Source organism: Carex rostrata, chromosome 4 (genome assembly GCF_964058835.1).
Source record: "Carex rostrata chromosome 4, lpCarRost1.2, whole genome shotgun sequence".
Lineage (NCBI taxonomy): Eukaryota > Viridiplantae > Streptophyta > Magnoliopsida > Poales > Cyperaceae > Carex > Carex rostrata.
The window spans coordinates 725701-869879 of NC_135921.1; the positions used below are offsets into that span (position 1 = coordinate 725701).

General features: G+C 32.6%; 12 protein-coding genes, 3 long non-coding RNA genes, 1 other non-coding gene and 1 pseudogene across 29 annotated transcripts in view; 10 read left to right on the top strand and 7 right to left on the bottom strand.

Annotated features, from left to right (window-relative positions):
• Positions 1 to 1327: 1327 nt before the first annotated feature.
• On the bottom strand, positions 1328 to 3018 carry LOC144552648 (uncharacterized). Its single transcript, XR_013511186.1, has 2 exons — positions 2824 to 3018; positions 1328 to 2473 (listed from the first exon to the last, which is right to left on the bottom strand). It is a non-coding gene; the product is annotated as an uncharacterized LOC144552648 (long non-coding RNA).
• Positions 3019 to 9127: 6109 nt separating this feature from the next.
• Positions 9128 to 12020, top strand: LOC144552916 (pentatricopeptide repeat-containing protein At3g42630-like). 6 transcript variants are annotated; one of them, XM_078300947.1, is made up of 3 exons: positions 9128 to 9367; positions 10000 to 10228; positions 10704 to 12020. In XM_078300947.1, the coding sequence occupies exons 2-3, from the start codon at positions 10079 to 10081 to the stop codon at positions 11793 to 11795; spliced, it is 1242 nt and encodes a 413-aa protein (XP_078157073.1). In that variant the 5' UTR covers positions 9128 to 9367; positions 10000 to 10078; the 3' UTR covers positions 11796 to 12020. The 6 variants fall into 6 exon arrangements, with proteins under 6 accessions (XP_078157073.1, XP_078157078.1, XP_078157077.1 ...); XM_078300952.1 differs by having other exon boundaries at positions 10710 to 12020; XM_078300951.1 differs by having other exon boundaries at positions 9129 to 9367; positions 10000 to 10222.
• A 360-nt stretch (positions 12021 to 12380) lies between these two features.
• Positions 12381 to 14454, bottom strand: LOC144552825 (protein ACCELERATED CELL DEATH 6-like). Its single transcript, XM_078300825.1, has 3 exons — positions 13881 to 14454; positions 13211 to 13773; positions 12381 to 13106 (listed from the first exon to the last, which is right to left on the bottom strand). The coding sequence occupies exons 1-3, from the start codon at positions 14413 to 14415 to the stop codon at positions 12405 to 12407; spliced, it is 1800 nt and encodes a 599-aa protein (XP_078156951.1). The 5' UTR covers positions 14416 to 14454; the 3' UTR covers positions 12381 to 12404.
• Positions 14455 to 16657: 2203 nt separating this feature from the next.
• Positions 16658 to 21537, bottom strand: LOC144552650 (agamous-like MADS-box protein AGL65). The gene is made up of 12 exons (XM_078300638.1): positions 21369 to 21537; positions 20613 to 20654; positions 20022 to 20204; positions 19594 to 19653; positions 19442 to 19460; positions 19268 to 19332; positions 18972 to 19002; positions 18529 to 18596; positions 18082 to 18178; positions 17908 to 17976; positions 17558 to 17631; positions 16658 to 17079 (listed from the first exon to the last, which is right to left on the bottom strand). The coding sequence occupies exons 3-12, from the start codon at positions 20201 to 20203 to the stop codon at positions 16857 to 16859; spliced, it is 888 nt and encodes a 295-aa protein (XP_078156764.1). The 5' UTR covers position 20204; positions 20613 to 20654; positions 21369 to 21537; the 3' UTR covers positions 16658 to 16856.
• Positions 21538 to 24526: 2989 nt separating this feature from the next.
• LOC144552471 (uncharacterized) lies at positions 24527 to 25243 on the top strand. The gene has a single exon (XM_078300452.1). The coding sequence runs from the start codon at positions 24527 to 24529 to the stop codon at positions 25241 to 25243; it is 717 nt and encodes a 238-aa protein (XP_078156578.1).
• A 2571-nt stretch (positions 25244 to 27814) lies between these two features.
• On the top strand, positions 27815 to 33012 carry LOC144552778 (uncharacterized). 3 transcript variants are annotated; one of them, XM_078300770.1, is made up of 2 exons: positions 27815 to 30060; positions 32605 to 33012. In XM_078300770.1, exon 1 carries the CDS (start codon positions 27825 to 27827, stop codon positions 28815 to 28817), a length of 993 nt encoding a protein of 330 aa, XP_078156896.1. In that variant the 5' UTR covers positions 27815 to 27824; the 3' UTR covers positions 28818 to 30060; positions 32605 to 33012. The 3 variants fall into 3 exon arrangements, with proteins under 3 accessions (XP_078156896.1, XP_078156897.1, XP_078156895.1); XM_078300771.1 differs by having other exon boundaries at positions 27815 to 29913; XM_078300769.1 differs by lacking the exon at positions 32605 to 33012 and adding an exon at positions 30387 to 32598 and having other exon boundaries at positions 27815 to 29913.
• Positions 33013 to 34923: 1911 nt separating this feature from the next.
• On the top strand, positions 34924 to 37423 carry LOC144552777 (pectate lyase 1-like). 2 transcript variants are annotated; one of them, XM_078300768.1, is made up of 5 exons: positions 34924 to 35059; positions 35808 to 36150; positions 36350 to 36705; positions 36810 to 36945; positions 37103 to 37423. In XM_078300768.1, the coding sequence occupies exons 2-5, from the start codon at positions 35809 to 35811 to the stop codon at positions 37313 to 37315; spliced, it is 1047 nt and encodes a 348-aa protein (XP_078156894.1). In that variant the 5' UTR covers positions 34924 to 35059; position 35808; the 3' UTR covers positions 37316 to 37423. The 2 variants fall into 2 exon arrangements, with proteins under 2 accessions (XP_078156894.1, XP_078156893.1); XM_078300767.1 differs by lacking the exon at positions 34924 to 35059 and having other exon boundaries at positions 35327 to 36150.
• A 4876-nt stretch (positions 37424 to 42299) lies between these two features.
• On the bottom strand, positions 42300 to 45263 carry LOC144553424 (receptor-like protein 6; annotated as a pseudogene).
• Positions 45264 to 49728: 4465 nt separating this feature from the next.
• On the bottom strand, positions 49729 to 50728 carry LOC144552729 (uncharacterized). Its single transcript, XR_013511211.1, has 4 exons — positions 50451 to 50728; positions 50199 to 50344; positions 50053 to 50109; positions 49729 to 49955 (listed from the first exon to the last, which is right to left on the bottom strand). It is a non-coding gene; the product is annotated as an uncharacterized LOC144552729 (long non-coding RNA).
• Positions 50729 to 55481: 4753 nt separating this feature from the next.
• On the bottom strand, positions 55482 to 58124 carry LOC144552593 (uncharacterized). Its single transcript, XM_078300574.1, has 3 exons — positions 57732 to 58124; positions 56376 to 57127; positions 55482 to 56122 (listed from the first exon to the last, which is right to left on the bottom strand). Exons 1-3 carry the CDS (start codon positions 58023 to 58025, stop codon positions 55669 to 55671), a joined length of 1500 nt encoding a protein of 499 aa, XP_078156700.1. The 5' UTR covers positions 58026 to 58124; the 3' UTR covers positions 55482 to 55668.
• A 6956-nt stretch (positions 58125 to 65080) lies between these two features.
• LOC144552594 (uncharacterized) lies at positions 65081 to 67982 on the top strand. Its single transcript, XM_078300575.1, has 3 exons — positions 65081 to 65488; positions 65857 to 65962; positions 67733 to 67982. Exons 1-3 carry the CDS (start codon positions 65224 to 65226, stop codon positions 67758 to 67760), a joined length of 399 nt encoding a protein of 132 aa, XP_078156701.1. The 5' UTR covers positions 65081 to 65223; the 3' UTR covers positions 67761 to 67982.
• Positions 67983 to 71243: 3261 nt separating this feature from the next.
• Positions 71244 to 71316, top strand: TRNAA-CGC (transfer RNA alanine (anticodon CGC)). Its single transcript has one exon. It is a non-coding gene; the product is annotated as a tRNA-Ala (tRNA).
• Positions 71317 to 74398: 3082 nt separating this feature from the next.
• Positions 74399 to 77576, top strand: LOC144552660 (uncharacterized). Its single transcript, XM_078300648.1, has 7 exons — positions 74399 to 74670; positions 75092 to 75159; positions 75395 to 75468; positions 75571 to 75677; positions 76026 to 76075; positions 76496 to 76578; positions 77230 to 77576. The coding sequence occupies exons 1-7, from the start codon at positions 74616 to 74618 to the stop codon at positions 77303 to 77305; spliced, it is 513 nt and encodes a 170-aa protein (XP_078156774.1). The 5' UTR covers positions 74399 to 74615; the 3' UTR covers positions 77306 to 77576.
• LOC144552661 (uncharacterized) lies at positions 77397 to 81554 on the bottom strand. Its single transcript, XR_013511193.1, has 2 exons — positions 81309 to 81554; positions 77397 to 77458 (listed from the first exon to the last, which is right to left on the bottom strand). It is a non-coding gene; the product is annotated as an uncharacterized LOC144552661 (long non-coding RNA).
• On the top strand, positions 78154 to 81208 carry LOC144552659 (uncharacterized). Its single transcript, XM_078300646.1, has 8 exons — positions 78154 to 78191; positions 78358 to 78433; positions 78842 to 78909; positions 79177 to 79250; positions 79358 to 79464; positions 79842 to 79891; positions 80305 to 80387; positions 81091 to 81208. The coding sequence occupies exons 2-8, from the start codon at positions 78379 to 78381 to the stop codon at positions 81203 to 81205; spliced, it is 552 nt and encodes a 183-aa protein (XP_078156772.1). The 5' UTR covers positions 78154 to 78191; positions 78358 to 78378; the 3' UTR covers positions 81206 to 81208.
• Positions 81555 to 107845: 26291 nt separating the features above from the next.
• LOC144552596 (respiratory burst oxidase homolog protein E-like) lies at positions 107846 to 121563 on the top strand. 3 transcript variants are annotated; one of them, XM_078300581.1, is made up of 15 exons: positions 107846 to 108741; positions 108876 to 109035; positions 109153 to 109201; positions 109849 to 109962; positions 110094 to 110594; positions 111944 to 112109; positions 112307 to 112524; positions 117950 to 118045; positions 118195 to 118310; positions 118736 to 118906; positions 119269 to 119428; positions 120019 to 120198; positions 120414 to 120542; positions 120821 to 120899; positions 121165 to 121563. In XM_078300581.1, the coding sequence occupies exons 1-15, from the start codon at positions 108123 to 108125 to the stop codon at positions 121272 to 121274; spliced, it is 2868 nt and encodes a 955-aa protein (XP_078156707.1). In that variant the 5' UTR covers positions 107846 to 108122; the 3' UTR covers positions 121275 to 121563. The 3 variants fall into 3 exon arrangements, with proteins under 3 accessions (XP_078156707.1, XP_078156708.1, XP_078156709.1); XM_078300583.1 differs by having other exon boundaries at positions 108597 to 108735; XM_078300582.1 differs by lacking the exons at positions 120414 to 120542; positions 120821 to 120899; positions 121165 to 121563 and adding an exon at positions 120290 to 120321 and having other exon boundaries at positions 107915 to 108741; positions 120019 to 120223.
• Positions 121564 to 141944: 20381 nt separating this feature from the next.
• LOC144552595 (uncharacterized) overlaps positions 141945 to 144179 on the top strand; it is an 8919-nt gene continuing 6684 nt past the window's right edge. The window contains exons 1-3 of one of the 4 annotated variants that reach the window (XM_078300580.1): positions 141945 to 142311; positions 142621 to 143083; positions 143891 to 143982. In XM_078300580.1, the coding sequence (XP_078156706.1) occupies positions 142274 to 142311; positions 142621 to 143083; positions 143891 to 143982 (593 nt within the window). In that variant the 5' untranslated portion in view covers positions 141945 to 142273. The remainder of the gene's footprint in view (positions 142312 to 142620; positions 143084 to 143890; positions 143983 to 144179) is intronic. The other 3 variants (XM_078300578.1, XM_078300579.1, XM_078300577.1) reach the window with 3 other exon arrangements.

Sequence of the window (144179 nt, forward strand, 5' to 3'; positions counted from 1 at the left end):
AGAGCTTCAATCTAGTTTACACTTTACAGATTATTTCTGTTTATGTTAATTTTGGTTTTCATTGCGTTTAGAGTTCCTAATGAAGAGTATGATTAGAAAGGTAAGTCTTTTTAGACATTTTGCATGTACAATGAAGGGGCTTCTGAATTCAGGTATAAGTTTTATTTCGAATGCAGTTCCTGTTGGCTGCAATTAATATTTATAATTCGGGTCTATATGCTAGTTCTCCCTGTGAGCTTTCTGATGCTGAGTTTTCCTACAACTTGCTTTGCTTCACCTTCTCTGACAGCACCGACAAAAGGTCCTCCGGTTAATTTCTGAGAAGTAGAGAAAGGAGACGTGTCTTTCTGTTTCATATTTTTGAAGCATTACTCCTTTCTGTTTTTTTTTTTTTTTTTTGAGTATATCCTTTCTGTTTCATGTTTCAGAAATCAACAATGTGGCCAGGTAAGTTCCTGTTATATTCATTATTCAATGATTTTTTTAAGATGATGTTGTATTGGAAAAAATGATGCATTTTTTATAACATGTTGTGTTGGGAAAAAAAGGATGCGATGAGAACATTTGATGCCATGTGTTGTTTTCTCTGGCACAAATCACATATTCAAACTTATTAAAATATTTTTCTTAATTCTTCTCATATTACCTGGAACGTTGAGAATGCATTGATGTCTGCTTTTCATAATGCAAAGCAAGCAAGTTTACAGAAAGACTTTTGTGTAATTTGTATTGGTACCAATGACATGATAACCTTTACTTTTTCTTAGATGGATGAGCGCAATCGAGATAAATTGATTTATAGGCTGTTCATGATGGGCAATGCTGTGACAAAGTTTGAATGGAAAAATATCTTAGTTGTATTTTTTTGGTTTGGTTGAAATGTAGGGTAAAAGTGAAATATTGAGTTTTTTTGGATGTAATTCTGTTGAAATCTGAGGTACAATAGCTAATACATACTAGGATTTCTTGCAACATTGAAAATTAGATTTGGTATGTACCAGTTAGTAAAGTAGATAGTAATAAAATAGTAACAATAGTACTAATAATACTAATTATATATGCCTACACTACAGATCGTATGGAAAAAAATAACATTGATTGTTTATGGCATCATCTGTACAAGATAGCATTCTCCAAATTTACAAGTTCTAATGGCGTTAATTTTTGTTGATCTAAGCATTCTCCATCTGTACACGAGTACTGGAAATACTGCTTTCATAGTGTTTTCATAAAAATGTTTTGTTCAGAAATAATACTTCCATAAAAACGTAATAATCAGAAATATAGTAATAATAGCAATAGTGCTTCACAAAAATGTTTTGCTTTATGTACTCTCAACTTCAAGATACACATCCTATTAATTACCAAGCTCAGTGAAATGGGTCAGTCTGACCCACCATCTCAGTACCATCATCAGTACAGATACAATGTTATTGTACATTATACTGATATAAGGGCAAAATGGTCACAACTAAATAAAATACATGATAATACCACAAGTTACTTCAGAATTTTAATTCCCTCTTTCCCCCTTCCCTCCGAGTCTGCATCGTCTACATTAACTCAAAAGAGCATCTTTTAAGTTAATACATATCGGTTGTCCAATTGTAAACGGAGCCCATCCAACCCTCGCCTAAAACATAGGGGGGCCTTTAATATTAGTGCGGATTTAATTCGCACGAATCTTAAAGCTGATCAGACAGTTCAGATGTATTAAACTCAAAAGATTCCTTTTTTGAGTTACTGCATAGGATACGAATTCCTTTCCTCCCGTCTCCCTCCTAAATTATTTTTGGAGCACAACTTGAAGTTCAAGCACCCAAAGTGACAAGTATATTGAAAAAAAAAAATGAAACAATTGAATGTGTGCACCCCTCCACAAAGCTATCCCAAAAGCCACATTGTTGCTGAAGTTGTAGGTGTGTGTAAGATATCAATTTAATGAGGCCGAGTTGAACTACCAAGAACCAATTTCTTGAAAGCGGTGGAACATATCTCAATGATGCCGATATAATAATTTTTCAAGACAAATTCTTCAAGAACAGGACATCCCAACAAAAGCTTTTTCAAAAAATTATCACTTAATTGTAACACGACCAAGGTTAAGGGTTTTAAGACAAGGAAGGTTTACTGAGACTATTGTGAAGAGGCATAGCTGAAGATCTCAAGTTATGCCTCTCCACAATAGTCGATCCTCTTAAAGCCATAGAACCCAAGCCAGTAAACTTTCCTTGCCTTAAAACCCTTAACGTTGGTAGTGTTGCTTCTAGGAAGAAGCTTTTACTGGGGTGTCCTGTGCTTGAAGAATTAGTGCATAAAAGTTATTATATCAGCATCATTGACATATGTTCCAACACCGAAGAAGAAATTGGTTCTTGGTTCTAGGTCAAAATATAGACTCTGTTGAGTCCACGGCTGAGACAGTTACTCACGGGCACATGTCTATCAGTTGGTAGGACCCACCTATTACCACCTGTGGCATAAAGGAATAATAAGGTCTCATAAAATCTGATATGACAAAAAAAATAAAAATTGTAGGCTACTTTGTTATATGTATAGTACATTATTTCAATCTAAGAATAAGCGCTGCTACATTCTCTTGGTTCCTTATAAAAGGCTGACTTAATAATCAGAACCCAGAAACCTTAACTACACGACCATGTACACATAAAAACCCCAATTAAAACAAAAACAAAAGGGGCGATTAGGTACCAAGCAGGTAAAAAAAATACCTAAACAAAAATAAGAACTGAAAAATTGCAAATAGTTGATTTATATTTTCAAATAATTTAAATGAAATTTCAGATCTGAGCATAAACTCACCTCATGGGATTGGGACAACCCTCTTGTTCTTGTGCAATTATAGTCTTCTTTTTAAATGAAAATATGAAACTGAAAGCTTCTACAAAAAGTATAATAATTGTTGATGGAAGCTAGAGAGGGATTGTAAGAGTTCTAGGCTAGAAAAAATGAGCACGAAAAAGGAATGGAGGCTAATTAGAGAGAGAGAGAGAGAGAGAGAGAGAGAGTGAAGTCAGTGAACCTAGAGGCTATAGCTAGGGTTTCGAAATAAATAGCAAAAGTTGGGGTTTTGTACAGGCCGGTTAAAATGACAAGCCCAAGAAATTTCGTTGCAAAGCCCAAAATGGTTTAAAAAAGAACAGTTATTAGTTATATTGCATGAATACGGGTATGGGTATTGTATGAGATACGACAGAAGTACGGTAACATGGTAATTTTAAAAAATTTAAGATATGATATGGCTATTATATATATTATTTTATTATTATTTTAATTTATAATTAATTTAATACTTGTATGATATGGCAAAAAATAATTGAGTGATTATAACACTTATATTATTAATTTATGTTAGTTTATAATTTAAATAAATGCGATATTGACACTTATATTTAATTTATGTAGGCCATTGTCACAGAAATTTAACACTTGTATTTAATTCAGCAACTCATTACACCTAAAGTAAGTGCTACAAAAAAAGTTTCATCAATAGTCCGGATATATAGTTTTTGGTATAGTCATAAATCGTGAGTTACTCTTTGACAGGGTGGAACCAAGATTTAAATATAGAGGGAACTTTAGGTGGAACCAAAATTTAAGTATAGGAGAACTACGTAATTAAAGTTGAGAGGTGTTAATACATATAAGTGGGCGTTTGGTTCATGCTATAGGTCATTTCAGGGAATAGAAGGATTTCAGGGAATATTATTTCAAGACATGTGTCATTATCATGTTTGGTTTGCGTATAGCTATTGCTTCAACATTCCCGAAAATAAGTCATTCTCATGTTTAGTTTACACATAACTATTACAATGGCTATAGACATAACTTCACTATTTATTAATTATTAACTAAATGACATTATTTTATCATTACAGTACATTTATGGTCAGGTTTGGTGTCAATGTATCCTGACCATAGATATCACATATTTTACAAGATGTAGTATTTATAGATAATAAATGTTCAATGTACCGAATAAAGATATCACTACAAACTCTGTCACATAATATGTCAAATAAAGATATCCAATACAATAATTTTACAATATTAAAAATCATTACACAGCATTATAAAATATTCAAGAGATCACTACATAGTAGGTACAAAAAAAAACTGGATATTCATTTTCTCAGCCTTGAAAAAAAAATGATATTTTCTCACCATGCCAGATTCTATGACCAGCCAAACTTATAATCTAGCACAGCAAGTACGAGCGAAAACAGGTACATGAGATATGCCACGAAACAATTCCACGGAGGGAAGTTGGTGCAGAAGATCGTAAAGAGACTCATGACAATGCACACAATCAGGATAACAAGCACTTCTGATGAAAATTCCCATGTCAGATCCTTCACATAGACCAGTGCCAGGAACACCGCTAGGTAGTGTGTTATTCATAGTTGCTCCACCATAGATCTGAAAAATGAAACATTTCCAACAACAATTTAAGTTGAGACACAAAGCACTATTTTTTTTATCAATGAACTAACCAACTCCAGCTTGCAGCGAGTCGTACCAGTACCGGCTTGTGTATTGTCATATCATCTTGTGAGTGTACCGGGTACCTTGTACCGTGGACTGTTAAAGATAAGAGAATGGTATATTCACAAATTAAATCCGTCCTTCCAAAATTTCTAATTTCCTTCATAATCCTTTGTTCCTTTTGCAATGTGATATGGCTACTTCACTTGGGTTGGAGTTGCGACTGGTAAGATCTGCCACGGTCACCGAGACGATCTCCTCTTGTACCAGTATAGATGCTATTTAATTCAATGTTCCAACTGGTACAAACTGCAGCTGCCACAATATCTCTTCTTTTTGAGTAAAATTAGGGATCTATGCCCCTATTCGACCATTAATTTTTTTTATATTTGCAAGGAACCAACCATAAATTTAACTTCTTTGAAAGGATCCAGAAATTACTTTTTGTTCAAATTTAGAAGTTGCTCTTATTGCAGTGAAGATGCAGGCATCTACAAACCAAAATTACTATTATCTAGTTTTGCCTTTTGACTACCCAACATACATGCTCAAAGTGCAATTGATTTATTAATCAGATACAAGACAACAACAAAAAAAAAAAATGGAACAAACTGAGCTGTACCAGTATGTCAGTATGCCTTGGTATTGCACAGTACAACACAATGATGGGACCATTTACCTCTTTATATTTTATTAAGAAAATGAGTAGTATTTGAACCTGAGTAGGTATTATCTTTGAAAAATGTTTGCCAGCCTTTGATCTCACTTAATTCCTTCTCCTGAAATAACATAAAATAACATAAACACACAGTAAGTGTCAATCGAAAGAAAGAAGTAGAGTTTGCTTTTAATCACCATTGGAGAATAGACTAGAAGCAAATAAGAGCAGAATTAACGCAGGAGAGAAAGAATGAAAGGTTGCATAAAAACTATTTCTAAGGATATGTCACTGCTCTACACAGTACACCATACGAATCTTAATTCAGTTAGTTAGGCTTTCTTAGATAAAATTGTTTATGACAGATGAGTAAATCAAAATCCAAAATATTGTGCTAAGAAATTCAAATGTATGAAAATTTTGGAAAAAAAAGTACAATTGCTTCTACTGGTACTGGTACATACTAAGAACCAGACTAATTCCCAAAAAAGAATCCAGCACTATTCTTATTTGGAAGTTGATTTAATTTGTCAGAGAAATATTTATAGAAAAACTTACTTTTTTACAGGTCATGAACAATGTTGGGTTTTGACTGTTCAAACCCATTGATTAATAGTGTTGGGGTTTTGACTGTTCAAACCCATTGATTAATCATGTTGGGGTTTTGACTGTTCAAACCCATTTATATGCTTAAGGTGCGGAAAGAGTAAAACAAAACTTTTACATCTACCTTAAGCTACAGATTAAACGAATCAAGAAGATCTGTTTAATCCTATTTACAGATCTACTCCATAATTGATTTTCTAAAACATTAAATCTATTTATCAATTAAATAGATTAATATAACATGTTTATACCTTGTTTCCAAATCACAGTTGGAATGCAGACCGAGCGAGTAGAGCCTCACCAGGGAAGGAATTGACTCGGAGTATCACACGTGTGATACCTCTATTGGTTATCCACCGGGACTAACCAGAGAGAGGTTTATTTCTTTTGCCAGAAATACTATAAACCACGGTATTCTGCAAAAACACTATTCACCGAAAAATTTGTTTCAATCAAATTTGCTAATTAAACCAAATCTGAAATACCGCGAAAATTCAGTAAAACACTATTCACCAATCGAAAAACCGTAAATAGATAAAGAGAGAAATCCAATTAACGAAGTAATCAGATTAACACGTGAATTAGTGAGTTTTCTCTTTCACCTATGCCCCTATATTTATAGGCAAATGAGGAGGTTCGCCAAAAGACCGAAATACCCCCGGACTTGCCAAAATTACATTTTTGCCATTTTGGATGTGGCATTCAAATTTGATTTTGCAACTTCATATTGGTTAGATTAGTTTAATGGATTATAAACCCATTAACCCAAACCCACTATGAATAGTAAATATCCAAATCAAATATGTATAATTGTCATGTACAATTATATTCGTTTACGGTTTTCGTTTGGTAATTTTTATACAACATGTCAAACACGTTTATAAACAAACCTGTGTTTCTGTTTGTCATTCTAAATGACGTACAATTAATTATAATTAATTATACCAAGTATAACTAATTATAACCATTAGTTTTTGCTTTGTCATTTTTAACATGACAAATATAATTTAATTATAACACGTATAATTAATTATAACCATCTTAATATTGATCATAACCAATTTATAATCAATCACAATAAGATTCTCCGATTAACTCCTATATGGTGTGACCCAATAGGATCTGTGTTATGTTGGTAAATAGAATTAAAACTGTTTTAACTTCTATAATCATAGGAGGCATCTGGCAGTATACACTATGACCATCCAATTACACAGATGATGCTGTACTGTACAATATCACGATCCAGTAAACAATTTACTTGTGTCTGTTCTTCTGTCTCATAGCTATCAGATCAGTTTCAAGGTAGATGTGTGTCATTCTTGCTAACTGTATCTTTTCTTGATCTTAAGTAGATTATCAAATATAATTACTCTTGTAATTATACCGCATGCAGATAATCTAACTCTACCAAGGGGCCCAGTGATGCTATAGCTCGTATAGAGATACGAGGGACAAATAGTATTCTTGGCAGACTATCACTTCCTCAGCTAAGCTATACATATGGAAATGCTACCGTTATGACTGCTTTTTACAGACAACGTTAGATAACACTCACACATACATATTTCTTAGTGGGAACGATAAATACCTCATACTGTAGAACTTGACACTGAATGAAAACATAAATGACACGAACACAATTCTATTTAATGTTTCATTCGGGGTCTGTCAAATACCATGTTCATAGAACATGTATCCATGTGATTAAAATGACATCTCGTGTCAGGTGGTTTGTAAAACTTAACCATCTTTTAATCCACATGCTAACCTTATTGCGGTAATTAGTGTTCCTGCTAATTACCTTGGTCAGTGACTTTTAAGAGTATTTATTATCTATATTATGGAGTTTCACAATTTTAGTCATGAACTCGAAATGATCCATAATTTCAATAATACTCAAGACAACAAAATGATATATAAATAAACATTCAATTCATGAACAAAGCTTTATGATAATTTATCGTATTATTGACTTCTAGATTATTACAAACTAACAAACAATTGATTTAATTTATCATTTTCTAATGATCACAAAGGCAAAGGACACAATCTAAGTCATGAATTTTATGTTGGCACCATGATTTGATTTGATTACAGGTCATGCATATCGCTCCGACAAAATAAGGCAAAGGACACAATCTAAGTCATGAATTTTATGTTGGCACCATGATTTGATTTGATTACAGGTCATGCATATCGCTCCGACAAAATTTTATCGTAGCACCATGATTTAATTTTTCCGTCAATTTTTGGATTGGAATTGGGAAAGGGTAGAGCGCAGAGAGAGATAACAAACCTGATCGAAGATGGAGTGGAGTCAGAGAACAACACTTTAATCGTAGATAGCTAGAGAAATCGTAGAAGAGAACCTTTAATCGTAGAAGAGAAATCGGAGACGGAGGTTGAAGAGAAGTCGGAGTCGGCGATCGGAAAGAAGAAGAAAAGATTGTTAATCGAACAAATAAAATAAGAAGCGCGTGCGTGCGGTTCGTCTGATATCCGCGGAGTGGGAATGGAAAAGTTCCGTCTTTTTTTCAGCTATGACGATGATCGTTCATGGGAATCAAGATAGTCAGGAATCATTCATTACCATGTCTATTCTCATGTTAGTTCTGCCAAACGCGGTAATCACATTCCATAATATTGAGATGCCAGGGAATGCTGCTCCAATAGCACGAACCAAACGCCTCCAAATAAATTAGTAAGGGAGGCTATGTAAAGTTGGGGGTGCTTAGGATCCCAGCTTACACTAATCCGCACCTGCTCCCTGGCAACTCGATCAGTGCTCTCTTCTCAACTGCAACGAGACAAAAATAATCAAATCAATTTGAATTCGTGAATTTGTATTACCCAAGATAACAACATATTTTTGTTTGGATCAAAATCTACATGCTTATTAAAGCGGCCCTGTGCGTTCCACCTCGAGCCAGATTGGTGCGGATTCCTATCAAACGGCTGTACTGCAAACATAAATATTTTGTTACCTCAGAGGACATGGATTCATTGATGTGTTGGATTTGAAGAATTGCTAAGTTTAAAGGTTTAGCAATACAAACGGAGTCACTGGACAACTTTGGTATTTCGATGTAGAATGTATGTGACGTACCCCAATTTACCTTAGATTCAGACACCTGAGGTAACAGAAATTTTCAGTTTTGATCTGAACCGTTCGATCTGATTTGGCAAGAATATTAAGGGGCATCTGTATTCCACTTCGGGCCGGATTGGGCCGCATTCTAATCGGACGGACGGGATCTAAACTAAAATATTCTGTTACCTCAGTCAGAGATAATGGACTGCAGTGTTCCACAGTTTTACTTGCTAGCATCTCTTCATATCTAGTTGGCTTGCTTGCTTTGGTGGTGGTGGTTGGACGCAGGACTCAATTTTGAACTGGGCCTCTTCCGACTGATTTGCCAAGCCCTGACACTGAAAAATCGCTGAACATCTGGAGCTCTTCCCAGTTCCCCCCTATTCAGATTCCTCTTCTATTCTCTCAGCGGCTATCACCACATCTGGGCCCCACTCGGGTCTTTTCTCCGGCTCCCCACGTCTGGGCCCCACTAGTTTTCCTTCATAAGTGCCGGTAGCCTGGTACGAATCTCCTTTTTATTTTCATACTTTTCAATGTCTATTTTATTTCTTTTATAATTTCAGTTTTTTTTTTAATTTTTTTTTATTTTGCTAAGATGGTGGTGTTATATTTTCCTTTAAATTTCATTTATGATGACACAAGTTGTGTATAGATTTCATGGTTTAGTAGAATGGGTAATGGGATGAAAAAAACCCCAAAAAGAATAAAAGATTACAACATTCATTTTGAGGCAGCGCCTGTAGAATTCATTGTTCAGTACCTGCTTCATTACCAGCGGGTACTGGGTACATGGTTAATTTGCATGTCAGTCCTCCAATTATTTTATAATTTGTCTTGCTCTCAGTTATGCTGATTTTTGTGAACCGGTGGTTGGAGAATTGAGTGCTCATTGCATGTTAAGTTCCAGCACATACCAGTACATCAAAATAACCAGGCATCTGAGTTGATTGCATATATTATTTATAAACATGCAGTAGTCCTGGTCAGGTGCAGTATGTCAGCGCCCTCTCTGTATTTCAAGTGTACCAATTATCTAATTCTTCTGTTACCTTAGGTGATATAAATTCCCCAAGCCTCCCCGCCTCTTCTTTTAAACCGTTCTCATGTTTTCTCTTTGATTATTAAATTTCAGCTGGATCACTTTTGAAGGTCAAGTCTTTCTTTTCAGTTTGAACTTTGAAGAGAAAGCAATACAAAGTTTTAATTTCTCCATGCAAACTGCACTGACAGTAACATCACTTGCTGGTAATCGCAATTTCTGCTTTTCGCCCAATTCACTGAGTAGGAGCACATCTACATTTATTCATGCTCCCCTCAATTCCACTTCTACATCTAACCTCACATTGAATTCCCCGGTAAAGGTACCTCCTACTTACATTGCTCCTCTTTTCTGTCTATAATCTATCGCAATTCAGACATTTTATTGATACCGATTAGATTATATGAGTATGATAATGACTTCCTATGTTTTGACCATTCAATTGAACATAGGGCTTTACAAGCCTGTTAATATTACCATCACAATCATTGCAATTCCTTAGAATTTGAGAATGAATTGAAAGAAAAATAATTTCATTGATTGTATTGATTATCATTACCTTTTTTTTTTAAATCATGGGTTGGATTATCATTACATCACATTGCTTACAAGGGTTTATATAGGCTAATTAGCCATTATTATATTTCCAAATTATTCTACTAGCTAAAGTGTTTATATAGGCTTTCCTATTACACAAAATCTAATCCAGTAGATTGAACCTAATTGATTGGATATGAATGTGATTGATATTGTAATCTTGGAGGGACTAAATGGTAAGTTTCCTACATTTATGGTAGCATCAGCATGGAAGAGAGCACCTCCTTGGAGAATTGAACCCGCAATGTGAAAAATCATGCCGCAATGTCTCATCTCTCCTGCTTCACTATGCCAATAATGGTCTCTTTGCTGAAGCACAGTCCCTTTGTGATGAAATCCTATACAGCTCCTTCTTTGCCCCCACCAGTAATAGTAACATAGATCTCGATCTCGTCTCAAGCCTGATTCAATGCTATGCTCAAATGAATCGCTTTGAGGATATTCTTCCAATTATAGATGATATCACTTTGCGAAATCGTACCGACAATGAAATTTCCCGAAGTGTGTATTCTCTCGCCGTTTCTTGCTTCGGCAAGGCCGGTTTGTTGAAGTTAATGGAGGAAACTCTTTACAAAATGACATCAAAGGGTCTGAAAATCGATTCCTTTACGGGAAATACTTTTGTCAAGTATTACAGTTGTCATGGTTCAATTTCTGACATGGAATATGTGTACCAGAGGCTTAAAAAATCTCAAATTTCGGTTGAGAAAGATACAATCCGTGTTATGGCTTCTAAGTATATAGGAGAGAGGAAATATTTCAAATTAGGGGAATTTGTTAAGGATGTGGGTTTAGGCCGATTAAATGTGGGCAATTTGCTCTGGAACCTTCTTTTACTGTCATATGCTGTTAATTTTAAAATGAAGACTCTACAGAGAGAGTTTCTGAACATGTTGGATAACGGGTTTAAACCCGATTTGAACACATTCAATGTCAGAGCTCTTGCCTTTTCAAAAATGTGCATGTTTTGGGATTTGCATTTGAGTGTAAACCACATGAAAAGTGAGCGTGTGGGACCCGACCTAGTGATGTATGGTTGCTTTGTTGATGCTTATTTGGAGAGAAGGCTTGGAAGAAATCTTCCTTTTGCATTAGAGAAGATGGGTATGGGTCGTGTACCTGTTGTACGTACCGACCCGTTAGTGTTTGAGGCGTTTGGCAAAGGGGATTTTCACACAAGTTCCGAGATTCTTTTGGAATCTGTCAAGAATAAGAGATGGTCATATGCCGAACTCGTGCGGATATATTTGAAAAAGCGTTACAGGAGTAATCAGATATTTTGGAATTACTGAAACATGCAATTTTTAGTTTTATGAGGGCTAAATTGAAAGAATGATGAAATGTACAGATGTTTGCTATCCTTGCTTATAATAATAATGCTGATAGCCAATTGAACTATAGTTAGATTCATGTAACCAGGATTTGATGTGTAGTTAAGACTTCGTGCTGTTATCTATAAATAGAATCTGTACATGTATCAAGGACGAAATAATACAAATCATGAAACATTTAAATTTAAGAATAACTGACGAAATAATACAAATCATGAAACATTTAAATTTTATGAGATAACAAGCTGTTATCTCACGCATTACTGAACTTGTAGTCTGATGTCACTGGACTTTTAGCCTTATTTATCAGAAAATACTGTTTGTAACGAGAGCTAATTCAAGAATAACTGATAGTGGAAGCTTGAATAGTTCACCCCAACCATCTCATCCTATATAAACTACCAAAATTATTAACAATTTACAATATTAATTCATGACACAAGTCTATATACTGCATATTACAAAAGAAACACTAGTAGTTTATAAATTTTAAAAACGATATATAACTTCCCCACCAAAGTAAAATATCCACAAACTTGAAATGCTTAATATCCTTATCTACAGGAGCAATTACTTATTCATAGGTGTCCACAATATAACTTGGGTTACGATGTAAAAAAACAAGTGTAAGAAAATAAACAAGTTCAATCTCTTAACATAGGAGGCCAATATGGGAAATTGAATAGCAATTTGGCGTGTTGTTTGCGTTTGTTTTTTTGTAGAAGAGAGAAATTTTCTTATCGTCCCGAATTTTGCAGGGGAACCAATATTAAGGATAGCCATTACTGTCCAGGTGAAGAAAGACATCAATATAGTAGAAATGATGGACTTAATGGCAGATTTACAATCCCCCAATGCTACTATTACAGCAACAACAAAGCCCAATTGCATAGTGAATAGTGATACAAACAAGAAAATCAGAGAGACGGAAAAGCTAATCCAAGAGCACCTCATGCTAACCGCCTTTGTAACCACAAGCAACATTGTTGGAGACACAGAGGCTGACATGGCAATAGTGTCCAGTACGAGAAAGATGTTGTACTGCCATATTTGACGGAGGTTTGCTACTCCGTTGCCATTGTACGATCCCGGTACATTGAAAGCAGCAGAGAATGCAATTGTAGCTATTAAAACGGAAACAACTATCAGGTTCTTAGAAACTCTGTCTATCCATTTTGTTGTTTCATCTTTCCAGTTCTTCATCACTAATTTGTCTTCTCGCTGAGGACTAAAAGTGGCTCCATAAGGAGCCAGTGTTGCTACAGCACCTGCCTGTTCAGATAAATGTTATGGTTAAAACTTAAAAACCAATGCATTCTGATCATAATAACAATATTATGGTGTTTTAGGAATAAATATAACTTGTGAGACTCTACCATGAGGAAAAAGCTGCTTAATGAAACTGCATGGTCCAGTGCCGTTATGCCTTCATTGTTCATTAGCGTCGTGTCTGCTTTGCTTATTCTAAGCAAATGCAAAATTACCTCTGAATTGCCATTCATAGAGGCAAGGTGCAGGGGTTTGTTGTCTTCATTATCCCTCTCATTAACTAATTTTTTCAAATATGGTTTTCTTGAGGTAAGATTAATTATGGAGATTATATTTTTTAAATCATGACGATTAAGATTAATATCTCTACCACCATGTTGAGCCATAATATGCAGGAAATTCCAACCATTGTTGTCACGGAGCTCAAATGAGTCCGGACAATGATCAATTATACAAGAAATGGCAGAGCAATTGCGCATTTGTGCAGCAACATGTAAAGGGGAAGAACCTTCTTGATCTTTAATGTAAACAGCTAAAGGCGCTCTATCCAGAATAGATTTTACTATTGTGACATCTCCACTGGATGCTGCGTAGTGTAGTGGAGTACTCCCCGAGGCATCCCTTTTATTCGCCAATTCAGCTTTCCAATCAAGCAACATAGACGTTAATTCTGACAATGGCATACAAAATTTGAGCTGATTTTTTTTTTTTTTTTTTTTTCAAGTTCTAATTTTTTTTAGTCTGGAGACAGATCATTTAGAAGAGTAGTATTCTTACCTTGACTTTGTAGAACAGCAGCATGCAAAGCATTTTGCTGGTTTGGCCCAACAACGGATGAGTGTGAGTATTGTAGGAATGTTCTAACCATACCAATAGAATTTCTAACCACGGCAAGATACAAGGGAGACATGGAGGCATTATTCAACTCAACAGACAGTGCAGGAGCTACTGTCATGAGTACTTGTACCACATCTTCATGACCATGTCGAGTCGCCTCGTGCAGAACCGTATCTCCGTGGATGCTTCTTTTTGTGAGTACTTCATAGGCCCCAATACCGGACTCTTGAGCTAGAAATACAATAAGGGAGACGATTCTGTGGTGTCCTGATTTTGCAGCCAGGTGCAGTGGTGTTTCTTGCATGGAATTTTGAGATACTAAAAGGGTATTTTCTCTCCGGATGATTTTTTCGACAAGTTCTATATGGCCTTTTTCTGCAGCTATGTGGAGCACGGTGTACTTTTCTGCAGTGACCTCATGAAGCATACATAAACCGTCACCGTGAACTCTGCCTCCCCAATGCTTATTTGACATTTTACTCTCGTGAGTGTCTTTTAACAAAATTTTCACCTCTGTTGGATCTGTAATGGATCAGCAAAATATGAGAAATAATTAAATTAACCTAGCTCCTGAATATATTTTGATTAATAAATCAATAAAATAAATAGTCATAACGCATATGTGCCATTACCACTAACATCGTTTATGCAAGTCATCTCCTCTTGGAGTCCAAGCATCTCAATAACATGATTTATGGATCCAGATAACATAGCTTGTCGTTGAGTTCCTTCGTTTAAAGGAAGATCATCCCTGTCTCTTACATGATCAAGTGCTGATTGGAGCAGGGTTGTCATTTGTCTGTCTCCCTCTGCTAGCAAATTGACAGACATGTTGCTACAACTTTAATTTCCATGCACAAGATTGAAGATTGACCAAATTTTTGTTAGAGCAAGGAAGATGGAAACTCCTTGTACTCTTTAGAATATAGTTAAATTAATAATTTTTTATTCTTTAAATATGCCCTGAAAATCATATCATCTTTATTTATGCCCTCAAAATCATCTTATGTTTACTTATATCTCAATGCCAGTTGAATCTTTCTTAGAGGACACGTGTGATTGGCCGTAGTAAAGAAGCCTATCTTGTCCATTTTTTTTTTATTCCTATTCTTTTCTTATTTTGACACAGTTGTGATATCTCAATGACATACGTCTCTTTATTGTTTGTTGTTATTTTTTATTTTTTTCAAAAGGGGAGAGAGAATAGTACTTGGTCCTATATATTTACTATGCCATCTTTGTTTAAAAACAAGAGGGAAACATAAAAGGTCAATATTTTTAGATATTTTCGTTTGATATCTGAGGGTTTATTCCTCCTTTTTTTTGGACGCATGAGTCATGAATCATTAAAAAAAAAGGTAGAACTGTTATTGTCCGAGCTATGTTTTGATCCGGAAAAATCTCTCTTTTTTTTTTTGATGGTTACCGCCAACAGGTTAATTGATATATAATAAAAAAAAGTTATTTACAAAGTTCCAGAGCTATGTGAGAACTTGGAGTGAGGGTAGAAAATCTCTTCATATGCCAAGTCTCTATCCGGTAATGGTTCCATGATAACAACTTTGACTCAATCATTAATTGTAATTAAATTTGCCTTCCATATATTCAAATTCAGTTTGTTCTTCATTTAATTGTGTAAAATAAAAGTTGCAACACTAATTATTTTGTTTTTGTGTTTTTTAAAAATGTGGACATCACAGAAATAAAAATGAATAACAAAACATTTATGTGTATTGCAGAACTGTTCCGTACCGTGTATTCTTCCAGGTTCCAGCAGATTATGGGCAAACTGGTCAAGCCACAATATATACATCTCTTCACAACACCTGAACACCATGTCTCCCAAGTCCTTCCTTGTTCACAATTTTTGGTTTCTAACATGGATAGTTTACTAATTAATTACATGGAATTACGGAAATGATTATCTTTAGTTTCCACGTTATGCCAAGTCAAACAATTTTAATGTTTCGTACGTAGAAGCTCATATTAATTTTCTTCTTCAGCCACAGAAACAGCTAGCAGCGCATGCAATTGTCACTCCTTTAACAGTCTATCATGGCTCCGTATCCTCTCTTAATTTATGAATTTTCAACCATGATATTGTGTCTTACCAGAAACTAAGAATTGAAAATTTAATAAGTTTACATCGACCTTAACCCTATCACCCGCTCTACTTGTAAATATTATATAAATGTTTGTAATTTATTTGTATACTAGTACTAATTAGATATAGCACAAGATGTTTGGTATCGATCAAATTAAGTCTACTGATTTCAAACAAATCGGTGAGATATATCTTCCCACTTTCTTAAAAAATGTCACATTATTAAGGTCAAACATAGTTTATTAACTGATAATGGGAAGGGTAGTCTAGTTTGTTTAGAAAGTTGACATACATTACAGTAACTGGAATTTTTTTTTTTTTTTTTTTTATGGTTATAGGCAAAATGTAACTGGAATTTAAATTGGATAAAGGAATAAATTTTAACTAGTTGGATGACGACCAACTCTCCAATGACACAGCTTGTTATCTCATTCCTCATTAGCACAAAAAAACTTTATTTATAATATCTAATTAGAGATATAATCTTCTAAATTTTGCCTTCACCAGTATTCTTCCCTATTGTTCTGTTCTATCCTGATAAGTCACTCTCTGAGATGATAAAATAAGCCAAGAAACCAATCTTGCGAATCATAGAATTTGTCAAACAATAGGGTTGTTATTTGAATATTGCACTTCCTATATCCCAAGTGCAAAAGAAATAATCTCGTGTGTTCTGTCTCAGTCTTCATTACATAAAATAAATAAAAAATATCAGTCTCTAATTTAATAGTTAAAAATAATATTGTTTTAAGAAGTTACATACATAAAACTAAGATAAAAAATATTTATAAATATTTAAAAATAAAGGAACGTCAATTGCCAGGGAAGCATGCTCCGAAGCTCCATTCATGAGCCAAAAAATCATCACCGAAGGCATCTGGAGAATGGTATGCTGCTTCTTCCTTGATCCCAGGGGACGCTGCCATTAGGAGGTCAGAGACTATGCCAGAGTTGCTACCCAAATTATCTTCCTTGATCTCAGGGGGCGCTGCCATTAGGAGGTCAGAGACTGTGCCAGAGTTGCTACCCAAATTCCTATGTAATATAACACCATTCAAGAAAACATTTTTTTGTTAGAACACAAGTAATAAACTATTTTAGTTGATAACCGAGCAATGTGATTGTCATATCTGGTATTATGCTGGTACTGGTTCATGCGATGTGGCACAAGCCACAATCACACAGTTATTCATAATCACATGATGTGTGATAATAACAATTATAATTCTAAAAATGTTTAGGTGTGCCCCACTCACCACGACCCCATACTATATAATAAAACCTACACCTGCCTAAGGAGTAAGAAAAAGCACCTGAACCACCCCCTTGATTCTCTGTTATTATGCATGGTGAGGCAACGGGGAAAAGTAGATGGATAACTTTGCCATATTTTCACATGTAATAGGGGTATGTGTCATTTGTTTCCTTTTTAGGGGTGGTACTTGTGGTAACTTGTTTTGTGACGAACGAACGGAAGAAAGAAAAAAGGAAAAAATAATGCAAAACTAAGTACATGTTTGGCTGAAGCAAGTTGGTTCCGTTGTTCATTGGATTGCCATTTGGAGGTCCTGGATGGTTCAATACTGCCTGGTATTGCAATTAGAAGTCAGATTTATTATGTGCACAAAAATTATAATGAAACCGAGTTGGTTCCATGGTGTGATTTTCTATCAACAGTAGGATGTAGTATTTACTGAAAAAATTTAGTCTCAATTTAAGCTAGAATGCTAAATTATGCACACCAACTAGATACTAAAAATGTCAAATGGTTACACACAAGTACCGGGTAAAGGGACAGTTTCAGACTTAGAGCATGTCTCCTGCACTAGGACAGACTAGTTGTACCAGAAAGTGAGATATTACCTGGTCAGTTAACTGTTGAAAGGCACTGGCACTGGCTCTGTCTCTGTTTCTATAATTAGACATCTCGATCTGATTGTCCAAAAAAAGAACAAAGAATCAATCTTTAGTGTAGCTTAGTAGCTCCAAATAGAAAGAAATTAAAGATGATTGTGTAATTTCATTTAAAATCTGCACCTTCTTCTCCTTGTTCAGCTGGAGTAAATTTTTGACGACATCTTCCATGAGGTTCAAGTGATCTTTGCTGTCGATCATATGGAGTTTATCTGTGTTTCTGTACATACAGAGGATTTGCAAAATAAATGTTGGAAGTTAGTTTTTCCTTAACCACAGATTATTCCATCAAAATGTAATTATCACTCTTAATGAAATCCCATTAAGCCATGTTTTGCTCCAGCTTAGAAACTAAAGCCATAAGACAATCCAATGTTCCATAAACTAAACCTAATTTGCTCAACTGAACTTCAGTTAAGATGATTTGTTTTGGCTCCAATTATTTATTAGGCTATAAACTATTAGTTAAGCTACTAGTTCAACTGCTTACTAAAAAGTGCACTCCATTGCTGTCAAGAAAAGAAAAAAAGAAAAGATAAGTTCAACTACTAAGTTTGGTGAAATTATTACTCAAGCAGGGCACACAAATTTTGCATTTGTTGTATTTCCTTTGTCATGTTAATAGAACTCTGCTGGGCCTGTCAAGAAAGAGCCAACATTTAAAAGGAGAACAAAGAAGTAAAACCCATGATATTGTAGTGAAGTTAAGAGTGAAGTTAAGGTAGCATATTATGGAATGCTCCGTGCTACTGCTATGTATTCATATCTCTACTTTTAAAGTTCAAATAGTTGATCCGAACCGTTATCATGATCGATATCATAATATACTTGGAGGCAGTGTACCCATGAGCGTATAGTGGCAGTGTTACGAACCGAATCATTGGTTCAGTCCCTTTAAAGACCCTAAAAAGTAATCAGTATATTTTGCAACATTTTATTTTTTAGATTTCTATAAATACAAATTTCGGGAATTCTTTTGGCACAAGGTAAGAAAAAGAAGTAGATCATAGTACCAGTTGCATGGCATGAGAGCTTCCGGATCCCCTGAAAAAGACCATTTAAAAAAAAAAAAGATGGATAAGATTTGATTGAATTGACACAGAAATTAACTGAATTCTCAATCTCCCTGTTTACCTTCATTTTGGTTAACAACTGGTAGACCAAGATGTAACATGAAATGAAGAAATACATTTCTCAATTGGACAATATAAAGCTAGTACATACCAGTTGCATCGGTATTGACCAGACCAAACTGGTATCAAATATGGGGCATTTGTTGTCAGAAAAAAATAAGAATAAAACTAATTACCCAAGATTCATGAGCTGTTGAACATCGATTTCATGGTTGTTTCGTTTGAAGACTTTTTTTAAAATCTATTTATGTAAAGTAAGAATGTTCATATCAGATTAATATTAATTATAACCAAACTTATTGGAAAAAATAAATAAAATATTTGAAAGAACTAGAGATTATTATGTCTACCTGAATACCTTCCAGCTTACTGCTCATATATATAAGAACACACCAATAATATGAAAAGATAAAAGTATGTTAATAGAAAAAGATGTAATTAGCAACAGCTGAAAAAACAAATAAACGTGTACAACTCTGAAACAATGCAATGACTAACATACCTCTGAGATCTCTCTTTTGGACTCGCATCAGCAAACCAGTTTACCACACCCTCAAAATTGCTAAAAAAAGAATAAAAAATAATCAGATAATTTTTTTATTGCACTTCATTTTAATCCTCTAAAATGATTTTCCAATATTCTCATTTCATCAAAAATCAGTTCTACTTGTTCTCCATTTGCAAAAGAAAGCAATAAACTTGTGACATTATCAACAGAATAAAAAGCTGTAAACTGATACCAGAACTTAGTAATACTTTGTAAAATGCTCACGACTAAGTTCTCTTCATTAATTTAGATAATTATACCCCAATTGTTCAATTAAGAAAATATACAGCAATTCGTACAATTTATCAAGCATCAATTGACACAGATTACTCTTTCACCAAATCAAGTAAATCAAAGACAACAGATAAGGAATTAAAGGTTACGTATTCGGTCCTAAGACAAGATCTGCCTTCCCCTTGGGATCAATCGAGAGGAGAAGAACTTCGGTATCACATAAAATAGACAATTCTCTTGCCTTCTTTGCAATGCCAACTTTCCTCTTGTTATAGGTGGGCATTTGTTGCTTGGGTTCCTTCATCTCGAGTTTCACCTTAGCTCGACCCATCCTATTAGATTTTAGAAAAAAAGTTTGTTATTTGTCAGAACAACCTAATTCTCAGAAGAAGAAAAAAAATGATTTTTCATTTATCTCTTAGGACAAATTAAGTTCTTTCTTAGAAATAAGCTGGAAACAAGGTTAATTAAATCTGGTAGTCATATCATTATTCCTAAAGAATGAGAATCTTGAACAAAAATGAGACCAAACTAGGTCTAACTTCACCATCTGGAATAAACTTGAATATATTTATTTCAGTTTTATGCAACTAATTAAGCAAAAGAAAGATTAAATACAACTCTTACATCCAAATCCTAATCTAAAACTTGCAAATCTTTGAAGCAAATCAAATATTAAAAGATCAAATCTTTAGAACGGTACAACTAAACCCAGGTGAATAAAGGGACATATTACATACCTCTCAAAAGCACACCAACTGGAGCAACTCTTGGTAGAATGGCTTAAGAGAAGGGTTTATCCATGCAAGGGTTTAAAATTGAATATATTTATTTCAGGTTTTTTCAACTAAATTAAGCAAAAAAAAGATTAAATACAACTCTTACATCCAATCTAGTGACCTAAGGAAAACAAAAAAAAAAATTATGAGGTTTAATGAAATAGAAATAGGGAGCTTAGAAATAATACTTTCTATTGAATTCATGTGAAATAGAATGCAAGAATAGAAAGAAATAGAATCCAGCAATGGATGATCTGAACAGGTGAAATAGAATCCAGAAATACTTTGAAACCAGAAATTTGAACAGGTGCAAGAGATCAAATACAAAGATTCACTAAACCCATAAATGCATCTATAAACTAACCTAATTGGGTACCAAATCGGTGCTGTATCACTTATCAATGCAATGGATGATTACTAGATTGACTTATTTTTAAACGAATATGAAAATGTCATCCTTCTTGGACCTCAGTAAGGGGATAAAACTATTTTTAAAGGAATCCAGTAACAAAATCAAGACTGTGTCAAGAAACCTAAAACACAAATCGATTAACTAGTAAAACAACCTCACTATAGGTTATCCGTGGAATCACAATCCATAATGAATAATACGATTCACCTCAAATCAATTGAGGTACTCCCATTTGCTATAACTCGCAACAAATTGCGAAAAAACCGAACTAAACAAACGAGGTAGAGTAGAGTAGAGAGAGAAACCTCGGAGAAGAAAAGAGCGGAGGCAGGCCCCCTCCACTTGCTCGTCCTAGCGCCTTTCCAGGGTTGTACAAGAAACAGAGGAGCTGGTCAGGTGAGAGAGAAGAGGGAGCTAAAGAGGTAAAACTAAAATCGACCGAGTAAAGGAAATGTTTTTTTTTTTTTTTTTTTTTTTTTAAATAATTCCACAGCTCCGGATAAAGAAGGGCTTAAGCCTGGTTGAGGCTTACAAGGCCCAGGTGACAACCCGCGTTCTTTAATATTAGTGCGGATCTGATTTGTACGAATCTTAAAACAGATCGGATAGTCGATATCAAATTAATATTATGGACCTTTTCTAATTCAGCCTTAAAAAGAAAATAACATTATCGACTCTTGGAGTCTTGGGTTTATGTTACCAATTGAGATAATTAGATAATAATGGAGACTTCCAGTGAGAGCAATTCTCGCTGTGGTTCTGAAAATCGGCCGAGTCAGACCGGAAGTGGCGATGTTCATTCTATCTAGCATTAGGATTACTCATTTAAATTGCTTGCCAAGTAGTTTTATACTTTTTTTTTTCTTATTTTTTTTTCTAGAATCTTTGCCGAAACTGCGAAGTTGTGAGAGGAGCTCCAACTCTTAACCTTTGGTTCTACTGCTAGAGTATAATTGAAAATTTCATTCATGTCTTTTTGCTGTCTAAACTATTTTAGTTTTAATTACTAAATATTATGTCTGTTATGTTGTGTACTAGAACTATTGGTAACGAATTATAATGTAGAACTAATAATTTATATTTTGGTATAGATGTAGGGGTGAAAACGGGTTGGATATTATCCGATCGAATTCGGATATGTATTTGGAAATTAGATACGGATATTTGATATCTTAATATCCGGACGGATAGTGGTACGAATATGGTTTTGAATTTTAATTATCGGTATCCGAATAGTATATATACAACATATAGTTTAATATAAATTATGAAAATATTTATGAATATATCTATGGATATCCGATATTCGATCCGTATCCGTATTCAAAAAATAAAACGGATACGAATATAGTTTTACCACTATCCGATCCGTATCCAAATCGTTTTCACCCCTATATAGATCGATGGTGATGCTTTCATAGTAGCCCATCATTTTTAATGATATTTGTTTTAGAATAACGGACATAAAGACACTTCTTTGCAGTATTTTGCTTTGCAACAACAAAATTCATGTTGAAAACGTATGGGGATTTTTTATCCACCTGTGAAAAGGGGAGGTAGTACAATTGGCTAGAAAAAAATTTTAGAGTTGTTATACCCAAAAGTCAAGAGTTCGATTCCCCCTCATAATTTTGCAACTTCTGCAAAGATTTTTTTTTTAAAAAAAAAAGATTTTGTATCCACTTGTTACTTGTATAATGTTGCATCAGTGTTAAAAGAGTTCTCTTTTCTGGTCTCCCATTATTTTATTTTATTCTTGTTGTCTTTTTTTCCTTGTGCGGAATTGGTCCATCTCCTATTGTTTTGGTTCCATTTCTTGTGCTGCCTATCAGGTTTCATTTTTTTTTTTTTCGTTTGCACATGCTTCTCAGTTTTTTTCTACTTATTGGTAAAATCATGATGAATGAATATGTAGTGAAAGCCTACCATACAATTATCAAGAAATCGATTTATAATCTACAAGATTGTGTTCAAGATTATTGATGGTTTATTAAAAAAAGAACAATTATATTACTCCCCCCCATTCCATCCCCCCACTATCCCCCCACTCTATCTCTCTCCAAATTAGTTTGATCTCATTTCGATCTCGTTCGTATTTCTCACGATTTATGAAAAATTTTGCGAATCTAAAACCACGAACGTTTTCTACGTAATTTTCTCTTTCAAATGAGATCCATGATGACATACTTTCGGACAACTCGTTACAGAAGTATTTATCTCTCATCATGCAAGTATTTATATCTATACAGACATATGAAAATATTACTATTAATTATTATAAGTATTTATACTGACATATGAAAGTATTAATATCATGTATTATAAGTATTTATACTGACATATGAAAGTATTAATATCATGTATTATAAGTATTTATACTGACATATGAAAGTATTACTAATAATTATTATAAGTATTTATACTGACATATGAAAGTATTACTATCAATTATTATAAGTATTTATACTGACATATGAAAGTATTAATATTATGTATTATAAGTTTTTATACTGATATATGAAAGTATTAATATCATGTATTATAAGTATTATATGCAAAAAAATACTTTCAAGTATAGATATAAATACTTACACGATGAGGGATAAATACTTCTGTAACGACTTGCTCGAAAGTATGTCATCATGGATCTCATTTGAAAGAGAAAATTACGTAGAAAACGTTCGTGGTTTTAGATTTGCAAAAATTTTCATAGATTGTGAGAAATGTGGACGAGATTGAAATGAGATAAAAAAACCCACCTCTAAAAACATGCATGGTCCCCCCATGTGATTTGAGAGTCCCCCCACCCTCCATGAAAAAAATGTGCATGGTCCCTTAAATACTTTCGTACTTAGAGATAAATACTTTCGTTCTTAGAGATAAATACTTCTGTACGTAAGTATTAATACCTTATGAAAAAAAAAATGACAGCTGGAGTTTTTTGGCATTTTGTGCGGGGTTAATTGCGGGGTGGGAGGTGCGGGGTTAATTATCAGCCTCCTTAAAAAAATACTTCTTTTATCACGCAGTTCTCACACAGAATTTGATATTTTATTATTGAATATTATCCTAGTAGTTGAAGAAACAGCAACCATTATGTATGTACTAATGTACAAGTACAATGTGTGATTATTTAGCAGCCAATTGGGAAATGAAAAACAAATTTTGCTTAACGTTATTAAAAGTTAGATATTTTTATTCTTTACTTTTTTAATTTCGTCCAAACAAACAGTTATTAAAGACAAGAAAAATTAAAATAAGAAAGAAGGGCACGTATGTATATCAAAAATTATATGAGGAACCAACATCACTATGGTCTATGATAGTCATCAAAATAAGAAAGAAGGGCACGTATGTAAATGGGCCGAGATTGTGGGTTATAAATGGATCCTTTTTTTGGAGGGAACTTATCAAAATAAATTACATCTTTCAATGGTCCACATCGTGGGTTCTTGGAAATGGCATGAACATCTCGTATTGGTATGATTCATGGTCGGGACGGGCCTTAGCAAAGTTGGGGCCGAGACAGCCGTGCCTAACACAACCAACCATTTCTCTGGGAGATGCAGTGGGAATAGCGCATGTTTTTCAACCGGAGGATGACAAACTGAAGGAGGCGACCCTAAACAGTGAGTTAGATCAAATTGAGTGGAAATGGAATAGCAAAGGAGTGTACACTGCAAGGTCACTGTATGCAACTATGATTAGTGCGGGCAAAATGCAGTGGCCTTTCAAAGAGGTGTGGTCTAGCAGAGCAACACCAACGGTTAGAATCTTTGCAAATTTGTTGCTACGAAATAAGATACTAACTCACGATGTGATGGAGACGCGTAGAATGAATTGCGTTTTGGGATGTGTCATGTGTGACAATTGCCCAGTCGAATCGGGCTTACACCTACTGTTCCTATGCACGTATGCCACGCACGTTTGGTTCATTATCTCCAACATGTTGGGATATAGAATCATGAAACCGAGCTTCTCAGTACAAGAGGTTTGGTATGAATCAAGACAGGGACGGGGGAATGTACAAATGAAACAGTGGGTGACTCAATTCTTGTGCACACTATGGGGGCTATGGAAGCATCGAAACCATGTGGTGTTTGGAGGAACTCGGCTTGAACCAAGAGTGTTGGCTGGTAGGATCATAGAGGAGTGTCAACTCTGGACACAGAATGGATGAACTGACAGTTTTTTAGGATGGCAAAAGCGCCTCCTATAATCTACTTTTGATGTATTTCTTGATGTATTTTCACAGTTTATTTTGTTGGCACATGGTGCTTTATTGATGTAATAGATACTATTATTTTCTGATAATCTAAATTAGACTTGGTAGCCACTACCAAGTATTCTAAAAAAAAAAAAAGAGAAAGAGAGGTTGGTTACTCTACTTCCATAAGCATATGATGACATATGCTTACAAGTCGTTTTTGCGTTTTTAATGTTTAAATGGTTGATCTCAAGAACTCAACATATTCTTCATACTAGAATGTGCTTAGAGACCGAATTTTATATTTTTTTTGAAATTTTTTTACTATTTTTTTAGAATTTTTCAAAACAGTCATAAAAAATATAAAAAATTCATTGAGAAGGATTCAGAATGTATTCCGTAAACCTTCAAACTATAAAGGTTAAACATGAATTGAGATCAATCATAAATAATTTTTATGCTGTGGAATGAAGATCAATTCTATAGTATATATCCATAGTATCTTGTTTTAAACTATAAAAAATTACACAAATACAAAACCTTTTTTAAAAAAATGGCTGACAATTGACCCCAATTTGTCCTTAATATCTCCACCCCTGATCAGAACCATCGACTAGGTCGTACTCCAGTAGATACTTGTTCTAACTATGGCCCTTTCAATCTTACACGAAGCTGTATCGTGAGAGATTCCCATACAACAACTCTTGAGGGAAAACATATTAGCTTTTGCATAAGAAGTGTTGAAAATTCATAGAGTAAAATTGATGAGTTAAATGAGAGTGAAGAAGAACATATCAAATATATTATAGTAACCACAGTTCAAGACATGAAAAAGAACATATCAAATATATTATAGTAACCACAGACTAAGAATTTTTGATCTAATTTAACACTTGGTTCAATGGCGTCTTCCTCCTCACCAGGTGGGAGCTGATACAGAACCATCTGCAAGTCATTGTCATCAGCTTGGTATGCAATGGGGTCCCAAACTTGTAATGGGATAATATCAATACCGGTTGGCATCCAGTCTAACTACACCATATCCCTTATTTGCTTTTTGATAATTCCTGTCCAATAAGTGATACGAGATGAGATACTATTAGTAAGATAATTGTTCTAAAATTTTTGTGAGGACTTTGTTGGAAACAAGATTTATTTCTTAGTTTTCAAGTGGTCCAATACAATGCACTGAACATTAAAAAAGAAAGAAAAGAAGCTATTTTAGATAACCCTGAGAGTGAAGCAGCAAAATTCAGAATGTCCTTTATGAATCACGAGTTGGTAAAATGTTGTTGGCTAATATCCATCCAAAATCAGATATGTTGAGCAAGGAGACAAATTGGTCTAATATCCAGAGGCGGAAGAATGTATAGTCAAAAGGGTGCTAAGCACCCCTATTAATTGGAATTTGTTATTTTATTCTTTGAAAAAAAATTAATTTTTACAAAAAGTTATAGTATTAGCCCCTCCCATAAATTGAAATTACATAACACCTATTTATCTAGCGCCCTCTATTTCAATTTTTTAGTTCCACCCCTACTAATATCTATTTGTTTTTTTAATTGATACTGCTAATATTAATTTCTTGATATTAATCCGAATTAATAAAACAGTGATTGGGAACTACTCTACTATTTTGATTTTCTCGGATATCTTAATAATTAAATGAGAATATTTTTTACTAGTAATGTTAATCATTATATCATGTTGTCTAATATATATTACTAATTATATACTATAGTTGATCTAGAAATACATTGTTTTTGCCTTTTTGGAAGTAATATATATTGCCAAACAAATGCTAAAGTAATGCAATCACACCTTACATTTATTTTCACCTAACCAAATTGAAACAAAAACATTGAATTAGCATGACTAAATAAATTGACAACGGCACCGTAATAAATAATTTTTTTCAAGGACATGTTTAATTAAAAAGTCTTCTACATTTTCCAAGGAATCAGATAGTTATTGTACGTACAATTTTTTTTATACAAATAATATCTTGATGTTTTTTATGTACAATTTAAATATCTAGAAGACTAAATTTGTAAAATTATGGATTTTCGAACTCCAATACAATTTAACTAGATTTTTTCAATTTAGAATTCTATTCTATGCTAATGTCATAAAGAAATCTACAAATTAAAACTATTTGCACTAACAAATTGTTTTATAACAGTGGAAATACTTATTTTAATTGAAATCAGTAACATACTGATTAGGAAAAAAATAACAGCTCTAGCAGTGCTGCAGCGTGCATTTGGCAAGTGCGTATCCTCTGAGATATCTCATATTTTGCGTGTCCGACGTGTTCGGTACTTCGGTGTCTATTCGGGGACAGCGCAGGGGCCAGTATTATATGAGCTTTGAGATTCGTGTATAACGTCTTTGAACGGTTGTGATAGTCCGATTAATCAACCACTAAACCTAATTAGATAGCTGTTGAATCTGGGTTAGTCGCATGGTAATATAAACTTGCTAGTTAATGTGAATTTAAAATATTTAATTTAAGCAACATCCCACTCGTGTCTGTGTCTCCGCCGTATGAACCATGACGATCTCTCCGGCGCGCCTCCACAAACTTGTAACCTCCCAATCCAACCCTCTCCTCGCCAAAGAACTCCTCGACCTCTACCTCTCCTCTCCTTCTCGCTCCCCTGCCCCTCATCCTTCCACTATCCATTCCCTCTCTCTCCGTCTCGCCAGATCTCCTCACCCCTCTCTTTCTCTCTCCCTCCTCCGCCTCTTCCCCTCCCCTCCCCCTTCCCTCCTCTCTTCCCTCTCCCTCATCTTCGCTCGCCTCTCCCGCCCTGAACTCCTCTTTTCCCTCCTCCCTCATTTCTCTCGCTCTACCCCCTCAATCCATTCCTACAACCGCCTCATTCTCGCCTTCGTCCGCACAAACCACCTCGCTTACGCCATCTCCCTCTTCAAACGCCTTTCTTCTCTCAACCTCTCCCCCGATGCCACCACCTACCGGATTCTCGCACAAGCTCTGTGCCGCCGTGGCCAGGTCACTGCTGCTGAGTCTCTTCTCAGTGAGATGCAACACAAAGGTATCCCACCCGACCCGTTTGCATACACCACTGTCCTGAACAGCTTGTGTCGAAAGAAGAAGCTGCGGGAGGCTTATAGGCTTCTCTGCCGTATGCGGCCTCGTGGATCCGAACCTGATATATGCCACTATAACACGGTAATTGTTGGATTTTGCCGGGAGGGACGACCTCTTGATGCATGCAAGGTGCTTGTTGATATGTCTGAGAGAGGAGTTCATCCCAATTTGGTCTCGTATAGCACAGTGGTTCATGGCCTTTGCACGTGTGGAGTTTTTGATAAAGCTAAAGGTTACTTGGAGGAAATGATGGACAGGGGGATGGTGCCGCATTTTTCAATATTTCATGGTTTGGTTAAAGGATTTTGTGGGGTCGGGAATGTGGTTGATGCAGCTAGGGTTTTGGAGAGAATGCTTGGTCTTGGAGTACGGCCTCATGTGGAGACTTGGGATTTGGTTGTACGAAGTGTGTGTACACAGATTATGGTATAAGACACAATGAAGCTGCGCCAGGTAGGTCCATTAGGAGACCAGGCTATATCATTGCCACCATAGGTAGCAACGAAGGCGGATACAGTGACGTCTCGATTTGCGAATGTGTCGTCATGTTCCCGCAACAAGGCACGAGCCAGGGATGGGGAGGAAATAACAAAAGTCAGCTTAGAGCCGAATCATAGGGGGAATATTGGGCCATACTTTTTGGACAGATCAGCAAAGTATGTGTGAAGTGATGGATCGAGAAATGGAAGACTTCCAATGAGAGGAAGCTCTGTGGGGCCTGGTGGCAGTGGAGGTGTTCTTCTCCTGGAAAGTAAGAGAAGGGTCGTGTAGAGGAAGAAAGTTGCTAGGAGGAATGTCTAGAGGAAAGTAGTGGGTTCCATCATTGGAAGAGGGAGGCGAGGGATTGCAAAGATGTGACTGTGTGAAATCTGAAGGAGATATGATCTGCTGCCAGCAATGCTTCTTTCATCACGGCTTCACGTGGTGGTGATTAATTGCTATTTGTTAAGATCTAAACAAATCTGTTGGAAAACAAGTTTCTTAGTTGTTTTATTACTAAAATTCTTTTCCATTTTACTATTAATATAAACAGACAGAACGAGTGAATCCAGTAAAGGATCTTCTGACATGCTTCAAAATTGAATAAAATTTTACCCACCCGTGGCTGAATACTGGCCACACCCTGTATCTAGTTCCCACTAGTTGGCTTACTTGCTTTTGTGGTTTTTGGCCCCAGGAGCGATGCACACCACCTGTTTGGGTACATTCCTCTGAGAACCTTTGGCCATGACCAGATCTGAGTCAGAAAACTCAAGATCTCGTGGTAACAGAGACGTGCTGAGCAGCTTGCCTGATTCATTACTGCACCACATAATGTCGTTTTTGCCTGTTTGGCAAACTGTCCAGTTGTGCGTGCTCTCAAAGAGATGGAAGACTCTGTGGACCACTCTTGCCAGTTCTAAACTGTGGTTATATCGGACTCTGGAACAAACAACTGGACTACTATAAGAGTTGCCCCACCCTGCCATTCTCAGGATGGTGGAGAGAATCGCATAGTTTGTTAGCACGATTCTACTTCTCCATGAAGGTACATCCCAATTACCAAATTTCACACTTGATTGTGGTTCTGGATATGTTGGGCCGGGGATGTGTTGCGCATGTCCATCAGCCCATGGATTTGGTATGCCATCAAGCATAATCTTCGAGTTCTCAGTATTAGTATTAATTGACATAGGTAACCACTGATTTTAGTGAACTCCCCCGCCCTCATTTTTATTTTATGATTGAATTAGTTTTCTTCTTTGCCGTTTGTAGGACTGTTTGGAAAACTGAAATAGCAAATTGCAAAACCTTTGCAAAATTGACTTACCTTTCTTTGAGTGACCTTTGTTTGAATTGTTGCAAGTTCATTCTACTTTCTTTATTGTTGGAGCATTGTGTAGGACTGTTTGGAAAACTGAAATAGCAAATTGCAAAACCTTTTCAAAATTGACTTATCTTTCTTTGGGTGACTTTTGTTTGAATTGTTGCAAGTTCATTCTACTTTCTTCATTGTTGGAGCATTGTCATAATTTAAAGAAGCTTTCTTTAGGTCCCTGTTATTGTCGCTTGGAGGTAGTTAATTACTCTCTTTTTAGAAAAATTTATATATACACCCATCACTATTTTATGATTTAGATATTTTTCCCATTGAAATATTAAATTTAGTTATGTCCCCATCTAAACTCACATATTTTGTTAATATCCCTATTTCTTAATTTAATCACGTAAAATACACTTTAATACTAGTAAAAAAAATTAAAATGACAGTTTTGCCCTTCCCCTTTCCTTTGCTGTCTCGCTGATTACTGGTTCTGAGGGATAGAGCATCTTCTATTTGTGGCTGATAGAGCATCAAATATACCAAAGGAGAGCCTCTTGGAAAAGCCTGAAAGAGAGAAATATCTGTTCAGATAGTCAATACAGCACAACAAGTGTTTAAAGAAAAATTAAATATAGATGAGAATAAATGAGCCAAAAAATCTGACTAGTGATCTTTTAGGTACCAAAATCCTGCCCGTGTCCTTGGTCGCAAGAGCACTGACAAAAAGAACAAATGTTATGTCATGAATCTTGGACTATCTTATACATTATTTTTATCAAAGCTCACAGCTAGAGGAATTTACAAAGCCAAAGCCATCTACTTGTATGTGGGGCCAACCATGGTGTAATAAGCACAGTACTTGGAAACAAAAGACTGTAAGATATGGTATTTCATAAAAGAATGCTGTGACCCTTCCATCGCCAGATCCCTTGGCAAGAGCTTCAGCATATTGATCCGCTGTACAGTAGTTCCTCATCTTGCTCGTGTCAAAAGTTAGTGTTTTTAACAATGCAACCTTAAGATTAAGATCCATCTTGGTAGTCGATGTAGTCAGTAGTCACCATGCCTAAGAAGTTGGTTTCTGTCAGTTATAGTGGGTTTGAGTTGTTGTACTGTTAGCATATGATGTGAGATTGGGCGTGTAGCTTGATGTCTGTATCAGCACAATAAATACCCAGATAATCATCAGGAACCTTGAGTGGTTGCTTTCCAACTTCTCCTCTAGAAATATATAAAGGTTTTGTAATTTAAGACTCCAATTTGTAAGAAGGAGGCTTTCATTGCATGAAATATTCATGGGTTCCAAAGATATCATTGAGTTATCATTCATATGATTGGATTTCATTTTATAGATTACTGGATGTTCACTCGAGAATTAGGATTACTCATTTAAGTTGCTTTCCATGTAGTTTCATACTTAAAATAGTAAGTTAGAAACCATTTTTGAAAAAAAAATAATGTATACAATTTAGAATTGTGATTATAAAAATTTAGTGGTGGAAAAATATTAATGTCAATACAGCTGAGATTGTAGTTAATTGATATATTATGATCTTTTGAGGCAGAATAAAATGGGTAAAGGTTCTTTACCAAACATGTAAATAGACCCTCTATTATTCCTCTATACCAAATAGAAGCAATAAGATATACTGTGTGCAAAAACTGAAGTTGAGAAGAAGAAGGTAAGACCAATCTGCTGTAAAATAGTTCCTTTGAAACTCTTGGTTTATTTGATGCTCTATCCCTTGGGACCAATAATCAGCAATGCAGCAAGGGAAGGGGAAGGGCAAAACTCTCGATTTAATCTTTTACTAATATTAAAATGTACAAGTGATTAAATTAAGAAATGGAGATATTAATAAATTAAGTATATATGTTTAGATTGGAAATAGCTAACTTTAAAATTTTGATGTGAAAATATCTAAATCATAAAATTGTGATGGATATATATAAATAAATTTCTCTTTTTATATGTACTTCTTGAAATTATACTCTTTACCAAGAGATTTTCCCAAACTTCAGGTTGTATTTTCTTAGTATACCTTAGTTGTGGCACAAAGGCAGCCTATATTTTCGAATGGTATTATATGTCATTCTCTGTTACTCTTAACCAATAAATAAGTGGGAGGTTAAATCTCAATTTGAAAGAAGCATCAGATGAAGGTTAATGAATTGTGATGGCCAGGAAACAATTTAAATAGGTAGATTGCAGTTATTAAATTGAATAGGAACATTCTGCTATTTCTCTCAATGAAAAAACATAACACATAAGAAAACCTAGATTACAATTCTTTACTTTTTAAGTTTCTATCTTTTGCAAATAACAAGTGTTCTGCTCTTACTTTATTAATTTCTATCTTTTGTTTAATAGTTAATTTATATATTAGGAATAACTTTGTGTCTTTCTTTTACCAGTGACCAAACAGAAGTTGCATGGTTCAAGTGTGAACAGCTTGAGACTGTCTTCAATTATATATGAAGAGTAGAACATTTCAATGGGTGGTAAAGTGTTTGCAAGAAGCTATTACTGAATTACCCAATTGTCGCATAATCACGACCAGCTGTCACTGAATATTCTTTACATTGACTAAAAGTTTTATTCGTGTCTTTTGCTGCCTGAATTATTTTGGTTTTAATTACTAATATTCATTCTAATTTGGATATGCAGTGCTATTATGTTGTGTACTAGAACTACTGGTGACGAATTCTGGTGTAGAACTAATGTGCTTTATATGTGCTTTATTTTCTCTGTTTGTATGCATTGGTTGTTGATATTTCGGTATAGATGGTAACGCTTTCAAAGTAACCCATCATTTTTCATGATATTTTTGTTTTTAAATATCTGACAACATAAGACACTTCTTTGCAGTATTTTGCAACAGCTAAATTCACGCGAAAAGCATATGGGGAATTTTTCATCCACTACTTGTATAACGTTACATCAATGTTACAAGAGTGACATTTCTGGTCTCACATTTTTTTTTTCTCTGTGCGGGATTGGGTCATCTCCTATTGTTTTGGTTCAATTTTCTTTGGGTCCTATGAGGTTTCTGTACCATACTACCATCTCTTTCGGTTTTATTATTTTTTTTCTTTTGCTACATGTAACATGCTTCTTATTTTTTTCTTCTACTTATTGGTAAATTATGACGAATGAATAGGTAATGAAAGCCTACCATACACTTATCAAAAATCGATTTATAGTCAACAAGATTGTGTACTTGACTATTGATGGTCTCATTAGAATTTTTTTTTTTTATCATGCAGTTCTCACACAGAATTTAATATTTTATTATTCAAATAGTTGAAAAAGAAACGGCAAGCTAATATTGAGTACTAAGTTTATTGGCTTGAGCAGCCAAAGAGTACTAGGTTTATTAGCTTTCCAAATGAAGTTCGGAATTGTAAATGATTTTAAATGTTACAATTCTAGTTCAATTTGCTTTGAAAATTTTATTAGCGTTACTTTAAACAATAGTGATCCAGGTCTCTCAGAACTTCATTAGAGAAGATGGCATATGATAAGCAATGAATTTCTTTTCTTGGAGAAAAAAAAAGATAAGAGAAAAGGATAAACAAAGTCTCAACTCATTCACTTGTATTGTTATGGTCAAGTCAAGTCAAAATAGAATTTTTTTACTAAGCTACTTTAAAAATTGTTGATCTAACAGTGGCTTAACCAAATAGTAAAATCAGAAGGCACCGTTAGATCAACGATTTTCAAAGTGGCTTAATAAATAGTAAACAAATTTAAAAAAAAATGTAAAAATTAGTCTCCAAGCACATTTTAATATAGAGATCATATCTAACGGTTTGGATCGATAATATAGACTTTAAAAATTGAAAAACGACTTGGTTGCACAGGAGCTGTGGTGCAAACGTTTTGATATTAGCCAACTCCTATATATATATTATTTTTCCAAACATGTGTAGGAAAATGTCAGGTTTAATTTGACTCCTAACCTTTCCAATAGACCAGAATTTGCTGGTCAAAAGAGGATCTCTATCTTAAATTATCACAGAAGGAAGCCCTGCTTTTTGACAAGTTACCGAAAAATCACCTCAAATTTGAGAACTTGACGTGTCTCACTGTTTCTATATATTCTTATTCATATTTGGAAATACAAGCTTGGATCTTTGAGAGTTGTCAAAATTTGACAAAGTTTACAGTGGTACAACATCAACTTTGTGTAAGAGAGAGCGAAGAGAGGACTCTGTATCATCACTAAGGTCCGCTGGATGTAGATTCAATGACTGAGAACAACACTGAATGAACAGTGCAAAACCCATTGAGGATTATATATATATAATAGATTTTGGGAGTCCATTTTAAATTAATTTTTTAATTTCCTCCAATATGTTATCAAATAAGACTCTTTGTAAATAACTACTCTTTTTTTTAAAAAAAAAAGAAAAAAAAAACAATTTCTTACCTCAAGATATATCAAGTGCTGGAAGCATATTGCAAATTTATATTGAAAATATGCACATCAGATTAGCATGATACTCTATGGTTGTTAGTTAATCACAAAAAATGCACCTCTAGAAAACAGTTTAGCTAGTTGACTCATTACTTCGTTGTGGATTAATACTAGCAAAATCCATTGATAAGAAATTGGAAATTAACATGATGGTTCAGTCCAAGGCCCAAAAGTTATAGGGCCCAATAATGTCCAAAAATAAGTAGCGGGTATTGGATTGTTTTTTTTTTTAAGGTTAGCAGGTATTGGATTGTTATACATAAGAGAAAATAACAAAATAATGCTAACAGAAACCGTTTGCTTGACACCTGCAGACTGCAGAGACTTGGAGTAGGCTAGTTCAGTTTAATTACGCCTTCCTTCGCATTGCTCACAAGGCAGCATGTCATGTGAGTACTATATATATCAATGTCAGTTCTTGTGATGAAGTTTCGGTTTCTTAATAAGGAACCATTTTCGCCAGATATTTAGATGTTTGCTGTCAAATATAGAGGCAAACTTATGGCTAAATAGAAAGAAAGAAAACCTCATTTTGCTAAGCATCGATCTCGACATAAACAAATAACAAAGAGCGTTTTAACACATAATTACATAAACTGACATCGATTTAAAATAGCAGTGCACAACTGCCGAGTACACATCCATGCACGGGCAAGTGTTAAAACTGAGCGTATTAGGTGTAGCCGCATGTGTACCCTCATATTACACGGGCAAGTGTTAAATTCCCCAGTTGCCCATAAATACGGACCTACTAATTATACTGTACCATGCCAATGAGGCAATGATAACAACAATCATCCAAATTGAGCTCAACAGATGCACGGAGCACCCTCTCAGGAAAAGAAAAAAAGAAAAAAAAAAGAAAGGAACAAAATTAAAGCAAAACCGTGGAAATAGCTCCCTAAAAAGGCAAATTTCAGTTACACTCATTCCTCCAGTGCAAACTACAAACCTAAACTCTACCAAACCCCGTGTCTCTATTTCCAGCAAACTTCTACTGTATAAATCCAAGCTCTCACATACTAGTTAAGCTACCCATCCAAACCCTCAAAAATCACAGGATATGGATTCCTCAATCAATTCCAAGATTACATTTTATCTCCTTGCTCTCTTATTACTCCTCACAAATGTTTCTAGCATGAACGTAATCGACCGATGCTGGCGTCGTCATCCGAATTGGGCAGCCAACAGGCAACGGCTGGCAGTTTGCTCAGTTGGCTTTGCTGGAAAAATGAGAGGCAACCGAGGAGTTGATGTCAAATTCTACTCGGTAACGGATTCACGTGATGACCCGATACGCCCGTGGCCCGGCACGCTCAGGTATGGTGCCACACTGCTTCGAGGAAAGGTTTGGATAACTTTTCGAAAGGATATGGTGATCACGCTCAAAAGACCTCTTTATGTCAAGAGTTTTACTACAATTGATGGTCGTGGTGCAAATGTGCAAATTGCTTATGGCTCTGGTATTGTGCTTCAAGGGGTATGTTCTTTGCATTTTTAATGTGTTTTATACTTATTCAAAGATATGTTTCCAGGTGTGTATACAATATTTCAGAAAGACTTGCAGAAGTAATTTGTACTAAAAAGAATGAGAACAGTATAAATATCGACCCCTTCATTATTTCCACACATGCATCTTTTGATTTGATAAAACTAAATAATTGATTTATTTAATTAAGGTAAGCAATGTAATCATCCATGGTCTCCAAATTCACAACTGTCGAGCCCAGCCAGACGGCTTGGTTGTGGTCCCAGGCGGCAGGGTAGAGCAAATTGGGGGTGCAGACGGGGATGCGATTCGGCTTGTGAGTGCATCCAAGGTGTGGATTGACCACAACACACTCTACAGCAGCAAGGATGGGCTCCTAGATGTGACACGTGGCTCAACTGCAATAACCATTTCTAACAACTGGTTCCGAGACCATGACAAGGTAATGTTGCTCGGGCATGATGACGGCTACGTACGGGACAAAAAAATGCAGGTCACACTCGCATTCAACCGGTTTGGGCCTAACTGCAAGCAAAGGATGCCCAGGTGGCCCTCTTTTTTGTATCAAAATTTGATTATTAAACAAGTAATGCAAATATAATTTAAATGATGATGTTTGTGGTACTCATGGTTTTTTAAATCTTATGCAGGATAAGGCATGGATATGCTCATATTGTAAACAATTTCTATGATGGATGGATAGATTATGCCATTGGTGGAAGCATGGGTCCCAGCGTCAAAAGCCAGTCCAATCTATTTGTTGCTTCAAGTTCCACCAATAAAAAGGTTCAAAATTTAAATTTGTTAATTTGGGTAACAACAATATAGTCTCCTTATATTGATCTTATAAAATTTTGTAAATGAATGCTTAATTGGCTTCCTTTTTATGTCGATATCATCAACTTTTAATTAGCAGAGTTTTTAACACCGGTGATTTTTTTAGGTAACATCACGAATTGCCGGTGTCGGAAGTTCATGGAATTGGCGGTCGGTCGGCGATGCGTTCATAAATGGTGCGAGTTTCAAGCAATCGGGAAGATGGATCCGGCCTCGTTACAGCAGAGAGCAGAGCTTCAGGGCAGAAAGCGTCACTAGAGTCAGAGCTTTAACAAGGAATGCAGGTGCAATTCTCTGCTCTGCTCGAAGCAGATGCTGAAGTGTCAATAAGGGAAGGATGATCTTGTAACTAGTCCATAACTCACATAGCATAGATGTATAGTTTTGTGTAATTTTCATATTTAGTTTATGGAAACTGGAATTTTTCAGGCACAATTTGTTAAGAGTCTTGAACATTTTTTCTCAGTTTAATTAATAAAATTTTAGTAGGCATTTTGCTACTTCAAAAATAAATATTGTTACGAGTAAAATTAAATGGTGTTTTAATTGTGGATTGCTAAAGGCCGATACAAGTATCAGACCTTAAAAATGTATAAATAAGAAATTATTTTTAATTCATAAATAGTGAACACAAATGAAGCATAAACGATAATCCAATAAAGAAAATAAAATGGACATATGGGCAAATAATTGTAAGGATATCATGTTAATTTGATGTTTCAATAACAGTTTGGCTTGTTAATTCACACAAAATGGATCTTTCAATAACAGTTTGGCTTGTTAATTCATATTATATTGCTTCGCTCACATTAAATATAAATATATATATATATATATATAGAGTTAGGCTGGGGTGCTATGGATAGCATAGTGGCCTCTATGCTACGGCTCAATATTCGAGTTTTCAAAATCCAAACGGTCGATCCGAACCGTTCATCTTATTCTCCATATTAATATCTGCTTGGAGACCAAATTTTACATTTTTCTGAATTTTTTTACTATTTATTAAGTATTTTACAAAATTGTTGATCCAACGGTGGCTGCACAAAACAGTAAAACCGTTGGATTAGCGATTTTCAAAGTGGCTTAATAAATAGTAAAAAAATTCAGAAAATTATAAAATTTGGTCTCCAAGCAGATATTAATATGGAGAATAAGATGAACGGTTCGGATCGACCGTTTGGATTTTGAAAACTCGAATATTGAGCCGTAGCATAGATGCCACTATGCTATCCATAGCACCCCAGCCTAACTCTATATATATATATATATATATATATATATGAGGAGGGTTCAAATGTCTCCATTTTTTGTGCCTCCATCATGCCTCTATTTTTAAAACTTTAATAACTCAAGATTTAAAACTTAAAAGTCAAAATAAAACCGTTAAATGTGATCTATGTTATTTTCTCTATGTGCTCATAAAAAATTATGACATTTCAATTTTATTTTTATGTGAATCAATAAATTCAAAAATCAACGTCTAGAAATCATCTAAATTAGTGCATTTTTTACAAGCTCTTGATGACAATTAAAATAGAATTGAAATGTCATAATTTTTTACATGTTCATAGATAAAATGATGTAGATCATATCCAACGGTTTTATTTTGACTTTTAAGTTTTAAATTTTGAATTATTAAAGTTTTAAAAAATAAAGACATGGTGGAGACACAAAAAATGGAGACATTTGAACCCTCATCTATATATATATATATATATAGAGGTAGGCTAATATACAATCGATTGTTCCTAGCCTCCCGTGCAACCAAGTCATTTTCTGATTTTTAAAGTCCAAATGATCGATCCAAACCGTTAGATGTGATCTTCATATTAAAATGTGCAAGGAGACCAAATTTTATATTTTTTGAAATTTTTTTACTATTTATTAAGCTACTTTGAAAATCGCTGATCCAACGGTGGCTTAACCAAACAGTAAAATCAGAAGCTACCGTTGGATCAACGATTTTCAAAGTGACTTAATAAATATTAAAAAAATTCCAAAAAATGTAAAATTTTGTCTCCTAGCACATTTTAATATGGAGATCACATCTAACGGTTTGGATTGATCATTTGGACTTTAAAAATTGAAAAACGACTTGGTTGCACGGGAGGCTAGAAACAATCAATTGTATATTAGCCTACCTCTATATATATATATATATATATATATATATATTCTCTCAATTCAAAATATCAATAACTTTTTTCATTTGAATTGAACAGTGCTATCCTCCCTCTGCATCATTGGATTTGAATCCACACTGTCAGTAAATGCTGTATTGGATTTTCACAAAAACACTTATTGCTTCAATTACTTTTGTCTCGTGACTGTCAGTAGAGAGAGAGAGAGAGAGAGGACCATACTCTGCAATCCGTCCTTTTTCTAATATTAACATTTGTTTTTATTATAATGTTTCCTTTTTTCTAATATTCACATTTGTTTTTATTATAATGTTTCCTTTTTTTCTAATATTCACATTTGTTTTTATTATAATGTTTTATTAGATTGAAACACTACATGTGTCCAAGCAATATATAATGCACCTGCAAAGCTATAATTGCACATGGGGGTCATGAATAATTGCACATTAGACAAAACAGAGGATATGTTACTCATCCAAACTAACATAATTGAGTTTTAGATTAGAGTTTGTTTTACAAAAATCAAGATGCAAAAAGGAAATTGTAATTTCCATATTATTTATACACAATAATTTTTTTTTTTTTAGAATTGCTCCAGTTCATTGTTTTTGAACCATAGAAGATGAAATATGGGAATTATGGGAAAATAAAATATAATTATTTGTTTTATGTTGTTTTTTAATGATGCCGAATTTTAATAAAAACAACGATTTTCAAACCATCTTAATAAATAATAAAAAAATTTCAAAAAATGTAAAATTTGGTCTCCAAGCACATTTTAATATAGATTAAAATCTAACGGTTTGAATTGGCTATTTGGTCTTCGAAACTAGAGATATAAGCACGAATTAAAACAACCCGTTTAATTCGCGAAGTAGCGTAGCCTTACTTATATATATATACTAGTATAGTGCCCGTGCGTTGCAACGGAGACATTATAAGTTCACAAAGCTTATAGCATGAAGTAAACAGTTCAAAGAAAAATATATATATCATAGTTTTGTCACAGTGAATAAGAACAACAAAAACATGCACCAGTACATCATTAAGTGTGCAAAAAATAAATGTCAAAAGTATAAGAAGTGTGCAAAAAATAAATCTACCAATTTGTATTACATTGGAGCATTATTTGTATCTACAGCTGTGAAAGAATATATCTTTCCTTCCTCAACTATATCTTGAAGTCAATCCACTTCACCATCATACATGGAAAGTTATTGAAGGAAACTATATACGTAAAATAAAGTGCCAAGGCGGTTGGTAGCCGTTAAGCTTCATTTCTCATATTTAATCTTTGATCTTGTTTCTAGTTTTTCTCCCCCCACCATAAACATAAACTCTCTGTTCAGTCTATCTCTGTTTTGCAAAACCCTAGAGATCAAACAATGACGTACAGAAGATATAATAAAAAAGGTTATGGAGGAGACAGGGATGAGCGTGCTAGATCTCTTGGCTACAACCATTGATATTAATTGCATCTAACTAGATATTACAGCTCTGAGCTGGTGACACGTCGTGACCACATCATACAGGGTTTGTATGGCGGGGTTCAATTCTTAGACTGCACTGACATGGGGAGAGATCAGCTCGCCAGAACAAAGGCTCCTGTATCAGACATGGAAACCCAGATTTGTACCATGGATCACCTGAGGTGCTTTTCTTGATTTGTCTTCTTTTTGTTTTGTGATATTGTGGAATAAATATTCTTTTTGTTTTCTTGATTTGTACCACAGATCGCTTTTCAATTTCATCCATCTTTTTGTTTTGTGATATTGTGGAATAAATATTCTTTATCTGTCATGATTGGCATGTATACAGTATTATATCTTGGGAGAAGATACAAAACATTTGCTCTATCAGTTTTAAAAATGATGCCTGATTATTTTGTTAAATTGCTGCAAACCAATACCTTCGGTTTTGTATACCTAGGTTTTCATAACACAGGCACTATAAAGGAACAATATCTATTAGAAACTGAATAGTGGAAGTCCATTTTTACTTTATTCTTTAATTTTCTCCAATATTTTATCAAATAAGTCTATTTCTATGCAATTTTTCTATATACCTTCTCACCATATATAAAATGTATCAAGTGCAGAAGGCTTATGCAAATTTATAAAGAAAATTTACACATCAAATTAACATGATATATATATATCCTATAATATATTGTTAGTTTAGTCACACAAAAAGTTTTTTTTTTGCTTGTCAATTCGTATTGTTTCACTCATGTTATAATATCTCAATTCAAAATGTTAATTATTGTTCATTTAAACAGTGCTATCCTCCCTCTACATCGTTGGATTTTAATCCAAGGGCTGCATTTTTCTCCTTGCTGACGTGGCAATAGATCATGGATTTCTATTAATTTGTTCATGTGATCGATCGGTGCGTCAGTTTAGAACTTTATTAGAATATGCTTCGGTATTTGGTAGTGATGTAAATATTTTAATTAATTAGGGAAATAAATAATCTGCTGCGATTTTAAAATTTATGTGATTCTCTATGATTCTAAATCCCTCCTTTATTTTGTGAAATATACAAATCACAAGAGTAATTATTTTTTATGCACGCATCTCAAAACATATAAAGGGTTGGATTTGAAATTGCAGTAATTGCAGGGACGTTGGAATTGCAGAAGATTTATTTCCGTTTTTGTAGAGGCTGAGTATTCTATGTCACTGGGACCCACTTGGGAGTTTTGCTTTCTAATAAAAAAGTGGAGTTTTGGTTTCTTATTTCCATTTTAAAGGTGCCATATTATTCTCTATAAAAATGACAGCCCTACCACTTGATTTTCGTCAAAAGTGCAGCACTACTCTCTCCTTCTGGCAATTTTTTCTATGCAGTAAGAATTTGGGGTATATGATTGATTGATTGATTGATTTTCCATCACATCCGATTATGGACCAGAGCTCCTTTCTCTTTCTCTCTTTAACCATCTTGCAGAGAACCATTTTGTGGTGATATAGCATGCGTAAATTTGGGGGCATAAAAATGATAATTTATAAGACAGATAAAAGTACAACAATTGGAGAAACAATTTCGGTATCTCCATCCAAGGTAACTTCAGTTCCACATATTACAAATAACTCAAGCACCTAAGAAAGCATTTAAACATATTACTAACAGTACTAGTGCTGACAACTTTGTTTACTTTAACAATAACAATCTTCAAATCTTTAAAATCCCAAAATAATAAAAATACATAATCATGTGTTGGCATAAGGACTTCATTAACATTATAAAAAATTAAAAAAAAATTACATAATATTATTCCCTGCCAATAGCCAAGCGGAAATGGAGAACTATCCACGGAATATGTCGAAAATAAATCCTGTCCACAATGAAATTTAAATGTTCTCTCCTATTCTCCCATGATACCAGAGCCCAAATTACAGAGGCAAACCCCACACCTAACCCTAGTCCAATAGAAATAGAAAGCCCAATTATATTAGTAGAAGACTTTGAAGGCAAATCTTTATTAAATCCATTATTTGAAGGGGTTGTTGCACAGTGCATTGATAAAGGACTACCACACAATCCGGGATTACCCAAGTAAGAATCATTCGGAAAGGTTGAAAATTGATTGCCCTGTGGTATTTCTCCAAACATATTGTTGTATGAGAGATTTAGTGCAGAAAGAAAAGTGAGAGAGGTGAGTTCCTGTGGAATGTGTCCGGAAAGTTGGTTGAAAGAGAGATCCAGTGATTGAAGTTGGCTTAAATTAGCAAATTCTGATGGAAGTCGACCTGTCAGGGAATTATGTGATAGGTTAAGTACATCAAGTGACTTGAGTTGCCCGATCTCTTCGGGAATTTCCCCAGAAAATCCATTTTCTGATAGATCAAGGGAACTGAATATGCTAAGAGATTTATTTATCTCCATTTCTTGTCCTTTCCATATGACTGTAATTGAATTATGATAATAATAACCTAAATACCCAGTCTGAAATGCACCAGAATCTGAATCAGTCACCATAGCCTTCAGGTTTTCAAAAAGGAAATTGGTGATAATGCCTCTAAAATTATTGGAAGAAACATCAAGAACCTTTAGTTTGGGGAAAAATGAATTATTTGTGTTTGTTTTGACTTCCATATTCGAAATTGGGCCATAAAATTGATTTGATTTCAAGACAAGTACTCGTAAGTTTTCGAGATTTCCGATCCAAAATGGAAATTTATCAACGATTTGATTATTTCCGAGATCTAAGACCTCTAAAGTGTCGCAGTTCAATAGTGACTGGGGCAAAGTTCCATTTATTCTATTTTCGCTCAAATTTATTGTTCTCAACTTGCATCCCAAATTAATATTTCCTGGCAATGGTCCACTTAAATTGTTACTTTGCAAGTTAAGCACTTGACGAAATTCAGCATCTTCGAGAAGGCAAGGTGGAATTGTACCAGTTAAATTATTAAATGAAAGATCAAGCCCTCTCGGCAAAAAAGGATCAAGAAAGGTAGTTGTCACATTACAAATGGAAAGAGGGATCTCCCTGCTTAGGTTGTTTCTAGAGAGAGAGAGATAAATGGGGATGGAAAGAAAATATGCAGGCCATGAAAGGTAGTTGGAGGAGAGGTGCAGGTCCTGAAATCCTGTTGGAATGGAAATCTAGATTTTCCAAACTCTCGAGAAAGGTAAAATGTGCATCATCCTCTATTTTTGTAAAGAAATTATGAGATAAATTGAGGTTAATAATACTTATTTTACTACATAACCAATTCGGTATAACACCACCTATTTTATTATTTGAGAGGTCTAGGTATTTAATATTTGTTTGGTATTTCAGAAAAGAAGGGAACTTTGTTAAATTCAACGATGCTAGGTATATGTAGTGCAGTTGTGGAAAAGAAGCATAGAACGACTCGTTATGGTTTTTGCCTTCTATAATTGACAACTTGTTATCTGACAATTGCAGATATTCAAGCTTCTTATTGTCCTTGATTGAATATAGAATGACATCTAAATTCAATGTACCAGTGAAGTTATTTGATGCAAAACCTAAATGATTGAGCTGGGGTAATTTGAATAAGGAAATTGGCACCGGTCCTTGAAGATTGTTATAGTCAAAGTTGATATCTGCCAAAGTTGATGAACCATTTGAGAACTCAGGTAGATATCCTGACAATTGGTTATCATTTAGTTCAAGGTATTCCAAAGAAGGGTGAGAAAACAAAGATATGGGTATCGTACCTGTCAATCTGTTAAACCCCAAGTACAAATATTTGAGTCTTGTAATGTTTGTTATTGAAGGCGGAATTTCCCCGTAGAGGCTACATTCATCCAGATACAATATCGATAAATTTTGAAGATTTTCCAATGAAGCTGGCATTTGACCTGACAACATTGAGTTGTATGATAAATCAAGTTCTATTAGATTTGTAAGGTGGAATATTTCATCCGGAATATTTCCTCTTAATCCACAATTTGCCATGGCTAGATTCTGAAGAGCTGGGCCTACTTGAATAACTGCACTGCCCCACTCAGATCCGTTAAGTGAAAGGTCAACCCCATCCAAGTTAAGAACTTGAAGCTTGGTGAGGTTGGTGAGTAAGGTTTTTAAGCCTGTGCCATGAAGATACAAGGAATCGGTAACGAAGAAACCCATTGATAAGTTAAGGGAGATAAGGTTTGTGAGGGCAGAAATGCAAATCGGAACTTGACCGACAAAGCCAGAATATGATAAGTCGAGATGGGTTAAATTAACAATTCGCTCAAACCCAGTTTGTGGAAGGGTAATATTGTCGAAGTGATTCATTGCAAGGTTGAGGTACTGAAGAGAGCTCAAATTGAACAAAGCCAGGTTGATCCTACCCGAGATGGACCGGTAATTAAGGTTGAGGGCAGTCACCATACCAGTTTGCTCATCACATGTGATGCCATCCCATATGCAGCAGTCGGTACTTGCATTCCATGAATGGAGTTCAGTGGTGTTGAAACCTTGTTTGAGTTCAATCAAGGCATGACGTTGGTCGGGAAGGCACCGGGCTTGTGTTAGAGTGGTGTTTTTGGTGGAGAAGGAGAACAGAACAAGTGATAGAGAAAGAAGTGCAAGAAGTGTCATTGCATCAGAGAAAGAGTAAGCAAGACAATTTTGAGCGGTGATTGATTGAAACATGTTGAATATCCATATATATATATATATATATATATGGAAAGGAGAAGGGGGACTTGTATGACTTTTCTAGCTAGTCGGAAAGGGTTCTCATCACCGATTAATATGGAAATTAAGCCAATTAACCTTTGCTCAGCAATATATATAATAGCAATAGCAGTCAACAATTAGCTATATATTAGAAAGTAGCTAGTATCCGTAAAATTTGTAATTCAGGATCTATATATATATATGTGATACTTGTCCAACAATATATATATGGCCATAAATATATATATGCTAGCTTCTACCCAAACCATGTTGGTTCATCATAAAAATAATCTAATTAACGTTCTTTGAATAATCAGTGGGATGCAATTAAATATAAGAATATCAAAGGAGGTTCTTTGCTGGAGTGTGATTGTCATTGGTAGGAAAATATATTACTTACAGTATTTGATGCAGGTTCTTTGCTGATTTCATTTCAAGCCTAGACTTATTTGAATGAGATTAAGCCATTGCGCATACACCACAATAAATATAAGAATATCAAAGGAGAAAGCCAACTTGAAGGAGAAAAGAGAGCTAATTTTCCATTTTTTTTTCATCTCAGTGTGTGAAGAAAAAGACAGAAAATGAAGAATTTAGTGAAAATAGAAGATATCCAAAATCAGAAGAGCAAGAGATGAAGATTTTATTAAATTTGATTTGAACCGCGGTTTTACACGATCCGGTCTAGCAAAATTATAATAAGAACCGGCTAGTTTAATTGGTTTTATCCGATTCAATAACTTAGGCGATAATTTAAAAAGAACCGAACCGGACAGGTGACCGATTCCGGTTTTTTCCTGCCGAACCGGCCGGTCCGGTCCAGTTCTGATAACACTGAATTAAACTCATGTATTCATTTGTAAGTGAGTATATGATAATATGCATTTTACGGATCAACTTGTGTTATGGATCTATATCTCTATTTTTAAAAATTTAACTGTTCAACGTGATATAATAAAAAAAAATTACTTGCAGACAAAAAATTTACATTTTTTTAAAATATTTTTACTATCTTTTAAAGAAGGTAAATTAATAATCACCGCTTTTAGTTGGTATAAAATTTTCAAATCAAGTGATATTTTACCTATTTAAAAAAATTAAAAGTTTCTTTGAAATGTAAACTTTAGTTTGTATGTACATTTTCATGTGATTATGTTAAACGGCTTAGATTGACTGTTTAGAGTTTATAAAAGAAATTATGAGTCCAAAGTCTCACTCTAAATTTATTGTCTTTTCAAATGTGACCGTAAGTAAGTTCCACCGAATACTTAACCCGTCAAGTATTGAATATTGACTGCTCCTTTGAAAAAGTCTGTGTTTATTTTTCTGGTTTTTTGTTTTAATGGGAGAAATTATAATGTGTCCAGAAAAACTTTCAAAATAATACCATAATCTCCACGGGGCCGTGCATAAGAGACTTGTGTTCAGGCTCCCAAATCTGATTCATATCAATTATTTTTTTTATTAGTTCAATCATGTCACACCTTTAAGAAATTAATATTCTTCATGAACATTTTGTGAAGATAATATTCTTCATAAGTAGAGTTAAAATGTTTCATTGTTTTCATATTTCATATTTGCTTCCATATCTTTGTATATGTTTTAAAGGTCGAAACAGTCAATCCGAACCGCTTAACATGATCTCTATATTAAAATGGACTTGAAGGACAAATTTTATATTTTGTGCAAAAACAAAAACAAAAAAATTGCCAATTTTTACAAAGGTACAAAATTCACTGTTTTTTTTTTTTTATGAAACTCTAAAAGGTTCTGATTGAGCACCTTGTATATGTCAATAATCCAAATTAAAACAATAAGTTGTTTGGCCTTAATTAATTTGAATGTTAGGTAAGCAGGGAAAGAGGCATTTACGACTTTTGAGCCCAGTCGCCAAGTTAGACTTCTCAGATCAACAACCGGAAAATTTAATTTAATTCATGGAGTGGGACCTGCTTGACCAAGTACAAGTTTTAAGTTTTTTCTAAAATTAAATATCTATATATGGTCGATAATATTCATAGCCTCTGTTGTCATAAATTATCCTTCTTTTTTTTCTAATATGATATTCTTTTATTTACGGTAGAGAAAAAAAATATTCCTCTTTCTCTATGTCATCTATATTATCACTTTTTTTTTATTTTTCTTTTCTCTATGATAACAGAGGAGGGTTCAAATGCCTTCATTTTTTGTGCCTCCACTATATTTTAATTTTTATAAATATTAACAAATAAAAATTTAAATCATAGATATTAAAATAAAACCGTTAGATGTGATCTATGTTATTTAATTTCTCTATGTTCTCATAAAAAATATTGCATTCCAATTTTATTTTGGTTGTCATCAAAAGCTTGTAAAAAACGTACTAATGTAGATAATTTTTAGACGTTGATTTTTCAATTTATTGATTCATATAAAAACAAAATTAAAAAGTGATAATTTTTTATGAGCATATAGAGAAAATAACATTAATCACATCTAACGATTTTATTGGCATTTGAACCCTCATCATGATAATAATATCATTTGAGTAGAACTTAAGTGTTCCTAATTATAAGTTCAAAAAAACCTATGCATGTAGACAGTTAAAAAAAATTTAAGTGCCAAACAACTAAGCACTCAGAATAAACTATGAGCATATATTAATTCGGTATGTGCTTTGAACTATCTAAATGTATGACTTCATAACGACATGAACAAATGCATTCAAAAATAGATATATTGTTGTTAAAATATTTAAAATAAGAATGTTATTTTTATGTTCTCGAAAATGACCTAACTGCATTTTTATACACATAAACGAGATGCAAGATCCAGAGAGGAGAATATATATGACATTATACGTTCAATTTTTCTTTTAATAATTCTAGAAATAAAAAAAAAAATCGGCTGAGATTTATTTTCTTTAAAAAATTAGAAAAAAAATATTTCATAAATTAAAATCACTTTGTTAATATCAAAAAATAAAGGAATATATATACTTTATCTTATACAGCATATTTATATATCTTCTTTTGTTCTTTGACGATTTATTAGGGTGTTTATTTTGTCCTTCGATTACAAGTAGTGAATATAAATGCGAAAGAAATTACATCTATATTATGCATATATCTCATCTTAATGACGAACAATTAATGTAAATTCATATAAATTATAGACCACAGTCACCACACCCTTAATGTTGAATATGAAGAACAAACATTATTTTAAATGAAGTGATATGAAGAGGTAGTGTATTATCAGCCCATAGATACTGTGGAAGCCCAATTGAGGTCTGAGGCCCATAGATACTGTGGGTTGAAGTAATTTTATGATATCATACAAATTTTTTACTCGATTCCAATTCCACCTAAAGACTAACAAATTTTACACTTGTCGAACTCACTCATAGTACGTATCATCAACTAACACCTGTTCCTGTTCCTGTTCCTGTTCCTGTTCCTGTTCCTGTTCCTGTTCCTGTTCCACTTACTATATCCAATTCAGAAATTAAATTACTTCAACCCACCTCCATCACAAAACAAAACTGCATGTCACGTACTCTTTTCATCAACTGCACGCAAATATATCCATTACAGTACTATCCAAATTTCTACTTTTATCATTTCATACATCAATCACTATTTTCTGTCTTCCTAGCTCATTGAGATTGGGTGAGATTGGTTTTGAGAAAATTTAAAACAAATTTTGCATTATAGTATTATTGAAAGTTACATATGTTTATTAATTTCGTTTTCAAGCTGAGCACTAAGTTAATTAACTTTCCATGGAAGTCCGGAAATATAAATTATTTAAATTGTTACAATTCCAGTCAAAATTACTTTGAAAATTTTATTAGCACAATAGTGATTCAGGTCAACTTCGTAGTCTCTCCCAAGCATTTCAAAAAAAAAAAAAAAAAAATAGCGATTCAGGTCCCTCAGAACTTCATTAGAGAATATGGCATTTGGGTCTGATAAGCAATGGTATTCATTTCTTGAGTTGGAGGAGACGATTGAGGAAAAGGGCTTCACGATTGAGAGAAGATAAGAGAAAAACATAAACAAAGTCTAATTCATTCACTTGCACCATCTTTTTAGTAAAAGAAACTCTTACTCTATCTATTTTATATTCACAATTTAGTTTATTTTACAACAAGAGTCACTGGTCCGTATATTGCTCGGAAGGGAGAAAACTGTAGTTATATAATCATCCCATTAGTCGAGTTCTCTGGGATAATAATTATATCATCTCTTATGTAAAATCCATCATAATTTCTATCTGTGTCCTGAACACACTGAAAAAATAAATGAAAAGGAATTTGCAGATTTAATATCTTGACCAGCACAATTTTGGTTTTGTTTGAATAAGCCCCAAATGGCAGCATAGAAAAAGTTAGCTTTGTTTGTTTAGGGTTTAGGGTTTAGGCTTTGTTTGTTTAAATATGCTCCCATTGACAGCACAGACTAGCTACTAACAGCTATTTAATTATTCAGTATAAAAATGGTCATGCCGACATTCCTAATGTCACAGTCGTCAAACTAATTACGTGATTAATATAGCATATAACTTAGATAAGACATTGAATAGATTATTTTACCATAGCCTTTAAATCATCTCCCTTGGGCTTCTCACTGAAGGAAATGACTCTTCCAGTGTTGTTTATCCTCATCAATCCAAAATCTGAAGCACTGCTGTCAAGAAGAAATCCAATGCCTACAAGTTAATTAACAATGACAATGGATGCAGTTCAACAACATAAAATATAGAAATTTCCTTGTCTAAAGTTACCTGTTTTCCATAGGCAAACGTGAGATTGTAACATCTACATGACTTTGTCTGGTGACTCTCCATGCAAGAGAAGTAAACATCAGCATGGTGACAAGTTGTATTAAAAAGTTAATGATAACAACATTCGTTTGCAAGTTTGATCATACCTGGATTAAACTATTAACCTTCTCGCCATATGGCCACCAAAATGCGATTGATATGATGGTTGAGTTGTTCAATTTCTGAAGGGCTGTGGTACAGGTTTATTGAAGCAGCAAAGATGGGACATGAAATCATCTCTCTTTTGTAATACCTACATAGAAGAGTAAAAAGCACATTTTATATTCTTCTATTAGTACAATCTTAAAACGTTCAAATTGAAACACAGAATCCTAGAAATTAGGAGTAAATTTACTTACTGAAAGATTACAAGGAGCAGCACTTGACCAGCTTCCTTGCTCTCTTTGCACCAATTTTGATTTCTTCCTCGCTATATGAACCAGACACTGCAATATGATCCTGCAACTCAACACCGTCTTCGTTATTTCCACCTAGCGCATTGTTGTCTATCTTCTCCTCTTTTACATCCATCATCAACATTCTTGCGCAAAATCTGCAGTTAAACCCGAGACTAATTTAAGTAAACAGTGACCAATTTGCACTTTAGAATGAAAAATTATGGCTTTGTACTTTTATAAGCGGTTGGTTCCTATCATTTAAACATCCATAACAAGTCCTGCTGTCGCAGTAGTAAATAGGCCAACCATGTGCAGGATATTTTTGCACACTCAGAAGAGTACTACAACCACAATTCATAAAATATAATAGTAAACAGAATGCATAAAACTTGCCTCATTTCCTAGACCACCCGTGCTGAAGCTTGAGCTTGCTACACTTCATGAAATATGTCATTAATTCTGGGTCATAATTGAGAAAAAATGCTTTTTGCTGACTGTCTGTAGGAAAAAAGGAAATATAGGTTGTTTAGAATATAAATATTCATTTACTACTAGAGGATTCTTGGAATAAAAGACAATAATTTGCATGGACACAATAACACAAGCAATTTTACATTTCTGTTTCCATCATTTATATTCAGAATTCATTATCATTGATATGTCTGCATTATACTGCATTAGACTATTATTAACAATAAGATAATGCATGTATTAAGTAATTTAGAGCAACTGTGAGTATGGGTTATCAAAAGAAAAATGCAAAAACATGTACATTTTTACTTCTATATTTGTTTACATGAACAATCTATAAGTGGGCATTCTCCATAATACACTTTGGAATGACTAAAATGAAACCATTCTAGATGATTGAATGGTATATACAAAGCCAAGTAATATTCAGTACAATATTAATTTATCTTTTGCCTCATAAGCCAATCTAAAAAGAACAGAAGCATTTTCTGTTTTTTGCTCATAGACATACTTAAGTGGAGTCCAGGGAAGTGTAAAGTAATTAGCAGCAACCCAAACAAGGATTCTCAACTTTTGAACTTTTTTGAAAAAAATAATGAAACATCAAAAAGAAGTAAGAAAATATATGAAGAAAGAAAACAACAAGTTGCCTATACTAAGGTAAAGTTACTAAAATGTAAATAGTTCTCTGATGTATTTCTTTAAAATCATTGCGCAAGCAATATTTGCAGGATACATAGCAGAAGCTACGATAATATGTCGATTATGTGAAATTGAATAGATATTTCATAATATTGAATATTTAGATCCTTTCATCCAACTTCTGACTATTTCAATGGAATCAGGTGACAACACTATCTAGTATTTGACGGCATTCCCAATGCAAATTCTAAAGCAAGCATGGTATGACTAGGAATTACTTAGAAAAAAGGGAACTGTACAGAATAATTGAACAGTATGAAAAATGTACTTTTTCAAAGGACCATAACATTCATATTTGTTTAAAATGTCGACTTGAATTCCTCTTTTGGATAATTAATCTTAGCACCATATATATTAGTTTTGACTTTTAAAGTAACTGACACTAGGTTTTGCAAAAAGTATTAGCGCTATAAGGTTATATTAGACAAAAGATAAGGCAATAGCAAAGCAATTTTTAACATGCATTTTCTTTCATGTCATCACAAACATAATATTTTTAGGATTCTAAACATACAGGAGATTTTGGGAGAACAAAAAACAAAAAATTTCATTGACTCAGGTTTTGGATGCGTAGTCATGAATCCAAATGCATGCAAGCAAGTACTCGCAGAAAGTTGAAGTACAAACAAGACAAGCCTAATAGACAAAATTAAGCTTATCTCTAAGAAACTGATTCGGAATACATACACAGGCATGGACACACATGTAATTCTCATTTTTCAAAGCCAAGTTATTTACCTATGATATTTGTACTATGAGCAACAATCATAACAATTGCAAGCTAAAGTCTACTCAATTATGGTAATTGTGCCAAATGCAGAACATCAAACTTATAATGATGCAAACCCAAAGTTTCACATGTGAAATTTTCATCAAACTTGTGATTTTTGTGGTGCAAAGAAGTGCCAGGTAGGTCAGAACTCAGAACCAAAAGGATAATAGAAGGGGCGCAGTGGCAGACTAACCTGATGGAGGCGGAGTGGCGGACCGGTTGCGTGGAAGGGCGGAGGCGTAAAGAGAGAGTGAAATAGAGAACTGAGACCGCAGTTAATAAAACCCTAACCCAATTTAGTAAAAAGATGTGCCCAACCCAACTGGCACCCTGCGGGCATTAATAAGCCCAAACCTGACCTGACCTGACCTGACTGTCTTTGGACCCGGTCAAATTAACACGACAAATTCAGAATGAGCCGACACCTCAAATCAACTCGACTGCCATCTCTTATAATGAGACAGAAAATAATATCGATTCAATGACTTCAAAAGTTAACATCCAACATTTATTCACATAATGTATTTTTTATATATTTTTTATATTAATCAAAATAAAATTTATATATTATAATTTTGTACATATACATAAAGCACATAACATCTTCTAACAAAGGTATTAACATTTGAACAAAATAATTAATTTGTCTTACTTGCATCATGCAAATTCATGCTCACCTGCACAAACCACATAACATCTTCTAACAAAGATTTATATATATCAGATAGCCACTTAATAATTAAGTCTATTATATTGTTAATCATTTATATTTAAAGAATCTTTATTTAATAATTGATAATGGACGGCATTATGATAGGGTTCCACTCGGCCCAAAATAGATCAAACTAAAAGACAATCATTTAATTATTTTATTACTTATCAGTTATGACAAAGAAATCACAGTAGAAATACTCTAATGTCTATGTATTTATTTCTGATGATTAGCAGTCAGCCCACAGCCCAATATTTCCAAAAAGAAAATGAAAACTATCTAGTTATAAGATACAAATAAATTTAATATCATCAGACAATCTGATTTCTGTGTCAACATGTGTTTTAATTAAATTTCAAAATGTTGTATTACGCATAAAGATCAGATTTTTTTTTTTAACAAACTAAAAACACAGTATACAAATTATCAAAAAGAAATAGATTAATAAAAAAATTAAATTGACTAACACATGCATCTTAACGTTAATATCATTTGTGCCGGCTATATTAATACATTTGACTACAGAGATAAGCATTATAAAGTTCAATTATGAGATTTGAATATTGCCCTACAGCTACTTTTCTTAGATTCACTTAATATTTTTTTAGTTAGGATTACCAAATTTGGCATAACGTGTAAAGGAGTGTTTCAGCATTAAATAGATTAATAATGAGTCATCAAAACATTTTTGCATAAAGATCATGAGCACACTGGTTTTCTTCATGTAAATCTCTAACATTGTTTTATATAATGAAGAACGACTTGAAAAACGACTTACATGATTGTGAGGTAGATAATTTTTAAATAACTGTAGGCATTTTAAATAAAAGATTGTGAAAACATAATTCCAAAAACTTATTTAATTTCCTCCAATATTCAATCAAATAAGTCAATTTGTAAATAATTTAAGAAAAAGCAAATATTTTCTCTGGATGTATCAAGCAAAGAAAGCATATGAATTGTTATTTAGTCACAAAAATAGTGTGTGCCAAAATTAATTTAGCCTGATAACTCATATTATTTCGGTCGGATTTAGGGGAACAAGTTTACTGTACCGAAGAAATACAAATTACTGGGTCCAATAGTACATGGGAAAATAATTGACAAGAACAGTAGAAGTATTTTTTTTAAAGAGAATATTTCTAGTACTGTAATATCTAATAATTAATATACTCATATAGATTTAATATTTTTTTTCTTCTTTTCCCTTTTAACTATTTAATATATATATTTAATTATTTAAAAAATAAATTAATCAATATACCTCTTAATTTTAATTGAACATGTTCATTTTTTTTTTAATGCCTCTTCCTCCCTTCTTCTGTGTAATGTGAACTTCTCTGCAAATTTAATTGAACCGATCCTAATGGACATTTAGAAAATTCATCCACATGTAATATCGTGTAAATCAGAGTTTAGGATTTCTGTGTACAGGGAGCAAGGACATTGATTACTATTTTAATTACAATTTGTAAAAACTGAGTGAGTAATTAATATATTGTGATTTTTAATAAAGGAACTAGGTGTATGTTTGTCTGTACAATTAATTGAAAATTTGGAATCTCAAATCAGCTTGAAGAGTAATAGAGCAGAAGCATTTAATCACTCACTCATGGTCTCGATAATATATGATCTCATCTTATCATTTACTTTTAATTTGTGCTGAATCGAATTGAACTGAAGAGGACAGATACCCGAAATTTTTATTTATACCATAATAATAAAAAATAAAACTAGAACTTTGTCCTGTAATGAGTGAGAAATTGAATATTGAAGAAGAGTGAGTCTATGGTACTATGCATATTACGATTTGGCACCGTGCTACGGCTCTATATTCGAGTTTTCAAATCCTAACGGTCGATCCGAACCGTTCATCTTGTTCTCCATATTAATATGTGTTTGGAGACCAAATTTTACATTTTTTGAAATTTTTTTACTATTTTTTTAGATTTATTGAAAATCACTGTTTTTGGATGGTCCAGAATTTTCAGATCAAGTGATTTTCTAAATATCTAAAAAAATAGTAAAAAAAAATCAAAAAATGTAAAATTTGGTCTCCAAACACAGATTAATATGGAGAACAAGATGAACGGTTCGGATCGACCATTAAGATTTGAAAACTCGAATATAGAGCCGTAGCACGGTAACAACCCGTGATATGCATAGTACCATAGACTCACTCATTGAAGAATAATATCTTCTATACTATTCCAATCACTAAATGTTTCCTGACATTGTTGTGAGTTGTAACTAGAACAATGAGTATTTAATTTACAGCAGAACATTGGATGTAATTTGAGGAGCCAGTGACCAGTCCATCCTCCAACCAAAAGAGGATAGCTACATATAATCACGCTCTTAGTAAAGATTAGTAAAATAAGCAAAATGATCCAAGCACTCGTACAAAACAACGAACTGATCCCTGTCAAGATTGCTAAAATTAATCAAAATAGAAGATGAATCAATAAATTAACTAACTGTGCACTTACATTTAAAATTTCTGGGAAAGCAACTTCTCTCTGCTAGTCTCTCTCAGGTATCCCCTCATATGCAAAATTAATTATCCTCATTTCATTGCTATCTACCAATTTAATATTTTGAAGTTGAGGATCATTTCGCTCTATATCCGAACTCTCTGACTCTATCTGCTCAATTTCTTCAGCAATTAGAGAATGCATCCGAGCCCGCTCTCTGTCTCTTGGATAAGTACAGTACAAGAAGGAATATATTGAGCAACAAAGTAGATATGGAATAGATATGGCAGTGTAAAGTGCCTTAGCTAAAGAGGCAGCATTTTCTCGATTTATCGTAGGATCGTCACTTTTATCATTGTCTCGTATTTTATATCCATATACATGTTCAGCTAAAATCCCAACAACTGGAGGGGCAAATGAGGCTAGCATAGACTCAAAAGATCTGTCCAGTGCATAGATGGTTGTTCTTGATTCCTCTGGTACTATCTCAGCAAATATTGGGCTACATGAAACATTAAGGTCAAATCATTACAGTTATCCTTGTTTAAGTGATAATTAAGACCAATTGTGGTAATTTATTTCATCATTGTTACGTAGCAAAGCCAGGTTGGGATGCCATACTGATACCATCACAACCTCCATCAGATATTGCAAGTATAAATTCAGTAAAGGAATACAACTAAATTAATAACATATTAACCTGAGCGCATCAATTTAACAAAATCAAATATTCATAACATATATAGGTGACATACTTGTTTGTAGCAGGATCATTCCAAGAGATGAGCAAACCCATGACGAATATAGCAAGAGCATGTGAAAACCCAGTAGATGGGTCATCTGGTAAAGCCAGTAGCAAAACTGCTGCAAGTGGAATTGCTAAACCAGAGCTGATCTGTGACAAAATTATCCTTCCTCCATTGGGAAAATGGCGAGCAAGAAAATCTCCCATCTTACCCCCAAACAGACCCCCAATTGAAGTGGCAACAGAAAAAAGAGTCATCAGGAATCCGGTGTACGCATGCGAGAATCCAATAAGCTCAAACCACATCGGCACAAAGGAGAGGGAAGCCCACGGGAAAGTACCAGCGACACCCTGTGCGACAATAATTTGAAATGACGGCACTTGCATGACAGATTTAGCCTCTTTTATTAGATCCTTAGCCTCTTGTAGTGCCGACCTGCGTATACCTCTCTTGTTAGTCAAGACAGCATCACTTGCAAAATGTGGATCTACAGCAAAGTGCCAAACAAGAAATCCAACTACCATGCTTATAAGTGCAACTAGATGGAAAGCAATTCTCCAGCCAGCTATACCCATTATTGTGGTAGAAGCTAGGTAAATTGAGAAAAACCCTCCGAATATGGAGCCGAAAAATCCAGTAAATTGTAACCAACCAAATGCCGAACCGCGTGTTTCGTCATCAGTGGAATCAGCAACTAGGGATTGTATAGCTGGTATAACCAATGCTAGCCCAATGCCATTCAAACCTCTTGAGATTGCTACCTGCTTCACCAAGTAATTTACCGAATGCACTAAAAAAAATTAAGGGCTTCATTATGCAATAATAACCAGTTTTTGCAAGGACTATTATCAATCTTTTAATCAACTATCACTTGCAACTCTAAATACGTCAAATAAATTCCAATATATAACAACAGGTTTGTCATTTTGCAAATGGTACATACTGATTTGCCCACTAAAACAGACTTCTCTGCAGCTTTTTTTTTTCCAATTTGATTTGATAAAGGAATGAATTTTCTTTTTAAAAATAAAACAATGAATTTCTAACATTCAACAGCAGATAAAATGGATCATTTTTCATTTTTCAATTTAGCTGATATATTGAAAATTAAAAGATAAAATTCCAAGATATATTGGAAACACTAAAATTGGTCAATTATTATTTTTTTTTTACAAGTAGTGGGGAGCACCCACCGATTTCATTAATATGAAACCATGCAACAGTAGACTGGTACCAGACAGCTGGTACACAGCCAATGTGAAAAATAGGTCAATTAGTGAATAACAGATATAGACACAATAGGAGAGAATAATTAGTCAAAAGAAGAAATTAGACAAGTGAATAGTACTTGTCTAAATTAACAACCTGTAGAAAGGTGCTGGAAATGCCAACAAGGAAGGTAGCAGCAGCCCACAAAAATGCACCAAGAGCGATGACATGGGCCCGGTTGTGCCGTGTAGCCATGTAGGCTGCGAGAGGGTAGCAAGCTGCCTGTACAATTGACCTGAAGAGAGTCAATGACCCGAGACCGGTCGGCGTGGCATGGATCGCCGCACCGACCTCCTTGTACACTGCCGGAAGTAAAGCCTCATCTGCTCTCTCCATGATTGACGCAAGATTGACTAACACCAGCGTTCTCCTCTCTTCCCATAAGCCCATTTTTAGTCAGATTGAGAGAGACTGGGAAGAGAGGTTTATAGATCCAACGACGCTTCAGCCGGAAAGTATATTTTTTTACAACATAAAGCAGTGAGAAAGTGCACTACTGGATGGCATTTGAGGATTGTAGCTGGTGAAACAGGGGATCTTGACTTGTTTGGGTCCAAGTCGAAGACGCTGTGCGAAGTTCGAACTGCGATGTACAGGAATGCGTAAACCAGCGTAATTTTCTCAGGTGAAGTCATCATTAGATAGATATATGTTGCAATTTCTTGACTAAAAAAATGGAGAACGTGAATCCAATCCAAATTTTAAAATAACAAAATCATTCACGGCGTGTTCGGCATTTAAATGGGGGTGGGGAATGGAATGGGAATTGAACTAATTTTTATTGTGCTTGTGGGATAAAAAAAATTCAGTGTGAGTGAATTTTTTTTTTTCCACGCACACAGTAGCGCACCGAACAGGTCCTCATTTTGAGCTGAGTTCTAAATAGCCAGATGTAGCTGTGTAATAGCTACGTTATAATTTTTTTGTACCTCAAAAGTTATAATATTATTAATTTTTTTATAATGATTTTAAATAGTTAATTATGATTGCACTATAGCTGTGTTATAATTTTTTCGGACCTTAAAAGTTATGACGCTATAATCGCTTATTTAGAATAGTGATTTTGAGAATAATTGTACGTATACCTCTTGAAAAGTTTGAAATTACTTATTTCCCTTTAAAATTTATAATATTATATTTGTCTTTCTAAATTTAAAAAATTTCACAAACTAATTAATTAACTGTCTACCACCACCACACCATATATAAATGACATAGGTATTATGTTACCTGTGATTAGCAAGGGTCATATAACTTATTCTAAATTATATGGGGAATTTATTCAAAGCAAGGCACCATTTATACAAATTTTCCAACTTTTCGATTTATTCCGTCTAATGAGGGAAATTTACCGAGTGTCATATAATTTAGCCTTTCAACACTTAACTTATAATATTCACGTAAATTACAGACTACACCCTTAATCTAATAAATTCACATATTGGTCCCTGACATTTCCAAATCATACCAGAATCAGATTTGGTACCGTCCTAGTCCCAGTCTAGGCTTAATAGAGAAGGGGGTTTACTGCACAGATCAGGTATATAAGAGGTCGGGTTTAAACCACCTCATTTCGCCAGTTTCCAAATAAGATACTAAAAATTAATTTTTTTTGGAAGGTTTGTACTATTATTTTGGATTTTTTTTTTTTAAATTCCCTCATTTGATATGCAAACAGTTGTATTATTTATCATTTCAGTTTTAAAATTAAAAAAAAAAAGATAATAAAATTTTATAAAAATAGTAAAATTTGATATCATAGAAGATTTTATTATAATGTACAATGTATTAAGCGTCTTAGATCCACCATTAATTTCAACCGAACTATAAATATTTGTAAATCAGTGCGACTCCTAAAAATATAAATTTTAAAGATTGAAAAAAAAAAAAGATTTTATCTTACTTACATCAAGCAAATTACGCGCTGCGAGCATACCACAACAAAATCACATAACATCTTCAAAAAGATTTAGATCAGGTGGTGGCTAAATAGGTCTATTATATTGTTAATTATTTATTTTTAAAGGTTGTTGATTTAATAATTGATTTAGATCAGGTGGTGGTAGGGGTGAAAACGGAGCGGATACGGAGCGGATAATGCTAATACCATATCCGCATCTGTCGGATAATAAGCGGATACGGATACGGATACGGATAGTAAACGGATATCAAAATTCAAAACCAAATCCGCCTTAAACGGATACGGATACGGAACGGATAGTCCACGGATACGGATTCGAATACGGATATAAAACGAATAATGGTCGGATAATTAAGATATATGAACTTCTAAAATACAAATATTAATTAAAACATTAAATATAAATATTAATGAACTTATAAGAGATGAAAGATAATCTATTCATATAATATATATATATCAAATAAGTGTATGGTAACAAAAGATGTTGTGGTGTAGTGGTTTGAAGCTTGGTCTTAAGGCATTGAGATGGGAGGACATGGGTTCAAATCCCATCTATAGCAAATATTTATTCCTCTTTTATATGGGTTTGGCCAAATTATCCGAATCCGGATAATCCAGATATCCGCTCCGTTTAGGACTCCGAATCCGTATCCGTATCCGTATCCGGATCTTTTATGGATTTCCGAAAATTATCCGAATCCGTATCCGGGAATTATCCGAATCCGGATTATCCGGATTCGGATTATATCCGGATACGGAGCGGATATCCGCCGGATAATCCGGCTCCGTTTTCACCCCTAGGTGGTGGCCAAAATAGAAGTTGAAAGAAATTATTATCTAATTTATTGCTTACCAAGTATTATAAAAAAAGTAATCGCAGTAGAAATACTCTAATATTCATGTATTTATAATAAACAATTAGTCAACAGTCCAAATTAACAAAAAAAACTCTCAAGAAATAAAATACAAATAAATTGCATCTCATCTAATAAACTAATTACTAAATCCTAAACCATAAACATATGTGAATCGGGACACACATTGAAAGGATATGCAAATATGGATTTAATTTTAGATATCGTAAGTATACAAATATGGTTACATAAGTCTAAACATTTATTTAATTTTCTCTTGTATTCAATCAAATAAGCCTATTTGTAAATAATTTTAAAAGATATAACTATTTTCTGAGATTGTATCAAGTATTCGAAGCATATGCAAATTTATATTGGAAATAAATAAACACAATTGTTGTTTAGTCACAAAAATGGTGTCTCTCAAAATCAATTTAGTATGTTAAATCATATCATTTCGGCTGCATTTAGGAGAAGAAGTTAACTGTATTGAAGAAATACAAATTACGTGAGATTCAGTGACCAGTGTTAAATGGGATCCAGTTGAATTTGGAAATAGAATTGACATGAACTGGATAAAACAAATTTGGGCCTAATGAAAGCCCAAAATAACAAAAATAGACGGTTGGATAACAATAACTTATGAGCCGAAATTTTTATTAATATCCAAAAAAAAAATATAAAATTTCAAAAACCATCCAGGTTTTCGCTTTTTTCCAAAATCTATCTAAACCGCAAATTTTTTTTACGGTTTTATACTGAATTATCGCAAAAAAAAAAAAAAATGCAGTTTTGGTATTCCAAAAATTTGCTGTTTTTTTTTTTTAAAAAAACTATATTTTTTTGCGATTTCAACATTTTTTTGTACTTTTTCTATTTTTTATTTAAATAGAAATATTTATAATTTATTTATTTTTTTGTATTGAAATATTATAAATATTTTATATAATTTTTTAAAAATAGATAGAATAATATATGATTTGATTTATTAGAAAGACTGTTACAAATAACTTGAATTTTTCAAACCAGAATACAGGGAGAAATTGAAAGCCAACAATTTTTTTTTAAAGAGGAAAAAGCTCATTTCATTTACTGAATTAGTTTAAATATAATATGGGATTATTGTTAGGGTGTTAGTATCCTGAAACAACCCTCAAGTGGAACAAAACATAAACTAAGCAGTTCATACATCATTAAATTAGCACATTGCGAATTGCCAAAATAAGATAATGCTAACTAATACTAAGCCACTGATACTAAGGCTAAGGGTAAGTATACTAAAAGTGCAAAACGAGTCAAATTGCTTCATCTTCCATCTAAGGTAGCTCAGTGGTTTGTATCTGTCTCTGGTGGTTGGTACACCACTAAAGGGAGAGACGGAAGCCAACAATTTGATCAATCAGCATTAATGTGCACGCAGACCGCAATGAGAAAGATGGCGATCAAAATAAAATAGAGAAAAGTATGAACCAAGATCGATATCTCGCTAGTCTGCATGTTCCCTGCTACAAAAATTAGGTTAGTCAGAAATTTACTGAAACAGGTTCAAAAATCATACTATCAAACAAGTTTCTCAAATACTATAATTTAATTTTACTGGTTAAATAAGTCCTCATCGCTTCTGCATACCAGTGTACATTTTACCATTAATGCAGATTAGCCATAAAACATTACCCAAAACAACATGGATACAATTTGTTTTTTTCTTGGCCTTTTTTGTTTTGTTTAAGATACATTTAAAAGTTATATCTATTCATTTTTCTTACAGTCACAAAAAATTCGGCATAAAAAAATTCTTTTTACTCAAACTCCTTTAAACTATTCATATTTTTTATAATTTGATAAATTATTACATTTATCAATTATCTCGCATCTGTGGTGGTGAGGATTTGTCTAACATAGATTGACCATAGAATTCTAACATAGATTGACCATCAAAATTCTAAAGATGTTATATATGTCTTACAAAATATTTTAAGATAATTTATTTATATTTTGAAGTTAAGATTAATAATTCTTGCAGTTTTTATCAAGATGTGTTCTAATAATGCATAAATAGTCAATGGGCAATCAAAGAAATTTTAGAGATGTACTAGAGATTTTTATCTCCCTATTTTACCTTCTCATTATCCCATTCTTTAACATTGTTTTAAATACTGAAGAACAACTTAATTAGTTATGGTAGAGAGTTTTATTAATTTGAAGTATCTTTAATAAACAAATGAGAAACATAATTGTAAATTATTATTTAGTTTCCTCCAATATTCAATCAAATAAGCCAATATGTAAATAATTTTTATAAAACAACTATTGCCTCAGTTTGTATTTGTTGGAATGTTGGAAGAATATGCAAATTTATATTGAAAATAAGACACACTAGATTAACATGACACCCCATATTGGTGTTACCAAAATCAATTTAGCATGTTAAATCATGCCATTTCGGTCGCATTTAGTGGATGACGTTAACTAAAGCGAACAAATACAAATTACCTGATCTGAGAAGTGAGAACTGACTAATGTTAAATGGGTCCAATGGTACAGAAAAAAAATTGACATGACATGCGCTTCAGCCCAGTATAAATTTGTTGGGCCTAATTAAAGCCCAAAATAACCTGGAAAAAAGCTGGTTGGATAAGAATAACCGTCACGGTCAACTTGGAAGAAAAAACATTAGAGTGTGGGGCCCACAGGGTAAGGGTGACTGCGTGTCTGACTCTGACTGTCTGTGTCAGAGCGTAGGAGGATCTTATCTAGTTATCTTATCCCTTGCAAATGAGTTAAAAAGCTAGAAGTAGAAGCACTGACCTCTTGGATCCTCTGCTCCAATTTCCTGCTTTCCGGGCATGGAACTTAATGGCTGTATTTGGAAAGCCATAGAAGATCTACTATTATTCAACGGTAAATAGCCATTGTTGTTTCATGTTTGTCTGCTTTGAGTCTCCCAATCAGCAGGAGCAAAATAGCACACAATAACTTGATCTTGATCTGATCCTTTAAATTAAATTAAATTAAATTAAATGGATAAACTTCTCCCAATTCCCAATTGTGGTAGTAGTTAGAGAATTGAGATTTCACAGCATCTTATTGGCTTGGCTTCAAAGTTCAAATAGCCCTTTGTCTTTTCAAACCATTTTTCTTTCTTTACCGTTAATAAACAAGATCCAATACAAATTCACAATGATAAGTTGTGCAAGTTTTGTTAATATTTTTTTATTAGTAATGCCAACATTTCTTGACTGTAAAAATATAATAGCTTTAAAATAATTTCATTAAAATATATCTGTTCATCGAAATACTTAAAATGAATTTTTGTTACCGGTGTAAAGCAAGATAACTCTTTCAAATCTCTTCTAAGATAAGTTGTCGACATCTTTATTTATCATGTTATATATAAATTTGAGGAGAGATCCAAAGTCAACAATCATTGATTTGTGTTAACTTTTTCGATAGTTATCCAGAGAGAGAGAGATTAATTAAATCATCATTTTAATTCGTTGATTTTGTTAACCCTTGATGCATATAGAAATAAAATTGAAAGGCATGTTCGGCGGTGGGAACAAGAATGAGCTTTGGTTTGGATCCAATTTAAATGGTTGAAATACTGTGCGCGTGAATTTTTTTTTTTTTTCTACAGACATAATAACAGCCGAACAAGCCTGAACAAGCCCGAAATGATGTAATATTTTGGAGAGACATATTGTATGATATTACAATTTATCTAATAAGTTAATATTGTAATCTACAAGTTTAAGAAATAGTTACTTGAGATTTAATTTTATTAACATCGATTTGACACCATGACATGAACATTGGATCCCTCCGAATTAGAATAAGAATACGAATAAAGAAAGGATACAGAGAAGCGAAACTCCAACAGTATCACTTAAAAAAAAATACAAAAAACATTTGATGATCTAAGAGAATTATCAAAAGTCAAAACCACCTCCGCTAAACTCGGACCTGAAAAAATATTTTATTTACGTAAAATTCTATGAATCTATGAAATTATTATGTAATACTTTTAATTTTTTCTAAAGCAACACTGTAACACCAATAATATTTTGTCACATTTAAGAGAATGAGTCTATGGTACTATGTATATTATGATTTGGTTTATAATATGGATTAATATTTTTGTTTTCAAAATTTTATTGATCGATTCGAACTGTTCAACATAATTTTTATATAAATATGTATTTGCAAAGTAAAATTTTATATATTTTTTGAAACTTTTATTATTTTTTAAAATGGATAGAAAATCACTGTTTTTAGATGGTTCAAAATTTTCAGATCAAATGATTTTCTACCTATTTTAAAAAATAGTAAAATGATTCTAAAAAAATATAAAATTTGATCTGCAAGTACATATTCATATGAGAATTATATTAAATAGTTCAGATCAATTGTTAAAATTTTAGAAATAAAAATATTAATCAGCATTAGAGCCCAACATGTGATATGTATATTACCATAGACTCACTAAACTCAACATGAATGGCTGATTAAAATATATAAAATTGTACCTTTGTCGTCTAGCATACGATAAGGAAGAAAAAAATAACACCAAATTGTAGAGTAAAAAAAAAGTAGAGGATGTAAAGTAACGCAATAAATCCTTATAAATTCCCCATTTCAATCAATCAAATCAATCTCTTTCTATTAGAAACAATCAAACAACCACCCGTTTAATTCAATTCAAAGAAACGAACCCCAACAAAACAAAACCTTGCCACACCCCAACAGCTCCTTCAAATTTAAGATCACAACAAATAGTTGCAAAAAGGGGGAACAAATCATACAAGAAAGAATGAGTCTCTTAGATCATCTCTGGGATGAGACACTGGCGGGACCGACACCGGATTCAGGCCTCGGCAAGCTCCGAAAGCACTCCAGTTTCAACCAAACTGGCTCCTCCAGTTGGTCGGCTAGTGGTGGTAGTGCTCCGGCCTTGACCCGGAGTTTAACCTTCTTACGGACTGCCACGTCACCCAACGGGTCTAGTGGTGATTCAGGTACCGGGTCTGGACCCGCTTCACCGGCTAGTGTGCCCGGTTCTCCATCGCCTCTATCACGTGAGATCTTGTTCTCAGTTATCTTTTATTCCCTTTTTAATTTTCTTTGGATCTGAAAGAAATGAATATGAAACGAATGAGCTTGGATTGAAATATGTTCTTCCCTTGCTATTTCATGGCTTATTGTGTAGGATCACAACTAGTTACCCAATAAATTAATTGAGTTTCTTTTTATAATGAGTTAAATAATTTTTTTCCAATTATTCACTATGAACAAGAAAAATGAATCCCATAATTATCACCTTATAGGGGAAATAAATTTTCTTTTGTTCTCATCTGTTTTATCATTTATATTCTGTGCTAGATAGTTAATTTGTTTGCCAATATAATATATAATTATTATTTATAATTTGTTTATATATATGCAGCATCTACACCTACAAGTGATTGGATGAGTGGAAGGAGAAAACAGAGAGTAATGGCAGAGAGTACTGATGCTGTCATACAACCTAGAAACCCCACTGTTTATGACTGGTAATGCTCTTTTCTTTGCTCTTTTTAGTTAAGAAATTGCATTACTGTTATCTCTGCAAGAATTATCATATCAATAAATTAAGTCATGTTCGGTTTAAGGCAACCAGTGAGACTGCCATTTTAGTGATTAGTTTAGGATAAGTTGTCTATCCATTTTGCCTATTCATAGCATTTATTTCTAAAATTGTCAGTTGATTTGGATAAGTAGCAGATAGAGTCTAAAACTGAGAATAGCGTAGGCCAAACTATATACTATTAATAGTGTTCAATTGTAAACCATTCGGTCAATAGGGCTAAGTCAAGCTAAATTCACCAAATTTGAGGTTAATTGTGGCAAAATTAGGTTCAATTGAGGCTTATCTACTTGTACATCCGAGGGCTAATTGACTCTTAATTGGATAAATTGATATTCATAATTGAGTTTTACACAAGAAAGGTTATTTACTTATTGGGGAGACCTGGTATGTGTTGCAAAAAAAAAAGACAAAAACAAATTGGTCAAATTGTAATACGTGAATTTTGCTGGTCTGTTGGGTTTTTATTCTATTTTATGAAAAGTGGTGCAGTCACCATTTCCATTTCTTCGAAACAGTGTCCCTTAACCTCCACCAGTCCACCACCCTCTTTAATTGAAATTTAATTTATTTAAACTACACTTGTCTAAATGTCTTTTAAACATGGTCATTAATGGGTGTTTTTTAATTCCAAGAGTTAACAAACTTGGCAGATTTTATCTTTAATTCTCTCTACAGAAAGCAATGATATATGTAAATATTTTACTTTTGTTTGCTCATTATGATGATATTTTTGATTTATATCTATCACCAATTAATAACCATTATGGCAGTTTTCACTGATACTTTTGCTTAGAATGTATGTCTACAAGTTGAATATATTATACTAATCTCTATAGGAAGGAAATTGAGAGATAGTTCTTACTGTTGGAGAAATACGCTAATCTGTATTTTTAATAAAAAAATACCTGTCAAATATTTAATCTTATTGAGAACAAAATGGATATAGATGGCCAATAATATTAAGGTAAAGTATTTTATTGACTGGTGTAATTAATGCATAAATATTAGAAGCTAATTGAAATAAATGTTATTATGTAATGATTAATAGTGCTATTCAAGAGATTCACATGTATTTGCATAAGTGCTTTATGTACTACACATACTTGAATGGCCAAATGAAGAAGAGATTTCTTTATATATGTGCCCCTTTAAAATTTCAGCATATCATCCAATGGGTAATCAGAGAAACAATTCTTTGGGAGGTGCACTGTAGAGCGGTACTGGTACCAATACTGGTACAGGCTCTTGCCCCTGTTAATTAGGAATCTAAAATGTTGTTTTCAGTTTTCCGTTTCATTCTGTTGTTTTTACTTAGATGGGGTGTACAGAGAGATGTGTATTTTTTATTGTTGTAACGGTGTGGTGCTACTCTGTGAGAACCGTATGGCTTTTTAAATATATCCCACCTGGCAGTCTCTGCTCGGCTTTACTAAAAAAAAAACAAAAACTATGCTCTCGCAAAATATTATTGTCACCTTTTTGAATGTTTTTATATTTGAAATATTGAGGTGTAGTATTTGGATTATTGAGGAAATGGAAATAGTTTCTTTTCATCATGTTCAAAACAATTTGCTTGGTATTGTCTTTGTTGTCTACATGTCATGACAAATTGGCAATATATGTTATTTTTTTATTGTTGTTTGCAATTATCTTTTCATCTAAGAAATTTTTAATGTTTGTTAATTTCTTTCAGGGTGGTGATTAGCTCCTTAGATCGTTAAAAGTGACTAACAGTGCCGAAGAAAAGAAAAGCATGAAGAACTGTTAGGACACTGCTGTGTTAATTGTGTTTTTGTAAACTAGTTATCTGTATCTAAGGTAAAATGTTTTTTTGTAATTATTGTACAATAAGAACTCTGTAATGCTAAAATAAAATTTTGCGGGCTTCACCGTCTTATGAGGCTTCACCAAGTATATGTGTAATAGTTTGAGAGGTTTGCTTATGCTCACTTTGTATTACTCAACTATGGCTATATTATAAGTTTATAACCCAATTAGGCAAGCTAATACAAATTCAAACATCTATAATAATTTGTACTAAAAATCAAATAAAAGGTCGGACAAGGTCTATTGTAGGTGATTTGCTCTGTATTTAACAATTGTTAGGTTGCACCTACTTATTTGATGTTCCTTTCTAATTATATCAATACCTACTTGTATTTCATCACCAATAGTGTCCACAAAAGGAAGAAATGGTTCATGCTTTATTTTCTGGTTGTTATTCTCAAACTGGTCTTTATCATATCCTGGAAAAAGTCGTGCAATGGATAGTTCTTTTATCTTTTTTTTTTGAGGAAAAGATAGTTCTTTTATCTGATAAGTTTGACAAGGAAGATACATAATTGTTGCAATATTTCACTGTGTCTGTGTGGACTGTGGAAGGAAGCAATGATTCTAATAAAATTTACCCTGGACAAACAATAAAATTATGTTAGAAGTTAATTAAAAGGGCTTAAACTTGATTACAGAAAGTAAAGTCTACACAGGCTGGGAAACAATTGTCTCTACTTTTAGTTGTCATAGTTTGTTGTATCTAAGATTATGTTAATTTAATTTCAAATAAAATATGATGTTATTTCAGGGTTGTGATTTTATCTCCATGGATCAGTAAGAGCTTATTGTGACAGTACCCTGGAAATGGAGCATGTAACTGCTATTTTAATTTGATTTAGCAATGTCAATCTAATTTGAAAAATGTAATTATCATGTAAGAAACAAGTACTAAGAACTTATGTACCGTTTTAATCCTGATCCTGTCTGATTTCCAGTTGACATTCTGTTCTTTTACAGTGGTACAATAAATTACTCAAAAAGGTTTAGTTTTTGCTTGATCTCTGATTGCTCAGTTAAGATCTCCATAAGGTCAATTTTTGTAGCCTAATACAAGCAAATATAAAATATTAGAATTGGTTGTATGAAATATATAGAATGAACAAAAAGAGGTCCAACCAGGTCATCCAAAGGTGAGTTGCTATTTGTTTATATCACTAATAATTAATTATTAACTTGTACTTCAAATGTAAAGGTCACTTTCAAATAAATTAAATATTTGGTTGGATGGCACATTCACCAATTCCCACCACCAAAGGAAAGTCCAAATTGTTCTTTCTTTTTCAATTGTGCTTGTCAATTTTTACTACTATAACTCATTGAGATAAAATGAGAAAGGGATATTGGAAAAAAAATCATTTTTCCATTTTATTGAAAGAAAAAAGGCTAACGAAAATGAAAAAAATATGTATAATTAAGGCACCGCGCTATATTTGTTTTATTTAAATACATAAGTTTTATTTAAATGCATAGTGAGTATGTACGATAATCACTATGCATTTAAATATTTGCCAAAAAAAAAAAAATTCCCCTTTCCTTCTATCGTACATAGATTACACCGCACTATATTTTTGAAATTCTTTTACGATATTTGAAGATAGGTACAAAATGTTTATGTTTCGTTCATATACAATGATTTTCTACATATCTAAAAAAAATAATAAAATTTTTTCAAAAATTATGAAATTTCATTCCTATGTACATATTTTAGTGTAAATATCATGTTAAGCAATTCGGATTGTCAGTTTGAGCTTTGAAAACAGAGATATAAAATATTAGTTATGATGAGATAAAAATAAAAAAATATTAGAAATTTAGAACTCTCATCTTTATAATTACTCCCAATATCAACTCATCCAAAATGCTAACCAAGCATAGCCAATTTCCAGGAGGTGGTTTTGGAGTCCGTATTCTTTGAGATAACTGAAAATTTCAATATATTTAAAACCGGATTTTATTTTTAACTCAAATTTTAATATATCTCATGTGATGTGAATTCATGGGTTTGGACGATATGGGGCATTGGTCTTGCTTGGACGCTATTTCTTTTCGGTTTTCCTATATATATATATGTTTCATCCCTTTCAAATTTGCTTCTCACATAGGCCAATAGCCCCACCTACCCTTTTTTTATTTGTCACATTTTTTTTTCATATGGATTATTTAAAAATATAAATAATTACAGAGAAGGGATGCACTTACAACATTTGTAAGTTACAATATCTTACAATAATTTGGTTTTGAAATTTTAAAAGTTCAAACATTCGATTCAAATGTTAAAATTATTCTAAAATGTGTTTTTTTTTTGTTTTGAAAAATTATACTAAAATGTGCTTGGAGATCAAATTTTAAAATTTTTTTGAATTGTTTTACTATATATTAAGTATTTTAAAAAAACTATTGTTTTTAGACAATTCTGAACTACTGAAAAACAACAGTTTTGTAAAATATTTAATAAATAGTAAAAAATGATCTCCAAGCACATTTCAATATAGAGATCATGTTGAACGATTTGGATTGACTTTTTAGACTTTAAAAATCACAAAATCGAATTATTGCAAGATATTATTAATTTACAAATGTTGTAAGTGGATCCCTTCTCACAATTATATCACTGTTTAAAAAATATATGTGTAAATATGAATGTTGACAATCAATAGCTGTATCTGACTCTCTGAGTTCAGAAGAGCCAACCTGAATACATGTGTCTAAAAGTGTATAAACGTGTTTAAACATTAAACATAAATTTCTGAAATCTGATGTTGAAGCATGTGTTTAGATGTTTATAGATAATTAATGAATTCATAAGTTCGTCTTGAATTCAGGGGCAGTCCGATTGAATCAAATTAAATTTCATTTGATGTTGAGTCGAAAGCATTTAATGACTTGACTACAAGAATGGAAGAGTATTCGCGAGGGATATTGTCGGTATACCTTTGCGGATGCTACCGTCGCTAATAGAAAAAACACCTTAATTTATGTCAGTAATTCAGTATACTATCACAAATATATAGTCACTTTTATCCTCGTGGATACTCTCCCATTCTTGTAGATCAACACAAATCTTAATATTGTCTTTACGAAGTTTGATGTGAATCACACAGCTCCTATGAAACATATATATCAGATCGAGTTTAATCGGATACTTATTGGACAGGCTCTCCTCAATTTAATTAAACTTGTAAATTTGTTTGGCCAAACTGTATACATTTATTTTGTCATGGATGTTAATTGAGTCCTTGTTCAAGAATTAGATATACTGTTGTAACTTAATTTTAAAGATCCAAAATGAAATGAGATACAGAAAGAAAAAGAGAAAAATGAATAATCATATTTAACGATTAAAAGAAGATATACATATAATTAAAGCATCTGGGGACGTAGCTCATATGGTAGAGCGCTCGCTTCGCATGCGAGAGGCACGGGGTTCGATTCCCCGCGTCTCCATTTGAATACGATTCTTCGAATTATTCGTAGACTTTTTTAATAGAAGAGAAGGTACGTCGCATCATTTATATTTTTTCTTATTTACTTTACAACGACCAATTTTACTTTACACCAATTCATAAAAAAACATTAAGCTCTTAATCAATTTTATACATCATTTTATATTGTAGAAATAAAGAAACTATGTTAGAAAAATTAACCAGGTCAATTTAACTAAAGAACCTATGTTACAAAAATTGATCAATTAAATTTACGTGACATTTCATATTTGATCGAAGAAAGATTGCGTATGAACACATCACGTGACCAACATATCTGTGACGTGCCGTAATGGAGCTAGTAACAACGGGACTAACTTTCCTCATTATCATTAAATATTTCGTGAACTTTACTTAATTATCAAATCGATTTGAAATACAAAATTTAAACTTTTAATTTCAATTTACTTGACGAGCTAAGCATTTACGTTTAAAAAATAAAATAAAGTAGTACACAAATATTTATACATGTATGAAATACTTTTTAATATTCATCATGTTTTTAAATTAATAACATTCATTATTTTATTTTAATTTTGTAAGATCCGATATATTTTCCAAAAAATACAATATTACTCATGATTACTAATGTTATCAGGGTCTTATATGTAAAAAAACACCGTATATGAGCAGACGACGGTGAAGTACTACGGAAAAAATAAACCACTTTTTTCAAGCTTTAATACAAACTACAAAGTATGTAGATATGGTTCCACAGAATATCTCACCAAAGCAATAATCCTTTTATGTTCTTTGATCATCTGTGGCGCTTTCTTCATGAAGAACCATGGCAGTTCGCTTTCAAATAGTACCAATACACTGAAGTCCTGTGCCAACCTTACAATTATTTATACAGGCTTCTTTATTTTTTTAATCTCGAGTACAAAGGTTGTTTGACTTCCTGTTGCATCTATACTAAATTGATACAAGAGTTCACACGATTCGCATATATATGCAATTGTCAATTGCATTTGCTAAACAGTACATTACTTTGCCAAGTCCATTTGTACCATTCACCTTGAAGCATCAGTACCAGTACACAGGGACGAACTCAGGATTTTTGTAGGAGGCAAAAAAATATTGAATCAATTTTAAATAATTAATCGAGTTTAAATCCGTTAACTTATTAGCTACTTGATAAAATACAATGTTTAATTTATATTTTCCAATACTCTTACTTGCAATTTTTAATTTTCTAACTTATAATTCTAATTATAAATCATAATTCAAGAAATTTATTTTAATTTTAACTCTAAATTTAACCCAAATTACAAATAAAACATTCAAAGGGGGGCAAAAAAATTTTCAGGAGAGGGCAAAGTCGATCGGAACATTTAGATCTCTACTAAAACTCGAAATTTAGGGGGGAAAGCTGCTCCCTCTGGATGTACATGGGTCCGCCCCTGCCAGTAAATTATATCTTTCTATTTAAGCATCCTACAATATTAGTACCAAGTCCATTAATACCCTTCACCTTTTCGGTGTCGTGACTAGTTCGAATCGTACCAGTTCATTATGCTTCACCTTTTCAGTGTTCCTATGCTTCACCTTTTTAGTGATGTACCTGATCCAAATTGTACTAATTAGTATATAGCATCTAATTTGTATTCGCTTTTGTAGAGATGCTAAGAGAGAAAGATAAACTCTGAGAGTATATTTCAAGGGAGACCGACAAGGTGGTACGGTGCCAGGGGTGGAACCAAGGCCTGGGCCCTGGCCCCCCTGCCCCATAACTACTAACTATTTTGGAGCATTGGTTGGTCGGGTTAAAATAAATTATTTAGGCATTGGTTGCATTGGTTGCCCCATAACTACTGCAGATGTTATTTAACAGGATTAGACATCTCTATATCAATCAACATCATTAGAATTACATATATATTATTTAGGCATTTTGGTTTTATTTTCTTGAGCTGTGAGTCTGATTTGTGTTTTAGCTTTTGAACTGTGGGTTTTTCGCCGTTGTAAAAAAGGAATTTGACATCTGCAATAGAGTGGAAAAAACGCGTCATGCCGTGACTAATACGTCAACGAGGGCATGCGATTGAGAGAAACTAGTTAGGCCCCTCTACCGATATCCTGAGAGAAACTAGTTAGACCCCCCTACCAATCATTCATAGTCTGCCACTGTATAGTGCTATGACTGCTAAAGAGAAAGCCCACTCAGTTCCAATTAACCTTGCAAAATATCATTCGTATGAAGGTGGCTTTGAAATTGTAAGAGAGGAAAATGATAGAGACAGTGAATCTGAGGCGGGTGAAGTCTCAAATGACACAAGCTTTAATGAATTAACATTTAATTTAGATGATTTAGTGTAATCTTTAAAAGTTTTTAATTTTGATTATAAAAGTTTAGAATTACTTTTGAGAAGCTTTTAGTTAGAACTTCTTGAAAATTATAACTATTTTCTGAACTTCTATTTAGATCAGCTTATGGAAGTTAGCTAACTTTTTGGAAGATGTAACTAATATAATATGTCCTAATATATTTATTTACTTGTTATATGCTTGTATGCCTACTGCTTTCTGTTACTGGTATCTATTTTTGCTTACTGTTTATTGATTATGTTAATCTAAGTCATGACATTGATAGGACTCATATAATAGAACTAAATAAACATGTCTATGTAAAGTTTTCTATTTCTACTCTAACAAAAAAAAAATGAATAAAACAATCTCATTTTTATGCTTTTTACAACTGAAATATTTTAATATATTATTTGGTTTTTAAAAAACAAATTATTTTTGAATTACAAATTTTTGACCCACCGAACTTTTTCCGAACTTTATTCTATTATTGAACCGTCACATGAGAGAGAATATAGTTTTTTCAGCAAAATAGCTTAGAGCAGAAATTTGGAAAAAAAAATCAGAGAAAGCAGTGAAGCTTGTAGCTGGCGAGCAGAATGAATCAATAGCGGGGTTTGATTACAACTCATTAAGGCTGCAAGCCCACGGATCAAGGCCCGTGGGCCGAATCTGGTAAGATATCTTCAATTTACAATTCTTCTTCTTTTTTGTTTTGTTTCCTTTATTTTTCTTGCTGTATCGTGCTTCTCTGTTTTAGCTCCAGCCGTCCCGGAGACGCGCAACCTTTCGAAGGTTCGCACTTTGCATTTTCTCAACGCTCCGATCTAAACGGAGAATTGAGGCAGAGTGAGGCTCGAGCTCGCCTCGTCTCCACTCGAGAGGTGGATTTTGTTTGGTTTCAATCTGCTCATTTGATTATATAATTGGCAGGCGAGTTCTCCAATTACAACCATGTTTTCTAGAATCTCTCGCCTGGGGTTTCGCATCTTGAACGAGACCAGAGTCGGTTAGTTTTCTCGTCTTTTGATTTCAGTTTACAATACTATCAAGGATTCCTGATTTTGTCCGCGATTTCTGTGGGATTTTAGAATAACTTTGGTACTTGATTGGAGGTTTTAGCTGTTTGATTCCTGCTGGATTGTGTTTATCTACCATTCCTCATTTATCAAAACTGTACCAGTATAGTATGAAAGTACTGAACACGTTAGGGTTTTGTTTTGATTTCTAACCTTAGTTGCTTAATTGAGGCTCATTTATGCTGAAACACCATATATTTGTACAAAACCTTGCACTTGTAAAGTGTCAAATTGCTAAAGGCTGATAATGTTTCTATGTTTAATCATTTTGATTTCTACTAGTTTGTTAAGATTCACATTGTAAATTTTATGGTTAAATACTAATGTGTAACTTGAAAATTTGTGTCACAGTTGAAAAATTTGTTACTAAGAGAAGCATCTCAAGATGTCGTGACCAAAATCGTTGTTTCAACCCTATGGTTTATTCATTCACCTTTTCTAATCTATTATAAATACATTTTTAATTGAATTTGATCACAAATATGAAGCTCATTTTGGGACTTGACTGAGGCAATAGTTTCTTGAATATTGCATTAATTCTAAAATTGATAATATTTGCAATATTAACAGAAGTTCCATTGGGTTATTATATATGTATATGAAACTGTTTATTCTTCTTCTTCCTTAAGACATTGAATTAATGATGATTTTCAGACAATAATTTTCTTCTCTACTGGTACAACCACTAGTGATGAAGTTCAATCAGATGGCAACCAATCGAATGAAACGTAAGATCTCCTACTTCTATTTGTTAACTTCATAGAGATACATTGATTTTCGGCCATTATTTGAAGTAATTTTATTTCTTGGGGTTGATTGAAAATCTGAAGGATATCTGTAACATTTGTGGATAAGGATGGGGAGGAGAAGCATATAAAAGTTCCAATCGGAATGTCCATGTTAGAAGCGGCTCATGAAAATGACATAGAACTAGAAGGTTCTTTTTTCCTCTTTTGTTTCTACATCTATGAAAATTGAGAGATGCTGATTTTGTTCCTTTGTCCTTGTACAACCTTTTTGTTCCCCCTTAATGAAAACAAAAATTGGAAGAGTGATATCCAATACGCAAAACAGAAACTTAGTTATTAGTACATTTTTAAAAAAAACCAGATTGTGTACAACTAATATGAACTAATAAAGTTCTACTTCTAACGAGAGGACCAACCAAAAACAATGAGCAGGTCCCATCAAAACAAATGACACCGAATAATGCACACTATAGGCCTTATTGAGCTGACATAAGCTAATGATTTATTCTTTTGGTTTATATTTTTGGAAAAAACAGGGGCATGTGAAGGCTCTCTTGCATGTTCCACATGCCACGTGATTGTGATGGTACATTTTCGTTGACTATATACCTTTTAAGGGGCTCTTTTAATGGGAGTTTAATTTTCGAACAAAAGTTTTGTACTTGCCTGTAAAAAACCTTGAATTTTGATTAATACCTGTGCAAGACAAGAAATGTTTTACTTGCTCCAATAATCAATACTAAAATCACATAGAACACACTCAATTTCTATACAAAAAAAGTATTCGTAGGTGCTCCTCTTTTGTCTCTCACTAATGTACATAAATCATGAGACGATATTCTTCATGTGTTATGTAGGGGTATGACTGATATTCCCTTTATTTTATGAGGGTACAAATGTTTTCATTCTTCAAGTGGATATATAATATTTTGAGGTTTCTACGGGGTACCTAATATTATTAAGTATTAGAACTTTTATTAGATTGTAATTAATTAATTTATTGTAGGATGTGGATTACTATAACAAACTAGAAGATCCAACTGATGAAGAAAATGACATGCTTGATCTTGCCTTTGGCCTAACTGAAACGTATGAACTTTTGACTTCTGATGTTAATAACTCCTAACATGCCTTATAAAAAAAAAAGTAAAAAAACACCATTTTGGACCATGGCAAGCCAAGTCACAATGCTAATATCCAAGGATCTCAATTTTACCTTCCTGATGAGATTGATAGCATTGGTCGGTTCCTCTATTGAACTTTCTACATAGAGTTTCAGATTTTTCATAGTTCTAAATCAGATGTAAACAAACCAAAGTTACACACAGTGGGAACATTACAATAACAAAAGTGATTATTAAACAAAGAGTTTGATTATGGATATCAACTGTTTGTGGGTTTTGCAGTTCATGTTTACCCTTGCAAAAGAGTATCACTTTCTCTACAAAATAAGTTATATCATGCATATCTCAAATAAATGGAAAATATGACATGAGGCAAGCAGGAGAGTTACTATTGTTTCTTTAGAACAAACTAGGAAGGGAATTATATGGATAATTCAAAACATTAAAATATGAGCTATCATTATTAGGCATGTATGATATAGTTGGATTCTTGTTGGGTGCGGATAATGTCATTTCATCTCCCTGCAAATTGAAGTAACATCAGTGATCTAGTATTTTTTTTGTAAGATGGTCCTTCTCCTTTAAAGTTGATATTTACTACCCTAAATGATTATAGGTCCCGCCTTGGTTGTCAAGTAATTGCTATACCTGAGCTTGATGGTCTCCGATTGGCTCTACCGGCTGCAACATGACATTTTGCTGTGGATGGATACGCTCCAAAACCACATTGAGTACATAAAATCTTAGAACATTTTTGTAGTGTTTAGAACATTTTGCTTTGGATTTTAGTGTTTTTTTTTTCTTCCTTTTTTTCCCTTGCTAGTTCTAGCTCGATAAATTGGTGCCTTAGTTCCTATGACCCATTTTTGTACCCCAATTTTTGGTCTTCGCCAAAAATAAATGTCATGTAAGACACTAGAAATATATACAGAATTGGCATTTGATATTTTTTAAATGAGTGCCATATTGTCAGTTGTGTGATGCTCAATCTACAGTACCTGTTTTGTGCTGGGCTAGGTTTTGTCGTATAGATATTTTTTTTGGAAAAATTTAGAGCAAATCGGAGGAGAAGGCAGACAAGCTAGGCGCTTCTCGGTGGTATGGTAAGCAAAATACATAGCGGCTTCGATTACAACTCATTCGTGGCAAGTTAAAACAGACGACTGAGGGTCTCCTCTCGGTGTAATTGCACTGGATGTGAATTCCGTGCTCTCTCGGTGTCTCCTCAAATGTTCTCTGATTGTCTCCAACGCTCTCTTCATGCAGAACCTTGTCAGTTCGCTTCTAAGCTTAGTACAAGCCTATTTTTTTAACTGCTACACAAGAACAAATTTATAAGCACAAATATTAGAGCAGAAATTTGACAAAATCAGACAGAAACAGAGAAGCTTTAGGTGGCTGACGAGCAGAATGAATACATAGCGGTGTTGGTTAAAGGTCCAAAGACCACGTATCACAGCCCGTGGGCCGAATCTGGTAAGATATTTTCTATTTACCTTCTTTTTTGTTCTGTTTCCTTGTGTCGTGTACTTGCGTTTCTGTAGCTCCAGCCGTTCTGGAGTCGCGCAACTCTCGAAGGTTCGCTTCGCACTGCTCTGATTTTTTTTTTTTGGTTTCCTCCGACCTTCTCATATTTTCTCCGTATTCGCTCTAAACGCAAAGTGAGGCCTGAGCTCGCCTCGTTTCCACTAGAGAGGTGATTTTTTTTTGGTTTCTATCTGCTCACTGACAACACAATTGGCAGGCGACTTCTCCAATTACAACGATGTTTTCCAGAATCTCTCGCCTGGGATTTCGCATCTTGAACGAGACCAGAGTTGGTTAGTTCTCTCTTCTTTTGCTTTCAGTTCCCGATTTTGTCTGTTTTCTGTGGGAATTTTAGGCAATTTTGGTACTTGATTGGAGATTTTAACTGGTTGATTCATGCTGGATGGTGAAATGGTGTGTAGCTGTACCATTCCTCATTCGCCAAAACTGTACCAGTATAGTATGAAAAACTGTACACCTTAGTGTTTTGTTTTAATTATTAACCTTAGATGCTTCCTGAGGCTCATTTATGCTGAAATGCCAAATATTATTACAAAACCCTACATCTGTAAAGTATCAAATCACTTAAGACTAGTAATGTATGTGTGTTTAAACATTTGATATCTACTAGTTTGTGAAGAATCCACGTTGTAATTTTTTTGGGTAAATACTGACGTGTAATTTGAAATTTTGTGTCACAGTGCAAAATTCTGTTACTAAGAGAAGCATCTCCAGAAGTTGTGATCAAAATCGTTTTTTGAACCCTATGGTTTGTTCATTGACCTTTTCAGTTCTATTATAGCTACATGTTCAATTGAATTTGATCACAAATATGAAGCTCATTTTGGGACTTGACTGAGGCAATAGTTTCTATATCAAGGCTTAAATTTACAGTTGGAGATAAATTGAGGCTTAATTGGGATGCATTTAGCAAATGATAATGCTTGCAATAGCCTAAAATGTACCATTGGATTATATATGCATATGAGACTGTTAATTCTTCTTCCTTAAGACATTAAATTAATGATGATTTCAGACCAGATTTTTCTCCTCTACTGGTACAAACACTAATAATGAAGCTCAGTCAGATGGCAACCAATCGAATCAAACGTAAGATCTCCTACTTTCATTTGTTAATTTCATAGAGATAATCACATTGATCTTTGGCCATTAATTGAAGTAATGTTATTTCTTGGGGATGTTTTATAAATCTGAAGGATTTCTGTGACATTTGTGAATAAGGATGGGGAGGAGAAGCATATAAAAGTTCCAATTGGAATGTCTATGTTAGAGGCGGCTCATGAAAATGACATAGAACTAGAAGGTTCATTTTTTTTCCCCATTTGTCTCCACATATATATAATAGAGTGTAATTGGACACACTGGAAGATTCTGATTTTGTACCTTTATCGTTCTTTTACAACATTTTTGTTTCCCCCTTTTGAAAACAGAAATTGGAAGAGTGATATCCAGTTCGCATGATAGAAACTTAGTTATTAGTACATTTTTTAAAACAACCAAATTGTGAACAACTAACTAAATATGAAATAATAATGTTCTACCTCTGACGAGAGGACTAACCAAAAATAATGAGCGGGTCCCATCAAAACAAATCACACTGAATAATGCACACTATAGGCCTTATTGAGGTGACACAGGCTATTGACTTATTATTTTGTTTTATATTTTTGGAAAAAGCAGGGGCATGTGAAGGCTCCCTTGCATGTTCTACATGCCATGTGATTGTGATGGTACGTTTTTAGTTGACTATATACCTTTTTAAGAGGATTTTATAATGATAGAGATATTTTCGAACGGAAGTTTTGTCCTTGCCCGTTAAAAACCTCGAATTTTGATGAATACCTGTGAGACTAGAATGTTTCAAAGTCTGATAAACAGTACTAAAATCACATATAGCACTCTCTCAATTTTTATAAGAGAAGTATTCACAGGTGCTCCTCTTCTGTCTCTCATTAACGTGCCTAAATCATGAGTTGATATTCTTCATGTTATGTAGGGGTATGATTGATATTCCCTTTATTTAAGGGTATGACTGTTTTCATTCTTCAAAGGTTTATATAATATTTTGAGCTTTCTATGGGGTGCCTAAAATTGCTCAGTGTTAGAACTTCTGTTAGATTGTAATTAAATTTACTTATTGTAGGATGTGGATCACTATAACAAACTAGGAGATCCAACTGATGAAGAAAATGACATGCTTGATCTCGCCTTTGGCCTAACTGAAACGTATATACTTTTTTTGTCTAATGTTAATTACTCCTAACATGCGTTTACTCTCCCCCCCCCCCCCCCCCCCCACGCAAATCACAATTCTCACTTTTACATGCTTAAATCACCTATTTTTTTTGTGGTACTGGATGGTCACAGTGGTACCTTGTGCATGCACTTGCCTGATGAACATGATAGCATTGGTTGGTTTCTTTATTGAACTAAAACATTAGTGTATCAGAGTTTTCATCGAGGTTCTAAATCAGATGTAAACAAACCGAAGTTAAACACAGAGGGAACATTACAATTACAGAAGTTGGGGGCGGAGCCACATTGTGGCCCGGGGATGGCATTGCCATAAAAGTTTACTCAAGATTCAATATAATTATGAAATTATGCCTCATCCTAAAATATTGCCCCAACCTAATAAAAAATTTAGCCCTGCCCCTGACAACATTGATAAAATAACAAAGAGTGTGATTATGGATATCAACTGTTTTGTGGGTTTTGCAGTTCATGTACACCCTTCCAAAAGAGTATCAGTTTCTCTGTAAAAGTGAGTGATCTCATGCATGTCTCAAATAAATAGAAAATATGAAATTAGGCAGGCAGGAAGTACAACTTTCCCTGAAAAATGGAAGTAACATCAGTGATCTAGTATTTTTTGTAAGATGGTCCCTCCCCCTTTAAACTTGATATTTAGTACTATAAATGATTGTAGGTCCCGCCTTGGTTGTCAAGTAATTGCGACACCTGAGCTTGATGGCCTCCGATTGGCTCTGCCAGCTGCAACACGAAATTTTGCTGTGGATGGATTTGTTCCAAAACCACATTGAGCACTTGAGAGATTTTCTTAGAACAATTTTGTAGCCTCTCACCCTTTGTCCTTCTAGGTTTTTTTGTTTTTTCCTTGCGAGTTCTATCTCGATAAATTGGTGCCTTAGTTCCTATGACCACTTTTTGTTATTTATTTAGTCATTCCAATTACTGATCTTCACGTAAAATAAATGTTATGCAGGACACTATACAAATATATACAGAATTTGGATTTGATATTCTTGAAATGAGTTGCCATATTGTCTGTTGTGTGATGCTCAATCTACAGTGGACTAGGTTTTATTGTGCTTTTCAAAATCTTGGGCCTAGGTCAGTTTGGTTGGGTCTTAGATTCGGATTATCTCTTGATTATTTTACATTTTTTTTTTCGTCATACTTTGGGTCTTGCTTGTTTATAGTTTCTGGTTGTTTGGTTTTGGGTTGCTCAAGTTTTGATTCGTTATGGTTCAAGTCTAAATCGAGTGACGCCCATTTTACTCTTAAAAATACACGTGTCTGGCCAGGATTGGTTTTGGTTATTTTTACATTTTATTTTTTGTTTTAAGTGAAAGATGTTGCTGGTTGGTACCAAATAACAGGTTTGTGGGCTGTTAGAACTGCCAACTTTTTAACAAATTAGTTTACATCTTATTTTTGTTTTTAAGTGAAAGATGTTGCTGGTTGGTAAACCATGTTATTAGATATTAACCATCAATTTCTACATGTAATGGGAAATGCTTCCGTAATATAACACAAATTTTTGAGTTAAGAACTAGTCTGATTCAGGTGTATTTCAACGGTATAGTGTCTAGTTAGGTCTGGAGTCGATAGTCAGGTGAAAAAAGGAAATTGATTTTTTTTCAATAAAGCAACTATTCAGACTTCAGGGCAATTAATTTGTTGCATATGTGTCACTTGATAGATATGATTATTAAAGAAATCATAACATTGGATTGAGATGCCCCACCTGCTTCTAGAAAGGTTCTGAAGAAGTGTAAATTACACTGAAGGATTGCTATTACTTGATAATCTGGTTAATGACTTGTTTGATATATTTATTTATTTATTTATTTATTTCCTCATTTAATTTTGAAGTAGTAAAATAAACATTATACACAAATTTAAATTATATTTTTGTTAATTCACCCGTTCTTATTATCAACAGTAAAAATAAAACAAAAAGGAAAAAAAAATATCACAAATAACAGATTTGTGTGTGTGTGTGTGTGTGGAAATTAAAATAAGCAGCTTGCTGCAGTCCTACTTAATAAAACTTAATACAAAGATTCCGAGGATAAAAGCTGAAACAAACGTGCAGGATTGAAGTTGGAGACCAGTATTGCAGTACTACTGTACTAACTTAGTACAGGATTGTAGCTTTCATGGTGCACTTGCTTGAATATAAAGAAAAAAATGGTTAATATCTCTATCTATTCAGATTTCAGATTGAGATTAGTCGCTTTTTTGGTTGAGCTAGATTGTCAAAATTCCACTAAAATAATGATTCAAATGCCCACTATTACATAACTTTCGTAAAATTCAAGAATGCTTGTCAGAACCCTAGTGCGGACCTACGTTTGTAATTTAATTCTTTTCCTCTTTTTGTCACTAGTTTTGCAATTTAATTTGCATAATTAATTTGCAGATAGATAAGATACCTTCTGTTAATGAACAAATGAAGTCATCCAAATTAGGTTCAATTTCTAACACAATTTTTTTATTTTATTTATGAGGGTCCAAATATCTTCATCATGTCATGTCACACCTATTATATTCTTAATATTTTTTTAAAACTCAAATAACAATCTAAACTGCTACATGTGATTTATATAATATTTTGATGCGTATGAAAAATTATTATGAATCAACAACTTGAAAAACCTAACTTGGCAGCCTCTGCCAATATCTAAAAAAAGAAGAAAAAAACTTGAAACACCAATGTCTACAAATTGTTAACGCCAATTGATTTTTACAAGTGCTTGTTGCCAATCCAAATAAAGTAAAATTATCATATTTTTGTATGCGTGTAAATAAAAAATATATTAAAAAGATTGTAGACATTTGAACCCATCTCAATCAATTTATTATAGAGTATTAGTAACTGAAATATAGTTATTGTTCTTGAGCATTTCCATTACTGCAATTTTCTAAAGAAATATGGTCTCAAATCTGACTCCACATTCAATAGATGTTTTACTGGAGTAACAACATCTGAATATACTTGTTCAATCGGACGGTCAAATACTTTCATCTGCCCAATCTAAAACCCAGTTTTTTTTTATAAAAAACAGAAATCAAATTATCAGAAAAGTGATTGATTGCTTTTGTTCTCAAAAAATAGATGGAATCAAACTATTGGTTTGTATTAATTAAGCTGGGACATTTTTTTTTAGAATATAAAATGAGTTGCTGGGATTTTTTTTATTTCCCCAAATGATTGCAATTACCATTTTCTTGGAAGAAAAAATGTCACAATTTTTTTACCAAACTAATTGAATGCAAACTAGTGTTTTTGAAAATAGTAGCACTAAGTACACTTAATTGCCACCAGCAAGTAGTCATTTTCAGGAAGTTAGTTTTTGGCTTCATGTGTTGCATGGCTTCCTTTTTTTTATTGCAAATTTGTTTTTTCATATCTTTTCATGAAAATCAAAGCTTTAAATGTATGAATACATGATATGATGTGTTCTATTTTACCTCTCCTAAAAAAAATTTATTGTTATTAATAATCTTCTAATCATCATTTATTATTGATTGGAAATGAAGGCTGGATTTTTCACCTTGTTTTATACTAATTAAGATTTATCTTTCTCTCCATTTTACTTTTGGAAAGGATATATTCATTAATACCATGTAAAATTTTGTAATTTTTGGAGTCGTTTATAATAAATTAAGAGTAAAAAAAAAACAAATCTAATTGACTATGATTGAAATTTTAGAAGATCCATTTCTTGACCTCTTAATCTCATACAAAATAAGCTCCAAAAGTTATAAAATCTTGTATGAATCCCTCGTGAAAAATAAACATGATTTACAATTTGAACTTAATTTTTGCATTTCGAATTTTAAAATAATACAAAAGAGAGCATGTGATCTTTTATGGCTAAAAAAACTTGAGGACACGAGAACCTTCTTTCTCACACATAAAATGTTACATTTTTTCACTATATTAATGATTGGTTCTTACGGCTAAATTAATATATTGTAGTAAACTTTAAATATGAGCATTCAAGCATTCTTGATTTTGCTTAAAGTGATAAAATAAATTATAAAGCATTCTTGATTTTGCCATATTCATTTTTTTATATTATTTTAGAAAATTAATTTAAAATGACAAATCGAACCTTATTATATTGCTCAACTTCAACATGGATTTACTCATGCAAAGTTTTATAATTTATTTTATCGCTTTAAGCAAAATCAAGAATGCTTGAATGCTCATATTTAAAGTTTACTACAATATATTAATTTAGCCGTAAGAACCAATCATTAATATAGTGAAAAAATGTAACATTTTATGTGTGAGAGGTCATAAGCTCGAAACTCAAATGAAAATTCTTTATACAGAACTAAATGAAAGTTAGTAGGCTAGACTTCTATCTTTCTATCTAAAAAAAAGATTAATTCAACCATACCATTGAATTTTAATCAAAGTTTACTATAATTCCGTGACCAATTAATTTAGGATGATTTTTTTTTTTTTTGTATAAATATGAAATTGACAAATCAACCTTTTGAATTCCTTAGTACAGAAATAAAAATAGAAAATAAACAAATTCTTTTAAAGTTTATGGTATGAAAATTCTCTTCTAAAATGAGTATAAAATGAAATAGAGCGACTTGGCTTGCGAGTTTGGTGCAACCTACTCCTATGTGATCAAATAATTCTATTTAAAAAAAATGTGTGTGTATTTTTTTAGGGGACTAATTAATGTATGATGAACTTAATTGTATAAATTATGAAATTTTATATTTATAGATAAATTGTTGTAGAAACTAATAAATCAACCGTTTGAATTCCTTACTTCAGAAATATAAATAGAAAATAGACAGCATCTATTAAAGTTTGGGGCATTGAAATTCTCTTCTAAATGAGTATAAAATGAAATGAAGCGACTTGGTTTGCAAATTTGGTATAACTTACTCCTATGTGACCAAATAATCCTGCTTAAAAAAAAATGTGTGTATTTTTTAAGGGGAGTGCTATACTGAGAGCATTTATTCTAATTTTGAGAGCTAAGAAAAACTTTTTTCTATAAACACCGATTTTGGTCTTTCACATTCTATCTCTCACTCATTTAATTAATGAACTAATAAAGGAAATAATTTAATGGAAACTTTAAAGTTCCTTCCATCTATGAGAAAAAAGAAGAGGCATAAAAAATATTTCCTTTCGTGATTAATCTCCAAATCATAGGAAGCACCTCCAATCCCTGTGTGACAGCCAGCTGCCTCCTCCTCCTCCGTAATTAAAAAGCACAAATAAAAGGAGAAAAAACAATAATATACAAATTTGTCACATAAAACAAGGGATTGTTAGTTGATAGAATTATCCTACACCAATGAAACAGAAAAGAAAAAAGAAAAAAAGATCACACTTATGCAAAGTTTTCATGGATTCAGTAGTAATTATCAATTAGACTGTCCCCCTTGTCAGTATATTGTTCCTGAAAGTATATTTATTTGTATTTTTGGCTTGTAATTTCAGATCTACTCTGTACCTAACTATAGTATATGTACTCAATATAATTAATAATTTATTCATGAATTGCTTAACTATATTGTACCGTGTTACTTTAAATATTTTTTGCTGATTGCTTGCATACCATATACTGGCACAGTTCACAGGGTGTAACACTGCCGTGTACAATTCAATTACACAACTTTAAACAAGTAAGAAAAAACATGAAACTCTGCCGTGTACAATGCAATCCAACTGTGCCACATGAAAATTATGCAAAAATGAAACTTTTTTGTTCTAATTTTTTTTTTGAAAACTTGGTAGTAGGTACCAAGGTTCATGAGGGGGAATCGAACTCTCGACCTTTGGGTATAACAACTCTAGGACATTTTTGTCACACCCCGGAACAGGGGGTCGCGCAGTTTTGTTTTAAAATGTGGTTTTGTTCATGTAGATTTATATATATATATATAAATTGTTATGTTTATGTGTGTGGACCCGCTTCTAGGAGTATGCGGGGGGTGGCAGGGGGGCGGCAGCCCCCTGCGAGCGTTGTCTGAGGTTACGAAGCATGAAAATCCTTTAACCGACGGTCCAGATTAGTCAAATTATCATATGATTTGATTTAAAACAAGTTTGGTTCAAAACCGATTTAATTTGACTAAGTTATACCCTAAAACAGCATTTTTCAGAACCCATTGCGGCCCGCAACACTTCCCAAAATTTCCAGCCTTTGAAATTTGCCTCTGTCTCCATTCATTGCGGCCCGCAATGAATTTATTGCGGCCCGCAACAAATTCCAAAATTCCCAGCCTCTGCACAGCACTTCTGCCTCCATTCATTGCGGCCCGCAATGAATTTATTGCGGCCCGCAATGACCTGGTTGGCTTTTTAAGCTGCGAATTTTTCTCTGTCTACTCTCATTGCGGCCCGCAATAGGGTTATTGCGGCCCGCAATAAGGGTACTGTTTTTCATTTCTTTGCCCATTTTCGTGAAATTTCACCCCGTTTTCAAACCCGATCAAATCCCCGTATAACTAAACAATTATTCCCCATTCACTAGAAATTTTAATGACGTTTAACATGCAATTTCAACATTTAAATCATAACAACCATTTAAAACATACCGTTAGGGTTTTATAACATAATACGGTTCGATAATAACCTATACATCAAAATAACCGACTACGGGTTCAACTACACATTCAAAATGGCATAAAAAGGGTTTGGCATAACCTATTAGCTCGGCCTAAACTCACGCGTCGAGCCCGAGTCCCACTTCACTCGCGTTTACCTGCACATATCAGTTCAAAGGGAAAAATTCCCCGAGGGGAGGGGGTGAGAAAACCTGTCATCCGTTTTCTCAGTGCGGAATTTAAAGGGCTACTGGATTTGTGAGAAATCCATCACCAGAACTAAATACACTAGCAATAGGGCATCTATTTACTTATTCACCAATAATAATAAATGCACATGTACCGGGAATAGATTCAAACGAGTTTCAATTCACAAAAATCAACATCAATCAACGAATTTCCAGAAAGATTTGGTTTCACAGATATAATATATATAAGTCTGGTTATGAGGTACAGATATCAACTATCGGTCACCTCCGGCTTAACAGTTCTATTTTCTGGTTTCAAGTCATACAATCTCATCAATTCATCACTTAAAATATACACGGGCATATTCCGCGAATATGCAACAGAATATCACTTTTCTCAAAAAGAAATCACTGATACTTTCACTGAATCACTGAATCACTGAACCACAGTTCTACCTAAAATTACACTGCACTTCCCTTACCCAACCGGTACTGGGTTCACTAGGGCCATTCTCCAGATGCGCATAAGGGTCCTGGATGAAAGTCTAGTAGCTAGCTAGACTTTCCACTATGATACACTGTTCACTTCACACAATCAATCCAAGTCATACTGTGGTTCCACTCACTTATTCAAAATGACAGATCAACAATCGATAAACCGTACCAACATGAGAATCATAACAGTTATACAATTCAATTACACTAATATCACAATTAATGCAATGCGGCAACAAATGCTTTCAATCAGAGATTCAACATGCTATGCACAGTTTATTTAAATCAAGCAATCAACATAAATATATTAATATGCACCGTTATTTAGTTCTACGAATAAACCCCAAAACAGATCCCGTGAACCCCCGCACCTGGTTATGTAGGGCACGTAGAGGGTCCGTGATCTCGTGACTCGGTAAGCTCGTCAATCCCGCTAGTCGTGCTCGTTAGGATCTATCCATAGGTCAATTTATTAAATTCCGGCACTTTTACAATTTAAACCCTAATCAATTTTTGGGAAAATCCGTAATTTGGAAATTTAGTTGCACTTTGGAACACGAAATCAATCAATTTACACTTTAGAAACAACAAAGGCACGGAATAATCAATTTGGTACGATTCTACGGGTTTTCACCGAAACCCTAAAAACAAGGAATCAAGAAATATGAGAGAAATAGAAACGAGAATTACCAATGGAACGGATGGATGTGCGAGATTTGAGCTCCTCTTCCTAGATCTCGGTTTTCGGGCAAAATGGTCACCGGGGTGTCTCTCTCTCACTCTCTCTCTCTCTCGTTCTTTCTCTCTTGGCGGAAACAAAGGAAAAGAAGAAAAGAGATGGGGGCAGGAAAGGAAAGGAAGGAGGGGAAGAGGAGGGAATGACAAGGGGCCCCCACTTGTAAGTGGTATTTTTGCAAAATAAACCCTCCACTTGTTCGATATTGTTTAAATGATTTATATAACACCTATTGTTCCTCTTTCTTAACACAATTAATCGTATAATTATTGTTCACCATCCACGTCACTAATTTTGTATATACGTATATATATATATAATTCGATTTAACCACTTATTATTTTAATTAAATCTGAATTTTAAAAGTTCACAGTGTTACAATTTTTCTAGCCAATTGTGCTACCTCCTCTTTCTCACTTTTTTTGTTCTAATCAAAATCTGTTTATGTACATTGTTCTGAGTTTCTCTCCGATTTGGACAAAGAGATTTGAAATCGAAGATTTTCATTTTTGCGTACTGGAGGAAAAGCAACTTGGCGTACAAACATGAGAGATTTGCAACTGATTCATTTCTATTTTCTCCTCCTTTATTAGCTCCCTTCTTAATTACTTTAGAAAGAAAGAGTAAGGGCAAAATCAAAATTTAAGAAAAAAAAAATCTCTCTGCCCTGAAAATCTCAATTCATGCCCTCAGAATAGCACGACCCTTTTTTTTAAGGGGGCTAATTAATTTGGTATAACCTACTCCTATATATGTGACCAAGTAATCCTACTTAAAAAAATGTGTGTGTATTTTTTAAGGGAACTAATTAATTTAGGATGAATTTATTTGTATAAACTATGAAATTATATATATGGATAAATTGTCGTAGAAACTAACAAAATCAACCGTTTGAATTCCTTACTTCAGAAATATAAATAGAAAATTTAACAGTTTCTATTAAATTTGTGGCATGGAAATTATCTTCTAGAATGAGTATAAAATGAAATAGAGCGACTTAGTTTGCGAGTTTGGTATAACCTACTCCTATATTATCAAATAATCCTACTCTAAAAAAATATATTTGTATTTCTTTTAAGGGGACTAATTAATTAAGGTTCTAAATAGCGATTATTGTATCATCGCGGAAAGGTTTCCGCTATATTGAAAGCTATCCTGGATAATATTTTTTTGTTTAAAATATTATATTTTATATTTCTATTAATTATCAACATTATCTAAAGTCTCATAGAGTAATAAGTAACACAAAATTGATTAAGGAATTAGAATATTCATATTGAACCAATATAAAGTCCAAATTGCTATTCAAAATATCTCTAATAATATCATAAACTATCTATCTTTTTCTATTCAAAATAATCTAAGCATCATGGCATAAACTATATATCATTTTCTATTTAAAAAAAATTAAGCCATCATGACATAAACTATCTATCTTTTTTCTATTTAAAAACAAAAGCAAACTAGATATTCAAAAACATTGATCCTTGAAATAAATTTTCAGTTTGGGCCTTTAAATAAAAGTCTATGTAGCATAGCGTACGTTATAGCGCATAGCGTGTAGGGCAAATAGCATACCATTATTACCGCTTTAGCGGTCGTAGATGAAATAACGCACTTTTATTATATAACTTAGCGTTTAAGGTCCAAAAACACTATAACGCTGCTATTGCATCGCTATAATGCGCTATTTAGAACACTGTAATTAATTTAGGATGAACTTAATTGTATAAATTATGACATTTTATAGATATAGATAATTATTTATAGAAACTAACAAATAAACCGTTTGAATTCCTTACTTCATAAATAAAAATATAAAATAGACAGATTCTAACTAAAGTTTGTGATAATGATTTTTTTTTTTTTTCTAAAATGAGTATAAAATGAAGTAGAACGACTTAGTTTGCGAGTTTGGTGAAACCTACTCCTATGTGACGAAATCTAGATACTTAAAAAAATTTCGGTGTATTTTTTAAGGTAGCTAATTTTAACAACCTACGTACGTGATGTTGAAAGCATGTATGTACATGATTAAGTATTCTCGTTTTTTATTTTAGAATTTGGAAGCTTGTTTGACCACGATTCCATCTTAATTTATCCATGGAGTTTGTTGAGCGCCAGGAGATCAAATTAATAAGTATGATAAATGTAATGGAATAAACAAACAATACGAATGTGAATTGCAACCTTTGATTTAATATCCTGTCTTTGTATCTAACAATAAAAAATATATATCACAGTGTAAAATAATTCTTATTAAATCTATACCTAAAATGCCACGGTTACACATTGATTGATGCTGCAGTAGATTTTTTTTTTCCACCTACCATGCTTTGCAAATTAAAAAAAAACTAGAGATATGAAAAAAAAATAAAAAACATAAATAAAATATTTATAAAAAACACTGATTTTGAAAAATTCTAAAAAAGATAGTGAAAACTTTTCAAAAAATGCGAAATTTGGTTTCCAAGAACATTTCAATATGAAGAACATGTTGAGAAGTTCGGATTGACCGTTAGAATTTTGAAAACTCAAATATTGAGCCGTAGCACCGTAGCCCTCTATGCTATCCATATCACAATCATGTTGTCCTATCAATGAAGAGTTCGCACAGAATTTCATTAAAATTGAAATTGATATTTTTTTTTATTGAAAAATGGTATTTTCCTTATTTCTCTGTATTCACATTGTAAATTTGTTCTTAAAATACTACCACTGTTAATTAGTGTTCTATGTACAATCATACAATACTGTTTTGATTAATTACTCTCTTCTTCTTGTTTTTTTTTGAGAAGAGGTTGAAATCAGGCTATCCAATTATTTAATATTTACAATAATTTCTTCATACAAACTACAAGATCAAAATCTAATTCTCGAGAATTTTGTTTTTTACGGATCAAACTTCAACTTTATTTGCAAAACAAGTACATCAGATGGATTGCACAAAAAAAAAATTAGAATGTGTAAAATTTTGGAATTGCAATAAATAAAATTACCAAGCTTGGGTATTGTTGATGATGAACTTGATTATAGTACTAGTTTCCATTGTAAATAACCAAATAGAATTACTCAAAGTTGTGAGAAAACAGGTTGTCAAATTTTGATACTACAAGTTGTCATAATGTTTGTACATTAATAATCAAAATTCACAATTTAAATCATTATATACAAGATTTTATGTTATTGTTGCGTATCTGTTTTAAACAAATCAATTGGATACCAAAATTAAGATGAATTAACAAAAAAAATTATAATTTTTTTTTTGCGAATACATAAATCGCTCGTGAAGAAAATAAGATCAACAATTTAAATTTTTATTTGGATTTTAAAATTTAAAATAGAACTAGAAAGTGAGGTTGTGGCAATTTGAGATACTAGAAATGAAATGCTAATGAAATTTGCAAATGTCATCATTTATCCAATTTTCCAAGTTATCATGCATAGTAATGAAGGCTATCAATTATTTTAAAAATTACTAGGATGACTATGTCTATATATACATCAACAACAACTACAGAGATTCATTCAATTTCAATAAAGTAATTGATGACAAATTAATAAAGGTCCATTAATTTTGCCATTGTTGTAACAACCCTGTTTGGTTATATCACAACTAGGAAATAAATTAAATAACAGTCAAACTCTATATGTCCTCTTCAAGGTATTAGGTTTGCATTAATTTTAATCAGTTCATGGTTATTTTTTTTTATTATAATCATGAATTAAATTATAAGGAAGAGCAATGGATTTCCTTCTTTCTTTTATTGTTGTTGCTTTTTATTCAGTGGTGATTTTTATAATGGTTTCCTATGAATTTTATTTATTAGTGTAAGGGAAACATCAATTTTACATGAGAAAACTTGAACATTACTCGATTGATTTTGGAAAAGTTTCATGCATAACGCTGTCAAATTTCAAATATGACTATGATTATTTTAAAAGAGAAGTAATAAAAAGGGCTTCTTAATTGATTGTCCTATTTTGCAATTTAGTTTGATATGTTTTTTTTTTTGCTATTATTAAATTTTTTTTTTCAAAAAAAAAAGTGAAAGCACAAATGAAGCACACAAAAAATTGAACATATAAGTCCACCTTATGTGAGATTTGCAATTTGCCAATGCACTTAATTACCATATATTAATTCCAATGTTTTTGCAAGCCCAGATAAAGCAATTTTTCCTATCAATAATTAAGTATAAAAAATATTTTCACAATAAATCATTTGTTATACTGTTTTCCTATTATATTGCCCATGCCAGGTAATGATTTCAATGCTTGAGAGGTGCTAATTATTATTTAGAGAATTTTATCTATTTTCCATTCAGTAAGCGATTCCTTTTTTTTTCATTTTAAAATTTGTACATGACCCATTTTTCAAATCTTCATAATTTACTTTTTTCTAAAGCGAAAAAAAACATGTAAATAACTTTTTTCAGACAAACGAAATCATTACCTCAATTTTTAGTATAACTTTGGTATCTAAGCATAGCACAATGACATAGAAGATAGATACCAAGAAACCACGAGCCAATTTAATGCTTATTAAAAAAAAAATTATTTTCCTCACTCTTATGACCCAATAAAAAGCAAGCTAAACCATAAACAAGAAAATTTAATTTAGCCTCCTCAAGTACAACCAATAAATTAATGCTTAATTATTACCACATTATTGTCAAGTAATGCCTCAATTGATGCTACTGTGTGAGCATTTATGTGTAGCTCAAAAGACTATTTAACATTGATATTCAATTGCATTGTTAGGTTAAAATTCTGATGACATGAAGCTAATTTGGACGAAATTGGTCACATTAATTGTTTCCAATGTAAAAAGAGGAGAGTTCAAATGCCTTGTGTTTTTTTCATGTTTTATCGTGTCTCACATCTTTTATATCTATTTTTAAACTTTAAACAGTTTATATGAATTGCTCAATATGATGTTCATATTAAAATATGTTTGGAGACCAAATTTTATATGTTTTTGAAATTTTTTTTTTTTACTATTTTTGTAAATAGGTGTAAAATTATTGTTTTTGGATGATCCTTGGATAGGGGTGAAAACGGAGCTGGATTATCCGGCGGATATCCGCTCCGTATCCAGAAATTATCCGAATCCGGATTCGGATAATTATCGGAAATCCATAGAAGATCCGGATTCGGATACGGAGTCCTAAACGGAGCGGATATCCGGATTCGGATAGTTTGGCTGGACCCATATAATATAAAAGATGAATTAAAATTTGCTATAGTGGGATTTGAACCCATGTCCTCCCATCTCAAGGTTTTTGGACTAAGCTTCAAACCACTAGACCACAACATCTTTTGTTACCATTCATTTATTTGATATATATATTATATGAATAGATTATCTCACATCTCTTATAAGTTCATTAATATTAATATTTAATGTTTTAATTAATATTTGTATCTTAGAAGTTCATATATCTTAATTATCTGACTATTATTCGTTTTATATCCGTATTCGAATCCGTATCCGTGGACTATCCGTATCCGTTTAAGGTGGATTTGGTTTTGAATTTTGATATCCGTTTACTATCCGTATCCGTATTCGTATCCACTCATTATTTGACGGATGCGGATATGGTATCAGCGTTATCCGCTCCATTTTCACCCCTATCCTTGGAGAGTGATTTTGTACATATCTAAATATATATATATATATATATATATATATATATATATATATATATATATATATATATATATAGAGGTTGGCTAAGATCAAAGTGGTAGTTCCTGAGCTTTGGTGCTACCAATTCATTTTTCAATTTTCAAATATTAAAACGTCGATCCGAACCGTTCAAGTTGTTCTCCATATTAAATTGTGCTTGGAGACCAAATTTTACATTTTTCTGAATTTTTTTACTATTTATTAAGCCACTTTGAAAACAGCTGATCCAAAGGTGGCTTCTGATTTTACTGTTTTGTTAAGCCACCGTTGGATCAGCGATTTTCAAAGTGGCTTAATAAATAGTAAAAAAATTCAGAAAAATGTAAAATTTGGTCTCCAAGCACAATTTAATATGGAGAACAACTTGAACGGTTCGGATCGAGGTTTTGAAATTTAAAAATTGAAAAACGAATTGGTAGCACCAAAGCTCAGGAACTACCATTTTGATCTTAGCCAACCTCTATATATATATATAGGACTTGGCTACGGTGCTATGGGTAGCTAAGAGGCCTCCCGTGCTACGGCTCAATATTCGACTTTTCAAAATCCTAACAATCGATCCGAACCATTCATCTTGTTCTCCATATTAATATGTGCTTGGAGACCAAATTTTACATTTTTTGGAAATTGTTTACTATTTTTTCAGATTTATTGAAAATTGCTGTTTTTCAGAGAAATCTGGACCATAAAAAACAGCGATATTCAATAAATCTAAAAAAATAGTAAAAATTTCCAAAAAATATAAAATTTGGTCTCCAAGCACATATTAATATGTAGAACAAGATGAACGGTTCGGATCGACCGTTAGAATTTTGAAAAGTCGAATATTGAGCCGTAGCACGGGAGGCCTCTTAGCTACCCATAGCATATTAGCCAAATCATATATATATATTATAAATAGATAAAATTTGGTGTATATGTACATTTTAATATAGATATTATATTGAGTGGTTCAGATCAACTGTTGAAACTTTAAACTGAAAATAAAAATGTAAAACACGATCGATAAGACATGAAAGACATGAGGTATATCTCATTGGTCTTCTTCATTCTCCAATGGTCACAACATGTAACTAATTTCAGTGTGTGTCCATATTTAATTCCTAGCCGGATGATTTTCTCATATTATAATTTTTTTTTTTTTAACTTTAGTTTTTGTCAATAGCTTAAAAGTTTGGCCAGGACATGCAAGTCATACAACAGACATAGATCTTGACCTTTTTCCAATTAGTTAGGTTAAGGTATCACATCAATCAAGGTACTAATTAATAAAACCAGCAGCAGCTTACTTCATGTGATGCTCCAACTAGAAAAAGAAGAACAAACCCTAGCCTCTTCTCTTGCTCTAATTTACAACTAGCTTCATTTTAAAGGCATTTTATATGCATACCAAACAGATTTGGATCCTTAAACAAGAAATTGGAAAATGCTAATTAAGATAAATAATTGAGTAAATTTCAATTAATAATTTACTAAAAAAAAGGTTTTGATGATTAGAGGTAGTAGTAGGAACATGCTAAATATTCTTAAAGTCTATCTTACTAATAAAATGGTATTAATTGATTAATCCAGAAATATTTGTCTAAAAGAAGCTGATTCATTACTCCAGCAATTAATATTGGCCTCTTTTTCAGATACTGGAAATATAGATGTTTTCATAAATTCTTGGAGGCACTTTTTCTTCTTCTTTTTATATCTGCCTCAAAATTAAATTGCAATGTTATTTTTTTTTTTTGTGTAAAAAAAAAATCAATTTAAAAATGCGTTGCTAGTCACCATCTATGAGGAGAAACCAAAGAAAAAAAATTCATTTTATAATAAAATGTGCCAATATCTTGAAATCCTATATTGTGCAAGGTAGAATGCCAGTCTTTAATTATAAGAATCAACGGAGAAAATAAAACTTTGGTTGAAGAATTAATCTTTAATTTAATTAGTAGTAAAGACATTATTTGATTTTGGTTGGGAACTTGAACAGGAGGTCGTTAATTAGTTCTTGGTCTTCAATTGATGATATAATTACTTTTGCATGCTCTCTCCCAAAGAAGAAACAACAATTTTTTTTAATAACCTTTGAGGCTTTTGCTTGATGCATTTGGAAATAAAGAAACCTGATATGTTTTGAAAATAAATCTTACTCTTCTGGCATGTCTACTATGATTATGATTTACTAGACAGGAATGGATGAGGACATGCACTACTGAGCTTAGCCAGTGGAAGCCTGAAGACACCAATATCATTCCCATATAGGCTGTCCCACCAAACAATACATCCACCCCCCCCCCCCCCCCCCCCCCCCCCCCCCCCCCTCCCAAACATCCTAGGGGTGTCAATGGGTATGATACGGGTAGGTTGGAACAATTTTCATACCCATGCCCACTAAAAATTGACCTTACCCATACCCGTTAAGAATTTACCTTACCCTACCCTACCCTACCCATACCCGTTAAGATTAGTGGGTAACGAAACAATAGTGGACGGATAACGAATAATACAAATATAATAATTTTATTATTTTTAAAAATAAACCATCAAAACTTGTTATGTCATACACATGCAATCACAATTAATAATATAAAATTAAAATATAAATATGCAATTAATTCTAAGTAATAGTTTTTTATTAAGTAAAAAAAATCAAAATCACAAATATCTATTCTAACTAATTAAATTCCTTAACTAAATAATAAAACATTCAAATAAAAAAGTAAAATATTTAGCATACTATTCTTCTTATGATATAATTTATTTTATATATTTACCTGTTACCTAACGGATACGAAATAACATTTATCCGTACCCATATCCGTTTATCTTACGAAAAAAGATCCTTACCCATACTCATACCCAGTAAGTTAATAGAAAAAAAATACTACTCATACCCGTCTCGTCTTATTAGCTTTCTTTATGTTCTCTAGCTGTTTGATTGATATTTTGCTGATTGGAGCTATTTCTCTTTAAAGACTGTGGTCTTAGATCTATCTGACTTTTAGTTTGTAATTTTGCTGATAGTGGGATTTGTAGCCTTTTTATCAAAACAAATTAAAAAAGGTAAAGACATTATTTGCTGTGTAAACCATTACAAGTTTGAAGTTTAGATAAAAAAAATTTAGTGCAAAATATAAAAATTAGATGACTTAACCTCTAACTAAACTTAAATTTGTCAAAAAAAAAAAAAAATCAGTGCCCACTAAACTTAAATTTGTCAAGTCATCAACATGCCACTTCTGAGAAAGTTCATAAACAGGAAAGCTAATGCATTTTTAAAATTTGCATTGTGCAAAACAAAAATGGCATCACCAATATGGAAATCCAATGATTTGAGTTGAAAAATTGGACGGACAAAAATTAAGAATCAGTTCCCTACTTTGCAAATCCCCTGTCAATTTTTTGTGTACTTTGATCCAAAATCAGACAATTTTAGTGTGGAAAATCCTGTTTTTGGCTTATTATATAATTACAAACGTCAAACGTGTTGGTCATTTGGTGGGGTTCATTTTATCTTGACAACTTTGACAATAAATTAAAAAAGTAAATTAAACTAAAAAGTAACTTTATAGTTAGGTCAATCGACATATAAATAGTACAACAATTAAATTTCTACTAATATAAATATTTTTCGTTGATGCATCAAGGAAAAAAAATCAGAGCTAAATTTATATTTTATTTTTAAGGATTGTTGAAATTATAAAAATAAACTATTATCAAATAGAATAAAGATTTCTTTCCCCCAGTTTATTTCCCCCATCCATCTCCCAATCATTAATTATATGAGGAGACCACAACTTCCAGCACAAAAAGACAAAAGGAAACGTGTATCAGTCATTAATAATGTGGGGTACCGCTAATTAACTGAGGGACCACTTACATTTGAAAAACTTTACAACTGATGCGCATAATTATGTATACTTATACACGCAAGTATTAACATCTAATATAGTAAGTATTCATTGTAAGATATCAAGTATTTTTTTAAACAATCTTTTTTATTACATACTCATTTTTTACACATTTTATGGTTTTTTTTTCTTACTTCAAGGTCGCCTATATTTCTGACAATTTGTGAATTTTTTTGCGAATCTAAAGTCACAGATATTTTCTACATAATTTTCTCTTTCAAATGAGATCAATGATGAAGTACTTTTGAGTTCTCCGCCGCGCAAGTATTCATACTTGATATATTATATATTAACACCTGTGCGCATATGCATCCATATTTACACGTGACAGTTGTAAAATCTATCAAATATTAGGTGGTTACCTAAGTAGTTAGTGATCTCCCACTTAATTAGCGGTCCCCACAGGTAATGCATTACGAGGTATGAATACTTACATGACAACGTATGAATATTTGCATGACGAGGTATGAATACTTGCACGACGGACAACCCGAAAGTATGTCATCATGGATCTCATTTGAAAGAGAAAATTACGTAGAAGACGTCCATGGTTTTAGATTTATAAATTTTCTCACATATCGTCATAAATATTGATGAAATTGAACGGAGAAAAAAAACCCAACTCTAAAAATGTGTAAAAGATGTGTGTGTGATGTGTCCAGTTTTTTTTTCCGAAATATTTGGTATCTTAGGTATGAATACTTGATATATTATATATTAACACTTGTGCGCATAGGTATCCATATTTGCACGCGTCAGTTATAAAATCTATTAAATATTAGATAGTTCCCAAGTAATTAATGAAGTTCAATTAGTTAATGGTCCCCACAAGTAGTTATTGACTGGGGGATGAATGAGGAAAATTGATTGGAGGATAGTTAGTCGATCCCTATCAAATAATGCCTCTTATTTTATATTAGAGTCCCCATTTTCATATATATAAACATGATATGGGAAGATAATAGATTTCAAATTTAAATTTAGGAAATATATAAAGGTTATGTTGGACGCCAAACAATGCGTATTAAATGCGTGATCTTCTTTAAGCATAAGAGTGTTATTAATTTTTTTTTATTTTTTTTTAGAAACATTTTTTTTTTTAGAATAGCCAAATTCTTTTAAAGAAACTCATTTGATTCTCCTTCGATGTCTCTTACACTCTTGTTTAATGCAATGACAATAGTGAATTTACGCATACTATTGTATTGTGAGAAACAAACCTTAAATATAATCCAAACACACTTCTTTTCATTGCCTAAACTTCATTAATTTTTATTTTAGCCCATCATTAATATGAAATTACTCCTTAGTTATACATAACAAAGTTTCATATCTCATATGACACATTAATGTTCAACATAAGAACTAACTTCTAATCCAATGATAAAGATCATGTCTTTGAAATCTTAGGGCATGCTCCACAAAAACTCCATGTAGAGGAAAATAACGGAAGGAAAAGGAAGGGATCAGCGACTGTTTACTCTGTCTACACTCCGATTTGGGGGTGAGAAGATTCAGAGCTTTTCTACAGCGAGTTCTCCCTTTCTCCTCTCCACTCCCCTCCGCTTTTTCTTTGATTTTCCTCTTCAGGAGCAGGGAAACGACCTCGGTAAGATCCGGCCTGATCGCTCTTCACCTCCTCTTCCTTCCCTTTCCTTTAATAGCGTTCTCTTCTCTTCCTTTGAAGCACAGCCTTAATGGAAGAAATCTTTTGTCGTGATAACAAGAGTTTAAAAATGATATTGGATGGCTTGAATCTCTAACCCTCTTGTTAAAAAAAATAGTTAATTCATGTTCCTTCTTCTCTTAATGTTTTTCCATTCACTAGTAATTTAATTTACATGATTTTTGGGCGAATATGATGTACATGGTCTAGAATTAATTATGTTTATTCATGCTAGCTTTAATAAGCCGAATTTTTTATTTATAGCCAAAAAAATAATTAAATTTCAAAAACTAACCACTTTGGCGCAGAAATTCGAAATCTATTCAAACCGCAGAAATTTTTTGTGGTAATTCAGCCTAAAACCACAAAAAAAAATTCCAAAACCGCAAAAAAAAAATTGCGGTCTCAATTTTTTTTTTCATTTTTCATAATTTTTTTATTTAAATAGAAATATTTATAATTTTTTTATTTTTTTATTGAAATATTAGAAATATTTAATATATTTCTTTGAAAATAGATGTAATACTATATAATTTGATTTATTAGAAAGATTGCTACAAATAACCCGGATCAACATTTTTCATGCTGGATTTTTTGCAGCTGTAAGAAAAATTAATATATTTCTTTATGTGTTATTGGAAAAAAAAATAAAAATGTTTGGATTCTTAGTTATTGATCCCGGTTCAAAAGTCACTTCTAAGTAAATACAGAAAATATTATCATCCTTCTAGTACATTTAATTTCTAAAAAAATCTATCTATTTTTGAAAAAAAAACAAAAATTTTAAGTTATTTAATGATTGTTATTAAAAAAAATTTCAAAATAGATACAAATTTTTATAAATTAAATGTACTAGAAGGATCACAATATTTTCTATATTATCTAGAAGTGACTTTTAAACCGGGATCAATAACTCAGAATCCAAGCATTTTTATTTTTTTCCAATAACTCATAAAGAAATATATTAATTTTTCTTACAGCCACAAAAAATTCGGAATGAAAAATGTTAATTCGGGTTATTTGTAGCAGTATTTCTAATAAATCAAATTATATAGTATTCCATCTATTTTCAAAGATTTATAATATTTCAATATAAAAAATAAATAAATTATAAATATTTCTATTTAAATAAAAAATTGAAACCGCCAAATTTTTTGCAGTTTTTCTTTTCTTTTTCTTTTTAAAAAAAAGCGCAATTTTTTTTGTGGTTTTGGAATTTCAAAACAACAAAAAAAAATTTACTGTAAATTCAGTCTAAAATCACAAAAAAAAAATTGCGTTTTGGGTAGATTTCGAAATAACGCAGAAATCTGAATAGTTTCTGAAATTTCATATTTTTTTGGATATTAATAAAAATTTCGGGCCGACTGATTATTTAAATAACACCATGAAAATATCTAGAGAGTTGATTCCAGTCATTTGAGGATATTTACTTTTTAACATTGACAATTATGATCTCTGATTTGCAACTTTTGGATCCTGATTTTGTGGAGCAGACACTTTTTTGGATCTTATGCTTTCCTCTCCTTTTGACAAATTTGGCAAATTTATTGCTTCGGATTATTTTAGGTTAAATTGAAATGATTTTCATAAGGTGTTGTAATATAATTATGACTATAATTACCTCAACTTAGATTAAAACCAGAGGTTTGAAATGTCTCTATTTTTTTTTTGTCTGTTCAACTTAGATTAAAACCATGGGCTTGAAATGTCTCTATTTTCTTTTGTCTACATCATATTTCTATTTTTTAATTTTCTTATAACAAAAATTCTATAATTTATATGTCAAAATAAAACCGTTAAATGTAATCTATATTATTTACTCTATACATAAAAAATCATTACTTTTCGATTTTTATTTTAATAAATAAATAATTTGAAAAATCAACATCTTAGATTGATCTACATTGATATATTCTTACAAGTTTTTATTACTAATAAAAAAATAAAAATACTGTGATCTTTCACGTACATAAAAAAAAAATATATATATATAATAGATCATATCTAAACCTAAACCTGATCCCACAATGGAAAATTGTGTCCTCGCTTAATGGAGAATTAGTGGTGACAGTAGTTATCTGTTCACACGACGATTTGTGCTAGGATTTGTAAGACAAGGGCCCACTTGCCAGATAAGTATACCCATTTTATATAGATGATTACTGCACTAGTACTAAATTAAATTTTTCAAAGAACCCACAAATATAATGTGGAGAAATCAACCTTAGATATATTACAAAAAGTGAGTTCATATTCGAATAGTGGGTACTGGTACTAAATTAAATTTTTCAAAGAACCCACAAATTAATATAATGTGGAGAAATCAATCTCTAGATTGGATTAGATATATTACAAAAAGTGAGTTCATATTCGAAAGAATCAGCTTTAATTTAATTAGTGTAGTGATAATGACACATTTTATGATAAGTTATAAGTTTGAAATTAATATGAATAGCGAAAATATTTTATTAATAAAAATGTATGAAAAATAAAATGTTAGAAGACTTGACTCTCAACTCTCTCATTCAAAAAAAATGTCCAACGTAACTCAAACCATAGTAACTCACTTTTAATTGATTATAAAATTGATAGTGTACAATACATAATATTTTATATATAAATTCAAGGGTAAATTTCATTGGAGGTCACTAAACTCTGTTATTTGTCACGAATTGGTCACTCAAGTTTGATTTGTTATTTTTTAGTCACTCAATTTTGTCATTTGTCCCAATCCAATCACTATATATTTTTCCGTCCAAAATCTTAATGAAATATTCTCATTCCGTCCAAAATATTAACAGAATATACTCATTCCGTCCAAAATACTAACAGAATAAGCATATCCCGTTAGCATTTTGGATGAAAAAAGTATAGAGTGACTTGATTGGAACAAATGATAAAGTTGAGTGACAAAAAATGAACAAATCAAACTTGAGGGACCAATTTATAATAAATGACAAAGTTTAGTGACCTCCAACGAAATTTATCCTAAATTCAATGCTAAATTTAATGATTCAAACATTTTAATTTTCAATATTGAAAATAGATCTTTCAACAAAATTTTAATCACGTGACATTCCACACAAAAGACATTATCTTAGTTATTAGATTAAAACCTAATTCTCACATTCACTGTACATGTATCCATCTATGTATGTATGAGTTGAAGAGATCGCAATTTCAAATTTCAAAAATAACAATTCATTGTGAATATTAATTAGTTGGGTGATTAAACCTTCAATCTTTACTCAAAAATATATATGTGTGTGTGTAAGAGATCTCATTTCCATATCTTTTCACTCATCAAATTTTCATGGACTTTCTCTTCTGTGTACTTGTGCAATTGAATTTCAAATAAGATGTTTTAATTCGATACTGTTCGTACGATTCCGCCATGTGTCATAGTGTAATGCATTATAAATTATAAGTGGTTGCCAATGGGCCCCAGGAATTCCCTCTTTTTTTATTAATTACTACAAAGTAATTATATTAGGCTCAAAAGCATAGTGTCTTTTTCCTATGGTAAAGTACTAAGTCATAGCATGTACACTTGTTGTCTCTCCATGCCTTGTGCAGTTGTGCTTTGTGGGGTTTCAATTTCTCAACTGTTATTAATATTATCTACTCAGTAGATCTAGGGTGTTCGTAAGTTCACCAAGTCTCTTGATGAACTCAAAGCTAAAGAGAAAGGAAAGATATCACAATTAGCTAGAAAAATATTTTAGAGTTGTTATACCCAAAGGTCGAGAGTTCGATTCCCCCTCACGAACCTTGGTAGCTACTACCAAGTTTAAAAAAAAAAAAAAAACTCAAAGCTAAAATTCATCGATCTGACTTTAAACAACGAATTCGAACCGTTGAAATCCGCTTACTTTACGAGTGATGGATCTACATGTAAAAATATTTAATTAATTTTGCATAGATTCAAGTGGTCAAAATACGTTCAAAAAATGAATGCATCAAAATTAATTTATTAACCTTTTAATTTTGACTGTTTGACTTTAAACTAAATTAATTCAAATATTTAAAATTTTCACACGTAGACACATCACTCGTAAGGTATGCGGGTTTCAACGATTCGGATTCATCATTTGAAGCCGATTTGACGGGTTTTAGACTTGAGTTCATCAAAAGACTTGGTGAACTTAATTAAGAACACCCTAGTTCTATTCTTATCTACTAGCTGTTAATGTATATGATTTCCTCATGATATTATATTTATTATTATTATTATTATTATTATTATTATTATTGTTATTATTATTATTTTCATTCTTCTTCCAACCGATTGTTTTTTCAATGCATTTATATTATACTCATGTTTTTTACACTTTTATTCAATGCAATTTTTTCTTTAATGTTTTTGACCCCCTCTGTATTTTAATTATAAATCTCTTTTGGTATACTTTGACAACTATATATTAAAACCACATTGACAGCAATGAGCAATATCAGTTTTATATTAAAATATAACTTTAGAAGATAATGTATATCTTATATCTGCGTGCGTGAACGTGTGTATATATAATAAAAATTTGATATATATATTTAATAAAAATTTGATATATTTTCAATAGTTTAATTAATAAAATTTGCACCAACAGGAATTCTTCAGGTGCTTCAAAGAGTAAATTCATCACATGCACATATAAAAGAAAATAGCGAGATCTATTGAGAAAGAATTAATTTAATAATCTTGAGAATGGTAAAAAAATAAATTATATTTTTAAAATCTGACAAATAAGATGAAATCTATACTTTATACTTATCATGTACATTAAAGGTTTTGTAACTTTATACAAGTTTTAATGGTATTTAATGAAAGACAAAATGATAATTAAGCTGGATGAAAATTGATGCACAACCGATATAATATAAAAAAAAAACATCAATGTGTGCATAATTATTTTAATTTTAAAATTTTTTTATAAAGATTTATACAATCTTTGTGAAAATCATTAAGATATAATGAATCTCCATCCATTCATAGAAAATAGGCATTTTTTTAGCTAGCTGGCAGATAGGATTTTAGAATTTTTAGAGCTTAGCTCCAGAAATTTCATTGTTTTTTGGTGTCATAAATGGCGTACATTCCCCAACTGGACATTTGGAGAGTACAGCTTGCTGATTTTATCTACTTTGGAATTTGTAATTTGGAAACTGTCTCCTTTGCTTCCACCAACTCTACCAGCTTACAATGTGCCGGTTGCGCCTTTTTTTTTTCTTTTTTTTTTTTTTTAATTACAATGGAGTCTATATCGTCCATTGTTGTAAATAACGGTATAAGTTCGTCGAACGGACAAAGTATTGTCAAGTGATTAATCGGAAATAATCAGTTTATTAGTCGGAAAAATTCATGACAGTTTGATCACCGCCAATTATTAATCAGTCTAAATGGACTTTTTTTACAAGACTGATATCGTTTGCAACATTTTTGAGTTAAAAATCCGGACCCATCTTATTAAAGTTAAAATTTAAAACCCTTTTAATATTTATGTCAATACTGATCGAATTATTTGATTTCTTTTTGCAGAAACTTTAAATTTGAGTTATTGCATACGATATAGAAAGAGAGAAATTCCCAAATAAGAATTAGTCACATTGACAATTATTAAAACCATATTGACAGCAATAAGCAATTTCAGTTTTATATTAAAATATAACTTTAGAAGATAATGTATATCTTATGTGTGCATGCGTGAACTGTATATATAATAAAAAAAAGAGAGGAGGGATCCGATTACACTCTTTTTTGATGACACCGAATTACACTCTTTATTTTCAAAATTTATAAAGCTCAAATATGTTAAAATGTGCTTATAGATCAAAATTTATAAAGCTCAAAAGAGGAGGGATCCAAACCGTTCAACTTATTGGATATGTTAAAATGTGCTTATAGATCAAATTTTACATTTTTTTTATTTTTTTTTACTATTTATGAAGTATTTAACAAAATCGCTATATTCATACCGTTGAATTTTTGTACCCATCTTAATAAATAGTAAAAAAAATTAGAAAAATGTAAAATTTGATCTACAAGCACATTTTAATATATCCAACAAGTTGAACGGTTTGGATCGACTGTTTGGACTTTGTAAACATAGGGTGTAATCCGGTGTCACCAAAAAATGGTGTAATTGGATCCCTCCTCCTCAAGCATAATGATAAATATTTTATGTTACATGGATAAATACTTCTCAGATATAATTACAACTTTCAGTAAAACATCAATAATAAATACTTTTCAGACATAATAATAAATATTTTATGTTACATGGATAAATACTTCATAGACATAGCTGCAACTTTTAGTAAAACATTAATGATAAATATTTCTCAAGCATAATGATAAATACTTTATGTTATATTAATAAATACTTTATGTTACATGGATAAATATTTTATGTTAGTGGGAATTGTTATTAAAGAAAAGTATAATTAATGCATATATTGTTATTTTATAACAATATAATTAATGCGGGGATTGTTATTAGAGGACAACATAATTAATGGAGGGATTGTTATTAAATGACAGTCTAATTTAATGCGGAGATAAATAAAAATTATTAGCGGAATAAATGGGGGGATAAAGGTTGTTAAGGAAGTTAATATTGAGAATAGAGAGTGCGGGAAAAAAGGAGGAACATGGGTGAACGGATTAGTATAATTATTCTTTTTTTTTTTTATCTTTTCTTCTAATGTCATGTAAGAAAAGTATTGATGCATGCATGTAAATTTTAGTTTATAGCCCGATTATACAAAAATTATATAACATGTACTTTTCCTCTTTGAGATTTTGGAATCTGGATTTTTAACTTATTTTTTTTAAAACTGTTTCTCATGGCTTTTCTGGTACGGAAAAATAGCAAATTCGTCTAAAATATTTCAGCAACAAGTTTGTTTTTATATTGCATGAAACATGAATGCAATTAAATATTTTAACAAGAAGTTTGTTTTATATTGCACGAAACATGAATGCAATTAAATATCTTAACAAGAAGTTTGCTTTTATATTGCATCATACATGCATGCAATAGAATTGAATATGTTCTCAACATGATTGATATTTATTTTTTTATGCATCTTGTTCAAATTGTTTAGCAAACCCAATACAATTACTAATTCTTAAAACTTTGCTGTTATGGAGCTTCTAGAAGCTTCTAGCACCTCGCATATATGCTTCATCATTTTTGTTTAACAAGTCTTGGAATATAGAGACATGGTGTGACTTACCAGTTAACAAACACCACAATTACATGAACTGTAAATTGATTATTTTCACTGTAGTCCTCCATTTAATTTTTATCTCTCTTTGACCAAAATTTTGCCAAAAGAACCGAGGGGCAATTCGGTCAAAGATGTTGTTGCTACCGCTTTCAGTAGTAGGTATAGAATCAATTTGACATTTACTTAAAAACCCTCTTTATTGTCACGAGTAATTAACTGTCTCGTATCAATAGACAGCATATGATCATGATTAGTTAACCTAAGACACTGCCATCAAATAAATGCATGCATCAATATTTCTGTATACATATGGCTATGTAACCAATTAGCAGAAACGCTCTGACAAGCTTATAAAAACATATTAGTTCAACAAACCAATAATTTTATTAACTCATGACATATACACTAGACTAACTCAATCGCCAATTCTCCATACAAAAAAAAAATATATATATTTTAAAAGAAATGAATTAATGACACGTTTGCTCATTTGTGGGGGTTGGTGGTGGCCATGTTAGTAGAAATAGAAGGCATCATAACGCAATTACCGGAGTAACCGGTAATCACCGGTAATAATTTAAAAAGAGAAGCACCGCTCAATACCCAATTTAGTCTCTAATTACCTGTTGACCTACAGTTAATATATACTTATACTTCCCTGATTCAGTCCCTACAGCCGTGGGTTCATTTATAGCTCCTCTCTCTCTCTCTCTCGCTACGTGTCGAATCTGACACCGTTGATCCTAGATCCAACGCACCAGATTTCAGGAGAGAGTGTGAGCTAATATACGCGCTCTACTTTACCAGCACCTTTTAAATTTGGCCTCACAATAATTGCTCACCCAACATTATAAATATTGCATCCCGTTAAATTACTAGCCGTATTACTACATTATTAGTTACATTACATCTCTGGTTTAATTAACAAAGGAAAGAAGCCCAGGTTTATTTCTCTCCTGGGCTCCTTTCTCTCTCTCTCTCTCTTCTCTTCTCTATCTCTCCTCTTCAGATTTTCTACAACGAATCCCAACCACCCTGTTGGGTGCCACCTCCGTTGAATTCTTGCCATTGGATCGAGTTGTTTGAAGAAGGTGAGAAAACCAAGCAATTGGAAAACAGAATTTTAATCCTTTAAAAAAAGGAGAAGTGCACAAACTCCAAACTTGACAGAGAAGCCAAGTAATAAAAGAAAAAAGAGGTGGCTACTTCAAAAAATGCGAACTCCTTCAAGAGGAAGCAGCAGTAGAAGAATCAGTGGCCACCGCCGCATCGCCGATTTCTTAGCCGAAGAAATGGAATCCGACAACGAATCCTTCACGACAGCGTATGATGGCTCTGACGGGATACTACCGATGTTTTTAAACGACCAGAGCGAATTGGTGGAGGTGATGCTGGAATTAGATGAAGAATCAATGGTGGTACGAAGCGTGACACCGACCTCTGCCGCATTGTATGGTGGAATGGGAATGGGTGGGGCCACTCCGGAAGCGCAACCCGGGCGCAGTCTGAGCAGGAGCTCCTCGACTTCATCTAGAATAAGGAAGAAATTCGCGTGGTTGCGGTCACCGTCTCCTTGCCGTTCAAGCTCGGTAGACAAGGAAACGGCAGCGCCAGCAACAACAGCAGCATTGACGGCGAGAGAGAAGAGGAGAGTTCAGGCGAAGTTAAACAGGAGTCGATCGGGAGCACAGAGAGCACTCAAGGGATTGCGGTTTATTAGCAGGACGACCGATTCGGTCGAGGCGGCTGAGATGTGGCGGCGGGTGGAGGAGCGGTTTTACAAGCTAGCAAAAGACGGAATGCTTTCAAGAGATGATTTTGGAGAATGTATAGGTGTTTATAATTTTTTTCTTTACTTTTTGCTTCCATCTATACTCTGTCTCATCCTTTTGCTCTGTTTTTGAATTGGGTGTTGATATATATATATATATATTTTTTTTTTTTTCAATTTTGTTGTTAATTTTTAGGAATGATTGATTCAAAGGATTTCGCCGTCGGGATTTTCGACGCTCTGGCGCGACGGCGGCGTCAAAATATAGAGAGGATAACAAAGGAGGAGTTGTATGATTTCTGGCTTCAGATCTCAGATCAGAGCTTTGATGCCAGGCTTCAGATCTTCTTTGACATGTATGAGTTAATTGCATGATGAATTACATTGAATTGAATTGAATTATCTTAAACTGAGGTTGACATTGGATTAGTTTGGTGGTTAATTTCTGGTGTGATTTTAAATTTTAAATGCAGGGTAGATACCAATGTGGATGGGAGGATTACAAGGGAGGAAGTACAAGAGGTTAGTATTAAATATTGATCATTATGGAAATTTTAATAACAAATGGAAATATTTGACTAGGACACTTGACTTATCCTTAATTTATGAAAGAGCCCTGCATTTGGTTGCATGATGTCCTTCTTGTTTCTTTAAATAAGGACCCCTTAACACTAATTCATATGTTTTTTCTATATATATATATTATTATTTTAAAGGTTAATTATTTGGTTCATCAATTTTGAGGAACCTTTTGTGATTTGCAATTTTTTAAAAGGTGAGGGCATTTTTGAGTATTATATGCCACTGAGTAATTAGTGTCTTCTTTTAAATTTTTTTATTACAACTATAATAATGTTTTTCAAAATTTGAAAGGAAATTTCCCTTCTGTTCTAAAGTAGGGTCATAGTCATAGACATGGGAGTTGCTTTTTTTTTTTTTTTTTAAATATATATATATCAATTAATGATTTACATAATCAAGCGATTGATCGATCAACTGCCTTGTGGTATGGGTACAGTTGTCGGTCTGAATTGAGATATAACATTTTTTTTTTTTTTTTTGCTATTGGATTGTACAATTTATTAAATCCTAGTAGCTACTTGCCGTTGAAAGAAATGATAGTAATTTGGGAGAAATAACAAGAGTAAATTTTGGTTTGAAAATGACAGTTGATTGTACTTAGCGCGTCGGCAAATAAGTTAGCCAAACTGAAGGAGCAAGCAGAGGAATATGCTTCCCTTATAATGGAAGAACTTGATCCAGAGAATCTAGGCTACATTGAGGTACCTATATATCTATAAATTAATATCAAATTATACCAATTCAATTACATGTGTTGAATAATTATCAATATTAATTTCTCATTTTTCATTTTTCATTTTTCATTTTTCATTTTGTTGTTGAATTAACACAGCTATGGCAGTTAGAGGCACTATTGCTCCAAAGAGACACATATATGAACTACAGTCGGCCGTTGAGCACCGCGAGCGGCGCCAATTGGAGCCGAAATTTGGGCAACACCGGCAACATAGATGGCACCGGCACATGCGCCAATGATAACGATTTCAATTCCCAAACCATACCAAGATTCAAATTCCGATGCCGCATTCCAATTCGACGTGCATTTTCCAAAGTTCGGTACGCGACACAGGAGAACTGGCGCCGTACTTGGGTCATTTTTCTCTGGGTGGCGATGATGGCGGCATTGTTCGTTTGGAAGTTCATGCAGTATCGACGCACGGTGGCGTTTCGGGTGATGGGATATTGCTTGCCAACGGCGAAGGGTGCGGCCGAGACGCTGAAGCTGAACATGGCGTTGGTGCTCCTGCCTGTGTGCCGCAATACACTCACCTGGCTCCGGTCCACCTGGGCCCGGTATTTTGTGCCCTTCGACGATAGTATCACCTTTCACAAGGTACGCGCGAAATTTCCTTTTTGTAACGAACTCATATATCCCTCCAATATTTTTTAACCGGAGACGTCCAGTTATTCATTATGGGTTAGATTTCATGACTTGAGACGGTTCGAATTTTATGTAATGGAGAGGAGGGACATGAACAGAAGACTGAGTTCTGGAACCCATAGTCGTTCAGCTGTCACTTTAGAATGCATGTGGCCCGCGCCTTTTACTTAATTGTCCACGTGGCTAACATATCTGCAACGACTTTTGAGTAAAATATTGTGTACCGATTGACTATTAATTGGATTAGAACACTTATTCCGGGTTGGATTGCAGAACTCGACACAGAAAATCATAATTTGCCAGATAATTTTTCTTTGGATTTTCTACAACTAACAACCTATATCCTATCTCGTCGCCGCAAATCCTCTCGGTGACTCGGTCCCATATGGCGGTCCAATCAGGGAGCGTTTGGTGCTCCCAATCCCATTAGAATCTTTAGTCTTCGGACCGTGTACTTCAGCTGAAATTTTCAGTGCACGTCTGCAACAATATTTGTAGCGGGTCAACGAAGACAAAGAACTTAACAATACAGACACTACAGTGTTTCAGATACAGTGAAACTGAGGTAAAAACGACAAGGATCCGAAAATTCGCGGCCCACCTGTTCATTTGCCATCCCCCCAGTTTTGCCCAAATACTATGACACGTGGTCCAATGATTGGTGGGACCCACAAAGCGAAGAGAAGTGCCTGCAAGGCTGTCGCATTCGATAGTTCGAATTCGAATCCGAATCCGATTCTTCTTCTTCGCCAGCTTTCATTTGCTTCTTGTCCGTATCCCGGATCATTTATTGATTTTTATTACCGTACGCAGTCACTCGCTACACGTTTGACTTTATAGTTTCCGTAATAGAAAGGGAATTCTAGTTATTGCGGTCGATTCTATGGCAATAGGCGAAGAGCGACAGCGGAGTTACCGTCATGATCTCGCCTTCAGATCCGGTGGGTGGTGCGTCACAGCGTCGCTACGAGATTGACCGTGACTCTATTTAATTACCTCCTCTTTTTTTTCATTTTCACCCCTTTCAGTTTCTCATATTACATTCTCATCCTTGGACAGTTGGATGAGATCATGAGAATGTAATATGAAGCTGCAAGATATACAAAGTAATATACATTTAGTGTTCAACAAATACAATAATAAAATGTAGGGGTGATTATGCAAAAGTGTCATGTAAAGATTGGTGATGATATGGGTCCCCAAAATGTCTCCTCCTGAATACTGACAAGAAAAAGAAAACCTCCTATCACCTTCACATTGACTCTTTTTCTTTATCTTTTCTTCCTTCTTTTTATTTTCAGATGATTGCAACGGCCATTGTGGTTGGCATCACACTCCATGCCGGTAACCATCTTGCCTGTGATTTTCCACGCGTAATCAATTCTACTCCTGATCAGTATAGGTGGGTCGAGCGAGATTTTGGTCCCGTTAAACCCACCTACACAAGTCTACTAGTTGGCATTGAAGGTAATATTTGTAATTAATTACACTTTTTACAGTTAATGGTATAAAATTTAATATTATGAGAAGATATATATAATTACTAGAAATTTATCCAGTTCAATATTGTACATAGTTTAGATAGACTGTGTAAAAAACAGACCGTTATTTGTTGCTTAATAATTTAATTTTGTGACTCAATTTATTATTATTTTTTTTGACAGGTATAACGGGAGTTATTATGGTGGTTTTGATGACTATATCGTTCACTTTGGCAACACACCCGTTTAGAAAAAATGGTATGAAGCTTCCATTTCCATTGAACCGGCTTAGCGGCTTCAACGCCTTTTGGTACTCTCACCACCTCCTAGGGGTTGTTTATGCCTTGCTTCTCGTTCATGGATACTTCATGTTTCTAGTTCACAAGTGGTACCAACGAACGGTACGCAATTTTGATCCCTCCTTAATATTTTGTTACTTGTATACATTTGCCAAATGGTCCCTGTGAGTAATTAATTGTGAAATGCTTACCAATAATTGGGATCATTTTTCTTTTCTTGTGTTTACATCAGTCTACTGCATAAGATAGGGATCATATACTTTTTAAATGATAGATGACGAAAATGTCATCAAGGCTAGTATAGTGACTGTATATATATATGCCCTTGCTTTTCTTTTAGTACCTTGATTAATTAAAATATGATCAGAATTTTTATGATCAAAATCAACTTTTGAAAACATCCACAAGTTAATTGTTTGTAAGATATATTCTTAGTTCATAAATATATTTAAAAAAGATTTTTATAAATATATATATATATATATATATATATATATATAAATAAACATGATTCATGAGAAGTACTTAGGGTTTGGTTTGTGGGGTAATAGTGTAATAGTGTAATAGTGAGGGGTCAACGAAGTATGTTATGCAATTGGTGACAGCTATGCAAATGGAAAGAGAGAGAAATAAAAAAGATATGGTACCAATAGTACTTTTAACTAAATATGAGATAAAGATGGAGGTACTAACTAGTTCTTACATAAACATTGGTGAATAACTGAATATAGTAATGTGAAGATTAATGCGTGAAAGGAGCGTCTCAATCAACTCCCAATAAAAACTAAACAAACAAGGAAAAAGGCACTAGCTCCTTTCCCTTATTTTACAAAATGGTCCCTCTATAATAGTGCATTTGCATAGGGCTTCGGAAAATATATTTATTTTTCCTTGAAATATAGATATATATATGTAAGGGATAAATGTTTCTTTCTTAGAAAAAAAAAATGAACTACAAATATAGACGTGAAATAAAATAACAAAATTTCGTAACTTTTTATTGATCGTAAGAATTATTTATTAAAATCTTACAATGTAACCTTGTCATCTAAAAGGTGATCGGTGAGATTAAAGGAATAATAAACATAATTGTAAAATGCCATAATTCAAATTTTTCTATCCATCCATTATGGCAAGTACTTTCAATAATGGAAAATATATATGTTGAATTATTATGAGAATATAAGACATAATACATCACAAATTATAGATTCTTTGTTTTTTTTGTTTTTTTGTTTTTTGTATGTGTTATATTGGGTTGATATGGAGACAACCATAATTGAAGGAAGTTCTTTGTTTTTTTCGTACGTGTTATATTGATATTATATGTTTATATGGCGACAAGCATAATTGAAGGATGTCCTTTGTATTTTTGCGTATGTGTTATATTGAGTTTATATGTTTATATGGCGACAACCATAATTGAAGGATGTCTTTATTCTTTGTGTACAAATCAGGTATAGTGATTGGTACTTGAACAAAGGAGAAAGTTTGTAGAAGGTTATAAAGAGTACCTATATCTTTAGACACATATGACTCTAATAGGCCTTAATGGTTGATTCTAAATTTTGATAGGAGAACAATTATTTGCTAATTGTATATATATAAGCATATATCTTATCTCTATGAAACTCATCTTTCAAAGAATTATGTTTTCAAATTATGCCTGATTTTTTTTTTTTTTTTGAGAATAGTCCTTAGGCCCCACACACACACTTTTTTTTTTGCCTTTCGCAGGGATCAAACCCACTTTTCTCGTAGGAGAGTGGGGTGTCTTACCAGCTGCCCTAGGCAGCGGTGACAAATTATGCCTGAATTATGTATAGTACCTTGATGAGTATCTAATTAGATAAATATTTCCTGAAAAATTCTATTTTGATACCAATTTGACAAGAAAAGAATTCCACATTTCCTTGTCAAATTTGTTGGAGAATATACCTGAATTATGTTTTCAAATTATGCCTGAATTATGTATAGTACCTTGATGAGTATCTAATTAGATAAATATTTCCTGAAAAATTCTATTTTGATACCAATTTGACAAGAAAAGAATTCCACATTTCCTTGTCAAATTTGTTGGAGAATATACCTGAATTATGTTTTCAAATGATGCCTGAATTATGTATAGTACCTTGATGAGTATCTAATTAGATAAATATTTCCTGAAAAATTCTATTTTGATACCAATTTGACAAGAAAAGAATTTCACATTTCCTTGTCAAATTTGTTGGAGAATATACCTGAATTATGTTTTCAAATTATGCCTGAATTATGTATAGTACCTTGATGAGTATCTAATTAGATAAATATTTCCTGAAAAATTCTATTTTGATACCAATTTGACAAGAAAAGAATTCCACATTTCCTTGTCAAATTTGTTGGAGAATATACATGAATTATGTTTTCAAATTATGCCTGAATTATGTATAGTACCTTGATGAGTATCTAATTAGATAAATATTTTCTGGAAAATTCTATTTTGATACCAATTTGACAAGAAAAGAATTCCACATTTCCTTGTCAAATTTGTTGGAGAATATACCTTAATTATGTTTTCAAATTATGCCTAAATTATGTATAGTACCTTGATGAGTATCTAATTAGATAAATATTTCCTGAAAAAATCTATTTTGATACCAATTTGACAAGAAAACAATTCCACATTTCCTTGTCAAATTTGTTGAACAATAGACAGATGTATCAACCACGTTTTCACAAATAAAGAAAAGCCACAAACTTTGTACTAAGAAGTCAACATTCATTTGAAGTCACATTTACAAGGATCAAAAGTTGATAAGATATTTCTATTGACTAAAGCAAACGTGTAGACTACGAGGGAATTAAATGGTGGAATTCTCCATAATTAATTTGTATTTACTTTTGACCTAAATTTTGTCACTTTTCAAGCACCGACACTGACATGCACCATTACATTTATTCTATGCATGACTTCTATTTTGTTTCCAAGAACTTTATTTGATTAATTTTGTTTCTTGGCATATAATTTTCTAATCTAGACTTGATTACAAGGTAACTCATAACTTCTTGTTCATTGAATTTTCTTAGAAGCAACCTAAGAATATGTGGACCAAATTGTAAATGCTTTAAATCTTGGTCTTTTTTGCAAGAAACATTTAGGGAACAAAAATATACTTCAATTATTGACAGTTGATCTACCATAGAAAAACAAATTCTAACAAATTTGAGTGTGCCAGTTAATTTGAAGATAATGTTCTGGTCCCAAAATTATTATATTTTTATGGTCTTGAAGAATCCAATGAAAGAGACAGTGCTTTCAATAAATAATTTACTCTAGACCTTTGATTTTGGAGACTAACATTCAAAATTTTATTCCTTTTTTTTTCTTCTTATATTGTGCGCTGTCAAGACAGCATTTAATTCCAAGAATAAGCTTTGACCCCATCACATGGCTGAATAGTTTATTCCTTCTTGGAACCTTTAATTGCTTCTTAGTTTGGTGCATGTGGTTAAGACTTTTGCTTCGTTTCAAACTTATAATAATAAAATCAAGTACTACTTAATAAGGGTCTCACCAATTTGCAAATTTTTTGTTAATCAACTTTTCATTTGTGCCTAAAAACCAGCAATTTGCACAAGTTTGCTTTCAAGATCTCAAATTGTAGTCCAAATTTTTTTTTATATTTTATTCTTCATCTGGAACAGTGTTACAAGTTTAATTATATGATTACAAGTGTGATCCATTAAAAATTCTATCTTGATATTTTTTTTTTCCAAAAAATATAGAGAAGAGAAATTCAAATATCTGTAGGTATCACTATATATATATCAACAGAAAAATTTGAGCAATCTGTAGTTTGTATCATGTAATTCAAAATGTTTAGTTAGCTTATATAATCACATTTGGTGATTTGGTTACCAAACCTAGATAATCTTTAGTTATTAATATTTTTAGGAATAAGCCCCACACCTAGAAAGAGGTTTGGTTGTCTCTTCTCACATGTTTTGTTGGGTTGAGTTATTTTGGCCTACTGTTCAAACTTAAATTCACGTTTTGTAATATATCTAAAGAAATCTAGAGGTTGTTTTGTCATTTGTCCACACTGTATTCCTTGGTTCTTTTGAAAATTTTAATTTAATATTAGTGCAGTAATACATATTATGCATAATTACAGCTTATACAGAAAAAAAAAATTATCTTCATCTAGGTTTAATATTACAAGTACTAGGCAAATGGGTACTTTAATTTGTGCATAAATTTTACATGGGTCAAGGTCATAGAAGAACTAGATAGTGACTAAAATTTAGCCCTCTAGTCTGGCAAGTGGGCCCCTGTCTAACAAATCCTAGCACAGATCATTGTGTGGACAGATAACAGTGAGCCCCATTGATTCTCCATTAAGTGAAGACAATTTCTTATTGTGGGACCAGGTTTCTCTGTGACCTTTATACCCTTTCCAGTTCATAACTTAATGGTTAGGATTAGAAACAGTAACTACTCTAATTAATATCAGATATTATAACTTTTAGCAGTTATCATAATTTTGGAATTGGCTAAGATGCAACTGGTATGGTGAAATCAGGGGTCTATTAGTGCGCTGAAAAAGTGATATAGAAATTAGACACAACTTGACTCATTGAGTAATTAGGTGTGATATATGATAAGTAGAAAGTAGAACTGTATCCAATCAAACATATAATGCATTGTACATTTTTGAGTTGAATTTTAGTGGCATGGGTCAGATTAAAGTGGTTGGGTCCATTTGAGTGGGTTTAATTAGGTTCCATTAAGTCTCTTTCATGTCCAAATCCAGTACTTGTCAGGAATTGTGCTAAACAGAGATATTTATTCTTGCAATTTTGTGTGAAAATTTTAGTATATAACACAAGAAAAAAAGCGACTAGGTGCCGTTTTCCGATAATAGCAAAGTACAGGGTGCAATTTGCAAAAAAAACTAAACAGAGTAGATAGGGATCAAGTGCAATTGGGGTTTGAGAGGGAGGGGGGGGGGGGGGGGGTATCATGATATTTGTTGCTTGTGAATGAAGTTAAATCAGTCAAAGCAACAAAAAAAAAAAAAATTCAAAGATTCAAACAATGCAAGTTCACCATCCTCCTCACTTCTCTGATAAGTTTACTTTTCTAAATGATGTACCCTTGTCTTGTCTGTTCTGAGGCAAAATTATGCAATTGAAGAACTTTTGGTTGGGTTATATTTGGCTATAATGCTTAAGTGAAAATGACACAACCAATGTGGACCACTTTAAGAAAAAATCAAATCAAATCAAATTTAAAAAATATATAATTAGTTATGAAAATTTAGAAGAATTCTAGTGCTTAAGATCTTTTGAAGTTCATGTAATAGTTATGGTTTGGCAGATTAACATGGATTTGGCTTTTAATTAAACCCCAGGAAATGGCATCGATCTAAGCTAGAGGCTAGAACAAGAGTTGTCTTATTTGTAAAACACACAAATCACTCTTTAATTTTTCGGAAACCCTTAATTTATTGTTTTTTTTTATTAATCTTGCATTTTTTTGTAACAGACATGGATGTACATCTCAATCCCATTGCTAATATATGTTGGTGAACGCACATTACGAGCCCTTCGCTCCAAGGCATACGCAGTTAAGATTTTAAAGGTAATACAATTTTAAAATAATTTTCCTGGTGGATTATTATTTCAAATAAATGATGTGTTTCTACTAATCTGCCAATAATTTGATCATGATATATTCTTTTAGTAATCAATATAAACTAATTGTCCATTTCTTACACTTGGATGATATAGGTGTCTTTGCTTCCTGGTAGCGTGCTAACTATAACAATGTCGAAACCATATGGATTTCGGTACCGGAGTGGACAGTACATATTTCTTCAGTGCCCCACCATCTCTCCATTTGAATGGTTTGATTCTCATCTCTCTCCTCTTACATCATGTAATATATGAATATTAGGGCTAATGCAAATTATGTTGTTTGGCAAATAATACCCAAATATTGGTTTAGTTACAACAATTGCTCAACTTATGTTATGAGTTCAAGTGAAAATTAAAAACATACCACGATAGTAATCCATGCCTCTGAAAATCGGAACCAGAATCAGTAACGGCGGCCGATCGGATTCAAAACTCGGGATTTTCTTTTTGGCAGAAGCTTGTATTGTACTAAAAAAAATAGGAGAAGATTAGCTTAAAATTAATCTTTTAAAATTTTATGTTAAGACAAAAGATTACACTCAAATAATCCACTAATATAATATAATACGTGGGTGTGAACTATGAAAATTATATGACATTACTTGGGAACTAATTATGTCTGTTGTTCTTATAGGCACCCTTTCTCCATTACCTCAGCACCGGGAGATGATTATATAAGTGTTCACATAAGAACCAATGGAGACTGGACACACGAGCTCAAACGCATTTTTATAGAGAACTACTTCTCTCCATGTTCGATTGGACGTGCCTCATTCAATGAATTTGGGGCAGTAGAACAAAGAAGGTTAGAAATCCCTTGTAAATCCTGTTTAATCAGGTTTCTATTTTCATAATTCAATAATCATACATTTGTTGTTGATACTTTTGACCAAGAAAATTCTGTCTATTTACCAGAACATTTTGTTTCTAGGTATACTCATCCAAAATAAGTTAATTTTATATTAATTCATTAAGAGTTAAGGAATAGTAGTCAATAATCTCTCTTTTACTAAACAAACGTACCTTTCTTTGGTATAGTGTTTTTTCTGGTATCGTACTTATTTCATCACGATTCTTGTTAATATTGAAATAAAAAAATAATTAACTTTAACCAATTATCCCTCTCTTCATCTTAAATCATTTATTAATTTTTATTTATGCAAGCAGCTTGCCAAGATTGCTAGTAGATGGTCCATACGGTGCGTCAGCACAAGATTTTAGGAACTATGATGTGCTACTACTTGTTGGTCTTGGCATTGGTGCAACGCCTTTCATTAGCATCCTCAGAGACCTTCTAAACAATATCAAAATAGCCGATGAGTTGATGGTAAAATTTTTAACTCTCAACCTTTCAAGCTCTTTATTATTTTGATTTCAGCCAGGGCGTGTTAGTCAGTAGTTGTGTAGTTGTAATATACATGCCAATATTTTTGTCAGCATACGTAATTGCCGATAATCATTGCTGGTAATAGTATGTACCAGTACTTGCCTATTAGTTACTCTTGTCTGAAATCAACCATTGCAATTTTGGCAGGTACAACCATTTTGAAAGGCATTAAATTGTACTAGTCCTAATATAGAAGGTACTGGATCAGTGTATCATTGAACCTCAAGAAACCAATTAGCGTCAACTAAATTAATTTGGTTCTGCAATTTAGGTAGATGTAACCAATTTTGCCTTGGTTAATCTCACTTGAGCCAATGCAGCATCAATTTACTACCCTAACTAGCATGTGTGCATTAAGCCTAATTTTATCCCAATTCAACCTCATTTAACATGAATTGCACAATGAATAGACAAAAATAGTTACACAAGATAATAACTCAAATTGTAAAAATTTGTTGAAATACACCACAAATAAGATGGAACTTCTAAAACTTGGACATAATTTTTGATTTTTTTTTTTTACACAAAAGGATTTGGCAATGGAAACAAGTAGGTCAGAAGACAGTGTGAACAGTAGTCTGTCAACATCAAGTAGCAAGAAGCGCATATATAGAACAAGTTGTGCACATTTCTACTGGGTCACCCGTGAACCCGGCTCATTTGAGTGGTTCAAAGGAGTTATGAATGAGGTTGCCGAAATGGACAAAAAGGTAATATTTCCTTTATCATGCTTGTGTAACTGTTTTGGGGCAAATGTTGTCCAATTGAGCACAAATTAACCCATCAATTTATTTCAATTAGCCTTATTGTCTTCTTAACCTAATTTGACAGAATTACCCCTCATTCCTTACACCAATTTTGGAAATATTCTGGGATGTCTAAAATTTCAACGCTGATATATGAAAGTGTAAATGGTTTTGTACAGGGAGTAATTGAGTTGCATAATTACTTGACAAGCGTGTATGAGGAGCGGGATGCGAGAACAACGCTCTTGACAATGGTTCAAGCTCTCAACCATGCCAAAAATGGTGTCGACATTGTCTCTGGCACTAGAGTATGTATCTAGTTTTCTCGAGTTGCCTCCAAAATTAGGATAGTGAATTATGCAAGAAAACTTGCTTGCCTAACTTTCAAAATTTATATAAATTTCATAATTGGCCAATATTATTGCACCATTTTCCAATATTGTAGGGTGTTCTTTTCAGGATCCAACCATATATGCCTGTAATAGTAATTTAATAGGATTGCACATACAGCAAATATTGGGTATAATTTAAAAACTAATATGTTGATTTTGCACAAATAATTGAAGAAATATTGTTACCTATACAGGTAAGGACGCACTTTGCGAGACCGAACTGGAAAGAAGTCTTTACCAGACTAGCATCAAAGCATCCCAATGCCACCGTAGGTTGTATATTTTTCCCCAAATTTATTAATTTTCTTATTTATTTGTTTTAATCTTTAGCCAAAGTTAGGTAAAATGTTGCTGATCTTTATAGTAAAAACATATATATAACTTAAATCTTTCAAATTCAGTTTTTCATGCCATAAATTCATTCTATATATTCTGCATTTTATTACTATTATGGTATTTGCATTACTGCATTAAAAATACTGTATTTATATATATAGAAAGAATTATGAACTGATTCAAGTAAATTTTGTGGATGCAGGGGTATTTTATTGCGGAGTACCGACACTAGCTAAAGAATTAAGAAAATTGTCAAATGAAATGAGCCACAAGACAACAACACGATTCCATTTCCACAAAGAATATTTCTAATCAAGCAGTAAAAGCCATAAAAATAGGTGAAGAAAAGCAGTTATAGTTTTGTGTACTTTTGAAAAGAAATAGAGGGTAAAAGCTCTTTAATATTTGTCATTTTTAAATGTAAATAGTATAAAGGAAAAGCTGGTAGCAAGCAGTTCATTTTGACAGGGAGGGTATAGGCAATATATTTGTGAGGTATAAAAGGTTATGAAATCTTCATAGTTAGTGATGTAAACAATACTATAGTTTATATGACATAATAATTAAAAGAGGAAAAAGCCACAATGGCTTTGAAAATCAAGTATAGGCACTCTTTAATTTCTATCAATATTATGTCATTATTTTTGTTTATTCCTTTTCTCTCAATTTGTACCAAAATTTAAAAATAATTTTTGAAGAATGAGACTGGTAAATCAATTCACATAGTGATTAATTTTCTACAGAACAAGAGGTAAAAACTAATCAAAGATTATATTTCATGGTCAAGATTAATGTTAACTTGAGAAATATTAATCAGCAAGAACTTTGGAAGAAAAAATAAGTAGTTATTAAGGATTTAGTTTATTAATGGTCAAGAACTTTTGTCTTGAAATAATCAGCAAGAACTTTTGTTCACCATTAATCAGTCCTGAAATAAAATAAAATAAAATCAGCAAGAACTGTATCTCAAAACAAGAGGTACAGTCCTGAAATAATTGTCTTGTTTTGAGTTAAAATTTATTTATTTCTTTAAAATTTATTCTGCTCTAATTTGAAGAGTAAGAAAATATTCTTTTTTATTTTCTTCCTTTTCTTTTCCTTTCGAACTCAGAAGCATATGTATTGAGATCTTAATCTAGAAATAAAATAAAGGAGGGACAAAGATGTTTTCATGCATGTAATGATCATGATTCATAACTAGTACTGATGGACCTATGTTTGTTGAATTGTTTAGATTTTGAAATTTTAATAATTTTCCTGATTTTCATGTCGTGCCATATTTTGTGATACCAAAATGTATCATAGTTCTTGAACTTTCTCAGACTAAAATTAGACAATTTTTTATTTTTAGAAATTCTTTCAAAATAATATAGGAAAATTGATAAAGGATTTTAGTTTTTGGTTCCATAGAAAAAATTGAATCAATGATTCAATTTCTTTAGACAAATGATTTTTGTTTTCAAAATACGCCCCTGCATACATTTTCAAATGAACCAAATTAACTATTTGGTTTTTTCATAAATGACTAAATGAATTAGAAAAAGAAACAAGTCACGTCATTACCAGTTACGTCATGTGTACTAGTTACGTGATGAGACTTTCGTGTCACATGATGTGATGTGACTGCATTTGATCGAAAATGACACGTCACATCACGTCACGTCACGTCACATGGTCACATGGACATGTTAAGTCACGGTTAGTCACTGATAGACACATAACTTGATTCGTTATATTTTGATCGCACGTTTAATTTTAAAAAAATGTGAGAGGTCATATAAAGATGTGATGAGTCGTATATGCAACTTTATGTGAAGATATAAGGAATCTTATAAATAGAAATGAATCAGGCATGCATCTCACCTTTGAAATTTGAAATTTATAATCATATACCGCAAATTTATGTAATTATGTATTATGTGACAGTCGATTTCTGTCATCTTTTTTCTTAATTGTTTGTGACCATATATTATTTCATATAATATTAAAATGCATTTTTTTCGTAAGATGGTGCATAAAAATAAAAAATAAATGTAATAAAAAATTGAAAATTACAAATTGTCATGTCACTTGTGGTCATAGCGTGACCACACGTGACGTGTTTGTCTGCCACCATTTTAGTCACGTCATATCATGTTACCTGAAATTTTTTTGATCATGTAACGTGACCAAATCACAGTATATTTATCACGTTACATCACATATTTCATTCTCTAAAAATATTCAAAACAATTATTCATTCTTTCTATAGAAACAAAAAAATCAAAACAATTGATCCATTTCTCAATAATCTTTTTATTTAATTTCTAAAAACAAAAAATCTGAAAAGCAAACGTTTAATATCAATTTTCAGAAATTTTCTGTTAATGCAACATTATTATTCGTAGCATTTGATTTTTATTAGACGTCTGCGTATATTATGATACATTTATTACCACCATAACTATTGCAACACATAATATTTCGGTCCAAAAAAGTCTAATTGCATAAGAAGATGATATTCTCTATTTTTTAGTATTAGTTGTGTGGCACTGCAATCAGATAACCTCCCAAATTATTTAACATTTAATTTGAAGTTTTCACATTATTTTTTAGGAGGCTGATAATTAACCCCACACCTCCCACCCCGCAATTAACCCCGCACAAAATGCCAAAAAACTCCAGCTGTCATTTTTTTTTCATAAGGTATTAATGCTTACGTACAGAAGTATTTATCTCTAAGAACGAAAGTATTTATCTCTAAGTACGAAAGTATTTAGGGGACCATGCACATTTTTTTCATGGAGGGTGGGGGGAATCTCAAATCACATGGGGGACCATGCACGTTTTTAGAGGTGGGTTTTTTTTTAATCTCATTTCAATCTCGTCCACATTTCTCACAATCTATGAGAAATTTTGCGAATCTAAAACCACGAACGTTTTCTACGTAATTTTCTCTTTCAAATGAGATCCATGATGACATACTTTCGAGCAAGTCGTTACAGAAGTATTTATCCCTCATCGTGTAAGTATTTATATTTATACTTGAAAGTATTTTTTTGCATATAATACTTATAATACATGATATTAATACTTTCATATGTCAGATAAATACTTATAATATATGATATTAATACTTTCATATGTCAGTATAAATACTTATAATAATTTATATTAATACTTTCATATGTCAGTATAAATACTTATAATAATTGATACTAATACTTTCAGTATAAATACTTATAATACATGATATTAATACTTTCATATGTCAGTATAAATACTTATAATACATGATATTAATACTTTCATATGTCAGTATAAATACTTATAATAATTGATAGTAATATTTTCATATGTCTGTATAGATATAAATACTTGGATGATGAGGGATAAATACTTCTGTAACGAGTTGTCCGAAAGTATGTCATCATGGATCTCATTTGAAAGGAAAAATTACGTAGAAAACGTTCGTGGTTTTAGATTCGCAAAATTTTTCATAAATCGTGAGAAATGCGAACGAGATTGAAATGAGATCAAACTAATTTGGAGAGAGATAGAGTGGGGGGATGGTGGGGGGATGGAATGGAGGGGAGTAATATAATTGTTCTATTTTTTAATGTAGACATCTGAAATTTTTCTTCGTACATAGTACAATATTTTTAACAAATTATGCTATACTACATGTCATTTTTTAAAGAAAAAAAGAGAGAAAAGTTTTAGAGGCACCACATTACTAAAATTTTAAAACATAAATGTCTATCCAATACAACACTTTTTTGTTTAGAAAAAATATTAAAATTGATTTTACCAATTTGGTTAATAAGAAGGCAATATGGAAAAAAAAATATAATATATTCAGGTTTAACTTTCAAATTCAGTATTTCATGCCTTAAATTTATCCTATATAATAGCTCTAAAATTTATTAATATTCGGCATTTTATTACTATTATGGTATTTGCATTTTATTACTATTATGGTATTTGCATTACTGCATTAAAAATACTGTATTTATATATTTAGAAAGAATTATGAACTGATTCAAGTAAATTTCTGTGGATGCAGGGGTATTTTATTGCGAAGTACTAACACTAGCTAAAGAATTAAGAAAATTGTCAAATGAAATGAGCCACAAGATAATATTGGAGTTCCATTTCCACAAAGAATATTTCTAATCAAGCAGCAAAAGTCATAAAAATAGGTGAAAAAAAGCAGTTATAGTTTTGTGTACTTTAGAAAAGAAATAGAGGGTAAAAGCTCTTTAATATTTGTCATTTTTAAATGTAAATAGTATAAAGGAAAAGCTGTTAGCAAGCAGTTCATTTTGCCGAGGGTATAGGCAATATATTTGTGAGGTATAAAAGGTTATGAAATCTTCACAGTTAGTGATGTAAACAGTACTGTAGTTTATATGACATAATAATTAAAAGAGGAAAAAGCCACAATGGCTTTGAAAATCAAGTATAGGCACTCTTTAATTTCTATCAATATTATGTCATTATTTTTGTTTATTCCTTTTCTCTCAATTTGTACCAATAATTAAAAATATTTCGAATGAGTGTGGTAAATTAGTTTACAAAAAGTTCTGAACTAATTGACCTATAGGAAGAAATGTGTAAGATGAATGAAAAGGAGGAGAGAGAGAGTAAAAAAGGGAAGGAGAGATAATTGTCTTGTTTTTAAGTATAAATATTAGAAAGTTAAGATAAAAGGGAGTGAGGAGAATTCTTTTATTTATTTCTTTAAATTTATTCTCTTCTAATTTGAAGTGTAAGAAATTTAATGTTCTTTTTATTTTCTTTCTTTTTCTTCCCTTTCTTACCCATAAGTATATGTTTTGAGGTCTTAATCCAGAAATAAAATAAAGAAGTGACATAAATGTTTTCATGCCTGTAATGATCATGATTCATAACTAGTGATGGACCTATGCTTATTGGATTGTTTAAATTTTGCAATTTTAGTCATCTTGTTATGTATCCTTTTCTGATTTTCATGCCGCTGCCATATTTTGTGACACCAAAATGTATTATAGTCTATAGAATTTGTGAGACTAAAATCAAGAATTTTTTTATTTTTAGAAACTCTTTAAAGATAATACAGGAAAATGGATAAAATATTTTAGTCTTTTGATTCCATATAAGAAACCGAATTAATAATTTAAATTCTTTAAACATAACTAAAGATTTTTTGTGTCAAAAATATACTATGTATATATTTTCAAATGAACCAAATCAACTACTCAGTTTATTCAGAAATAACTAAAAGGAATTAGAAAAGAAAATTAAGTTACGCCGTTACCAATCACGTCACGTCACGTCATGTCACGTTACACGTGTTAGTTATGTGATGTGACTCGCATGTCACGTGACGTGACCATTGACATGACTTAATGTGACCACATTCAATCAAAAATGACACGTTACATTACATCACATCATATGGTCACACAGACACACTTAGTCATAGATAGACACGTATAATTTGATTCGATAGATTTTGATCGGACGCTTAGTTTTAAAAGAAATAAAAAAAATGTGAGGGGTCGTATAAAGATGTTAGGATTCATATGTACAATTTTATATAAAGATATAAAGAACCGTATAAATAGACTGTTATTTTAAACGAACCAGACATGCTTCTCACATTTTGAATTTGAAATTTAGAATCAGGTGTCGTATATTTATGTAATTTTGTATTATGTACATTCTTGTAAAATGACACCACAAGAAACATCATCGGAAAAAATCATGTTACCGGGTATGCTAACCGATCCATATTTCTTTACAAAATCTTGAGGCACATTACCCGTCAGCTTAATTATAATATATTCCACCTTTCGATTCAGTTGCTCCTCCACTTCAATCATCGCCGCTCTTATAGTTCTCGTCAGTCAAACGAGTAAAGAAGAGAAAGCAAGAACTCAACAAGGACTCTTTTTTTTTTGTGGCGGGACCAAGAGAGAAGCGACAGAACCGCGATTGAGAGAAAGAAAAAAAGGGGTTTAGGGTTTAGGGAACAGAGAGAATTACAGTCTGTTTATAATATATTTTTTTCTTACTTAATTGTATATGACTGTGACCGTATATTATTTCATATAATATTAGAATTTATTTTTTTTCTTCGTAAGATGGTGCATAAAATAAAAAATAAATGTAATAAAAAAATAAAAATTGCAAATGGTCATGTAATCACGGTGCGACCACACATGACGTGATCATTCGTGTGACGTGACTATCCACCATTATTTTAGTCACGTCATGTCATATCACGTGAAAAAAAAATTGATCACGTGACGTGACTAAGTCACGGTGTGTTAGTCACGTCAAGTATTTCATTTTCTAAAAAAACCAAAACTATTATTTGTTATTTCTATGGAAACAAAAATCAGAACAGTCCATCCATTTTTCAATAATCTTTTTATTTAATTTCTAAAAACAAAAAAATCAGAAAATCAGACGTTTAATTAGGGGTGTTCATTGGGTTCGGTTTATTTGGTTTTTAACCGAACTAAAATACTTTGGACTAATTGGTTCGGTTTTTTGGTTTAAATGGATCGGTCCGGTTCAATTTTTGATATAGTTCGGGTTTCTTTAATTGGTTCGGTTTATAACTTTTCAAAACCGACTGAATTGAACCGACCGAACTACTTAGTTTTCTTCAATTGGTTTGGTTTTCTTTAATTGGTCCGGTTTATTTTTCTCTTTAGATCTGTATTGGTTCTGTCTCGATCTGCGCACTTTTCTTTTGTTTTTTGAAAAATCGATTTGCGTGCTGCACTTAATCTCTGCTCACTCTCTCTTTCTCTCCGTTCTCTCTCTCTCTTCGCTCCCTCTCTCACTTTCTGTCCATCTCTTTTATTTTTTTTCTCTCTCAATCTCTCAATCTATTCTCCTTTTTTGTTTTTTTTTTTCTCAAATTCTCTCATACTTGAGTGTATTTTATTAAAATAAATTTCAAAGCCCAGTAAGATCTCATAAAACTCAGACTTTGATTGATTAATTTTGTATTTGGTTAATACTTGCTAAATTTAGTACTGATATATTGTAAAGCTTTACATGGTGATCTTGTCAAATTGATTCGGAGTTTTTTCCTCTTCATTGGTCTTAGAATTTTTTGGTTATTTCGGTTTGACTGAATAAATCGAAAATTATTCTGGTTCGGTTTTATTCAGTTTATTAATTTAATTCGGTTGGTTCGGTTATGTTTTTCAAAACCGAACAAAATTTTGGTTGGACTATTTTTGTTCGGTTTTAACCGAACCGAACCGATGAACACCCCTACGTTTAATATCAATTTTTCAGAAATTTTCTCTTAACAAACACAACATTGTTATTTGTAGCATTTGATTTTTAGTAAACGTATGTATACATTATTATACATTCATTATCACTATAACTATTGCAACATATATAGGTCAGATGTGTCAATCCAAAAGAGTCTGATTATATAAGAAGATCACATTTTTTTTATTTTTTTATTGTTGGATGTGTGGTACTGCACATGATAATATTTAATAATGTTATGGAATAAAGATTATTGGCAAGATGACTCGATAGATTGGTTCCAAATAGAATAAATTGATTTTTTATTTTTTTAGTTTAGAATGCAAAATTGAAAGGCAAATTTATGCATAGGAAGCAACGTAGATACACCCGTTGCACGCAGGAGTTATATAAAAAAAAAAGGTTTAATCTCTAATAGCTTAATTTCAATTTGAAATAGACACCGTTAGATCCATTTTATGTGGTTGTACGTCGGAACATAAAAAGGTAGGCGAGAAATTATTATTGCAAATGACCTCCAAAGACATGAATAGTCGCACCTACGAATAGACATTAATTAAAAAAAATTAGCATCAAATTTGAGTTGAAGTTTTCAAATTATTTTTAAAGTTGATATTTGATTTTTTTTGTACACATGACAATATTAATATTTTTAACATACTAAACTACACCACACTACGTGTTATTTTACAAAAACAAGAAAAAAAAAAGTTCGGAGGCACCACATTATTAAAATTTAAAAACACGAATGTTTCTCTGATACATTACCTTTTGTTTAGAAAAAAATATATTAAAATTGATTTTAGCAATTTGGTTAATGAAAAGGCAATATGAAAAAAAAAATAATATATTCAGGTTTAACTTTCTAGTAACAAATCTATCCGATTAAACTATATATGAAATTGAGAGATATTTGAATAAATTTTCATACTTTTTTTCTATTTTAACTATTCTAATTAATATAGAGAAATATCTTTGCTTATACTATTCGGTATTTAATCTTTGTATATTCAGCGAAAATTTCGTGATGAATTTTATTTACTACACTTAATGACAGATTTTATAATCAAATAGCAATCGTTCAAGTTAATTAACATTTCACCAGTTAAAATCTTTTATACCGAAGCATGGTTCTGTAAGGTTGTTAACATTATTTTTTTTGAAACTTGAGACAGACAAGTTCAGAAGCCAAACATCATTCAGCCAAAAGCATGTACATTTAGATCTTTTTCTTTTTTCTTCTTTTTTAAAAAAAAAAAAAAAATCGTAGGTCGAGCTTTAATATATTTGAGATATAAAGTACATTCATGCATTGCTACCAAACTGATTTTTGAAATAAACATGAAGAGCCTCATTTTTAAATATTTATAAAGAATTTTTTATTCTAGTGTCAAACTTACAACGTCTCACTTAAAGAGAGACATTGTCTTGAGCCTTTAGTATTTATACTAAAGGCCGGTTCTTAAGAAATTAGAATTATTTCAAATACTTGATTAATACATGATCACCCGATTGATTTAGTTTAAAAATTGAAATTAAAAATTAATTGGCATTTTTTAGAGATCAAATAACTTATCATAATGAGCGATTTAGGTCATGTTCATCAGTGTCATCAGATGCTTGAAATGTTAGTTCATTTGAGTGTTTATAGGAACAGAGAAAAAGTAAGATTAAATCTTCGTCAATTCATCAACTTTATTAGTAAGTAGCAGGGATAGGGATGTAAACGGAGCATATTCAGAGCAGATAATACTAATATTAATTATGTATCCGCCTTTCAATGAGCGGATACGAATGCCAATACAGATAGTAAATTGATGTCAAAATTTAAAATCAAATCCGCTTTAAATGAATATAGAGGAGATGATACATGAATACAGATTCGAATACACATATACCAAAATGAAGAGGTTCAAGGAGAATGGGAATTACAAATGTGAACATGTAAGCATATACTAAAATGAAGTGGCCGATAGATTAGCAAAATTGGGACTGGGTTGGACTTACATTGGTTATATTTATCACACCCTATATTTTTACCATCCAAAGCGTGATTATAATATCATCATTGCGCTTTTCCTTGACCCATCAACCTACGTCGTCAACAAAAAAGAAAACAAAATAACAAAACAGAGTCAGCTACAAAGCTCAGTAACCGGTTATTTAACGACGCGCTTCTCTATAATTGGCTTAAATTAACAACCATTCAAACATGCCGGCTTAATCCACACAAATACACATCAAATTATGCATGCAAATTTAACCGGCGATAGCACGTCAGTCTAGGTTATCCTTAAAACAAGTCACATCATAATTTCAACCATCAAACCCGACTGCGACTAGCATTCCCCACGTATCGATCCCGACCACGACTAGCATTTCCCGTGTATCGGTCTCGACCACGACTAGCAACTCCCGTGTATCGGATAAATCAAATTCCAACCTCAGACCCGCTATCCCATTAAATATGCCATCATAATGCAATATTTAATACCAATAATCAAATCAACCATACAAAATAAAAACACAGATTATAGAGAAGTTCAGTTATCTGATAACGAGAAATTTAGAATTTCAAATATGATTGGAATGACAATTTATAGTCAGGACAATGCAGTAGAAATTCAAATCAAACATATAATGAAATTCTTCTTGGTCTAACTATGCAAGAAAAACAGGAGAGAGAAGGTCTGCTTCGGAGCCTTTATCTAGGTGTCGAATCAATTGATATAGAAAAATTGAAATGGGGCGGTTAAGACAACATGGCAGGGGAATAATTAATATTAAAGAGGTGTGGTTTAGATACATTTATAGACGGTTTAAATAAAGGGTGCGGTTACTTATTTTTATTTTTAATCGGCAGAGAGAAGACACCTTTTAAGGGAATTAGATTTCTTGCCCACCGGTGGGCAGGAAATTCTTGCCCCCAGAGTCACTGCGGGGTGGGCCCAGTTACTGTTAAAGAATTTAGGGTTAAAATAGTTTTGGTTTTAGGGTTAAATGGGGGCCCACTCTGCATTGACTCTGGAGGCAGGAATTTCCTGCCCACCGGTGGGCAGAGGATTCGGTTCCCCTTTTAAGAGGGATTTAAAATATCGGTTATAAAGAAGTCGGTTATTAATTTAGAGATAATTTAATGCATGGTAGTCGGGAGTTTAAAAAAATGGAAATGAATACAGTAGACCGGCAAAGTAACCGGGAGGAATTAAAATTTAATCAAAATATATTTGATCAAATTAATTATTTAGAGAATCAAATCAAAGATGAAAAGTTTTATATTTCATTATTTATTTGTTTTTACTAGACGTATAATAATGGTTTCAATATTATATGGAAATAATATCTAAGCATAAATAATGATAACTCAAAAAAATTGGGTTGTTACAACACTTATTCAATGTTTAATTGTTAGGTAGTTGAAGATGTGATATAAGTGCATACTGTACTGCTATTTCAATATTTTTTTAATTTCTTGTACTCGCCTACGACTTGAATCATCAAAAAAAAAAAATTGTGCTCAAAATATAATTCTTGTTGTGGAGATTCCAAGAATCAGATAGTTAATTAATTCAGAGAAAGTACAATAATATTGTCATTCCATTGATTATTGTGAGACTAAAATCAATTTATTTTTATTTTAAGAAACTCTTTAAAAATAATACAGGAAAATGGAAAAAGGATTTTAGTTTTTTGATTCCATAGAAGAAACCGATTTAATAATTTAAATTCTTTAGACATAACTAAAGAGTTTTTTTGTGTCAAAAATACACTATGTATATATTTTCAAATGAACCAAATCAACTATTTGGTTTATTTAGAAATAACTAAAAGGAATTAGAAAAGAAAATTAAGTTACGCCGGTATCAATTACGTCACGTCACGTCACGTCATGTCACGTTACGTGTGTTAGTTATGTGATGTGACTTGATGTGACCGCATTCGATCAAAAATAACACGTCACATAGACACATTTAGTCATGGATAGACACGTATATTTTGATTCGATTGATTTTGATTGGATGCTTAGTTTTAAAAGAAATAAAAAATGTGAGGGGTCATATAAAGATGTTAGGATTCATATGTACAATTTTATGTGAAGATGTAAAGAATCATATAAATAGACTATTATTTTAAACGAACTAGACATGCTCCTCACATTTTGAATTTGAAATTTAGAATCAGGTATCGTACATTTATGTAATTTTGTATTATGTACATTCTTGTAAAATGACACCACCAGAAACATCATCGAAAAAAAATCAAGTTGCCGGGTATGCTAACCGATCCATATTTCTTTACAAAATCTTGAGGCACATTACCCGTCAGCTTAATTACGGTATGTTCCACCTTTCGATTCAGTTGCTCCTCCACTTCAATCATCGCCGCTCTTATAGTTCTCGTCAGTCAAACGGGTAAAGAAGAGAAAGCAAGAACTCAACAAGGATTCTTTTTTTTTTGTGGCGGGACCAAGAGAGAAAAGCGACGGAACTGCGATTGAGAGAAAGAGATAAAGGGGTTTAGAGTTTAGGGAATAGAGAGAATTACAGTATGTTTATAATATATATTTTTTCTTACTTAATTGTATGTGACCATGGCTGTATATTTTTTTCATATAATATTAGAATTTGTTTTTTTCTTCATAAGATGGTGCATAAAATAAAAAATAAATGTAATAAAAAAAATAAAAATTACAAATTGTCATGTGCTCACGTGACGTGATCATTCATGTGACGTGACTATCCACCATTATTTTAGTCACGTCATGTCATGTAACGTAAAAAAAAAATTGATTACGTGACGTGGCCAAGTCACAGTGTGTTAGTCACGTCAAGTATTTCATTTTCTAAAAAAACCAAAATCAAAACTATTATTTATTCTTTCTATGGAAACAAAAACCAAAACAGTCCATCCATTTTTCAATAATCTTTTTTTTAATTTCTAAAAACAAAAAAAAAATCTGAAAATCAGACATTTATTATCAATTTTTCAGAAATTTTCTCTTAACAAACACAACATTATTATTTGTAGCATTTGATTTTTAGTAAACGTCTATGTACATTATTATATATTCATTATCACTATAATTATTGCAACATATATATGTCAAATGCGTCAGTCTAAAAGAGTCTGATTATATAAGAGGATCATTTTTTTTAAAAATTTTTTATTGTTGGATGTGTGGTACTGCACATGATAATATTTTAATAATGTTATGGAATAAAGATGATTGGCAAGATGACTCGATAGCTTGGTTCCAAATAAAATAAATTGATTTTTAATTTTTTAGTTTAGAATGCAAAATTGAAAGGCAAATTTATGCATAGGAAACAACTTAGATACACCCGTTGCATGCATGTCAAAGCATATATATAAAAAGAAAGGTTTAAGCTCTGGTAGCTTTCAATTTGAAATAGACACCATTAGATTCATTTTATGTGCTTGTATGTCAAAGCATATAAAGATAGGCGAGAAATTATTATTGCAAATGATCTTCAAAGACATGAATAGTCACACCTACGAATAAACATTAATTTTTTTAAAAAAATAGCATCACATTTGAGTTGTAGTTTTATTTTTAAGGTTGATATTTGATTTTTTTCGGTACACATGACAATATTAATATTTTTAACATACTATACTATACTACACTACGTGTTATTTTAGAAAAAAAAGGTTGGGAGGCACCACATTATTAAAATTTAAAAACCGATACATTGCCTTTTTGTTTAGAAAAACTATATTAAATTTGATTTTAGCAATTTGGTTAATAAGAAGGCAATACGGAGAACAAAAATATAATATATTCAGGTTAACTTTCTAGTAACAAATCTATCCGATTAAACGATATATGAAATTGAGAGTTATCCGATTAAACTATATAAGACTTGGCTACGGTGCTATGGGTAGCTAAGAGGCCTCCCGTGCTACGGCTCAGTATTCGACTTTTCAAAATTCTAATGGTCGATCCGAACCGTTCATCTTGTTCTCCATATTAATATGTGCTTGGAGACCAAATTTTACATTTTTTGGAAATTTTTTACTATTTTTTTAGATTTATTGAAAATCGCTGTTTTTCAGACAAACCTGGACCATAAAAAACAGCGATATTCAATAAATCTAAAAAAATAGTAAAAAATTTCCAAAAAAATGTAAAATTTGGTCTCCAAACATATATTAATATGGAGAACAAGATGAACGGTTCGGATCGACCGTTATAATTTTGAAAAGTCGAATATTGAGCCGTAGCACAGGAGGCCTCTTAGCTACCCATAGCATATTAGCCAAATCCTATATATATATATATTTTTAAACTTGAGATTGACAAGTTCAGAAGCCAAACACCATTATGCCAAAAAGGCATAAAGTTGGTAGCAAGCAGTTCATTTTGACAGGAAGGGTATTGGCAAAATATTTGTGAGGTGTAAAGGTGTCACACCCCGGAACAGGGGGTCGCGCAGTTTTGTTTTAAAATGCGGTACTTATATATATATTGTTATGTTTTTACGTGGGTGGGCCTGATTCTATTAGTATGCGGGGGGTGGCAGGGGGGCAGCAGCCCCCTGCGAGCGTTGTCTGAGGTTACGAAGCACCAGATTAGTCAAATTTTATTTTGGAGAAGTCAAATGGTATGAAAATCCTTTAACCGACGGTCCAGATTAGTCAAATTATCATATGATTTGATTTAAAACAAGTTTGGTTCAAATCCGATTTAATTTGGCTAAGTTATACTTAAAACAGCATTTTTTTCAGAACCCATTGCGGCCCGCAAGAGGACTGTTGCGGCCCGCAACACTTCCCAAAATTTCCAGCCTTTGAAATTTTCCTCTGTCTCCATTCATTGCGGCCCGCAATGAATTTATTGCGGCCCGCAACAAATTCCAAAATTCCCAGCCTCTGCACAGCACTTCTGCCTCCATTCATTGCGGCCCGCAATGAATTTATTGCGGCCCGCAATGACCTGGTTGGCTTTTTAAGCTGCGAATTTTTCTCTGTCTACTCTCATTGCGACCCGCAATAGGGTTATTGCGGCCCGCAATAAGGGTACTGTTTTTCATTCCTTTGCCCATTTTCGTGAAATTTCACCCCGTTTTCAAACCCGATCAAATCCCCGTATAATTAAACAATTATTCCCCATTCACTAGCAATTTTAATGACATTTAACACGCAATTTCAACATTTAGATCATAACAACCATTTAAAACATACCGTTAGGGTTTTATAACATAATACGGTTAGATAATAACCTATACATCAAAATAACCGACTACGGGTTCAACTACACATTCAAAATGGACATAAAGGGTTTGGCATAACCTATTAGCTCGGCCTAAACTCACGCGTCGAGCCCGAGTCCCACTTCACTCGCGTTTACCTGCACATATCAGTTCAAAGGGAAAAATTCCCCGAGGGGAGGGGGTGAGAAAACCTGTCATCCGTTTTCTCAGTGCGGAATTTCAAGGGCTACTGGATTTGTGCGAAATCCATCACCAGAACTAAATACACTAGCAATAGGGCATCGAGTTATTTATTTACCAATAACAATAAATGCACATGTACCAGGAATAGATTCAAACGGATTTCAATTCACATTTCATCAACATCAATCAACGAATTTCCAGAAAGATTTGGTTTCACAGATATAATATATATAAGTCTGGTTATGAGGTACAGATATCAACTATCTATCGCCTCCGGCTTAACAGTTCTATTTTCTGGTTTCAAGTCATACAATCTCATCAATTCATCACTTAAAATAAACACGGGCATATTCCGCGAATATGCAACAGAATACCACTTTTCTCAAAAAGAAATCACTGACACTATCACTGAATCACTGAATCACTGAACCACAGTTCTACCTAAAATTACACTGCACTTCCCTTACCCAACCGGTACTGGGTTCACTAGGGCCATTCTCCAGATGCGCATAAGGGTCCTGGATGAAAGTCTAGTAGCTAGCTAGACTTTCCACTATGATACACTGTTCACTTCACACAATCAATCCAAGTCATACTGTGGTTCCACTCACTTATTCAAAACGACAGATCAACAATCGATAAACCGTACCAACATGAGAATCATAACAGTTATGCAATTCAATTACGCTAATATCACAATTAATGCAATGCGGCAACAAATGCTTTCAATCAGAGATTCAACATGCTATGCACAGTTTATTTAAATCAAGCAAACAACATAAATATAATAATATGCACCGTTATTTAGTTCTACGAATAAACCCCAAAACAGATCCCGTGAACCCCCGCACCTGATTATGTAGGGCACGTAGAGGGTCCGCGATCTCGCGACTCGGTAAGCTCGTCAATCCCGCTAGCCGTGCTCGTTAGGATCTATCCATAGGTCAATTTATTAAATTCCGGCACTTTTACAATTTAAACCCTCAAATCAATTTTTTTTGGGAAAAATCCGTAAATTGGAATTTGGTTGCACTTTGGAACACGGAATCAGTCAATTTACACTATATAAACAACAAAGGCACGGAATAATCAATTTGGTACGATTCTACGGGTTTTCACCGAAACCCTAAAAACACGGAATCGAGAAATGAGAGAGAAATAGAAACAGGAATTACCAATGGAACGGATGGATGTGCGAGATTTGAGCTCCTCTTCTTAAATCTCGGTTTTCGGGCAAAACGGTCACCGGGTGTCTCTCTCTCACTCTCTCTCTCTCTCGTTCTTTCTCTCTTGGCGGAAACGAAGGAAAAGAAGAAGAAAAGAGATGGGGCAGGAAAGGAAAGGAAGGAGGGGAAGAGGAGGGAATGACAAGGGGCCCCCACTTGTAAGTGGTATTTTTGCAAAATAAACCCTCCACTTGTTCGATATTGTTTAAATGATTTATATAACCCCAATTGCTCCTCTCTCTTAACACAATTAATCGTATAATTATTTTTCACCATCCACGTCACTAATTTCGTATATACGTATATATATATTATTTGATTTAACCACATATTATTTTCATTAATCTGAATTTTAAAAGTTCACAGTGTTACAAAAGGGTTATGAAATTTTCATAATTAGTAATGTAAACAGTATTATAGTTTATATGACATAATAATTAAAAGAGGAAAAAGCCACAATGGCTTTGAAAATCAAGTATAGGCACTCTTTAATTTCTATCAATATTATGTCATTATTTTTGTTTATTCCTTTTCTCTCAATTTGTACCCAAATTTAAAAATAATTTTTGAAGAATGAGACTGGTAAATCAATTCACATAGTGATTAATTTTCTACAGAACAAGAGGTAAAAACTAATCAAAGATTATATTTCATGGTCATGCTTAATGTTAACTTGAGAAATATTAATCTGCAAGGACTTTGGAAGAAAAAAAAAAATAGTTATTAAGGATTTTGAGAGGTACAGTAAGGACTTTGGAAGAAAAAATAAATAGTTAATAAGGATTTTGAGAGGTACAGTCCTGAACTAATTGATGTATTGAAAGAAATGTAAGATGAATGAAAAGGGGGGAGGGAGGGTCAAAAAAAAGAAGAAGGAAAGAGAGATATATAATTGTCTTGTTTTGAGTTAAAATTTATTTATTTGTATAAAATTTATTTGCTGTAATTTGAAGAGTAAGAAATTAATATTCTTTTTTATTTTCTTTCTTTTCTTTTCCTTTCGAACTCAGAAGCATATGTATTAAGATCTCAATCTAGAAATAAAATAAAGAAGGGACAAAGATGTTTTCATGCATATAAATGATCATGATTCATGACTAATATTGATGGACCTATGTTTGCTGAATTGTTTAGATTTTGAAATTTTATTAATTTTTTTGATTTTCATGCTGTGCCATATTTTGTGACACCAAAATGTATCATAGTTTTTGGACTTTCTCAGACTAAAATCAGACAATTTTTTATTTTTAGAAATTATTTCAAAATAATACAGAAAAATGGATAAAAAATTTTAGTTTTTGATTCCATAGAAAAAAAATTGAATCAATGATTCAATTTCTTTAGACATAATGAATGATTTTTGTGTATCCAATATACACTTCTGCATATATTTTCAAAGGAGCCAAATCAATTATTCGGTTTCTTCAGAAATGACTAAATAAATTAGAAAAGGAAACAAGTCACGCCGTTACCAGTCACGTCATATGTGTTAGTTACGTGATGGGACTTGTGTGTTGCGTAATGTGATGTGACCGCATTAGATCGAAAATGACACATCACGTTACGTCACATAGTCATGCGGACATATTAAGTCACGTTTAGATAACTAATCGGGTTTAAATAACTAATTGGGTTCAAACATATTAGATAATCAGAAAATATATAAAACATGATGATAAAACAACAATAATAATATTCTTTTACATAATAAAAAAAAACAAAAATAGTATCTTTACATATTTACAAACAACAAAAAAGCAAGACTAGATACTATTTTTTTTTTTAGTAATAATGACTTACACAAATCTCCACTTAAAATTTCCTAATCTCAATTACAAATTCATCTAAAAAACATCAAAATTTAGGACAACTGTTGCACAAAAAAATAATGAAAATTCTAAGCCAATCAATGCCATTTACCATTTATTTCATTATTTTCCATGTTACATGTGGTTTATGAAAACCGAGTAGTCTCAATGTGATGACTCACGTGCTCCACGCCCATGCAGACGAATGATCTCTTCTTCCCCAGAAATCATTCGGAAATCAACATAAAATTGCCATTAAATAAAAATCACAGAGGAGAAAGAGAAGATGATGAAATTGAAACCAAAACTTAATTCTTTATATATGGATAATGAGAAATATAAACTTAACATGATAGGGTATTTATTTTTTTCCAGGGTAGGGCAAGAGCCCAAAACTCAATACTTCAAAAACTAATTTTGAAAATCTAAAGTAGGACAATTCTCATACCCTGCAGTATGCTAGATCCGTCTCTGGGCTCATCATTCAGATCCAGATCTAAAAATGTGGCAAGACTATGAAAAGAGGAGGATGAGACAATTCTACCATGTACATTTTATAATATCTTCATCAAAATCAACAGCTACCTGATTCCGACCTACGTTTCTTTTTTTCTCTAGTTTGGAGGATCCTTTCTCCTTCTCCTTCCAGCCCGGCCCCTCTCGCTTCCACACTTTTGTTGTATTTGTCTACTGGTTTGAATTATGAATAAAAAAATTAATCACATGACATAACCAAGTCATGACGTGTTTATCGTGTCACGTCATATCACATATTTCCTTCTCTAAAAAAGAACAAAAAAAAATGTTTATTCTTTCTATGGAAAACAAAAAACTAAAACAGTTCATCCATTTATCATTAATCTTTTTTATTAAATTTCTAAAAACAAAAAATCCTGAAAATCAGACGTTTAATATCAAATTCCAAAATTTCCTCTTAAATATCACAATATTTCTATTCGTAGCATTTGATTTTATTAGACGTTCGTGCACAGTGTAATACATTTATTACAACTGTAACTATTTGCAACATAGATGGTACGGGTCAAATGTTTCGGTCCAAAAATTGCACAAGAAGATAACATTATTTATTTTTAGCTGTTAGTCATATACACAATGTACTACAATTACATAACCTCTCAAATTATTTAATATCTAATTTGAAGTTTTCAAATTATTTTTAATGTAGACATTTGATATTTTTTCTACACATGACAATATTTTTAACAAACTATGCTACGCTACGTGTTATTTAAAAAAAAAAAAAAAACAGAGAGAGAACATAGATACCACATTATTGAGATTTAAAAACATGAATGTTTCTCCGATACATCACATTTTTGTTTAGAACAAATATATTAAAATTGATTTTAGCAATTTGACTAATAAAAAGGCAATATGGAAGAAATATAATACATTCAGGTATAACTTTCCAGTAACAAATCTATCCGATTAAACTATGAAGTTGAGAGATATTTGAATCAATTTTCATATTTTTTTTTCTATTTTAACTATCCTAATTAATATAGAGAAATCTCTTTTCTAAAACCATTTGGTGAGAAATCTTCACATATATATATAACAAAAAAATCATTATGAATTTTAGTTCTTTACTACACTTAATGATGGACTCTCTAATCAAATAATAATTGTCCAAGCTAGTAAAATAATCCGGCTCATTTGAAATCTTTTATACCAAAGCATGGCTCTATAAGATTTTGAATGTACTTTTTATTTTTGTTTTCAAAAACTTAGATAGATAATTGCAGAAGTCAAACACTTATGTGCATTGGGTTCTAAAATAACACGTTATAGCGTTTTTAGACCATATAAATTATGATGCTATCGACGCTATAATACGCTATAGTGGCACAATAATGACATAGTGCTGTTTTCTTAATCATTCTGCTATGATGCAATAAATGTTATTTAAACCTTTGACATTTATATAGATTAAAGTCAGAATTATTTCGGATTTGTTCAATAATGGACACATCAGACGTTCTAGTTTGAATAATTCAAATTATAAACTGGCATTTTTTTAGAGGTCAAATAACTTTAATATCGTAATCAATGATTTAGATCATGTTCAGTGTTATCAGATATTTGAAAAAAAAAATGAGATTTGAATATTTGACATATCATGAAGTAAAATATGAACTTCTTTATGCAACAAATTAACAATTATGATTTTCTTAACAAAATTAAGAGTGCTTAATTTAATGTACATTATTGGTTGGACTAGGGCTACACAAAAAGTTCGTAGTTCGTGATTCGATTTGAGTTCGATTCGAAAAAAGTTCGCAATTAATTTGATTCGATATTAGTTCGTTCTGAAACAAATCAAACCAGTTCGGTTCAAATCTTATTCAAATCAAATTCAAACTGGGTATAATTCGTTCGAAATTGATTCGCAAACTATTTAGATTCGAATCTCAAATAATGCAACTAATGGATTCAACCATCAATCTTTAATAATGCAGGAACTGAACTTATATCAGAGCTCAAAATTGTAAATATAATGGTAACTTATAATAGAAAAATATTTCAGCAGCGTAACAAATTAACAATGGAATAAGTTTCATTTGACTAGGTCCATGCCGTAATTTTAATCAATCTAGTAGCGTAAAAGGAAAGGGAATCTTGAGCTAGCCCATAATCCATCAGTGTGAATTTGTGAAAGGTAAAAGGAAACCGTGTAAATTTTGTTCCGCGCGAAGAAAACTAATGCATAAACTACCAGTATAACTAGGGTTGCCAAAAAAAATTGTAGTTCGTAATTCGATTGACTTCGATTTGAAAAATTTGTAGTTTCGCAATTAATTCGATTCAAAATTAGTTCGTTATGAAACAAATCAAACCAATTCAGTTCAAATCTTATTCAAAATCAAATTCAAATTGAGGTAAGTTCGATTTGATTTGATTTAATTGTAGCCCTAGATAGGACGATTCTAAAATTTGGTCTTAATTTATTTTTTTCAGAAATCAGAATGTATGCGTCGTGTAACATGTGAATACATGATAAAAATCTGCACGAATCTTAATGCTTATGAGTCATGAGAAACTCCCGTTCATTTTCACACATTGCAAAATAAAAACCAGAATTTGTACGTTTGAACCTTTTTTTTTGGGACCAAAATGATTTGATAACAACATCATCGTCGTCCTTGCCGCGAAATTGATACATCTGTCACTTTTGGGATTCCGACTCCCGAGTCCCGACTGTAAAGTGTAAACATCAAAAGCAATGAAGCAACTAATTTGTTGTTATTATAATTCTGTTTGTGGTGCGGCATAATCGGCTCAGTCATGGTGCGTTGGACTCATCAATCACCTCCCATTTCACATCAGGCCCATCTCAGGCCCATAATCGATCAAACAACCGCAATCACGCATTCGCTCCCGACCACCAGTTCACACTCCTCAATCCCTACCTCTTGCTCTCGGCCTTTCTCCACGTTACCAGATCCCTCCCTCTTGCTCTCGGCCTCGCTACATTCTCCACTCTATCTCAGTCTCGGCTCCTCTCTCTTTTGAGATATGGCGCAGCCTCGTCTCTCCGATTTGGTTGGACCGAACTGAAATCGATTAGTATACAAATGGCTACTGCATCGCAGACTCGCCTCAGTCTCACGAGGTTTTTTTGTTTTACCTCCTTCTTGAGTAGCTTGGTTTTGTTTGACTTCAAGTGCATATAATATGAACCTCCTTTAGCAAATTACAACACTATTGTGAATAATCCTACTTAGCTTTACTTAATTTCGAGTATTTGAGGCAAATCTTGAGTATTTCCTGTAAATATTTTGAGGAAAACAGTGCTATTCCAAGATACATTGTACTGGCACAACAATGCCAGTATGTTACTACTTAGGGCTGTCTTTGGCCAAAATTAGATAACAAATTAATTGCAAACGAAAATATATGACCCTGACATTTCATTTTACAGCACATCAAAGGTATATTCGCCACCACAGAATCCATTTGGTGTAAGATTCTTCTCCAGAAGAGGTTTCTTTGACACAAACCATCAAAACTATTATCCTTGCTATGCTTCCACTTCCAATCGGTGCAGCCTGTGGTGGGTTGAGTGCAAGAGGCCAAGACCATTAACGAAAAAACACAGGAGGCTGACACATGGCGCTACAAGAGCATCATCTGATGATGGCTTGACTGTAAATGGGACCACACAGGCCAGCTCGAGCAGTGAAGTGGAGCAAATGAGGATTAAACTGAATCAGGTGTTAGAAAATGATGATTTGAGCAGTGGGATTGTACAATCAATTTATGATGCAGCAAGGGCTATAGAGCTTGCCTTTTTGGAACATAGTTCGACACCAAAAAAATCTTGGTTTCGTCGAACTTGGCTCGGTGCTGACAGATTTGCTTGGATCAAGTCACTTTCTTATCAGGTAAATAAAAGAGGTTTTGTAATTTAAATCCGAAATTATTAAATTTCTGTTAATAGCAATTTTGATTTTTCACCTCTGCATTTGAAGTGAAATTTTTTATTGGTAATTGTCAAATGACGCATCAAACCAAAAGGTAGGTCCTGCTAAAAATGACGAAATGAGCATGAAACAAGGAAAATATAAGGATTGGAAGACATCTAATATGGTTTTAAGTTAGATTATTGCAAACTCACTCTTCAAAGCGATTGATCTCATTAAAGTGCTTAAGGCTCTTTCAGTTATGCCTTGAGTTTTTAAATGCTTGACCCACCTGAGTACTCTGAAGATCCAATCCTTCAACTACTATTTTTCCGAGTAAAATAGCTCAGTTTTAAACCCTAAACCCTAAACACCCAATAGAGGAAGAGTACTAGGATCAGATCATGCATCTGATTTGGAATCAGCTGAACCTCTTCTTAGTTAAGCTCATATGAACTTGGAATTTATCGTTGTGATAGTTGGTTTATTGCACTTCATTTGGGATTAGAAAAACTGAGCTTATAAGAGTTACTTGCAAATTGTTCTTGTCACATTTTAATGATTATATCTCTCCTTATTAGTAAATGAATGGCTGTTTGCAAATGTTGGAAAATACTGTTTCGTGGTTGTTGCAAAAAGGAAGAATGGTGTTGTTTGTAGGTACAGTATAACTTTGTTAGGTATTGTTTGCAAGACACCATCAAATGTCTAACATTTCTCCCATTATACACCCATAAGGAATGTGTTATCTCTGTTTATTATTTATATTGGTATCTACACATTTTCTAGGCTGCTGTTGATTCGCTTTTGCAAGCTGCAATCGAGATCTCTTCACGTGGTGATGGAAGAGATAGAGATATTAATGTGTTTGTGCAACGGAGGTAATTCAACCAAAATATTTTTGACCTGTCCTTTGGGAAGGACTCAGTTGTGCTCTTGTGAAAATGTGGAATCAGAACAAGGAGTATCATGTGTGGACTTAAAAGCTTAGTGCATATCATGTAGACACGTAGAAAACATGATAGATATCCTATATACTTCTTACTCGCCCAACTTCATTCTTTTTCTCCATAAGTGT

Coding starts and splice junctions, on each gene's coding strand:
- LOC144552916 (XM_078300947.1), top strand. CDS start 10,079: ATGCAAACTGCACTGACAGTAACATCACTTGCTGGTAATCGCAATTTC. Junction 10,229..10,703: donor CATTGAATTCCCCGGTAAAG/GTACCTCCTACT, acceptor CATTTATGGTAG/CATCAGCATGGAAGAGAGCA.
- LOC144552825 (XM_078300825.1), bottom strand. CDS start 14,415: ATGTCAAATAAGCATTGGGGAGGCAGAGTTCACGGTGACGGTTTATGT. Junction 13,774..13,880: donor TGCTGTTCTACAAAGTCAAG/GTAAGAATACTA, acceptor TGCCATTGTCAG/AATTAACGTCTATGTTGCTT. Junction 13,107..13,210: donor TAAGCAGCTTTTTCCTCATG/GTAGAGTCTCAC, acceptor TTATCTGAACAG/GCAGGTGCTGTAGCAACACT.
- LOC144552650 (XM_078300638.1), bottom strand. CDS start 20,203: ATGGGTCGAGCTAAGGTGAAACTCGAGATGAAGGAACCCAAGCAACAA. Junction 19,003..19,267: donor CAACAGCTCATGAATCTTGG/GTAATTAGTTTT, acceptor GGTCTTTTTCAG/GGGATCCGGAAGCTCTCATG. Junction 17,080..17,557: donor AACTTGCTTCAGCCAAACAT/GTACTTAGTTTT, acceptor TATATTACATAG/GAATTTGGGTAGCAACTCTG.
- LOC144552471 (XM_078300452.1), top strand. CDS start 24,527: ATGAACATCTCGTATTGGTATGATTCATGGTCGGGACGGGCCTTAGCA.
- LOC144552778 (XM_078300770.1), top strand. CDS start 27,825: ATGACGATCTCTCCGGCGCGCCTCCACAAACTTGTAACCTCCCAATCC.
- LOC144552777 (XM_078300767.1), top strand. CDS start 35,734: ATGGATTCCTCAATCAATTCCAAGATTACATTTTATCTCCTTGCTCTC. Junction 36,151..36,349: donor CTGGTATTGTGCTTCAAGGG/GTATGTTCTTTG, acceptor TATTTAATTAAG/GTAAGCAATGTAATCATCCA. Junction 36,706..36,809: donor TGCAAGCAAAGGATGCCCAG/GTGGCCCTCTTT, acceptor AATCTTATGCAG/GATAAGGCATGGATATGCTC.
- LOC144552593 (XM_078300574.1), bottom strand. CDS start 58,025: ATGGGCTTATGGGAAGAGAGGAGAACGCTGGTGTTAGTCAATCTTGCG. Junction 57,128..57,731: donor TTTCCAGCACCTTTCTACAG/GTTGTTAATTTA, acceptor TTGGTGAAGCAG/GTAGCAATCTCAAGAGGTTT. Junction 56,123..56,375: donor AATGATCCTGCTACAAACAA/GTATGTCACCTA, acceptor TGTTTCATGTAG/CCCAATATTTGCTGAGATAG.
- LOC144552594 (XM_078300575.1), top strand. CDS start 65,224: ATGAGTCTCTTAGATCATCTCTGGGATGAGACACTGGCGGGACCGACA. Junction 65,489..65,856: donor TTCTCCATCGCCTCTATCAC/GTGAGATCTTGT, acceptor ATATATATGCAG/CATCTACACCTACAAGTGAT. Junction 65,963..67,732: donor AACCCCACTGTTTATGACTG/GTAATGCTCTTT, acceptor AATTTCTTTCAG/GGTGGTGATTAGCTCCTTAG.
- LOC144552660 (XM_078300648.1), top strand. CDS start 74,616: ATGTTTTCTAGAATCTCTCGCCTGGGGTTTCGCATCTTGAACGAGACC. Junction 75,469..75,570: donor GGCAACCAATCGAATGAAAC/GTAAGATCTCCT, acceptor GAAAATCTGAAG/GATATCTGTAACATTTGTGG. Junction 75,678..76,025: donor AAATGACATAGAACTAGAAG/GTTCTTTTTTCC, acceptor TGGAAAAAACAG/GGGCATGTGAAGGCTCTCTT.
- LOC144552659 (XM_078300646.1), top strand. CDS start 78,379: ATGTTTTCCAGAATCTCTCGCCTGGGATTTCGCATCTTGAACGAGACC. Junction 78,910..79,176: donor ATCGTTTTTTGAACCCTATG/GTTTGTTCATTG, acceptor TGATGATTTCAG/ACCAGATTTTTCTCCTCTAC. Junction 79,251..79,357: donor GGCAACCAATCGAATCAAAC/GTAAGATCTCCT, acceptor ATAAATCTGAAG/GATTTCTGTGACATTTGTGA.
- LOC144552596 (XM_078300581.1), top strand. CDS start 108,123: ATGCGAACTCCTTCAAGAGGAAGCAGCAGTAGAAGAATCAGTGGCCAC. Junction 110,595..111,943: donor ATAGTATCACCTTTCACAAG/GTACGCGCGAAA, acceptor TTTTATTTTCAG/ATGATTGCAACGGCCATTGT. Junction 120,543..120,820: donor ACATTGTCTCTGGCACTAGA/GTATGTATCTAG, acceptor TTACCTATACAG/GTAAGGACGCACTTTGCGAG.